We start from the raw sequence: 144,179 nt of genomic DNA, 5'->3' as shown, positions 1-144,179 counted from the left end.
ATCCCCAATGCCGGCACGCAGACGGTATTTGTTTTCGATATATCAGAAGAGAGAGATGTGGTAAAAATTTGTTGGATGAAGTTGGTTGAGCTTTTATAGTTCGTAATTTTTCTCTGTTGGATGCTACAGAATAACTTATAACAATGATAGAATGTTAGGGTGATAGATATGAACGGTCGCTGTGGCAGGCGATTCTGCTTCATACTGCAGAATCTCTATGATCTTGAGTCTTCCCAGTTTTCCCAATAAGAAACACCACCGTAACTGTTTGTACTGTCTTTTATACTAGCTCGTGTTGTAGGAGCAGGCTTCATTTGCTGTTGACCTTACACATCATACACGGTTGACGGAGCTACGACATGTTCCCATTTCCACTGAGTGGTCAAAACAGGATCCTATAGCATTAACTCAGCTCACTCTATTTCTACACAGGTTGCAGAATGTGGTAGGTATAGCTCTCTCCGGCTTCTGCTCAGTTCTGACTTATTTTGGGACGATCACATGCGCAAAGCTGCAGGGATGGTGGGGCAGAGTGTGAGGAGCATTTTCAACTTGCATAGGGACTATCTAAAACCACGTTGGAATTTTACTGTAACAGATAGGTTCGAAAAAGGTGACTCGTTTCGAGATATGAGAGTGCCACGAATATGATTCGCTAGTGGCTGTAATCATTAAAAGACTTCTACATAGGATCCAATGCATATATGTGGTTGAATAGAAAGACTTGATTCAAAATCGCAGACAGCATTTCTACTGGAAAGTGTAACACTAGAGATCTGAAAAGCCCGTGTACATTTCCTACGACCTCAATCAACACTCCATCTATTGTATGTAATAATTCTCAATCAACCATCGCCTATAACCCAGTGGACATATCGCAAAACCTCTGATGTGACATCGAAACAGAATGCATTACAAATATTAGAGAAACATCTAGCGGCGGCATGAGGGAGTTGCAAATACAGGCTTCATACCACGTTCCTCAGACGAATCACTTTCTAAATTCGGTGATTTTTGTATGAGCTTACACCATCGGCGACATGTAAAAGTACTGTCGGTCTGTTAATACACACCCCAGTGATCACCGTCTATATTCAATGTAGAGGTATTTGTGTGGAAAAACCACTTCATTCGTAGATAATGCCATATCTTGATTTATAAGCCTTGTATAGGTTTTAACATGGATATCGTTAGTGACACTTGTGAGCACCTGTAGAACCAAGACCACATGAGACAGTAGCACGGCCGTTGCAATCATGATTTTAACAGCTGGCGGCTTGTAGGACGATTATGCCTCCCTTCCTAAGACACAGTGGTACAACGCGCAAGGAAAACTCTTATGAGATATGTCCACCCATCGCTGATTTTCGCTCAGTATTGTTTCGTATCGGCAGCATTCAGTTACTGGTGAAATGGATTTGATGTGGAAAACTGCGATAGCCATAAGAGGAATAAAAGATTTTTTTACACTGCTTATGAAGGAACAATACAGGAGCCCTCTCGTATGAATAATAAGTTGCTGGATATGGTCTTCCTCTAGTACAGACGACAAAATTTTGTGCAGATTTGCGAAAAGGACATCCAGCACTGACCTCCAGCTCTAATGGAGCGATACGATACATGTAATATGCTCAATTACAACACACAGACGGTTTTTTTTTTGTTGATGAGAAATGCGCATTCAACTGCCAGCCCCTCTGCAATCTTTTGGAACTGCGATTTTCCCCAGTATATGTGTTGCATTATGACTCATTCATTACGAGTGCTGTTTTTTACAACCATTTTGAGGTTTAATTAGAACTGTGATGTTTTTTTTTCCATCAGTTGTGGTAGTGTGTATTGGCTTCAGTTACCTGGGCTTCAGGGTGGTTTTTGGTCAACAGTTCGATGCTAACACATGTTCTTGTTAACATTGCGACCCACAAAATCCCAGGCACTGTGAAACAGAAAGCATGATCCAGAGAGTATGTGCCCAGACATAAGTATTGGGGCAACCTGTGTTCTGATCCACTTTGCATTGTTGCCAGATGTATCCAAGATTGTGGCGATGACGTCATGCAAGATGGCGGTGTGTAGACTTGGCAATAGTGCATAACATCATCAAAGACAGCGGATTTTGACGGGAAGTTTGGATTATAGTGGGAAGATAGGTCAACTGGGCTACTTCAACTAACCTAACCCCCTCCCCCTGAAAATGGCAGGAAGTTCAAATTCCATCAGAACAATGCAGCCTCTACTAATTTAGTAAAAATGGTTGGAAAGGAAGGGCAGTTGGGCTACCTCCACTAACTTAAGTCACCCGACTGCCACCTCATTCTAGGGATTGGCGGGAAGTCTGAATTTTGGTGATAAAGAAAAGTTACTCAGGCTATCTGTACTAACTTAAGAAAATGGCGGGAAAGAAAGGGCATGTGCGCTACCTCCACTAACCTAAGTCACCGACAGTCTACATCTCCATCTACATCTACATGATTACTCTGCAATTCACATTTAAGTGCTTGGCAGAGGGTTCATCGAACCACAATCATACTATCTCTCTACTATTCCACTCCCGAACAGCGTGCGGGAAACACGAACACCTAAACCTTTCTGTTCGAGCTCTGATTTCTCTTATTTTATTTTGATGATCATTCCTACCTATGTAGGTTGGGCTCAACAAAATATTTTCGCATTTGGAAGAGAAAGTTGGTGACTGAAATTTCGTAAATAGATCTCGAAAAACGTCTTTGCTTTAATGACTTCCATCCCAACTCGCGTATCATATCTGCCACACTCTCTCCTCTATTACGTGATAATACAAAACGAGCTGCCTTTTTTTGCACCCTTTCGATGTCCTCCGTCAATCCCACCTGGTAAGGATCCCACACCGCGCAGCAATATTCTAACAGAGGACGAACGAGTGTAGTGTAAGCTGTCTTTTTAATGGACTTGTTGCATCTTCTAAGTGCCCTGCCAATGAAACGCAACCTTTGGCTACCCTTCCCCACAGTTTTATCTATGTGGTCTTTCCAACTGAAGTTGTTCGTAATTTTAACACCCAGGTACTTAGTTGAATTGACACCCTTGAGAATTGTACTATTTATCGAGTAATCGCATTCCAACGGATTTCTTTTGGAACTCATGTGGATCATCTCACACTTTTCGTTATTTAGCGTCAACTGCCACCTGCCACACCATACAGCAATCTTTTCTAAATCGCTTTGCAACTGATACAGCTCTTCGGATGACCTTTCTAGACGGTAAATTACAGCATTATCTGCGAACAACCTAAGAGAACTGCTCAGATTGTCACCCAGGTCATTTATATAGATCAGGAACTCCAGAGGTCCCAGGACGCTTTCCTAGGGAACACCTGATATCACTTCTACATCTACATCTACATCCATACTCCGCAAGCCACCTGACGGTGTGTGGCGGAGGGTACCCTGAGTACCTCTATCGGTTCTCCCTTCTATTCCAGTCTCGTATTGTACGTGGAAAGAAGGATTCTCGGTATGCTTCTGTGTGGGCTCTAATCTCGCTGATTTTATCCTCATGGTCTCTTCGCGAGATATACGTAGGAGGGAGCAATATACTGCTTGACTCTTCGGTGAAGGTATGTTCTCGAAACTTCAACAAAAGCCCGTACCAAGCTACTGACCGTTCTCCTCCAGAGTCTTCCACTGGAGTTTATCTGTCATCTCCGTAACGCTTTCGCGATTACTAAATGATCCTGTAACGAAGCGCGCTGCTCTCCATTGGATCTTCTCTATCTCTTCTATCAACCCTATCTGGTGCGGATCCCACACTGCTGAGCAGTATTCAAGCAGTGGGCGAACAAGCGTACTGTAACCTACTTCCTTTGTTGTCGGATTACATTTCCTTAAGATTCTTCCAATGAATCTCAGTCTGGCATCTGCTTTACCGACGATCAACTTTATATGATCATTCCATTTTAAATCACTCCTAATGCGTACTCCCAGATAATTTATGGAATTAACTGCTTCCAGTTGCTGACCTGTTATTTTGTAGCTAAATGATAAGGGACCTATCTTTCTATGTATTCGCATCACATTACACTTGTCTACATTGAGATTCAATTGCCATTCCCTGCACCATGCGTCAATTCGCTGCAGATCCTCCCGCATTTCAGTACAATTTTCCATTGTTGCAACCTCTCAATACACCACAGCATCATCTGCAAAAAGCCTCAGTGAACTTCCGATGTCATCCACCAGGTCATTTATGTATATTGTGAATAGCAACGGTCCTATGACACTCCCCTGCGGGTTTTACTCGATGATTTGCCGTCTATTACTACAAACTGCGACCTTCCTGACAGGAAATCACGAATCCAGTTGCACAACTGAGACGATACCCCATAGGCCCGCAGCTTGATTAGAAGTCGCTTGTGAGGAACGGTGTCAAAAGCTTTCCGGAAATCCAGAAATACGGAATCAACCTGAAGTCCCCTGTCGATAGCGGCTATTACTTCGTGCGAATAAAGAGCTAGCTGCGTTGCACAAGAACGATGTTTTCTGAAACCATGCTGATTACGTATCAATAGATCGTTCCCTTCGAGGTGATTCAAAATGTTTGAATACAGTATATTCTCCAAAACCCTACTGCAAACCGACGTCAATGATATAGGTCTGTAGTTGGATGGATTACTCCTACTACCCTTCTTAAACACTGGTAGGTACAGATCTATCGGTGAGCGAGCGGTTGTATATGATTGCTAAGTAGGGAGCTAATGTATCAGCGTAATCTGAAAGGAACCTAATCGGTATACAATCTGGACCTGAAGACTTGCCTGTATCAAGCGATTTGAGTTGCTTCGCAACCCCTAAGGTATCTACTTCTAAGAAACTCATGCTAGCAGCTGTTCGTGTTTCAAACTCTGGAATATTCCATTCGTCTTCCCTGGTGAAGGAATTTCGGAAAACTGCGTTCAATAACTCCGCTTTAGCGGCACAGTCGTCGGTAACAGTACCGTCGGCACTGCGCAGCGAAGGTATTGACTGCGTCTTGCCGCTTGTGTACTTTACATACGACCAGAATTTCTTCGGATTTTCTACCAAATTTCGAGACAATGTTTCGTTGTGGAACCTATTAAAGGCATCGCGCATAGAAGTCCGTGCCAAATTTTGCGCGTCTGTAAATTTTAGCCAATCTTCGGAATTTCGCGTTCTTCTGAACTTCGCATGCTTTTTCCGTTGCCTCTGCAACAGCGTTCGGACCTGTTTTGCGTACCATGGGGGATCAGTTCCATCTCTTACCAATTTATGAGGTATGAATCTTTAAATTGCTGTTGCTACTATATCTTTTAATTTGAACCACATCTCGTCTACATTTGCATAGTCAGTTCGGAAGGAATGGAGACTGTCTCTTAGGAAGGCTTCTAGTGACACTTTATCCGCTTTTTTAAATAAAATTATTTTGCGTTTGTTTTTGGTGGATTTGGAAGAAACGGTATTGAGCTTAGCTACAACGACCTTGTGATCACTAATCTCTGTATCAGTTATGATGCTCTCTATTAGCTCTGGATTGTTTGTGGCTAAGAGGTCAAGTGTGTTTTCGCAACCATTTACAATTCGCGTAGGATCGTGGACTATCTGTTCGAAATAATTTTCGGAGAAAGCATTTAGGACAATCTCTGAAGATGTTTTCTGTCTACCACCGGTTTTGAACAAGTATTTTTACCTACATATCGAGGGAAGGTTGAAGTCCCCACCAACTATAACCGTATGAGTGGGGTATTTATTTGTTACGAGATTCAAATTTTCTCTGAACTGTTCAGCAACTATATTATCGGAGTCTGGGGGTCGGTAAAAGGAGCCAATTATTAACTTAGTTCGACTGTTAAGTATAACCTCCACCCATACCAGTTCGCACGGAGTATCTACTTCGACTTCAATAGAAGATAAACCACTACTGACAGACACAAACACTCCACCACCAATTCTGCCTAATCTATCTTTCTTGAACACCGTCTGAGACTTCGTAAAAATTTCTGCAGACCTTATTTCAGGCTTTAGCCAGCTTTCTGTATCTATAACGATTTCAGCTTCTGTGCTTTCTATTAGCGCTTGAAGCTCAGGGACTTTCCCAGCACAACTACAACAATTTACAACTACAATTCCGACTGTTCCTTGATCCAAGCACGTCCTGTATTTGCCATGCACCCTTTGAGATTGCAGCCCACACCGCTCTTTCCCGAGGCCTTCTAACCTAAAAAACAGCCCAGTCCACGCCACACAGCCTCCGCTACCCGTGTAGCCGCCAGCTGAGTGTAGTGAACTCCTGACCTATTCAGCGGAACCCCACCACCCTATGGCGCAAGTCAAGGAATCTGCAGCCAACACGGTCGCAAAACCGTCTGAGCCTCTGATTCAGACCCTCCACCCGGCTCTGCACCGAAGGTCCGCAGTCGGTTCTGTCAACGATGCTGCAGATGGTGAGCTCTGCCTTCATCTCGTAAGCAAGACCGGCAGCCTTCACCAAATCAGATAGCCGCTGGAATCCAGAGAGAATTTCCTTAGATCCAAAGCGACACACGTCATTAATGCCGACATGTGCCACCACCTGCAGCTAGCTGCACCCTGTGCTCTTCATGGCATCCGGAAGGACCCTTTCCACATCAGGAATGACTCCACCCGGAATGCACACGGAGTGCACACTGGATTTCTTCCCCTCCTTAGCCGCCATATCCCTAAGGGGCCTCATTAAGCGCCTAACATTGAAGCTCCCGACTACCAATAAGCCCACCCTCTGTGATTGCCCGGCTCTTGAAGGCTGAGAATCATCCTCTGAAACAGAGCAGGCAGCTGCAACTGGCTCAGCCAGAGACAGTACCCGAAACCTGTTTGTCAGACGCACCGGGGAGGCTTTCTGATCAGCCTCCAGGGACGTCTTTCACTGCCTGCCACGCCTTGGAACGACCTCTCCATCAACCACAGATGAGGGCTCAGCCCCACTGTGGGCAGCAACCGGGGCAACCACAGCGGCAGACCGATCTGGGGACAGACGGGACGAGGTTGACATCCCCGTGATACCCAAGTCCGGCTCCCCACAGTGGTGCCCATTGGCAACAGCCTCAAGCTGCGCGCCCGAAGTCAGCGCTGCGTGCAGCTGTGAACGAAGGGATGCCAACTCAGCCCTCATCCGAGCACAGCAATCACAGTCCCTGTCCATTCTAATCGATGTTGAACAACAGTTACTGAAACACGAGTCCGTGCCTAGATAACGCAAGGGAAACACGCAAAGAATGTCTGCGGTCACTGGTCTCACCAAATCTTCCGCTACCCTCTGGAGTCGCTCGCGGCACGCAGCCTGCCTTGAGGTGGCGGCCCTTAGCCAACACAAAAGGGACATTTAGCAGCCCCGCCACACCCCTAGCCGGTGCGCGACTCTGACCGGCGTCCACCCCCAAGTAGACATGCCCTCCTTGTCCCTAGCAGCCCACCATTCTGCAATGGAGAACAATTGTATTTAATGTCAATGCAACTCTTTCTTGCAATCTGTTAAACGTATTTCTTGAAAAGACTGAAACCCTCTGGAACTACAACGAAATTCTGAAGAATGCTCCAGATGGCTTTTTCAAAGTCGGCTGCTTGGGAAACAGTAAGCCTTCCTGCTAAAGCAACCACAGCCTCACACCACTGTGATTTCAGTACAGTGGGCCCCGGCGAGCACGCTCATGGGTGGTCAGTGTTATCGACGCCTACAAATGCTACACATACAATACAGCGCGACACTGACTTTCCTCAGAACAAAACCGTAATAAATGATGGCTATCCCCACTGATGGCTGATTTTCTAAAGGGACAATTGCGACCTCTTAAGGAACTTGGCCACAACTCGCCACATATCCCCAATGCCGGCACGCAGACGGTATTTGTTTTCGATATATCAGAAGAGAGAGATGTGGTAAAAATTTGTTGGATGAAGTTGGTTGAGCTTTTATAGTTCGTAATTTTTCTCTGTTGGATGCTACAGAATAACTTATAACAATGATAGAATGTTAGGGTGATAGATATGAACGGTCGCTGTGGGAGGCGATTCTGCTTCATACTGCAGAATCTCTATGATCTTGAGTCTTCCCAGTTTTCCCAATAAGAAACACCACCGTAACTGTTTGTACTGTCTTTTATACTAGCTCGTGTTGTAGGAGCAGGCTTCATTTGCTGTTGACCTTACACATCATACACGGTTGACGGAGCTACGACATGTTCCCATTTCCACTGAGTGGTCAAAACAGGATCCTATAGCATTAACTCAGCTCACTCTATTTCTACACAGGTTGCAGAATGTGGTAGGTATAGCTCTCTCCGGCTTCTGCTCAGTTCTGACTTATTTTGGGACGATCACATGCGCAAAGCTGCAGGGATGGTGGGGCAGAGTGTGAGGAGCATTTTCAACTTGCATAGGGACTATCTAAAACCACGTTGGAATTTTACTGTAACAGATAGGTTCGAAAAAGGTGACTCGTTTCGAGATATGAGAGTGCCACGAATATGATTCGCTAGTGGCTGTAATCATTAAAAGACTTCTACATAGGATCCAATGCATATATGTGGTTGAATAGAAAGACTTGATTCCAAATCGCAGACAGCATTTCTACTGGAAAGTGTAACACTAGAGATCTGAAAAGCCCGTGTACATTTCCTACGACCTCAATCAACACACCATCTACTGTATGTAATCATTCTCAATCAACCATCGCCTATAACCCAGTGGACATATCGCAGAACCTCTGATGTGACATCGAAACAGAATGCATTACAAATATTAGAGAAACATCTAGCGGCGGCATGAGGGAGTTGCAAATACAGGCTTCATACCACGTTCCTCAGACGAATCACTTTCTAAATTCGGTGATTTTTGTATGAGCTTACACCATCGACGAGATGTAAAAGCACTGTCGGTCTGTTAATACACACTCCAGTGATCACCGTCTATATTCAATGTTGAGGTATTTGTGTGGAAAAACCACTTCATTCGTAGATAATGCTGTATCTTGATTTATAAGCCTTGTATAGGTTTTAACATGGATATCGTTAGTGACACTTGTGAGCACCTGTAGAACCAAGACCACATGAGACAGTAGCACGGCCGTTGCAATCATGATTTTAACAGCTGGCGGCTTGTAGGACGATTATGCCTCCCTTCCTAAGACACAGTGGTACAACGCGCAAGGAAAACTCTTATGAGACATGTCCACCCATCGCTGATTTTCGCTCAGTATTGTTTCGTATCGGCAGCATTCAGTTATTGGTGAAATGGATTTGATGTGGAAAACTGCGATAGCCATAAGAGGAATAAAAGATTTTTTTACACTGCTTATGAAGGAACAATACAGGAGCCCTCTCGTATGAATAATAAGTTGCTGGATATGGTCTTCCTCTAGTACAGACGACAAAATTTTGTGCAGATTTGCGAAAAGGACATCCAGCACTGACCTCCAGCTCTAATGGAGCGATACGATACATGTAATATGCTCAATTACAACACACAGACGGTTTTTTTTTTTTTTGGATGAGAAATGCGCATTCAACTGCCAGCCCCTCTGCAATCTTTTGGAACTGCGATTTTCCCCAGTATATGTGTTGCATTATGACTCATTCATTACGAGTGCTGTTTTTTACAACCATTTTGAGGTTTAATTAGAACTGTGATGCTTTTTTTCCATCAGTTGTGGTAGTGTGTATTGGCTTCAGTTACCTGGGCTTCAGGGTGGTTTTTGGTCAACAGTTCGATGCTAACACATGTTCTTGTTAACATTGCGACCCACAAAACCCAGGCACTGTGAAACAGAAAGCAGGATCCAGAGAGTATGTGCCCAGACATAAGTATTGGGGCAACCTGTGTTCTGATCCACTTTGCATTGTTGCCAGATGTATCCAAGATTGTGGCGATGACGTCATGCAAGATGGCGGTGTGTAGACTTGGCAATAGTGCATAACATCATCAAAGACAGCGGATTTTGACGGGAAGTTTGGATTATAGTGGGAAGATAGGTCAACTGGGCTACTTCAACTAACCTAACCCCCTCCCCCTGAAAATGGCAGGAAATTCAAATTCCATCAGAACAATGCAGCCTCTACTAATTTAGTAAAAATGGTTGGAAAGGAATGGCAGTTGGGCTACCTCCACTAACTTAAGTCACCCGACTGCCACCTCATTCTAGGGATTGGCGGGAAGTCTGAATTTTGGTGATAAAGAAAAGTTACTCAGGCTATCTGTACTATCTTAAGAAAATGGCGGGAAAGAAAGGGCATGTGCGCTACCTCCACTAACCTAAGTCACCGACAGTCTACATCTCCATCTACATCTACATGATTACTCTGCAATTCACATTTAAGTGCTTGGCAGAGGGTTCATCGAACCACAATCATACTATCTCTCCACTATTCCACTCCCGAACAGCGTGCGGGAAACACGAACACCTAAACCTTTCTGTTCGAGCTCTGATTTCTCTTATTTTATTTTGATGATCATTCCTACCTATGTAGGTTGGGCTCAACAAAATATTTTCGCATTTGGAAGAGAAAGTTGGTGACTGAAATTTCGTAAATAGATCTCGAAAAACGTCTTTGCTTTAATGACGTCCATCCCAACTTGCGTATCATATCTGCCACACTCTCTCCCCTATAACGTGATAATACAAAACGAGCTGCCCTTTTTTGCACCCTTTTGATGTCCTCCGTCAATCCCACCTGGTAAGGATCCCACACCGCACAGCAATATTCTAACAGAGGACGAACGAGTGTAGTGTAAGCTGTCTCTTTAGTGGACTTGTTGCATCTTCTGGTGTCGTGCCAATGAAAAGCAACCTTTGGCTCGCCTTCCCGACAATATTATCTATGTGGTCTTTCCAACTGAAGTTGTTCGTAATTTTAACACCCAGGTACTTAGTTGAATTGGCAGCCTCATCCCAGTCACCTCGTCCCAGGAAATGGCGGAGAGAGGACTCAACCTGTGCTGGACATAAGTCTTTATTCTGCATGCACCAGTCTTTATTTAAACAATTTCATGCAGTACAGCCATCCAGTGTGTTCACCACGAGGTCTGGACGCCAACTGACCTAGTACACAGTACCACCATCAGAGGATGCTGTCGTCCATTCTGTGATTTTATCCCACATGACCATCAAGACGCGAGTACCATTATACTAGATGGCGGGAAATACTGTGTTCGCCTTGAGGTCTGGGTCTAATACACAGTACCACCACCAGAAGGCATTGCCACATGTTCCGTGACATAATGCAATATGCCGATGCAGGGTGGGGGGAAATTGTGGGTAAAGGACTCTGCTTGTGCTGGATATAAGTCTTTATTTTGCAGGCAGTGTCTCCACCACGAGATCTAGAGTCCAACTGACCTAGTACACAGTACTGCCACCAGAGGTTGCTGACATCTCTCCTGTGACATAATCCAAGATGGTGGTCTGGAGGGGGAAAAATGGCGTGAAAATGACTCAGCCTGTGCTGAGCTGCTGGAGAGAGTAAGGAAGGAGTGATATTTATTTATTTTGGAACAATTTATTTAGGGATGGAGTATATTTACCACACTGATACAAAACACATGCTCTGACATGCTTGGGATCACACCACACACCTGTAAACTACTCCTAAATAACGCTCTGCAGACATGTAAACAACTCCTAACTTACCGAAATAATTTCAGTACATACAGGCAAACTCCTCCTAAATAATGTAGTACACAGATGTGCAGACATGAAATCAACTCATAAACTGTCCAAATAACGCATAGCACAGCCCACAGACCTCCTCGCAAAATAATGCTACAGACACACAAACGACGTACGCAGACACCGCCCGCCACCCCCAGTCCACTAGACTGCTCAGAAGGCTACCGACAGCCCTGGGAAATGATGCAGCCATCAGCTGTCAAACCACACACAGGTGCCCATTCAGGTCCCACAGGCATGAGGCGGCGACATCACTTTCATACTTGCTACCTGAGAAATTCCTCTCGAAATACATGTTCACCTTGCACCATTGCTGACGCGACCGGACAGGAGCGAAGACGCTGCTGCGAGCCACCGCCGGACACAAGCCAGTGCGACCCATACTGCTGTAGATGAAGGTTGGGTCTATTTTCGAGTATACAGTCATTGTTATACTGACATCACAGAACTCCAAGGAATGCTCACACTGGTCTCACACGCGAAGCGCCTCTGGGCAGCACGTGTGTTTACTGTTGATGACAGAGTAGTACAGGATGCATTGTTCCCAGTGTGACATGCGAGATGCGTCTAACCGTGCTTAACTGCCCAGCATGACTGACACAACGCCGCGAAGTGCGCGCGTATAGCTACAAACCATTGCAAGTGCATCAAACAAGGTTCTCAATCTTATACTGATGTCATATGGCTATGCTAAATAAGAACTGAGTCGACCTCTCGGAAATTGTATAGTGTCCCAGAAATAGTTAATGCTCGCTTTCTTGATGTGTCAGCTTGTATGCACGGAAATTCTTACCATAACAGAACCTGTTTAGGAAAATAGCGCAGAATAACATCAAATACAGTCTTCCTAGCGGTCTTCACGTGTTAAGCACATGTCAGAATCATTGTACTCCTCATGTAAATTGTCCGTACAGTCGAGTCTATACCGCATCTCACATTCCACAGATTCATGTTGCAGAAACGCTAATATTTCATCTTCCACTTCTTTCTCACTCTACGAAATCGCTTGGGTTCCTTTCTGGCGAAATGTCAAGTTCAGCAACTGTTGTTATAGATATAATGTTATTCATGCTTTGTTTACCGTTGCCATTGCTCTGCTTTTTGTCAACACTACAAGCACTATTGCACTGTTGTGAGTTACTCTTCGACTAGCCGTTCAACTACGCTCTGTAGCCTCATGCAGTGCTCACCATTGGATACTTCCAGTCCCACCCCATGTCGCCATTAGTAGCCAATATTGTGTTTGCTTGGTCCACAAAATGTGGGACGTCGAATGCAGTAAACATCATTGGCCTTTTGCGATCTCACACTTCAGGACTTCCTTGTGAGAGTCAGATATCGACCTTTTATGTTGGGAGTCTGACCTGTGTTAAACATGAATGTTATTTATGTTTGTTATCCTGCTTTCCCATTTGTTGAAATCTGTACCATTTTCTTATAGATATACCACTCTACCTCACCAATGTATGTGCTCTGTTTCATATCGTCCATCATTTCCTGGTGATAAATTCGGATTCAGTGAAAAAAATGCCAAATTCACCTTTGACAGTAACACTGAACAACAAATTTGAAGTCAAAGTGTGTAAATTGCGTGATTTTGAGTTAGTTATGTTTATTTCAGTATAAAATGATACAAAATCATCATCTTCATAAATATTTAGCTCTAGTTTTTTTTACGAGGTGCATTCAAGTTCTAAGGCCTCCGATTTTTTTCTAATTAACTACTCACCCGAAATCGATGAAACTGGCGTTACTTCTCGACGTAATCGCCCTGCAGACGTACACATTTTTCACAACGCTGACGCCATGATTCCATGGCAGCGGCGAAGGCTTCTTTAGGAGTCTGTTTGACCACTGGAAAATCACTGAGACAACAGCAGCACGGCTGGTGAATGTGCGGCCATGGAGAGTGTCTTTCATTGTTGGAAAAAGCCAAAAGTCACTAGGAGCCAGGTCAGGTGAGTAGGGAGTATGAGGAATCACTTCAAAGTTGTTATCACGAAGAAACTGTTGCGTAATGTTAGCTCGATGTACGGATGCGTTGTCTTGGCGAAACAGCACACGCGCAGCCCTTCCCGGACGTTTTTGTTGCAGTGCAGGAAGGAATTTGTTCTTCAAAACATTTTCGTAGGATGCACCTGTTACCGTAGTGCCCTTTGCAACGCAATGGGTAAGGATTACTTCCTCGCTGTCCCAGAATTGGACACCATCATTTTTTCAGCACTGGCGGTTACCCGAAATTTTGTTGGTGGCCGTGAATCTGTGTGATCCATTGAGCTGACTGGCGCTTTGTTTCTGGATTGAAAAATGGCATCCACGTCTCATCCATTGTCACAACTGACGAAAAGAAAGTCCCATTCATGCTGTCGTTGCGCGTCAACATTGTTTAACAACATGCCACACGTCCGTCAGCATTCGTGGCACCCACTTGGATGACACTTTTTTGCATTTTCAGGTCGTCATGCAGGATTGTGTGCACAGAACCCACAGAAATGCCAACTCTGGAGGCGATCTGTTCAACAGTCATTCGGCGATCCCCCAAAACAATTCTCTCCACTTTCTCGATCATGTCGTCAGACCGGCTTGTGCGAGCCCGAGGTTGTTTTGGTTTGTTGTCACACGATATTCTGCCTTCATTAAACTGTCGCACCCACGAACGCACTTTCGACACATCCATAACTGCTCACCGCATGTCTCTTTCAACTGTCAATGAATTTCAATTGGTTTCACAGCACGCAAATTCAGAAAACGAATGATTGCACGCTGTTCAAGTAAGGAAAACGTCGCCATTTTAAGTATTTAAAACTTCTCATTCTCGCCGCTGGCGGTAAAATTCCATCTGCTGTACGGTGCTGCCATCTCGGGGACGTATTGACAATGAACATGGCCTCATTTTAAAACAATGCGCATGTTTCTATCTCTTTCCAGTCCGGAGAAAAAAAATCGGAGGCCTTAGAACTTGAATGCACCTCGTAAAAGTAATCTACATTTTTGTATAAATAACTCACTATCTAAATATGCATTCATATTCCAAGATTCAGCATAAAAAATTTTAAGTGAAAAATTAATTGATAAATTTCAGTGCCATTCTGGAAGTACAGAAGTAAAATATTAAGAAGTAATGAAGATAACATTACATGAGTGAAAATACTCTGTAAGTCTACTTTGTACCAGAACTATATGAAGCACAAAGATAATATATAAATTAACTGGTCACAAATGTATATAAAGGATTACAAATGATAAACGTCCATATGTACAGTACATACAATTACATATTTTGTTCAGAGATAAATTCAGAAGATGACCGTTTTCGCTTGGCTTGACGTTTATACACATACTTGGGAACATGCCTTATGACAGTCCAGCAGTAATCTGCTAAAATAGTAGGGCTCCACTTTCCGGCATACCTCTTCTCAAATGTGACAATATCTTGATGAAATCGTTGCCCATGTTCATGACTTACTGCACCACAATCTTTGGGGAAGAAGTCAAGATGACAATGTAAGAAATGCATTTTCAATGACATGTTGCAACTAAGTTTTTCATAATAAGACAACATGTTATCTATAATCTCCTTGTAATTTATTTCTCGCTTTTTCCTTAAGAACTGTAAACAACCTGTCTTAAAACATTCCCATGCATGCTTATCATCACCTTCTATGATTCCATCAAAAGTATGTTCTCCAAAAAGCTCTCGAATCTGTGGGCCTACAGAGATGCCCTCCTTTACTTTGGCGTCACTTATGTAAGAGAAGTAGTTAAAAGCGTCACCATCTTAACAAAGTTTTTCATGAGACCCAACTTGATGTGCAAGGGCGGGAGCATAAGCTTTTTAGGGTCTATTAGAGGTTCACTCTTAACGTTCTTTATACCTGGTTGAAGAGATTTTCTGGTGGGCCATTCATATTTACTGTAATGAGACGCACGAGCTCGGCTATCCCATTCTCAGAAAAATCAGCAATATTTAGTATATCCTAACTGCATCCCTAATAGCAGTGCAACCACTTTCAAGTCAAAACAAATCTTCCCTTGAGAGTCATTATACTTGATGGCCTCTAGTAAAATTTTCATGTTTTGGTATGACTCTTTCATATGCACACTATGCCCAACTGCAATAGAATGAAGCTCATTACCAATATGTAAAAGCACTGCTTTTAAGCTCAACTTCGACGAATCGATAAAGAATCTCCACTCATCAGGGTTGTAATTAATTCTGAGAGCCTTCATTAGACCATTTATGTCTACACATGCCACAAGTCTATCTTGCATTTTAGTTCACTTCAATAGCACTCAACTGGAACAACTGGTAGTTAACCTGGAAACAAATGTGCAAAAATTATTACATGCATTGATAAAGTCACTGAAGATGAAGACGAGGGAGACAAAAAAATCACTAAAATTGGTATCAATATGTTTATATCCAAAATATTGCGCACAGGTAAGACCGGAGACAATTATATAATACGTTGTTACTAGTTATTATGATTTAATAAACCATTATAATATTCAATTTTAAACTTAACATAAAAATCTGTATATAATTATATCACTGTAGTGAAAAAGTGTAAAATGAAAACCAGAGCTAATTTTGAATTGTCTTTGTGGTAGTCGCGTTCAGCATATTATAATTGATAGGAATTGGATATTTGCATTCGATTTATATTTTCATTGTTGCACAGTGTAATCGCTTGCAAACCTTTCGTCTAACCATTTCTTGAGTACTGTTCGTTAGTCTGGGATCCTCATAGATTTCTGTTAGAGAGAGAAGAGTGAAAGCAGAACCACACCGTTTGCTACGGGTTTATTTAGACTGCAACTGACTACGCATCAAGAAGGATTTTGTGTGCGACGGAACGGGATGGCACACATTCCGAAACGAATCGTGAAAAATGTTACGTACTATTACATATTTCCCGCGTAATGATTGTGATGGTAAAACAACAAAAAATCGAACGTACTTTCTTACGTTGCACTGTTTGCGGGTGGAATAGGAATGGCTCGAAATGACACTGTGTATCAAACGCTACATAGCCTGTAGTGGCTTTCAGGGTAAGAACCCGAGAAGAGATGTGTCTACTGTTCACGACAGTCATCTCCGACAGCTGCAGAGATTTGGGATTGCTGGAACATCGCACGAGTTGTAGAAATAACAGTGGAAGTACAGCGATCGTCGAAGGCCTACGGAGTAGCGGAGTAGGTAGGTAAGGCAGGCGTACCGTTGGCGGTGAGGCGTGTGGGGGCAGCGGTGGGCGGCCACAGCTGGCGGTCTGCCAGCGCAGCGCGACGCACTCCCCGTCCCGCTTTTCTCCAACACTGCCTCATACTCCAGTATCTAAGCCTCGTCTCAGGTGAATGTGTGGAATGTACACTACTGGCCATTAAAATTGCTACACCAAGAAGAAATGCAGATGACAAACAGGTATTCATTGGACAAATATATTATACTAGAACTGGCATGTGATCACATTTTCACGCAATTTGGGTGCATAGGTCCTGAGGAATCAGTACCCCGAACAACCACCTCTGGTCGTAATAACGGCCTTGATACACCTGGGTATTGAGTCAAACAGAGCTCGGATGGCGTGTACAGGTACAGCTGCCCATGCAGCTTTAACACGATACCACAGTTCATCAAGAGTAGTGACTGGCGTATTGTGACGAGGCAGTTACTCGGCCACCATTGACCAAACGTTTTCAATTGGTGAGAGATCTGGAGAATGTGCTGGCCAGGGCAGCAGTCGACCATTTTCTGTATCCAGAAATGCCCGTACAGGACCTGCAACATGAGGGCGTGCATTATCCTCCTGAAATATAGGGTTTCGCAGGGATCGAATGAAGGGTAGAGCCACGGGTCGTAACACATCTGAAATGTAACGTCCACTGTTCAAAGTGCCGTCAATGCGAACGAGAGGTGACAGAGACGTGTAACCAATGGCACCCCATACCATCACGCTGGGTGATACGCCAGTATGGCGATGACGAATACACGCTTCCAATGTGCGTTCACCGCGATGTCGCCAAACACGCATGCGACCATCATGATGCTGTAAACAGAACCTGGATTCGTCCGAAAAAATAACGTTTTGCCATTCGTGCACCCAGGTTCGTTGTTGAGTACACCATCACAGGCGCTCCTGTCTGTGCTGCAGCGTCAAGGGTAACCGCAGCCATGGTCTCCGAGCTGATAGTCCATGCTGCTGCAAACGTCGTCGAACTGTTCGTGCAGATGGTTGTTGTCTTGCAAACGTCCCCATCTGTTGACTCAGGGATCGAGACGTGGCTGCACGATCCGTTACAGCCATGCGGATAAGATGCCTGTCATCTCGACTGCTAATGATACGAGGCCGTTGGGATCCAGCACGGCGTTCCGTATTAACCTCCTGAACCCACCGATTCCATATTTTGCTAACAGTCATTGGATTTCGAGCAACGCGAGCAGCAATTTCGCGATACGATAAACCGCAATCGCGATAGGCTACAATCCGGCCTTTATCAAAGTCGGAAACGTGATGGTACGCGTTTCTCCTCCTTACACGAGGCATCACAACAACGTTTCACCAGACAACGCCGGTCAACTGCTGTTTGTGTATGAGAAATCGGTTGGAAACTTTCCTCATGTCAGCACGTTGTAGGTGTCGCCACCAGCACCAACCTTGTGTGAATGCGCTCAAAGCTAATCATTTGCATATCACAGCATCTTCTTCCTGTAGCCCGTCATCTTCGTGGTGTAGCAATTTTAATGGCCCGTATTGTATTTCTCTGGTAAACGTGGGGAAGGTACTTAGCGGGTGGCGTTTCCAGGAAGAAATGAAGGGGTTGCACAGGTACGATACCTGATTAATGCGATATTGAGCACCAAATGTCACGATAGGCGGACTTGTTAGTAGAGTATTGTGTTGTCAGTAGAAAAGAAGTAACAACAGGCTGGAGCGGTCAGGAAAGCTCAGTGACGTGAACGTCGGATAGTCATTGGATGACATTTGAGTAACAAATCCATTATTGATATTTCAACCCTTGTAATCAACCCAAGCCAACTGTTGGTGATGTGGCTGTGAAGAGGAAATGCGAAGGAAGAATCACAGCTGAACTAAGACTAGGCAGTCCTCATGTACTGACGACAAGGACCGTCGAGTATTGCTGCGGGTGGTCTTAAAAATCGCTCGAAATCAGCGGAAGGAATCACTCGTGAGTTCCAGAGTGATACCAGCAGCCCAGCTGGCACAATGACTGTGCACAGGGAGTTAAAAAGGATGGGGAACGACGGGCGAGCAGCACTTCATAGGCCACTAATTTCTGTAGAAAACGCTGAGTGACGCTTGAGGTGGTGCAAAAAGAGACGGCGCTATACAATGGATGACTGGGAACGAGGGATTTGGCACTTTGGATTTGAGGAATACCAGGAGAAGGTTACCTGCCCTTACGTGTAGTGCCCAAAGTGAACTACGGAGCATGGTTCAAATGGCTCTGAGCAGTATGGGACTTAACATTTGAGGTCATCAGTCCTCTAGATTTTGAACTATTTAAACCTAACTAACCTAAGGACATCACACACATCCATGCCCGAGGAAGGATTCGAACCTGCGACAGTACCGGTCGTGCGATTCCAGACTGGAGCGCCTAGAACCGCTCGGCCACAGCGGCCGGCAAACTACGGAGGAGGTTGCGTTAGATTATGGGGGTGTTTTTCGTGGTTAGGGTGTGGTTACCGTACTGCGGTTAAAAACGTTAAATGCAACCTGTCATAAAGAAGCATGTGTGAGGCAATGGTTTATGGACAATAACATTCATGAGATGGACTGACCTACCGATCGTCTCGACGTGAACCCAATGGAGCACCTTTGGAACAAGTTAGAGAGTCGACTTCGCTCCAGACACCAGTGTCCAACCTCACTGTCTTCTCCAGTTTCGACTCTGGAGGAAGACTGGGCTGGCCTTCCAATACAGACATTCAGACACCTCACTGAAAGTCTCCCCAGCGGAGTTCAATCCATCATAAAGGCGAAGAGCGGACACAACTCATATTAATGTCTACTAATAGGTGTTCGGGTACTTTTGATCAGATAGTATACGTGCAGGCAAAATATGTGCACTGTGGTTTGTCAGTCGTAGAGAGAGATGAGTGCACCAGCTAAGTGGCAGCAATGACGCACGGTGTCAAAACAGTTTTAACATGATTCACTGTTAGCGGTAGGTGTCGTTTCAACTGTTACATATGGAACTGAGCGTTGTTATCGTATGGTGGCTGCGCGAGTTTACGCACTTTAACCGATATTCCAACTGCCGATAGATCAAAACTAATTTTGAAGTGTATAATAAACTGTTGTTTTGATCTGTGAACTTGCATTCATCTACGCCATTTGGTAGCTGTTTTCACCTGTAACTGTTTTGCCTATATTGTATTACATATAGCAGATAGCTGATAAGATTATAGGACTTTTGCGTCCTAGACTCCAGGATTATCGCATTCCCAAAGAAATTTTCCGGTCCTGCTTATTTATTTATGCTCTTTATTTGACATGAAAAATCTGTTGGCTGTAAGGTAGTCACGAGATCGTGAAATCTTCACCGATTCATTTTTCCCTCACTCACGACAGAAATGGAATAGAACAAAAAATTGCAAATATTGGTGACAAGTACTTTCCACCACCCAATGTGTAGATTAGAGGCAATCGAAGAGAAAAGAGCCGAAGGCTATAAAATGAAAGTCGCTGAAAGAATCGTAATACCGTTGGGTACGGAGCAAGGTGTGGTCTCTTTATAAGCGCTGGGGACCCAAACTCGTTGCTAGAGGCACACGGCAGCACGCCCACGTGACGGCAGAGCGAGTACGTACGTGCGTCGAACGTCCACTGCACTCAGTAGTGCTGAAAACAGAGAAATGGAAGCTTCCAAAGAAGCGAAGAATGGCACAAGTGTACGCAGAGCACCGCACGTCCTTTGCAATTCCTGCGCTCGATCCGATCTTTAGGACAATGGCTGTCACGGTAACTCGCCGATCTTCAATAATCAAAGCACCGACCTGTTGGACAGTGGTATCGATAATGCGTTCTGGCGATCGCATGTCGTTAGTCAATGACATCCGTCGTTCCTTGACTCGCTTATGCCACCCCTTGACTCTTGCAACGGGCATGAGGTGCTCCCCGTACAGTTGTGCCAACCTTCGACGAATTTCCGTTCCTCGGACTCCTTCCGCTGAAGGAAACGCGGTACAGCCTTATCTCTTCTTTTTAAGCCTCCATATCTCTGTGTTCATCACTACTAAGTGCAGCAGACGGACGAATCGTGCGCGTTATCGCTCTGTTGTCACATGGGTGGGCGCCCATGTTCCTCTAGCAGTAAGTTTGGGGCCTCAGCACTTTTAAATGGGCCACACCTGTTTCAACATATGAGTTACAAACTGCGGCGTGCATACACTTTATTCAAGATGTAAACTTCACTACAGATATTCGGATGTACTTTATATTTTCGATATGCCTGCCATCATTCGCGATGGTGTGGCGCATAGAAATAGCGAAATTCTGCATGATCCGCTGAAGTGTTGGAAGAATGAAGCTGTTTATGACCTCCTGAATGGCTGTTTTCAACTCAACAATGGTTTTGGGGTTATTGCTGCACACCTTGTCTTTAATATAGCCCCACAAAAAGGAGTCGCATGTGTTCACATCCGGAGAATATGGCGGCCAATCGAGGACCATGCCAGTGCCATCTGTGTACCTCAGAGTCAGAATTTAGTTCCCAAAATGCTCCTCCATGACATCACTCCCCTGCTTCGATGTGGTCGAGCTCTGTCTTACATGAACCACATCTTGTCGAAATCGAGGTCACTTTGGATAATGGGGATGAAATTATCTTCCAAAACCTTTACATATTGTTCGGTAGTCACTGTGCCATCAAGGAATATCGAACTGGTTACTCCGTGACTGGACATGCACACCACACAGTCACCTGTTGAGGTTGAAGAGACTTCTCGATCGCGAAATGTGGATTTTCAGTCTACCAAATGCGCCAATTTTGTTTATTGGCGAACCATTCAAATGAAAGTGGGTTTCGTCGCTAAACCAAACCATACAGTGCTGCTACACTGAAGAGCCAAAGAAAATGGTACACCTGCATAATATCCTGTAGGGCCCATGCGAGCACGCAGAAGTGCCACAACACAATGTGATGTGGACTCGACTAATATCAGAAGTAGTGCTGGAGGGAATTGACACCATGAATCCTGCAGGGCTGTCCATATACCCATAAGAGTACGGGGGAGTGGAGATCTCTTCTGAACAGCACATTACAAGGCATCCTAGACATGCTCAGTAAAGTTTATGTCTGGGGAGTTTGGTGCCTAGTGGAAGTATTTAAACTCAGAATAGTGTTCCTGGACCCACTCTGTAGCAATTCTGGACGTGTGGGGTGTCGCATTGTCCTACTGGAATTGCCCAAGTCGGTTGGAACGCATAATGGACAATGGTAGTAGTATCACGCACACAAGGTACAGGACGTCCGCAGCTCGTGGTCTAAGGGCTATCGTTGTTGCCTTTGGATCATGGGGTCCTGGGTTCGATTCCTGGCTGGACTGGGCATTTTCTCTGGCTGGGAACACCTCATTCAAGCTCACTTAAATCTTGATAACCTGCCATCGTAGCACAAGTAACCGATCTAACAACTGCGCCAGACACTTGTTGTCTTATATACGTGTTGCTGACCGCAGCATCGTATTCCGCCTGTTTACATATGTCTGTATTTCAATACGCATTCCTATACCAGTTTCTTTGGCGCTTCAGTGTAATTCCCAGAATGCCCCGCGGCCAACAGTGCAGTTTGAACATCCTAACGCAAACCATTCAGAAGTTATGACTATTTTATTTCATATAGTTCAATAACTGTCACCCTGTATAAAAGGACACTGCATTGGCGGAGCTGTCATTTCTCAGATGATTCATGTGAAAAGGTTTCCGACGTCATTATGGCCGCACGATGGGAAGTAACAGATTCTGAACGCGGAATTGTAGTTAGAGCTTGGGACACTCCATTTCTGTATCTAATAGGCAATTCAATATTCTGTGATCCACTGCGTCAAGAATGTGCCGAGAATCCCATATTTCAGGCAGTACCTCTCACCACGGGCAATGCAGTGGCCAGCGGCCTTCGCTTAACGACCGAGATCAGCGACGTCTGCGTAGAGTTGTCAGTGCTAACTGATAAGCAACACTGCGTAAAACAAAGGCAGAAGTCTATGTGGGACGTATGACGAACATATCCTTTATGACAGCGTGGCGAAATTTGGCGTTAGTGAGATACGGCAGCAGACAACCGATAAGAGTGCCTTTGCTAACAGCACGACATCGCCTGCAGCGCCTCTCGTCGGCTCGTGACCACGACGGTTGGACCCTAGACGTCTGGAAAACCGTAGCCTGGACAGATGAATCCCGATTTCAGTTGGTATGAGCTGATGGTAGGCTGCGCGTATGGCGCAGATCTCACGAAGCCGTGGACCAAAGTTATCAAGAAAGCACTATGGTAACTTGTGGTGGCTCCATAATGGTGTGGGCTGTGATTACACGAAATGGACTGTGTCCTCCGGATGTTCGGATACTTGGAGACCATTTGTGGCCATTGAGTGACTTCATGTACCCAAACATCAATGGGATTGTTATGGATGACTTGGCACCATGTCACCGCGGCCACAATTGTTTGCGGTTGGTTTGAAGAACGTTGTGGACAATTCGAGCGAAAGATCTGGCCAGCCAGATCGCCCGACATGAATCCCATTGAACATTTATGGGACATAATCGAGAGGTTAGTTTGTTTACAAAATCCTGCAACGGCAACACTTTCGAAATTGTGGATGACTATTGAGGCAGCTTGACTGTCGGTATGCCTCTGTCTGGGCTCTAATCTCTCTGATTTTATCCTTATGGTCTCTTCGCGAGATATACGTAGGAAGGAGCAATATACTGCTTGACTCTTCGGTGAAGGTATGTTCTCGAAACTTCAACAAAAGCCCGTACCGAGCTACTGACCGTTCTCCTGCAGAGTCTTCCACTGGAGTTTATCTGTCATCTCCGTAACGCTTTCGCGATTACTAAATGATCCTGTAACGATGCGCGCTGCTCTCCATTGGATCTTCTCTATCTCTTCTATCAACCCTATCTGGTACGGATCCCACACTGGTGAGCAGTAGTCAAGCAGTGGGCGAACAAGTGTACTGTAACCCACTTCGTTTGCTTTCGGGTTGTATTTCCTTAGGATTCTTCCAATGAATCTCAGTCTGGCATCTGCTTTACCGACGATCAAAATTGTATGGTCATTCCATTTTAAATCACTCTTAATGCCTACTCCTAGGTAGTTTATGGAATTAACTGCTTCCAGTTGCTGACCTGCTATATTGTAGTTAAATGATAAGGGATCTTTCTTTCTATATATTCGCAGCACATTACAGTTGTCTACATTGAGATTCAACTGCCATTCACTGCACCATGCGTCAATTCGTTGCAGATCCCCCTGCATTTCTGTACAATTTTCCATTGTCACAACCTCTTAAAGCATAATCTTGGTCTCTAGATTAATAAGCTGCAAGAGAAGCTAAGCTTTCACATATAATGTTGATCTTTTTTTTGTTAGTGTTGTACTATAAAATACATCCCACAAATGTGCCAGTAAAATTTTTAATAAAGACATGGATGTCTGATCTTCTGAGCTCGAAATTTTGATATATGTTCGTACTCAAAGGACTTGATTTTTAAATGAGAGTCAAACGCTCTGTGATTTAAGGAATTCATCGTACATTGTCGCACATAGTCATTTACATAAAAGGAAATTTACTTTGAAAGTAACGCTTTTCAAACAACCATTCGCAATATTTTCCCGCGATCTGTTAGAAATAGGTTCGTTTCAGTAGTTGCCAGAGAGCGCCAGATAACAGGCGTCACCGCGCTTGCGCAGCTACTAGGATGCTGGAAGCGCATTATGTTAGAAGGTGTAAGACATTAAACGATCTTACATTGTCATAAAGGAAACAAGACATCAGAGGATACTCCAAGAGCATCGGAAGTAATTCGGCTTAAAGTGAAAAATCGTATGTTTAGATTCGGATGTAAACTTTCTTGGAGTACCAGTAATGTATTATCTCATGTTTTGTTCTTCATTATGATATAATATCATACGCGTTAAGAAGATGAAAACATGCACATTTGAAATGCAGCAAACAGTTGAAACTAGCCAGTAGTGTGGAATTAAACTTTTCGTTTCAAATAAATTGACTGCCTCAGCGGAAAAGATTAATAGAAGTCAAATTTCTTTAGCAAATCGACAAAAATAACTTAATTGTTCTGCAAGGCGATTAATGCTCGACAGTCAGAAAGGTGGAAATAAAATAAAACCTGTAACTAATAACATATTTTAGCCTTCCGTACTCACGTCAATGAGCCGGCCGCGGAGGTCGTGCGGTTCTAGCGCTGCAGTCCGGAATCGCGGGTTCGAATCCTGCCTCGGGCAGAGATGTGTGTGATGTCCTTAGGTTAGTTAGGTTTAAATAGTTCTAAGTTCTAGGGGACAGATGACCTAAGATGTTAAGTCCCATAGTGCTCAGAGCCATTTGAACTCATGTCAATGTATTTTAATTCACTTGATTGCTCCCGGCCACAGAAATCCATATTTTTCCACTTGACGTGAGAGCAATAAACGAAGAGCAAACAGCAAAATCACTTAACGTAAACGCCGGTCACGTGGAGATTATCCACTTTCCTACTACAACTCAGACTGCTCTGTGCATCAGAAAAAAAACTCGCAATCAATATTGGATGGGATGATTTGTAACTGGGAGGGCATGAACTCTTCAGAAAATTTGCATTGTTTATTGCCTATAGCTAATAACTTGCTTTTTGTGTGACATAAAATTGAATATAGGATACATGAAACCAGTAGAAGAGACAAGCAATCTTATATCTTTAAACCTAGAATTTTTCTCTCTCCAACTTTGTTACAGCTTTTACATTATGTGCTTTCCTTTCTGGGAAAGATCGTCAAATGTTTTGCTACATGAAAAAAGAAATGTCATTGTCTAATACTTAAACAGCTGTTAATACAAACAGTACCCAAGACTTGAGTGGTTTCTCCATTTGATTACATGTTTTTGTCACTGTCTGCTAGATAAAACGAAATAGGCCTGTCTAATATTGCAGTTATTGTAACAAACACCAAATAAACGAGACTGTTTTGGCGCAAATGATCATTTTTATAACACGAGAAAATATAATTCACGAAGTACCAATGTTAAATGCTTATCAGGCCTACTATAAGCAAAAAGCTTTATGTTCGGAAGAAATTCCACATTTCATTCATACGCTCCGCCTTCTCAAGCATGAGATCGAAATGTACTAGTATGAAATTTTTAATATAAATTTGGAATCGTCATATTCTTCCATAATTTGTGTGATGTCCCCGTTTCTTCTCCTTACTCGTTCTAATAAACAATCTTGTCATCACTAATTATGTAACTTATTCTCCGATTAACTTCACTAAACCTGCCACAATCAATGGTTTAGTTATCCCGCGTTTATTCTCTGGTTAGGTGTTGTTATGTGTTCATACAACGCGTTTTCCGCATTACTCCCAGAACAGAACTCAGGCGACTGCAACCGGGAACAGTAGAGCTGGTCCTTACTAGTGTGGCGGTCTGGCCTAAAATTTTCTATCAAAATTTCATTTTCTTGGATACACCAAGAAGAAAATACGTACTCTTTCTTACCTATCAATCCTGTTAGTCGTTTACTTCCACTCTGGTAACCTGAATCTATGGATTCCGGTGGCAATTATTACAACGCTGATCATTCGCAAACCCAGTCAACCACAAACAAACAGCGATTGCCATTCACCCGTTCGGCTTTATTCCGCTCAGCTCTTACAGCCCCGTCCCCTTCTGTCTGCAGGAAAGTTTATTTCTAGATGCGACGGGGATTCCCCTGGCAGATACATGACGTACACTATACACACATTCAAAATTCAACTTATCGTTCATTCAGAAATAAACTTAGAATACGTTCAAAAACCAACAGGGATACGTTTCAAAATCATATGAATAATCGACAGATCAACGTGCGCTGGATACTGGGCACTTTGTGGAACAAGGTTTTTTTCCCTGAACCAAGGTTTTTTTCCCCTCAAGAATATGAATCTTCCGCCCCCCCCCCCCCCCGCCCTCTTTTCCCCAATTCCCTGAAATTGCCGCCCGGGGTAGATACCCCGGTTTGCCCCCAGTGAATCTGGCAACTTCCACGCACCAGTAAAATTTTTCCAGGTAGCTTCTTGCTGCTGCTCCAGCTTATACAGCTAACAGCCACACTTCTGCAGCCAGAAGCAGAAGGTACTACACATACGGGACAACTGCGCATGAGATCGCTCGCAACTGCTCAAACGAATCTAAAGTAAACAGTTGTAACATCACGCTCATCGGAGGCAATTAGTTGTTATGAAACATTGCACAGTCTTCCTAAGGCCTTTAACACATTTTGCTGTTGGCAGACGCTTGTATGAACAATGTGTTTTGTTGTAGTACAGCCCCATTTCCTTTGCAACTTAAGTTTTTTTTTCTTCTCTCGTTCATGTTTTATTGCTGCAGTATTATTCTGCAGAAGTGAGATACACAATACCCTTTGTTAGAGTATTGTTTCATACTAGTCAAAATTTTTTAAAAAAAATACGTGAAAGCTAAAAACAAACAAAAAATTCCAAGAATTCGAAAAAATTCCTGGGTTTAACCCGGATGAAAAAATTTCTGGGTTTTTCCTGGATCTTGGACACCCTGAAAACCTACATTATTTTTTGCCCTCCCCCCTTTCTCTCTGTCTTTTTACACTTACAACAGTAAGTTCCATGTCCCCTCTATTTGACAAATAGGGATCTACCCTCTCATACACACATCAGATGATTTTTGTAATACTAAAATTAGCCAAGAAACTAAAATCTTAATCAGTTTCCAATATGAATAGCAAAATACACATTGTGTCTCAAATAATCTGTGAACAGGATCATGAAACAGAAAATACCTTAATCATCTTCAAAGTAACCTGCATTGACTATAATACATTTTTGGCAAAATTCTAAAGTTGCTAGAAACTATCAGCTAATGCTGCTTTTGGATTCTGTTGAGTAACTAACAGTACATCTTTGGATGTCTGCAAATTGATGGTATTGTGACTAGGATTCAACAGAAGGTCAGGAACCACCCAAAAGAACCCGCTGAGGCTGGGCCGAATGGCCTAGGGCCATCAAAAGCAGATTCTGGACAGGACAAACAATGAGGAAATGGACAAGTAGAGATGGCATTAAAGATAAACGAGTCCAACAAGTAAGCCAGAGAGAGAGAGAGAGAGAGAGAGAGAGAGAGAGAGAGAGAGAGAGAGAGAACTAAAGACACAGCAAAGCATATGCCGAGGAATAACAGTGCATTATGGCAAGTGAGACGAATACATCACTGAGCCTGGTGTTGCCATGCAGCTGTTCTAAATTGGCTGCAAGCTCTGATCGGGCAGCAACTGGCTACATGAGCAATTTCAGATGTACTTGCTCCGTCTAGTAACCAAGGTTCCAGTTCCATGCTCTCTAGTGGGCTTATAAAGTCACCGGTTCGGGATACCAGAGATGCCTCTGCTTTCCTTTATATGAGTGACGGAAAGCAGTATGCAAAATACAGTATTTAGCTGAGAATAACTGAGCAGCATTTCGCCGAGCAAGTGTGGAAATCCATGGCAGTATGCAGGTGGGCAGTATCATGCAGCAGAGTCAACTTTCCAGGATTGTACAACTCTGATCAAACACAGCAGATGCATAGCAACATTATTTTTTTTAACCTTTATATAACTTGACATTGACCATTTCATCAAGTACGGATTCCTGATGTCAAAAAGTTTATTAATAATATTGTATTGATGCTGCGCTAACACTTTCTGGCACATCACAAATGGGCAACGTCAAGCCATTGATTATCACTTCAACTCCTGATTAAACTGATAGCATTAAGTCCAGTCACATATTTATCCATGGTTACAGAAAAGAATAGAACTCCCACACATCAATGAAATCTCCAGCAGTTTCTGCCTGGTATTGTTTTCTGCTCATCAGCCAATTTGGGCAACATCTTTGTGAATGGTAGCTATAATAATTTCCTAGCTAGTGCAGTGTGTCGGGGTCGGACTGTCTTTCCTTCGTCTCTCTCTCTCTCTCTCTCTCTGTCATTTTCATCTAACAGTTCACCTACCTCTACATGCCTTCTTTCTGACATACCTTCACTCTGCGGTAGTAGATACACGCTAGGCAGTGTAAAGCAGTGTTGATCAAACCACTACCTAATACCTACCACACAAAGGGTGTGTAACTCAAGTTGTAAATCAGTTCCTGTGAGTTGATATTCAAAAATTTCAGGCGTTTGGAGGATGTATTTTAATTTCAGTAAGCATTTAAAATTCTATTGAAAAGGCTTTTTATTCTTAATAAAGCACATGAAATGGCTATCAAGCCCGTATTTAATAAGGCAAAGGCTCAATCATACCAAGTTCACAGTCTGTGCAACATATTTCCACACGAAAAATCAGCCAGAATTTCTGCAACTCCAACCCGATTAAATCTGCGATCTAACAGTCACTGACCCACCACTATTAGCGAGTTGCACATTTGGTTATTTCAGTGGTCTTTATGTCAGAAGTGCTCGCCAAAGTATTCCATAAAGAACACGGAATATATCACGCAGAATTCTCTCTACGACCAAAAGATCACAAGCTTATAAAACTTCAACTAATTAGTTCTGAAAAGTCACACTTTCCTCAAAATGTTCATAACTTAAACCGCTTTAGTCATGACACGTTCTTCTGAAATAATCTGACTAGCTCTTCATTTTACATACTATTTTCGCGGAGTCATCTAGCATGGTGTTACTCGGAAGCAGGTTAGCGAGCGACTCTCTCGATACTCCTCTCCTCTCTGCATATCTATGTATCTGCGCGCAGGAATTGCTTGATTCGTATTGGCTATTGCTCTGAATAACCAATCAGAATGATCCTTCCAGATCATTCTCGCAGCAAAACTTGCTTTAGCCCACCACTAATCAGATAGTCATTTATGTCATTACAATTTCAATTTCTAATATATTGTTTAATAAAATAGAACGAAATGCAAAATATTCTTTAAATTAATATAGAAACATTTTCCACCTGTCAGATTAGATCACTGTCACACACAAACTCTGGACTTCAGAAAAGTGACCTATTAATAAAGACTGTAAAGACAACAGACATGACTGATTTTATCTTGTTTTGAGTGGAAGCTCATAGTTCAGTTCTTGGCAATTCGAGACAACAATGATAATGTGAAAATGATTTTGCCACAGCCCTGAAACTTTATAATCCTTTATGTATATAATCATTGCTTGATTCAAGAATTTTCCAAGGATTTATTTTTGAAATTTAGACATCTTAAAATGTTATTTTAACACTTTTTTTGTCAGAGCTACATGTATGGTGTACTGGTGCATACTGTCACAAATCAACTACTGATATATAACTATTACTCATTTACAGCATTTGTCTCAGACCTTTCATCCTGCAGTTTTATTTTAGAAACATAAAAGTACTTAGGTAGGTAAATATCAAAATGATCTATTTGTTTTGGAATATTTTCTTCATTACTATTTTTTATTTTAAATACATTTTTTCAACATAATGCAATCCACTGTCAGTCTCAGTTTACTATGCATTTTTAGCATAACAATACATTACCATCAAAATAATGTTGAGTATGTGGTTTATCTGATGCATCTTTGAGGGTGATGTAATGAGTTTCAAGAAAAACAAATCTAGATGTTTTGGAAAATTCTCACAAATCTTAAATACCTTTTCTAAAGATGTAACTCACTAACCACGGAACCAAGTCAGATATGACCCCCATAAGGAAACATTCACCCAACTAAAAAAACAGTTGCACATACAAAAAACTTCATCTGAAAGACTTCAGATCTCTACTAGACATGCGCAAAGTGGACACTTAATACATTGCCATCTCTTATGTGTATAGTTTCTGAAACTCAGTAGTGAACAAATAGCTCAAATGTAAATCTATCTAGTAGAAAATAATTCATTTGCCTGTACTGCTCTTTTTATCTAAAAGAAACTGCAGTGAAACTGAAGGAAAGGCCAATAAAATTCTTTGTACAATAGAAGTACTGAAATATGAGCCTTATGAAATAATGTCACAGAGCTATTCAGTAAAGCTGAAAACATAGCCTTAACATTTGATAGTGAGATACTGAAGAAACAGAAGGGATGATTTCGCAGGGCTCTCACCTGCCCCCATCACTTTAAACATCCCTGCACGAAATAATTCATGTAAGTAAAATTCACATAAGGAATATGCAGGTGCTGCTTTGAAACATTGCAGAAAAGGATGTAAAAATTTACTGATTGCTACAAGTAATTTAAAAATTAAGTCCAAGGAAAGCTTTATTAATTTCTATTGAAATAATCAGAGACCATAAACAACTGTAAGAAAAAATGCTATAACAAAGTTTGTGTTTGACTGCTTCAGTTTGTGAAAGTGCTCCATGTTATATAATGTATATTGCTTTTTATCACAGTCACACATTACACTTTTGAATAACTGAGTGTCGTCATTTTCTACATAAATAGCAGATAAACCAAATACACACTTGACCAGCAAGTGTCATATTCTACAGATTTTTCTTTTATAGTCGTCACAAAATTATCACTTAGTAACAAGTAGCTTCCAGTGGTTTGCAAATAACACAAAACAATTCACTCATTGACAGTTCAATGCTATGATTAACATTTGGTTTCATAATAAACGTTTTAGATTCAGTGAAACAAAACTGCTAAAGAAAAATGCATATCTAAGGTATTAGTATATTTAAATAACACTGAATCCTGAAGTAAATCATTTTCACAGATAGCAGCATTTATTCAGTGGAATGCCCTGTCAACATTTTTCTTTTTTTTTTTGTATTTTCAGTTTGTCACAAATATACTGACAACTTAAATATCCCATACTCCATAAATATCTAACTGCAACAACTACAATAATCTAGCCATGTCACAGAAAGCAATTATTCAAATTATACAATATCAACAAAAATAATATCTTTTGTGAACTACCAATTTTTTTGTCACAGTATGTATTTACGGGAAACTGTACACATTATATAAATTTATAGTGAAAACCGTTAATGACAACCCACACATTACAATTCACACGAAGAACTAACTTCTTACAACAATCACAGCCATAAAACATTCACAATAACAATCTTACAAAAGTACAGTAGTATGTAACAGTTATTGTTACGTAAACTTGTGTCAACTCTAGTTTGTATGCTGCAAGATTCATTTAGATGATTTCTTCTCCTAATTTAAATATATTTACACAAGTACTTGTAATTCTCTAGAGCATCAGCCATCAAAGTATCAAGTAAATTAATACAAACATTTGAGCATCACAAACTTCTAGTTAGATGAAATTTCATTTGTTACGTTTATGTAGCAATTAAATTATAGGTTTATATAGTTTTAAATTAATACAGAGTAACCAAAACACACACACACACACACACACACACACACACACACACAGATAGGCCCACATTTCTCAAGAGTGTGACTGAACATGTTTTCTAAAAATAAACAGTTTCTGTGAACATTACTGACTTTTAAAATTAGGTAAAACCTGTAAGAGTACCCAAGCGTTGAAGTAGCAACCTTACTGTCCGTCAATAAATTTTTAAAGACTGGCAAAGGCAGATGAAACAAGTTTCAGATATTACCATATATACAAACTACAAGCTCTTTTTCTGATAGAGAACATTTTGGTGAATTTTTATAGGTATTAAGTTAGGAGTAATAACATTTAACCCAATTATGCATATTTTGTTTTCCTTTGAAGGTCTTCCCACATTTCAAAACTATACATTTCAATAAATTTCTCTGTACTGCCCATTTTACTTTTTAAAATATATCTGACTGTGTAGTTCAACACTACTTCTCTGTGTTACATATTCCTGTAGTGACAGAAATACCCAATCAGTAGTACCTTCAAATGATGCAAGGGACTTGATCACAAGAATATCTAGTTCTATTCTTTCGGAATCTATCCTATCAACATATGCAACCTGAAAACCAACATCTTCAGTATCAATTAGAGTAAAACATGACATGATTTGGGCAAATTCAGACAACAAACAAGACAGACTCTGCATAATCTTCATAAATCTGTACCATAATCTACATGTAAGGATGGCATAAGCTGTATCGGTATACTTGGTTATTTAGAGTTACCTTTAGTAACTTTGAGGATTTTCCTATTCCATTCCTATATACTTAAGTTACTGATAAACAGCAACACAACTGGTCATATGGCAATAAATAGTCTATGGTTGAATACAGTAAAGTTAGTCAATTTGGTTCCCAAAGTTTTACAATTTTGCAAAAAATGTATCACAGTTTTACAACTGAATGGTGTTCATTTTTGTGTGATTACTAAAACAAAAATCTGTATTACAAACACTATTTATTAATGGTGCAACAAGGATAGGGTGCTACCCTGAAACTATTTTTAGATAAATCACAAAAGATTTTTTTAAATTCAGTCTTGGATGTAGATACTGATTCGGAATGCATAGAAATGGTTTTAATATTTCCCTTGGCTGGCAAACCAAGTTGAGAATGTCAGTCTCACTTTTGAAGAGCCACATAACAACCTTTCATTTATAAAACTCACTAGCAGAGAAACAGCATGCAAAGCAGATTCAGTTCCTTTAGTGCCTTTTTATCATTGAGGAATGTTGTTGCTTTTTAGAGTGGAACAGTTGTAAACTTATTCTAAAATCACGAAAGATCATCAATCCGCAAACCAAAATTTCAAACAAAAAATCTGTTACAAAATTATAAACTACAGGAGTCATTAGTGTCAGATTTAATAAATAATGAATATGTGCATTAAGAGGGGAAAAATTTAGAGGCATTGCTTTCGCATGAAATTTTAATAGGCCAACCTTGCTTCAAGCAATGGTATTTCCATGTCTAATAGTTCAGTGGGTGCAACCTGCACTGGTAAATATGATTCCTTTTATATAACTACTGTGAAATATCTTATTTTCAGTACTGGCTGCACAGCTATGAATGTCTAATAGATTAAGCCAGTTACTGGAAAACCACAGCTGAGTCACAGAAAAAGATGGGAATCCATCTTATGTCTATCTGCTCTACTTTTCCTTGGACAGCACAAGATATCCAGGAGAGAATAAACAAGATTTTTCTCGTGAATTTTTGTGCTTAGCTTTTAAAGTGCCTCATAACACAATTTCTCACCAAGACTATCAAAATTATCTTGCATTTCGCAGCACGAAACCAAATGAGAATTAATTACCGAAATTTAAAATTCAATGTACTCCCATTATTAAAGCTACACTGCCCATAAGAGTTATGTCATATCTACAAAATAGTTTCTAAATAGTTCTCATCTGTTTTTTCAGTAATTTCCTTGTTGGAAGATATTTTAGTTGCTGTTGCTTCTTCCTTGTGGTGAACTCCAACTTTGTAGGCTACAACAGTGGCATGATCAAGTTTTCCTGGTACCATTGCCAATTTTTCACATACCTTCTTTCGTCTTGTTCGTTGCTCGGATTTACTGAGTTCCTTTAGTTGATCAGAATTTTCAGAAACTGTATAATACAGATCTGGATCTTCTAAAATGTGACGTTTTGCTGCTGTAAGCCTTGTTGCAAAATCTAAGAGTAGTTCACAAAGAGTCTTGGCATCATCACAGGGTGGTCCATTACCAGATACTCCATTCTTTAACAAGTCCTCCATTCTTAACAATGACAGTTCATGTCTCTGATATGCCTGTACTGTGGGTAGTGAACTAGGTAAAATGTCACTGTTTGCATTTGCCCTAGAGGATGTATTGGTCGATGGCACTTTCATAGTACTTCCCGTGATATTCATAGTGTTCCCTGCCGCCTTCGTGTTTTCTGCTGATGAGCTTGGTTGTGCAGGTGGAAGTACTGCAAACTTGCCTACAACAGGATCAAAATTGTCAGAAACCCCATCAGATGTAAGAAACACAATATCGCCAGGCTCCACTTCAGTCATGGAACAGGTCAGGTTATTTAATTCTGGATTCTGACCATCCACTGGGCCTAAAGCTCCAAGTGCATCCCTCATGTCTCGCATGCAATGGATATCATGAGATCCTGAAACAAAATAATGTTTAAGGAGATATACATTACACAAGAAAGAATACAAGATTTTAGTGAATTTGATTCCATTATTATGCACTTCAAGTCTTACTTTTGTATATTTCAATCCTGGTGTGGTGGCTTTTTTAATAAATAAACAAATAAATGAGCTGCGCCAATATAAGATGAACTATTGATATCCCCCCCCCCCCAATATACTTTCACTAATAATACTCTGCTTCAATTTTATTGCATATCCTTTGTGAATGCCAGTAATTTTAGCACAGTCCACAAAAATACATACTAAAATATGAAGGAGACACTTGTCACTTTCACATCTCATATGTGATTACCATATGGCTTGTTGTTCCAATGGGGAAAAACAGAAATCCTAAGGTTAAAATTTCTATTCACAATCAGTCCTAGAAGCTTTTCTATCACTTGACATTTTTCACTGCTAGCAGTAAAAGAAACGATTAGCTGCACCATGAATTAAAGGTCACATTAAACAGTAGGTGACACTACAGTAGGTTCAGTAGTAGTAGTAGTAGTAGTAGTAGTAGTAGTAGTAGTAGTAATAATAATAATAATAATAATAATAATGGCGTGTGACGAGGGCCTCCCGTCGGGTAGACCGCTCGCCTGGTGCAAGCCTTTCGATTTGACGCCACTTTGGCAATTTGTGCATCGATGGGGATGAAATGATGATGATTAGGACAACACAACACCCAATCTGTGAGTGGAGAAAATCTCCGACCAACCCGGGAATCGAATCCGGGCCCTTAGGATTGACAGTGTGTCGCGCTAACCACTCAACGACCGGGGGCGGACTGTAAGGTGGCTCAAATGTTGGAGAAAGCCAAGAGGGTATACTCCAATAGGACCAGATCTAGTAAGGCACTATGACGTTCAAACAAATTTTCATGTTGAGAACAGTTTTATGTGGTCTCTCAGCTGAGGCATTCAACTTACTTCAATTTTTTCCTTCATACCCCACTGCCCCATTTCAGTTTTTTGTTTTTTAATATCACATAATGCCCAATTTACAATGAGATTAGTAAATTTTGTGATAGTAGGCACTGCCCGCAGTGGAAACCGTGACTGTTGAAGTTACGTTTCTCAGGACAGCCACAAGTTGCAATCAGCACATTTTATTTTTACTAGTTTCACTCTATAATTTTATCAGCTAACTACTGTATTTTGAACGTAAGCTACCATCTCATAAATGAAATATGTTCTTTAATGTCTTAATTGACATAATTTATTGTATTCAACTCACCAGTATCTGATGATGCTCTTGTAAAATTACAGAACAAAACCAGTAGAAATAAAACATACTGAATCCAACGTATGGCTGCTCTGGTGAAAGTAGGTTAGTAAATACTGACGACTTCTTCTTCTGACTAGTCTGATCACCAGGAAGGAAACAAGAAAGGTTTTTATGAGGCTCATTCTGGTATTCACTAAACTACATAGGGAGAGACCAAGCCAAACAGTATCCAAGTGGCAGATCAGAGCCTGCAAGTTTCTGATACGATTTTCAATGCACATATTTTGCTCCTAATATGGGCACTTAGTCATTTTTGTCATTATGAAACAAAGCTTTTTAGTAAATTAGATAACTTGTGAAATCTTCGAAGTCTTTGGGTGCAAGCACAACATTGAAGGCAGGAAGTGTGTACATGAATAATTAAACTAATCGAGAAAAACAGGTCTCTCTCTCTCTCTCTCTCTCTCTCTCTCTCTCTCTCACACACACACACACACACACACACACACACACACACACACACACACACACACACACACACACACACAAGCAATATAGCATTATAAATACAACAATGAACACTGACTGACTGTAAACTGGGACATATGCAGATATGCCAAGAAATTAGATAATATAAACATTCATCATAAGATAGGGAGAGATGTTAACAGCAATCAAATGCATGCACTTCTTAGGCAAGAGAAAAATGTTGACACCTTTTGTTATTGTTTATAACAACACTTTGTGCAGTCAGAAAAACTGCAATGTTATGTGACCATCTTAGCCATCATGTATAGTGGCTGCAGAACTTAAATACCTGACAGTTGATGATTCTCATGTGTGCAAAATTGTCTGCCAAAATGCTTAATCACATTACTTAATCTGACAGAGAAGCCTTTCAAAATCACAGTTATTTTGTAAAAACAACCCCTGCATAATAGTACATTTTCAGACATTTCTAAAAAGATTTCAGATCCTACTATGTTCTGTCAGATAAGAAAAGGAAAATAATAATGATGATTTTAGTATTAATTTTTTGAAGGAATTTGTAAAACAAGTAAAAGGGGTGGTACAGAAATATTACTCAACACTTTTAACTGAAATATAAATCAAGTTAATATTTATCAGTTGTAAATAGGCAGTCATATCAACAAGGTGAATTAGGTACAATAAAAAATAGGACCACTCATGTTATTGGCCAGTTAGACAAATAGAGCAAGTAGTGATTTCACAGCAGACAACTTTAGGAAGAACTTGCACAATGTAAGTTTGAGTCATGTTTGTGATACATTAGATGGTGGTTCTAATTTCAATGAATTTTCAGGTATATCTTTCTCTAACTTGTACAAATATATCCCACTGAAAACCATACATTGTGCCATCCCAAGAACCAAGCATAACAAGAGGAATTAAAACACTAAATTTCAAAGAAATTACCTCACAAAAGGTTCAGCATACATGTAGATATGTAACTGTTCTATTTCAAATATAAGTAATGTTATGAATAACAAAAAGTTATTATATCAAAAAGCATATTACATCTGAATTTAATAATACTGAGAATACAGTTAAAACTATGGCCTTAATTTAAAGATGCCAGTACTGGTGATGTTGGGATGGGTGAGTACTGTGTTGTGTTGCCACAGGCCATAGAACATTTATTGAAGCTGAATGTGTGTTCAGCAGCCAGTTCAGGCATTGGTTGGTCAGTCTGCTTTGGCTGCAGTTTGCTGGTGCCCATTCAACCGGTATTCAAACCCACATAAAATGCTGTGCAAAACTGTGACAGAACTGGAATAGGAGGAGCTTGGTGGGTGCTTATGACAGGTCTTGCACAAGGATACAATCCGTGTGGTAAGTGGTTAGAAGTTTTCCTCACTGTGGAGTTGTAGAAGATGTTCCGTGTTTGAATATAATACACTACCTAGAGACTGAAAAGCTCATGTCCATGAAACAGCATGGTTTTAGAAAGCACTGATCATCAAACACAGCTTGCCCCCTTACTCAAATGATAGACCAGGCAGATTCCATATATATCTCCAAAAAGCATTTGACATGGTACTATAGACTTACGGAAGATATGAGCATACAGAATCAGTTCACAGATATGTGAGTGGCTCAAAGACTTCTGAACTAATAGAACTCAATATGTTGTCCTCAATGGTGGGTGTTCATCAGACATAACAGTATCGTCAGTAGTGCACTAGGAACATGTCATACACGAATGATCTGGCAGACAGGGTAGGCAGTAATCTCTGGCCATTTGCTGATGATGCTGTGCTGTACAGGGAGGTGTCAAAGTTGAGTGACTATAGGAGGATGCAAGATGACTTGGACAAAACTTCTAGTTAGTGTGATGAATCACAGCTATCTCTAGATGTAGAAAAATGTAAGTTAATGCAGATGACTACAAAAAGCAAACTTGTAATGTTTGAATACTAGGTCAATGGCGTCCTGCTTGACACAGTAACATCATTTAAATATCTGAGCATTATGTTGTAAAGTGATATGAAGTGGACTGAGCGTGTCAGGATTGTGGTAGGGAAGGCGGATTGTCAACTTCAGTTTATTGGGATAATTTTGGGAGAGTGCATTTCACCTGTAAAGGAGATCACATACAGGATGCTAGAGTGACTTATTCTTGAGTACTGCTTGAGTGTTTGGGATCCCCAATTGGTTGGATTAACACAACATATTGAAGCAATTTAGAGGTGGACTGCCAGGTATGTTACCAGTAGGATCAAACAACCTTCAAGTGCTTCAGGAATTCAAATGGGAATCCCTGGAGGGAAAGCAACATTCTTTTTGAGGAACACTACTGAGAAAATTTAGAGAACTGGCATTTGACGCTGTCTGCAGAAAGATCCTACTGCCACCAACATAAATTTCATGCAAGGACCATGAAGATAAGATACAAGAAATTAGGGCTCATATGGAGACATTTAGACGGTTGTTTTTCCCTCTGTCTATCAGTGAGTTGAACAGGAAAAGAAATGACTAGTAGAGGTTTAGGGTACCCTCCACCACGCACTTTATGGTGGCTTGCAGAGTATGTATGTACGGGGATATTCCATAAATGATGGACAGGTTGATATTACTGTGGGTTGATGCTGCAACAATGAAAATTATGTCAGGTGTAGTTGGGAGTTTTAGGAAGAAGCATGTGCTCTTTTTTTTTTTTTTTGCCCCCCCCCCCCCCCTTGCATACTCTAACATAAAATTGGTGACAGGCAGAAATGGACCCTGCAGGGGCCCGAGGTACTGTGACTGCTGTTGATCAAGAATGAAACTTTACATTGCAAAAACCTAAAAGAGATCCACAGTGTGCTAAGTGAAGTTTGTGGTGAGTTTACAGTAGACCGTAGTACAGTTTTACGCTGGGTTATTTTTTTTTGTGGCTGTATAAGCATAGACAGGATAATCCACCACCTGTAAAGCCAAAAACAAACAGATGAATGAAGTGTGAAACTTGTGGCAGATGCTCTTGAAGAAGATTGCAGTGCGACTTGTGAGGAACTCTCTGAAGCCATGGAAATTCCCCTCAACAAATGATTTGAAGAAGAGGAAAATTTCTGCGAGATGAGTTCTACACTGTTTAACTGTTGAAGAGAAGCAGAAATGCCTGGACATTACAACATTGCTCAAACAATGGTTTGACTAAATGTCAAGGAGTCTCGATTCGAATTGTTATTACTCATGAAACATGGCTTACAGACGTTGAACAGGAGTGGAAATCACAGTCCAGTGAGTGGAGAGTCTCAGATTTTCCTTGTAAAAAAAAAAAAAAAAATTGGTTCGCTGAATCAAAGGATGATTTTTGCTTATGATCACCAAAGAATTATCATGACAAAGTTGGGTTGGGTTGTTTTGGAGGAGAAGACCAGACACCGAGGTCATTGGTCTGATCGGATTAGGGAAGGACAGGAAAGGAAGATGGCTGTGCCCTTTCAAAGGAACCATTCTGGCATTTGCTTGGAGCAATTTAGGGAAATCACGGAAAACCTAAACCAGGATGACCAAACGAGGGATTGAACCATCGTCCTCCCAAATGAGAGTACAGTGTGCTAGCCACTGCACCACCTCACTCGGTATTATGACAGAGTCCCATGTGGAACAAGTGTGTCAGCAGTAACTTCATGCAAAACATGTGCAGAAAAATGCACAAAACCCAACATCTGTTGCTTGAGGCTGGAAAACACATTCCCCAAGATGATGCTTGCCCATATATTGGCAATGTTGTAGACACAAAAACTGAGCAAATGCGGATTGCAAGTGTTGCCGCACCTCCCTACAGCCCAGACATGAGTCTGCCAAACTTTGATTTGTTCCCACAGTTGAAAAAACCTGTGAGTGGTCATCATCATCATCATCATCATCATCGTCTTTCTTTGGAAGAGCTTTTAACCACGATTACCCAAGCCATTCAACACAAAAACAGCAGTGGTGTCTAGGGTGGAATAATAGAGCTTCCAAGACATTGGGATTCAATCATGGATAAGCAGGGTGATTATATTGAAGGGCTGTAAAGAGATATTGAATAAATAAATAAAAATGAACATGTTAGTAAAAAAGAATGAGTGTGTGTTATTTATGACATATCCCTCATAGTGTAGATATTGTGGCATTAGGATGATCAACATTATATTTGCAGATTGGGTGGGCAAGAGAATACCACTTTCAGAGAGATGGCAAGAATGACAATTTCAGGGCACCTGTGAAAACAGTCATGTCTCATAACTCTGCTGCAGCTGCTCCAAGGCTTTTCTGTGGGCATGACCACCAACCAATCTGAATAAATTTCTTACAATTTGGCCATGGGGACAGATGGCACTCTGTCACACAGCATGCAGCTGAGTACAACTTCAGTGGTTGCTCTGTGTTAGCTCCTGGTCGACACCCACCTCCACCACCACCCCCCATGTTCCCATACCACAGTCTTCACTCTATTAATCTACACACTCACTTCTCTCTCTATGGACTTCCCCTTTCTCTGTTCTTTATACTCCTACCCACTCCCTTCCCCTCCGAAACTCATTCCTCCTCTTCACTGTCTGGAGGAGGATGTTGTCCAAATACTCAGCAATATTTTCAGTCTTGTTTTATGTGACTGTCAACTGCTCGAACCTCAACTAATGGCGAGTATTTTATATTTACACATATATAAATTAAAGTCATTCACAGTATTTTTTTTGTTGGCATAGGGAGGCTAATCTCAGCAACTACTGTACATTTGGATACAGTTTTCACAAATAGATAGACTGACTCGCAACATAACTGATTACCACCACACCAGATACGTCTCCAAGTCTTACTGCTACCCATGCAAAGCTGGGGCAGACTGCTAGTTACATAAAGTGCAATTTTGTTTGGGTTGAACTTGACTGATGGCCAACACCACCCACATAATTTCACTTGTCAGCTATACACAGCAGCTGTTGATTGGTTGGTTGGTTAATTTAGAGAGTGAAGGGACTAAACTGCAGGGTCATCAGTCCTTAGCAGGTTGGAGTCATTCAGTATAATGGCCTCTTTGAACCGCTGTAAAAAATGCAAGTTATTAATTGTGAAGCAGTAGCAGTGATAGTGTGAAAAAACTGTATTTCCTGGTAAAAACACATAACCAATGACAAGATCTTAATTAGACAGACATCTATATGGTGACAAATGTGAATTGTCCTCCTCTTACTTTCTGCATTTGTTACATATTGACATTGTTATACACATTTTCATTTGACAAGTTGAAACAGTTATTAATGATTCCATATGAAACGCAAAATCTTAGCTGTGGTGACAGGGTTGACTTTTCACCTGAATAGCATACAGGAAGTGAATGAATAACATAAAATGACAAGAAATTATCTAAAAACAGAGCAACAGTAATATTATCCAAGATGGAGCTGGAGACAAGAAGCAAATCAATTGCTATATTCTTAAAAAAAAAAGAAATGGATGGTGAGAAAGCTTTAAACATGAAAGTATCTAGGATGAAAACTGCTCCATTTTGTGCATCACCTATAGCGAATAACAGCTTACTTTTGTCAAAGGAACAAAGCATTTCACATAATTTACAATAGCTTCACAAGGTAAGACATATTAAACTAATACACGCTTACCTTTTGTTATTTCTCGTACACCATATTTCTTGCTGTAGACGTACGCAAGACTATCCCCTACATTACACACACAAACAACATATTTGTCCACTGCAGTCAAGGGTAACACAACTGCTGCTGTCAAGGTAGTCAGCATGCCATCCTCTTGCAAAATAAGGCTGTGTGCAGCATGGAAGGACCTCAACAAGGCAACAAATACCTCCTGAAATATGCAAAGAAATCACTGTCAAGATTTTAGCTGATTAAAAGAGAATTTTAGTCAGTATAAATCATTCACAAATAAGAAATATGATGTACTTGCCTAAATCACTTCTTATTCAGCTTGCAATAAAAGAGCAGTTGTGGATTTTGAGCCCCTTGGAACAACACAGTTATGATAGATGACTGGAAGGAATGTACAGAAGGATAGTGGATATATACTGCTGCAAACGTGAAAGCTGGAGGAAACCTTAAAGAGAAACTGTTATGTCCCCCATTAGAGTTAGAAAAGTGACTTCTTGGAAAGTCTATTACAGCCTGTTACTACAGCAACATCCTATTATGTCAGAGCATCCCAGAAAAGGAAGAGTAAGTCCTAACATCTAATCACTCATTAGTTCATTACCGATGGAGGACACTCTTTAATTGGACAAAGATGCAGAAGGAAAATGGTTGTGTCATTTTCGAGGGAACCACTCCAGTATTCACCATAATAAATTCATTTTTTCCTTGTACTATTCTTATACTTGGGTTCAACATCTCATAAAAGTGGAATCATTACAAACAGAGTAATAAATACACTGAGCTAAGAAGGGAGATTGAATCGGCCATAACCTGCTCATTCATGTATTCTGATATTTGACGAGCTGAATTTAGAGAAGCCATAAAAATCATAATCAGAAGGGCTGGCAAAAAAGCTGTGCTTAAATGCACAAATCATCATCTTACCAAATGTGCCACATAGTTTTACATATTCTGCAGTTTACAGTGTCCTTCCATCTTTCTTACACTCTGAAAAGAACATCTGATATCAACTGCCAAAACAATCACATGCAATTCTAATGAAGTAAAACATTTCATCCAATAACATGGCATTGGGCAGGAAGGTCACAATGGCAATTATGATTCAATTTCTTACAGAATAACATATTAGGATGCAATCACCCCATTTGACATGTTGAACACTAGTCAATTATGCAACCATAGAAACCATATTACGTGGAGAGATTTTCAATAACTGATATTGGTATGGCAATAACTCTGTTTTGAGATACACCAATATGTTAAGACAACTGCACATCACATTCTAGTACAGTGACACTATAAATGACTACAGAATAGACATTAGTTATAGAAATGCTTGCAGACTTTCTGCAAGCAACAGTCACAAAGTTGTGCCCTACAGATGGTGTGGTATCAATGGTGTCAGACATTTAAATATCAATTTCATTTTAATTGTATTTACAACACACTGAGTATGCCCCAGACCACAGCTTTAAAGTAGTAACGCATGCGTAAAAAGAGTGTTTAGACCTTGTTTAAATATTTGAATCAGAGCTTAACAAGGTAATGAATAAGTCCTTTCCAATGCCATCACTCTGAGAAACAGAACAAAAACTATAATTATCATTGGCTTTTGCTGAGTCCTCAACAGTCATAGGAAACATGGTAGATGATATGAGCACAATCATAACTAAAAATTAACTTACAAAAATGTTATGAAGACTTTCTTCAAATACTGGACGAAAGTAAGGGTAGCAGTGAGTCAAGAATATTTTGGAAGCATTTACAAAACTAAAGATGGATGAGACAATTACTCTGCAACAAATTTAAACCTCTCACCTAGGCATTAAAGCCGGAGTCCTGACAGTTCACAAAATTTCAAAAAATATACAGCACTCATTTTGCTGTCCCTGTATAAATTCAGTACTGCCTTCTTGTCATAATGCAAAACACGCACTGTTGAAATGTGTCATACTGAACTGTGTACACCACAGGAATCTCAAAAACTCTCACTAGTGTAGACAGCAAGGGGTCAGCATCACTTCAGCCTGTTCCTGTGCCAGGATGGAGAAATGCTATGGTTTCATCAAATAAAGCTTATTTTCCATCACTTCTGCTACTCTTAAACCTTGGCCCAACTGTGCCATGCTAGGGGAGGAGATATTTCTGGCAGAGAGGCCTCCATAATCTTCTCTGGCTACTATATCAGCTTAACTAATCCACTGGATTCTCTACTCCTGACGCATTTTAACAAATTGCGTATTTTGGTAGACTGCCCTTTCAGATCTGTCACATGGCAACCAGGTTAGTGTGTCACCAACAATGAGATCCATAAATCTCAACATTTCTTCAAAATTCAATCAGACAGTCAGAGACTTTTCACTAGCATGCAATTGCTGGAAGGCTTAAAGAACAACAGACAATTGAAAAGACCACCTGGAATACGGAACAATGGATTGGCATCCTTAGTGTGGGCATCAAAATATGCATTGCTATACAGAGTTCTACCTTATAGAACATTGTTCCCTAGTATAAAATAAGCTTAATATAAACCATCAACTATACCTAAAATAATGAGTGTACAGAAAAGATCACAATACAGGAATATGGATGCCACCACGAATGGAGCTATTAAATGATACTGTGCTTACAGGTGGTGGTAGATTTGCAACATGGAATTGCCACAACAAACAACATCTTTAAAGAAATAAAGCACTTTGACATTGATACAGTGGATCTAACTGAAATCAAAGGGAAAAAGTATGGGATGCAACAAAGATAATTACATTACATTTATAGAAGTATACCAAAGAACAATGAACGCAAATTGGAGTTGCTATTGGGGTGAGGGAACCAGCTCGGAATATATTACAGTATTATAATTGGAGTCACTAATGATGGTGGTTGAGTTTAGGCTTGTTCTTCACAGCTACATCAAGCTTTCTCCTGCAGCCAATGAGTGCTTAGTAGTGTTCTGAGCGCTCTGCTGCAATTGCATTACACGCAATCATAGCAAGTTATTCAGTGAATTTTTATTCCACTTGGGTTGTGATGGCTGTTGGTGGTGATGAGCAACAAATTCTACACAAGCAAGTGAAAGGCGATTTGTGGGATACACGCTTTCATCAAGTGCAAAGCACATGTATGCGTGTACCTCAATTGTCACTTCGGACCAGAAACAATGCAGTCCCCGTCCTTATTATCTCGACCTGTACGAACTGCCATTGTTCATGGACTGGACTACAGTCACAGAATCCTGCATGTACAGCTGAAGCTAAAGGGTCATTCTATGACGATTATTGTTGCCTGTTCACCAAATGATGACACTGATGGGGGGGGGGGGGGGGGAAACAACCCCGACTTATTTTATACCCAACTGACAAAACCTCTAGAAAATATAGGGAATCACAAAGAAATAGTTTTACTAGGAGACTTAAATGCAAGAAATGTGTGGAAAGTCAATTGTGATAAAGTGGGGAAATATGGCGAAAACACAATAAATAATAATAGTGAAATGTTGAAAGAATTCTGTCTGCAAACTTACTTAAGAATTCTAAACAGCTGGTTTAAACGTAAGTATATCCATAGATATACAGGGACAAAACCAAGTATTAACCTTAACTCCATTAGACACTACATCACGATAAACGAAACAAGAAAAATACTACTCCAAGGTGTGAGGACTATCAGAGTGGCAGAGTGCATATCAGACCATTTTTTGTAGTGTCTAACCTTTTATTCACATTTCCACAAGACACAGAGATTGAGCTGGGAACTGAATCACAAAAAGCCACTAATATTCAATATAATATACCAAGTCTTGAGCATAATCCTAGTTGGTTTTTATACCAGCTACGGCTATCAGAAAAAACTTGCTGCTCTTGAATAAAATTCTGAGAAGCCATTCATAAGGCAGCTTGCGAAGCACTGGAAGAAAAAGAAATATCATTCCATTAGGCGATTGCCTCAGTTTATTCTTATTTATTTGTATCCAGCAATCAACTTCACTGTTCTAGTAATTATCCTTTTCTATATATGGTTTATATTCCAACCTGGGTTTTCCATTGTTTCATAATTACATCTCTTACTCCACTAAAAATCCCAACATTTCATCCTCAGGTTTTGATGTTCATGTCTCACTACCATAAATCAAAACTGGGGATACATTTCAGTTGGAAACTTTCCTTTTTAGACTCTAAGAAGCTTAGTTTTCAAAACACTGTTTAGGTTACCAAAAGCAGTTCAGTTAATTCCTCCTCTTCTGCTAACTGCCTCTGCTGTACTCCCAGTCATTTTCATCTACCCTAAATAGCCAAACTTATCATCTAATTCTATGACTTCATTTTTAATTTGTGATTACACTTTTCTTTCGTTTTATTTTAACTGATTTTTCAAACTTGCTTTTCTACTTGCTCTCAGACTACTTCCGTTTCTTTATTCAAGGCCATCTGCACCAAGGACAAACAGTAAAATATCATCTGTAAAATGAAGATAGTTCAAATATGTTCCATCAACACACAGTCCTTTTTAAGTTGTGTTCATCAAATACACTTGGCATCAAATGTAAATGTGGCAGGAAGAGCGCCCTCTACCACTGAAAATAATTGCTGTTATTGTGATGTCTTACATGCATGTAAGAACTATAAAGCCTCATCACAGGGCCAAATAGGTTTAGGCAAACTATTGTACAAAGGTTGACACCGAGTGTGAAGATCACATGTGTTAATTACAGTACAACATTCAATTGCACTAACCAATGTCTGAACACTGGTTTAATCCTGAATCCAGTGAACGATGGCTAGCTTAACTAGCAGACTGTCCAGTTGGGCTCTTCTGGCTGGTGACAGTACATAAGTGCTGAAGCAGTCTTGAAATACAGTGTTTTACTGTTAAATTAACTGTTGATACATACTGAGTTGGGCCATGTGTCTGCTTATAACTATGTTTGGCATGCTTATTCATTGGTAATTTTCTGTGTGGCATAAGGCGGAAGTATAAAATGTCACCTTAAATGATGAATTATGGTGTCTACCTAAAACAAGTTCCAACATATATTTTATTTGTAGTTTTAATGTTTATTTGTTACCAAATTTTCATTGCATTTTGTCACATCCTCTTAACACATTTATCAACAGTCCTGTTTAATTAAATGTATTCTATTATTTTCCTATTATCTTTTACTTGAAACTCATGCCTTCCTTTTTAACAGACCCACATTCCCTTTTATGTTTCCTTTTTAGTAATGGTTAATGGAGTGGATTTTCTCGAACTGGAGATTCTGAATAATTTTTCTTCAGGTCTTTGACTTGCAATGGTTGGACAGCATGTCTGGAAAGTTCAAATACATGTTGAGTTGACTGCCTTCTGTTGTTGTTGAAAGTTTTAGATACATCTGGATATAATAACCTTCAGATTATTGTGTGTGTGTGCGCGTGTGTGCGTGCTTAAGAGGGATAAGAAATGCAGAGAAGAATAAAATTCTTTAAAATGAACCACCATCTTTTGAAAGCATGGAAATAAAATAGCCACAATCATAATAGTGAATTATGTACAAAACCGAGTTTAATGGACTATAAGTAGCCTCTTTTTTTCAAGCTGCTTAAACTATTAAAAGGGTACGAAAAGGTTGGAATACTGTTTTTGAATTTAAAATAACACAAATGTTGTTAGTTTTGACATGAAAAACAGGAAAAAAAATTATGAACAATGAAATACAAGTATTTCTACATAAAAAGGCTTCGACCAATAATATTAAAAGACTTGCAGTGACTTAGGTAATAGTCATTTCCACACAGGGTTAAAAAAAAAAATTAAAAAAAAATAAAACTCTTGTTTGTTTTTCTTTCAATAACTGCTACACCTCCAATTTTCATTTTGACATGGTTTGAACACTTCAATGCTTTGCCAGACACAAGCTTGCTCGAGGTGGGATGCCCTTGTCTTCTGACAATGTTAGAAATGGCTTACCCAACTAGTTATAGCAGAATCCATAGTTTAACATGGACTCTGTCACAATTGAAAAAAATCATTGATAAGGTGAAAGAAATAATAAGTGACACGAAAAAAATTGGTGATGGAATGTCAGTACATTTGGATTTTTAGTTTGTTAATTACCAAATAAGCCCCAGTCTAAGAGCAGTTGCATCTATTGAAATACAAAATATATTTCATAACAAATACAGTAGTATTCTCAGAGAAAATGCTGCTCTATGTCGCATGCAAAGTACACCACAAAACACAGTGTGAAAATCTGTTCAGTCTCTTTTATCAAGTGAGTGGACTCTCCTGCTACAGTACTGAAAATACACAATTGGGGTGTGTAAGTCACACACAACGGGGAGCATATATTATCGGCTTCCTACCTCACGAGTATTTCTTTTTAACATTGTATCTACTTGTACTCTGCATCTTATGAGTCACTGGTCACTTTAAAATTCTAAAATGGTTCAAGGCCATCACATCCAGTACAATTAAAGATTGTTGCAGGGAGACTGCAAACAGCCAAAATGTCTTTATTTGATAAAATATACGGTCCCATTGATTCAGAGTTCCATTTCATAATTGCAAAGACTGTAATCTATTTATTTTCTTCAGGAAGAATGCTTTAAGAACAAACATGTTATTAGTGTCAAATTCTACTGCTGTATGACTTCTGTAATCTCTTATGTAACATTCAAAATTTTTCACAGAGGAATCACTCTTTGGTTTTTGTCCTACTCTCATTTTGAAATCTCCCATAGTCTTTTAATGGGATCTGCTGTACTTTTTCAAGTTTCTGTAACTCCTCTTAGTGGTCTTACTTCATCTTTTGAACATTTCGGTGCACAAACTTTAGTGACTTCTATGGAATATCTATGGTTTATTTTTAAAACAAGCCCTGCTACTCGGTCTGTGTTTCCTTACACATCTACAATATGGTTTTTATTTTCTTGTTTACAATAAAGCCTACATTTGAATTTCCTCTCTGAAGTATTTTTTTAGTATTATAACATGTCTCCTGACTGAACTTCTTTTTGGTCTTCGCTTTGTTACCACACTTCTGCTGACCTAACTATACTCCATTTGATCATATATAATTTCTCTTTCAATATCCCTTCAAACGAATAGGAAAAATACAAGGTGACTTAAGTAGAGCCCTGCATACCTGGGAAAGCCTAAAACAGCAGAGATACCACAGGGGTCTCATAAGAGATCTGTAGCATCCTCATGATCTACACAGTTCAGTGAAAATCCACATTCCCCATGACACACAATGATCTGCTGTTGTATGCCATAGTGGTCACTCAGAGTACATTCTAGGCTTAGAGTTGACTGCAAAATGTGCCACAAGGATGCACTTCAAGACGGGGCAATATATCAATCCATCATTTGAATCCCGTGTCTCACTAACAGGAGTTCTGCTACTGGTATGAGAAGACTCACAAAAGCTGTGTTTTTGCCAGAAGCTTGCTTGCCTTAGAACACATCTAAGGTGACAGCAAATGTGTGCTCTTTGGTGAAACTGCACAGCTGACAGCAGACGAGATGTATATGAAATTGTGTTGTTGGAGAACATTTTGTTCACACAATACAAGACTTTTACTTACAAGCTGCATTATAAGAGCCTTGTTCCTAACATCTGGATCAATAACATTTTTCAACTTTTGTACAACACTTGCAATTTTCGAAGTGTGTTAAAGGAAATACTGTATTCATAACAAACAGAACAAAAACTGGTATGTCACAGTCATTAAGAACATAGGCAAAGACAGGATTGCAACACTAGGAGGGGCTGGGTATTTGGCATGGAAAGTTGGAGGACCATACAATAAATCACATCAAACACTACAGAGGTTGCTCTATGAGATGCACCAAAAGTGACGGCAAGAGAATCTCAAACAGTGGCTTACAGTGTGTTATAATGGAGGATTAAAATGCTTTACCAGCTGAAGCTTTATGGGGGAAATCCATATGTAATCTTTGTGCAGCGCCTACATAGGAGTTATTTTCTTGGGTCACATATTAACATTTATCAGTGACTGAAAGAAGCAAGAGTTTTCTTTGTGACGAGCCATTTTTAGTTAATTCTTTTTGCTAACCACAAAATATTCCATTGCAGTTCTATGATATATAATGAAATCCATGACTGGAGACACGCAATCTTCTGTTTCTAATCACACATTCTGTGTAACAAAAGCTTGACCTACCATGTTACAAAGCCTACTTTTGTACTTTAAATTCCCATTTTTGTCTCTTGCTGAAGATGGAAATTGTTTGAGGGAGCTGCCAGGCTTCAGCGCACAATTCATCATATCACATGGTATATATAATAGCAATGTATGAAATTGCTGCCATGAAATGAAGCAAAAGTTCAGAACAAAGAAAGGGAACTTAGGCCACAAAACCTACAAAAAAGTCCTCCAAAATATTTATTTTGTATCTAGGCAGTTCCTTGTTGTCATTGTTTTTCTCTCTAAGTCAGATTGAGGTTTTGCTTCTAGAATACTGCACTGATTAAATTAAATTAAGGAAGGCAAAATTCCATTTTAAAATAAATTTTGAAAACAAGAACAGTGGAAGGAAGGCATAATTCCATTTTAAAATAAATTTTGAAAACAAGAACAGTGGAAGGAAAGACTGCCATGTGTATTTTGGTACTTACTTTACATTTTTTAACATTACTTTGGTTAACTATAAGAATATATTGAATCAGTCAAGGGATCCTACCGACGTCTCCCACTAATATATAATTCATTATATATGGGTGTGATGTAAGTATCTATCTTAAAGAGGCAACATCCTTTTCTTTCTGTTTTGATATAAATAACATAATGTAAGTTCCGCATTCTTTTCATAGACAGACCAACTGACTGCTGCGTTGTTCTGCTAATGGCATTATCGGACTCTTCCAGTTGCCGTCGAGTTTCTAGACTTTGAAACCGCAACTAATATCAAGTAGCCCCTCACTTGCCTCATGAAGCTGGGTGCTGTACTAGTTCTAATACAAAAAAATTGCTGTCAGCTCCAAGAATTGAAACCGGATTGGGTCCTCTGCATGGCAGTCAGTCACACTGAACACTGAATTATGGAGTGGTTTGTTTTCATATAGGCGCTCTAAAATTCACAAGCACGGGGCTTTCTTTCAAATATGTTAATTGATACCTCCTGGTCACTGGTTCTTCTAACAGATACACCATTGGAATTCTGTTCAAAGTTTTAGTTTTTAACACTCGACTCTACTGTCCTCTGAAAATTAAAAAAACTGTTGATGGCATGCATCAATACTGAGGAGAATATTTTTGACAATGCTTTGTTGACCAGTTTTTAATTTACTGCTGCCCTTTTGACCAAAGTGGCAGCAACCCAGTTGGTATTTGTCACTGAGAAATTTGAACTAGAAACATTAACATAGCAATCAAAAGAACCAAGAAATGAATACAGTGATGACTAAAAAATAAATTTAAAAAATCTTGTCATGTGGCAACAGATTGAGAATGAATGTGGACTAGGATATGTCTTCATCAATCCTCACACAGCTCTCACCCCCAACCTCTTGCACATTGTTCACACGCCTGTTTAAGACCCAGGTGCAAGCCCTGTCCAACATACCTATCCAGCACATCCTACTTCAGCCCTGTCATAGGCTTATCTTATCCTATCCTATCAGAAGCAATCACATAATTTACCTGCTTTCCTGCAATTTATGCACAACATTGTATGTGGGCATGCTCACCAAATAACTATCCACCTGAATGAATGGTCATTTCCAAACTGCAGCCAGGAGTAGAGTTTACCATCAAGTGGTGCAACATGCTACATGCACAACATGCTCAATTTCAATGACTGCCTCTATTATTTGGTGTGTTGTTACTTTTACCCCTTAAATTACTTCAGTCCACCAGGACTTTCCACTACCATATTTATAAAAAATCCAATAGCAATGGGATGCACCTCACAAATACCTTTTCCCCCTGATTTTCACATCACATCACCATGTTTAAATGTGTATTTCTGGTTTTGTTCCTGGCTGTTGGGAGGAGGAGAATTGCATTTTCTAGTTGTTGCACAGGACACAGCTCATTAAAACAGGTGTTCAGGATATTACAAACCATCATTGAATTGCGTCCTATCCAGTAAAGATTTTTTTACGTATATTAATACACAAGACAATAAATACTTATGAATTAAAACTACACTGCCGAACCTACCATTGTGTTTGTAACTTTTGATGCGGAGACTCCGGGGGTGAAGAAAGCTTTGTTCAGATATTCCACACATCCATGTATTGCACTTCTTGCAGCAACACAGGCTTTCTCACCCCAGTTAACTCCATCTGCAAGTGCCAAGACAGCTGAATTTTCTCTTGCTACTATAGCAAAGCAGTCAGCAATTGGGTCTCCAGCATTTTCTTGGGTGATTGGATGTTTCTCATACAAAGTTGTAGCAACACCAAATGCATCAGGATGTGGATGAAACCAATTCAAAATACCAGCTATTTCCTCTGGTTCAGAAGAAATCTGTGATGCATCTGCACAGACCAAAATTAGGAGTTTTTCAAAATGTTCTTCTGTGATAGATAAAACATTGAATGTCAACAAAAATTCAGTTTTAACTCAGAGATATTTTATTAAATTCTATTAAAATACCTAAGTAAATTCTCCTGTGTATAATACCTTGGGTTTTAGTAACTTCTTGCAAAACACAGGCATAGTGACAAACAATAAAATTTTTCATTTATTCTTGTATTTATTATGTCATATTCTTGCATAGTGAAGCTTAGTGTTCCAGCCTCTAATACTTTATGCAAAATAGATTTTGCATATTTTGATAAAAATGAAAATACTACTGAACCCAAGCAAGGACACTTAGTGAATTCTCTCCCTGTACTTATGAAAGTTTGGATCCACCTGACAAACTGTCTCTTGGCTTCTATCTCTCGTTCTTCAGCCGATGTTTGTCTGAAGGTTTTTCTGATGTTTTGCCAACATGAGGGCAGGTGAAACGTCAGAAAAATCAGACGAACATTGGACAAAGAACCTGAGACTGAAGCCAACAGGCAGATTGCTAACAAGTGGCCACAAAAGCCTTAACAATTTTGGACCCAACTCTTAATTCTTGTAGATTACATAACCACTTTATTTAGAGTGTCTGTTAAATGACATCCTGACTATAGTGGCAACAAGAAGGGCATCCACCACAAAGTTAAAATAAAATATGCCACATAATGAAAACAGTGACCTTGTACAACAGTGTAAAAGCTAAGAAAGACTGTTACTATGTACATGGCCAAATGCAAGAATATTTCTCGTGTTTAAAACTAAAAAATGTGAAAGAAAAGGAAGAGACTGTTTAAAGTATTTCTATCAATATTCACCAAGAATCATAAACAAATACTGTGAAAAACAAGTGTACAACAGTGACAGTCTTCTAAATTAAGAGTAAAAAATTTCATTGTTTGTCCAGTGGGAAAATAAAATACACAGGGCTAAGGTAACGTGGCCTCATAACAAAATTAAATGTGTGTGTGTGTGTGGGGGGGGGGGGGGGGGGGGAGATGGGTAGGTGGTTGGGATGGGTGGGTGGGTGGCGGAAGAGAGAGGACGGGGGGGGGGGAGTGGGGGAGTGAGAGCACACTCATTACTTCATAACAGAAATGAAATGAAGCAGCAGTACTTGTCATAACATAAGCCCCCACAAAATATCCCTCTACCTTATAAACTAAAATAACAAAATTGTCTCTCTCATTCATAACTTATTAATTCTGATGATAATTCTGGAAACAGGTTTCTTCATTTGCATTTCTTTCAGCATTTGTAGTCACCATCAGACAGATGGACACAATTATTTTATACTAAAATTAAACTCACTGAACTTCTGCACCTCATTATAAAACCAAAAATATTTTAATGTTACTATTTGCCTAAGTGGGTTTATCAGTTCCGCCACTTTCATTAAGCATATCACAAGTGTTAGATCCATAGGATATAATGCCACATAGCACAGTTGTGACGGTCACACTGAAATTAACTGTTGACTAGTTTTTACAGCTAATTTAAATTAATACTGTGCTGATCTCTAAGTTCCGGCCATTACATATATTAAGTAGGGGCCTAAGTGAAACTTATTTGTCATCGTGAAATCTTAGCTGCATTAAGTATGCAAATGTCACCTACTGGTGACACACCAAAATTTGAGCTGGCTTGGGACTAACCTAGATTTTACCACTTGTCACGACTGGTCACCTTAACCACTTTGGCTACTGGAGGACACTTCCAGGACTGACTCAAACTTCCATCTGTCATACTGTGTACAACATATGGAAGTTTAGCTGAGTCCTGAAACCTTAACCACTTTAGCTAACTGAGCCCGTTTTCAGGACTCAGCCAAACTTCCATATGTTGTACACAGTATGACAGACAGAAGTCTGAGTCGGTCCTGGAAGTGTCCTTCAGTAGCCAAAGTGGTTAAGGTGACCGCTTGTGACAAGCAGGAAATCCGTGCTAGAGTCTCAGTCTGCCACAAATTTTCATGTGTCACAAATCTTCATACCTAATGCAGCTAATGTCAGAAAGATACCACAATTGTAAATAAATTTCATAAATTTAGTACAGCTGCAAAAATTCAACTATGTCTGTTTCTTCCAACAGTGTTTTAATGAAACTTTCTGACAGATTAAAACTGTGTGCTGGGCCAAGATTCAAACTTAGGACCTTTGCCTTTTGCGGCTAGTGCTCTACCAACTTTCATTCTGGAGTGTTAATAATAAATATAAATATTACAAAAAACCTACATCCAAACAAAGCTCGTGAAATTTAAAAAAAGAGAGTAATGCTGCTTCCTCTTTGGTTGCAGAACAAATAAAATTGATCAGTGCATGTGTTTAGACTGAAATCTTATGTTTTAGTCAAACATATTAAATCATATGATGAAGTAAATGTGTATGCCATTTAGTTTTAGTTTTCAATCAGTATACAATGGCGTCCTAAATATCTCAACACCTACCTTCTTTAGAAAATAAGCCATCAACTTTTTTTTTTGTAGTTTTTGAGAGCTTCAGGCGCAGGAAGTAAAGATTGCCTACACTGCCCCTAAGCATTTTGAACATTGTACATACAAATTAAATAATTTACTTCTAGAAATTTGTAAGAAAAGTTTTAACAATACTATTCAGCTCACAGTTAATATGGATATGAATTAAAATGGATAGCAAAATCATACCATAATCTCATGAAAAAGGATTATTATTATTATTATTATTATTATTATTATTAAAAAGTAGCACATAACAGTAGGGTAGTAGCATACAACTGAAAAGATAATTAATCAAAATAGGTTGAGAGTGCATGCACAGAAAAATATCATGCGATAAAATGCAGTTTTATAAGATATAGTAATATTTCTTCAACAACTTGAAATACAAATGCCAAGAACTTTGGGGTGCTGCAAAATAACAAAGCAGATGGCAAAAAATACAAAGGAAAAGTCAATTTTACTATGAATTTATACTACTGTAAATGCAAAATGTAATTTCACAACTTCTACTTAATGATGAGAAATAAACAATCAGCCTTGTAATGCAGAGGAAGTGTGTTACATCAAAAAACAAATATATGCAGGCACTAATTCCCTAACAGAAATTGCCACAACCTCAAATTATGCAGTTTCAACTATTTGTACATATTAAATTTAAGCCCCTAGGTTCTTTCCAACCAAAAGACAAATTACTAGACTGAACATTGTATTACCCATCATATTCTAAATACTGAAGCAACAGAAATTGTTCTCAAAAAGGTACTCATCATTGGTAATTCCCGACCTGTTCACAGTGGCACCTCCATACAACTGACTACACTACAGAAGATTGTTTGGGTGTTTAATGATTAAACATTATTTGCATTGGTGTACAATTTCTCTCGCCCCTTTGCCTCCCTACCCCTTAAGCAACAGAAATGATATGTTGAATCTACCTTTTTAAGATATGCGATCCTAAATAGCAGAACTTACAGTAGTCCTATTTGTAAAACCAAAGTGGATATTGGTATCAATGTAATTGATATAGCTGTGACAATAGACTATACATCATATAGTGAAGATTTTCTCAATTCAACTGGGTGAAAACAGATTTATTATACCACTTCTGGAAACATTTCAGGCAAACAATTTATCTGGCTCACTCTGTATGTTTGTGTGTTCAATAATGCTGAATTTTACTGACATTTAATTTGGTTGAGAAAAGTAAAGACTGGAATTAAAATACTGCAAACCATCCTCACTAAAAATGGTGCTTTTCAGTTCCGCACAGCTTGGGATTTAGCCATTGTGAGGTTGAAACTAGTGAGGTGGACAGGCAGCACAAACATGATTTTATTTGGTGGTGGACTGAGCACCACAGATATGTCCTACAACATGGCTATATGGATTTATCCACACAGCACTATGTTATTACGGACAAGAAGTACTTGGCTGAAATATCATCAGAACATAAACAATTGATTGTGTAAACAAAAAATTTAGTTAATTGCTACCACCAAGTGGACCTGCATTGACTTTTTTTCCAATTATGGTTACAGTCTCATTTACATGTGCATTTAAACTGTGCTGATAAAATTCACTAATAGTTTTAAAAGATGTACTGTTGTTTCTTAATGATAAATATTTATTTGGTGCACTGTAGTATTCATCCTCAATTCAATGTGCATGTCGAAGAGCACTTTATTGCGCATTACAACATAGTGCTTTATAACATTCATTTAAAAGCAGAGAGGTTAAATGATATTATATAATATCCAACAATGCTCTATTTATACAGCTAAAGGACAATGATCGTATTTGCAGCAACACAGCGACATTTTCCAAAATGGAATATGAATACACTTGTAAAAACCTCTACACATGCACAATTCCAATATGAAAGAATAACGGAAAATCAAGTGAGATAACTCTAGTGGATCTTGTTAGCTACCCACCTAACAAATTCTCCCAACGTCAGTTTTTTATTGTAACATCTTTTCTAGTTGACTAAGAAGTCAATTTAAGGCAATTGCGAAAATTAAGATACATTAAAGTGCAAAAACAAAACAGATTGAATATTTCTGCAAGGAAAATTTTCTTTTAAACTGGACTCTAGAATTTCTTCCAAAGTTATCTAAAAGTGTTTCTATGGTAACTTATCTCCAATGTGTTACTACAGCAAGAGTATGCATGGTGTATCAGAGTGCAATGCAAATGCCCACTTAACCTGCAGACTTAGGGCTAACAGTAACATGCTACTAACTCCCAATATTCCAGTTTAGTTTATCAGTCTGGCAACGGTTTGTGGCTTTAATACTTTTTTTTAAATCTGAATTATATATTATTTCTTACACATGCATAAATGCATGCACATTTCTGAACAGGTATCACAAAAGTTCATCCATAAAAGTATAAAATACATGCAAAAATTGATGCTCAACCCAAATGTAAGAAGAGAAAAACTTAACAAGCACAAGTAGCACCTAACGTGCAGTACATTCATTACTATGAGGCTTATATAAAATTGCAAATTAATACAATTATGTAAACTATTTGTTTTTGTCACTGTTATTTAAGTATGCATGAGCTACTGCAATCCAATATTTTCACTCCACGCTACATACTTAAATGAACATCACAAATTAATTTATCGGTGGCAGAACTCACCAATACCTCCAGCTGACAATGGAGGTGGAGCACTCTTAGACTTTCGTATGGGTGACATATGTTTAGCCCAGTAATTGGCAGAAGCATATTCTGCAGGTGGTGGTATTACACATTCTTCTAGAATGTTACTGGTATGAAAGACATCAATACTTTCCACGGCAACAGTTCGCCGGCCACTCTTTTCATAAGGAAAATTTCTTGAATATATGTTATCTGCAGTCAAACTTTCAACATTGGCTCCATTTCCAGAGGATGTATTACACACATTTTTCTCTATTCCTAAACTTTCTTCAGCATTGTTCTCTGCTTTATCTAGCAAATGTGTAGTTGTATTATCAGAATATCCCGCAGCCACAATCTGTGCATTCCTGTTAAACTCTGAATTGCTTCCATTTGAATTATCAATGTTGGTGGTTGAAAGTTCTGCATTAGCATTATCTGTACCCAGGTAATTGTCTTCGATGATCCCTCCAACATTTGCATTCCCTGTCAAAGATTCATTTGAATTCTTTATAGTTTTGGAACTACTGCACACAGTATTCCCCAGAGATGATTCTTTGTTTTGGTTAGTTTCTTCTGAAACATCAACTGCAGAAGGCAAATCAGATACACTTGTCTGTACAGACAATTTCCCAACACTGAAGACAGATCCTGCAGCTCGAATGTTCATTACTGAATTATCTATTGGGTAAGTCCGATTAATACGAGGTTGACCATGGAACCATTGCTCATATCCATGAGTGGAATTACAACCACTTGCTGTAACTGGGACAGAAAGTCAACAGAACACATGTAAGAGAATGTAGCAAATAACTTTTGGATCAAGCCCAGAATGCGATTCCCCCTCAAAATTAATTTCATTGTTATAATCGAAATGGTAAAATGTGTCAACTGTAATGAGCAGAAATGAATTAAAAAATTAAAGTAATATCACCTAATTTTTGAACATAAGTAGGTACCACTGCAACAAAAGTAAGAAGATTTTTGTAAGAGAACAAAGCTACTCTTAATACAATGGCTCCTAAAAGATGGCTGTGTATCTACATATATCAAAACATGGGCCACATTAGTGACATTTTAATAAATTAATAAAATAACACAGTTGTCATAAGTATGTAAACTGAAATTGGAAACAAAACAGCTATTGCTGTTAAGGTGCTACACTGTGAGATCTGCAAACAAGACAGAGACTTGGCTGAATCAGGGGGAATCGCACATGAGACTAGGTATCAATTTTTAAAACTTAAATCATTTAATATCTGAACAAGTCAGTGTAGTTGAAAAGTTGAAAGAAAACAGAACTAAACAAATTACAATGCTTATAGATCATGTTACATATAAGTATTTCTAATTAAAGAAGTATCATCAACTTGCCCACCACATATAAACACAGCAGAACATGCACAACCGAAACACACACAGGAATTCTCCTTCATCTTACAGAAACTAATAAGAACACACAGTGTGCATATACGGGGTGTCGCAGGAGGAATGTTCAATATTCAGGAATAAGACAGGAACGATCAATTGAAGCAAAAATATCTAGTAAATATGGGCTCTAAAATGCATTCCGTCAGAGCTTTGAGCAATCTCGCAGCAGAAGAGATGTGTTTCACAGTAGCTAGGTTGGACAAGTGCACGTAGTGTTTAAGGTACGCATATTACAAGCCCATATTTATTAGACTTTTTTGCTTTGAATGATCGTTCCTGTGATATCCCTGAATACTGACTATTCCTCCTGAAATTCCATCCAGAGAGGACAAATGCTATTGCATGGCTCGAGAATGCTAGTCACACCCCCAGCAAATAATATTAAATGGTTATTAATCAACTGTAAAAGCATTCACAAAAAAGTTCTAGCTTTTGAAAACTACTAGGTCTCACAAATTACTATTGCAAACGTAGTGAAGTGGTCAGCTTGGAAGCAGGCTGTCCACAGCTGATGTTAAATTAGAACACGGACTTAGGTCAGATAAAGATCATATACTTCAAAACACGGGTTACACTGGGTGGCCTCCAGGAAACACTTGTGTTCTAGCTGAGGTCTGGATGACAACAGAGCATAGTTACTGAATTCTGCTCTCCAGAATCCTATAGTGTTCACACACATGACGTGCCTCCCACCTCACTATTGGCTAAATCAATGGTGTGAATTCACCAGCAACTTTAAAAAAGGCTGAAGGTGTCTCATCAGCAGCTTTAACTGCCTCGATTCTGAAAGTCTGGCAGTTTGGGTCACATAGGCACAGTCAGAGTTACGTTGGGAGGAAACTTGGAAAGACTCAGCTAAGGACATTGAAATATTTTTTTTAAACGAATTCCCTAAAATATTTCCTGACCAGCGACCATCCTGTACACTATGGTACCTAAGACAACTGATGATAATGAGACTTTTTTTGCCAAACCTACATAGTTACAAAAATTCTTGAATATATAGAACTGAAGCAGGCAGTCTTAAATCAAATCTGGTCGAAACTGAGTCAACACATGAAATTGTTTGAACAAGTTCAACTTTTAGCCTACTTTTAAAAACTGAATCCTTCTACTGCCACCAGATCCACACACAAAAGCAAATGAAAACTTCAAGCCAAATCTTAATTAAATATTAACTACGGTGCCATTGCATCCCATGAGAACTGTTGGTAATTTTTGGCAAATCAGTTTCACAGTTGGTGTTATAGAACACACTGTGGAACTGTTCTACAGTTTTTGCTGGAAAATGACACCAAATAGGCAGCTGGTAAAGCCACCCTTGATGGAAATACATTTCTTGACAACAAACACAAATGACATCTATTAGAACGTTCACATGGAGACTGGGATCACAAATCATGATGCAGTTGTGGCAACAATGACCACAAGGTACAAATGGCTACAGAAACAAGAAGGAAAGTATAGATGTTCAGAAAAATAGAGAAGGAGGGTTGTTTCCCTAATTTCTGAGACACGGGCTCAATAAATTGGGCAGTCAATGTACTTAACTGTAACTGAAATTTAAATTAATAGCTGATCAAGCCCTTGCAACAAATAAATCTAACAGGAGAATTAAATATAGAAATATAGGAAAACATCCCTCGTGTTGCACAAATATATCTAAACCGTCTACCAGAAGAACCAAGTCGGAAACCATCAACAGCTACTGTACTAATAGCCCATTGCAGGATCTCCCCAAACCTTATGAAAAGTGTGTCCTCTATACAAGAAAAGTCTTTGAACAAAAATTAATTTCCCTTATGATAACAGGGAAGAAAAATGAAAACAAAATTTTGACTCCTGTAGCAAATGTAGTTTTGCAAAAGAAAATCAAGGAGTCAACCGACATACTGCTGCAAAGATAACCATTATTAGCAGTGAAATGCAGCACAAATTGCTAAAAGTAAATAAGACCCTGGAGCCCAATGGTGTCCCTGATAGGACCTATGAAGAATTTTCAAATGAATTAGTTCTAGTCCTAATCATAATTTAATACAGATGACTGTCCCCAACAATTACAGAAAAAAGAAGTTACATCCATTTACAAAAGAAGACAATAGAAATGATTTAAAGAACTACCATCTTGCTGTACTTCCCCTGCCTGTGGCAGAATTATGGAAAACATTCTGAATTCTAAAAATGGCCTACCTTAATCAGACTGACCTTTTCCACAGCAATGTGTAGGGCTCTCAAAACCTTTGTTAACAAACAATCCAAATAGCACTCTCTGCAGGCTATATTCCAAGAGTTATGATACATAAAAACACATACATACAAATGTATTAGACTCCCAACAAACTTTTTAATCAACACCATATGAAGATCTAATTTGAAAATGCATCCATATCTACATTGCTAAGCGACTATACTGGAACACGCTGCCAGTAGCAGAGGGCAACAAAAATTTTATTTTCAATATGTCATGTAATTATTGGTTGAATTGAAAATACTGTTATAGTATAGTCATCAACCATTATACCCTTATGTTAAAAGTTTAATGTAATAAAACAAGTATTGTAGTCAGTATTGTAGTCAAGTATTGTAGTCAGAAGTATTGTAGTCAGAAACTGTGTGTGTGTGTGTGTGTGTGTGTGTGTGTGTGTGTGTGTGTGTGTGTGTGTGTGTTTTGAGGCAGCATAGCTGATGGTGCGCAAACATCTGGACTCTATTCATTCACTATTTGAGAGTGAGAGCTTCCAACATAATTTCAAATTTCTTAATTTTTCACTAGCAACTCTATTCACAACACAGTTTGCAGACAATGCCCACATATACAACTGAATGTACCTGCAAGGTTACATCATTGCACAACACATAGTGGGAGATCATAAACCTTTAGCTGCGTGAAAAATTAGTTTCTGCTTAAAATGGTATGCAAATTACCCAGACTAATTTCAAACCTTTTCTCACTTACATCCTTAATGTCAATTATTTAACACATCAACTTATTTGCAATCCAATCAGATGTTTGTAGCTGTTTTATACATAGGAATTAAATTCTTTACTGGTAGGGCATCTAATTAGGCTTGAAAATTTACTGAAAACTTCCTGAAAGACAGGATAAAGCACACTGTTCTGAACAAACTGTCCTCAACAAAAAGAGTGGTAATTTTAGTTATGCTCCTGGGAAATCATTTTGGGAGAATAATGTTCATGTTTTATGTACATGACATGGTGGACAATACTCAATACAGGAAAGTGACACAAGTTGCCCACTTCATACATCTGGGAGAGATAATCCAACCATCAGGACTGAACTCAATAGCCAATAAAGATGGAATCTCCAGATTACAAAAAGGATATAAGCTCAATTGGAATCACTATAATAAGAAATCTATTTCTGTCAATAAGAAACTAAGGCATTACAACACAGTAGCCCTACCAGAAGCACTTTATGCTGCAGAAACTACAGTGATTCATGGTCATACAAAGATCAGAGAGATTGAAAAGCAGGAAAGAAAAGTTCCGAGGAAAATATATGGACCAGTGTTTCGAGGAGGAATTTGGATGAAGAGGCTACCTAGAGATTTACGAAGACATAGAAACACTAACAGACACCATTAGAAAGAGAAGGATGAAATTTTATGGACATATCAGCAGGATGAATAAAAGCAGGCTCCCAAGACAAATTGGTTGGTTGGTTGGTTTGGGGAAGGAGATCAGACAGCGAGGTCATCGGTCTCATCGGATTAGGGAAGGACGGGGAAGGAACACGGTCATGCCCTTTGAAAGGAACCATCCCGGCATTTGCCTGGAGCGATTTAGAAAAATCACGGAAAATCTAAATCAGGATGGCCAGACACGGGATTGAACCATCGTCCTCCCAAATGCGAGTCCAGTGTCTAACCACTGCGCCACCTTGCTCGGTCCCAAGACAAATCTTTGAGATAGTAAACAAAAACAAGACAAAGTGGATCACTGAAGCACAAGAAGACATTGAAGAACTGGGGACAGCACAAGACAACATAAACAGTAGAGAACAGTTTAGAAACATCATAAAGAAACACACACTTAAACAAGAAATGCAGAGAACAGAACAGGAAAAAGATGGTCGGAAGAACACAAGAGAGAACACAGTGAACGTATGAAGAGAATTTGGGAAGAACGAAGAAGAAATCTTGACTACTTGTGTGTGTGTGTGTGTGTGTGTGTGTGTGTGTGTGTGTGTCTGTGTCTCTCTCTCTCTCTCTCTCTCTCTCTCTCTCTCTCTTCGATTATTCCCTTTTGAGAGAGTGACTGAACTTGAGTAGTAAAGATTTCTTCTTCTTTCTTTGTTCATCCCAAATTCTCTTCATACATTCACTGTGTTCTCTCTTGCATTCTTCTGGCCACACACACACTATATATATATATATAGGGTGCTAGAAAGGGAACTGATGGCAAACAGAAAAAAATGGGGGAAGTATTAAAATAATACAGGAGAGACCTGTGGCTGGCTGATCACCAGAATAAAAAGTACGAGCTGGAGTCCAGACACACCACAAAATTTTAAAACCTGGACCACATTTATAGAGGACAGATTCCCATCAAAATCCTGCTTCTGCCACTCAGTTAAAATGTGGCTTACAGTGATTTGCATATCCCATGCCTCGTTGCAGTAAGAAGACGTGTGAGGGGTTAGTAGCTAGTTCAGAGGTGGGTCAGGATCACGTCATTCCATTTGAGTTACCAGCATGAGGTATGCCATGGCCAGATAGTTGGCTCCACCAACTGCCTCTTCTTCTGCAACAATTGTGTGGATTTCTCACACAACAATGAAATGACAGCTTGCAGGGGGAATGGCACATTGTCTCAATGCATGTTTCCTGCAGGTCTCATTGTCAGCTTGGTTTGCTTGCACATTTCCCAAAATTCCCTCATTCTCCAGTACCTACTTCTCCCACTTCTGATGGGAGTCCAGTTGACCGTGTAGGAACCAGACCATTTTCTCTACTGTGTACATAAGCTGCAAAAATTGTAAGGCGCTAAGGCAATCAGAGCAGACTAAAAACTGTTTGCCTCGAGGCGGCCTCATCTGATCCAGTGCCTTCACAATCATATGGAACTCTGCAGTAACATTATGCTCTGACTACACAATAAATGAATTAGCCTTGGCATATAAACACCAGAGTATGACAATGTCTGAAGACTGAAGTGAAAGAATCACTATGCTCAGTCACAGGTAAAAGGTTTCTCTTTATTTGTAAGATACAGGGAACTGCAGATTGTTTACAAGGGAAATTGTTTACAAAATACTAGTATGGTCTATAGTGTAATTCTACTCCAGTGTGTGGGATCCATGTTGGGTTGGACTAGTAGAGAACATCAAGCATATACATAAAAAGAAGGGCAGGATGAATGATTGCAGATTTATCTACCTCATTTGAGTGTGGAACAGAAACATTGACGAGTTCCTTACACTTTGAAAAATATGTCCAATATCTCGAGAAAAGCTAATCAGAAAATTCCAAGAATCCATTTCGAAAATGAAGGAATATTGGTGTACAGGTATCATAAATATGAAAGTACGCTAAAACAGGGCACACACAGGTGTATAAGCCATCACAATTTCCACGATCCATCCACAAATAGGATGGTAAAAAACCTTAACATGTAGTATAATAAATATTAAATTATGTCAGGCAGTTTGAAATGATTTACAGATGTAGATGGACATCCGAACTGATACCACTTCTAGACGTTGTTTCTTGGAATTTTACATTCAGCATTGTGTGTCATGTCATGACATGAAAACACATATAAATGTCATTTTAATACCAGTGCTACTAGCAACAGGAACAACATCTGCATCCATCCTATGGAAAACTCATTAAGATGTGATGTCATCTGCTGTATAGTTCACTAACCTAAGAAAATACTCTACTGGATCATAAATTTGCCGTCAAGTACAGCTACATACACGATTTTACACAGAGAATACCCATTAAAACAAACATAACAATAGGAATGTTGCAGGCATGTCACAGGAATGAATTTTAAAGCAAGTGCAACCTACAGAAAATCTAAATGATTCTTTAGATGCCAGTAGGCGTATAAAGTGCAGATCGTCATTCAAATTATGGTCTTCTGTTCTCTCATGAGAATCATTGAAAGGATCAAAAAGATTTACATAAATTTGGGGCTTCTTGTAGGTGACTGAATGTAATAAATTTTGAAATGGTACACACAGAGAAAAACTGATCAAGTTTTTCCAAGATCACAGTCCTCAGGTATTATAAAGTTGTGTGGAGTCATCATTATAACTCACAATGACTGACAATATCGGAAATTCAAGTTGAGCTGCAGAGATGACAATATACTTTTCCTTGAGTGTGTTTCTAAGATGTTAAACTTGTTCCATACAGTCTGTCTCCCCCCGCCCTCCCCTTTTGAACCATGGACCTTATTGTTGGTGGGGGAGCTTTGTGTGCCTCACGGACACAGATAGCCATACCATGGGTACAACCACAATGGAGAAGTATCTGTTGAGAGGTCAGATAAACATGTGGTTCTTTGAGAGGGGCAGCGGCAGCAGCAGCTTCTGCAACAGTTGCAGGGGCAACAGTCTGGACAATTGACTGATCTAGCCTTGTAACCACAACCTAAATGGCCCTGCTGTGCTGGTACTGCAAATGGCTGAACACAAGGGGAAACTACAGCTGTAATTTTTTCCCCACGGTTATGTAGTTCTACTGTACAGTTAGATGACGATGGCATCCCCTTGAGTAAAATATTCTGGAGGTAAATATAGTCCCCCATTCAGATTTTCAGGTGGAGACTACTGAAGAGGATGTTATCAGGAGAAACAAAACTGGCATTCTATCGACAGGAACGTGGAATGTCAGATTCCTTAATCAGGTAGGTGGGTTAGAAAATTTAAAAAGGGAAATGGATAGGTTAAAGTTAGATATAGAGGGAGTTTGCGAAGTTCGGTGGCAGGAAGAACAGGACTTCTGGTCAGATGAGTACAGGGTTATAAATACAAAACCAAATAGAGGTAATGCAGGAGTAGGTTTAATAATTCATTAAAAAATAGGAATGTGGATAAGCTACTATGAACAGCATACTGAATGAATTACTGTAGCCAAGACAGACAAGAAGCCCACAACCATTTCAGTAGTACAAGTTTATACGGCAACTAGCTCTGCAGATGGAGAGATTGAAGTAACATATGATGAGATAAAAGAAATTATTCAGACAGTTAATGGAGACAAAAATTTAATTCTCATGGGGACTCAAATTCGGCAGTAGGAAAATGAAGAGAAGGGAAAACAGTAGGTGAACATGAACTGGGGGAAGGAATGAAAGAGGAAGCCAACTGGCAGGATTTAGCACAGAGCATAATTTAATCATAGCTGACACTTGGTTTAGGAACCATGAAATAAGGTTATATACATGGAAGAGACCTGGAGACACCTGAAAGTTTCAGGTTGTTGTTTTTTTTGTGGTTTTAGGGCGCACAACTACAATGGTCAGTAGCGCCCTGACTAATTTAGGAATGTACTGTGAGGAACAAGGTTAAAACAGTAACTAAAATGGACAACACTATAAAAGACGTATTAACAGGCATAGGATTAAAAAAAATACAGCATAATCAAACGTCCTTAGACAGGTGTGTCAAGTTGATAAAACGAAGAACGCGAGCAGCAGCTCCTGGGTCATTCGCTAAAATGGCATCCAGAGTACATGGCAGGCCAAGATCAAGACACAGCGTAGTAAAATCCAGACAGGACGTTAAAATGTGGCGGACCGTCAGCAATTGCCCACATGGACAGAACGGCGCCGGCACTGCCGTCAGCAGATGGCGATGGCTGAACTGGCAGTGTACAATTCGTAGCCGGGCCAAAACGACCTTCTCCCGCCGAGGACGTGAGGAGGACATCCAAGCTGCGGGAAGAGGTTTCAAGGTCTGAAGCTTGTTGTCCGTAAGTGCAGCCCAATCGGCATGCCACAGCGATAAAATGCGCCGACAAATGACCGTGCTACAATCTGATGAAGGGACACAACAGGAAGCCGTCCGAGGCTGGAGGACCGCAGCCTTGGCCGCGGCATCTGCAGCTTCGTTCCCAGGGATACCGACATGGCCAGGAACCCACATAAAGCTAACTGGAGACCCGTCGTCCACCAGCTGTTGAAGAGAGCGTTGGATCCGGTGCACGAAAGGGTGAACCGGATACGGATCACTGAGGCTCTGGATGGCGCTCAGAGAATCGGAGCAGATGACATAAGCAGAATGTCGGTGGCGGCAGACGTAAAGAACAGCCTGGTAGAGGGAGTTTCAGGTTGATTGTATAGTGGCAGGACAGAAATTTTGTACCCAGATTTTAGATTGCAAGACATTTCCAGGGGTAGATGTTGGCTCTGGCGACAATTTATTGGTTATGACCTGTAGAGTAAACTGAATAAACTGTGAAAAATTAGGAATTTAAGGGGATGGGACTTGGATAAACTGAAAGAATCACAGGTTGTAGAGTGTTTTAGAGGGAGCATTAGGGAATGACTGACAAGAACGGGGGAAAGGAATACAGTAGAAGAAGAATAGCTACCTTTGAGAGATGAAATAGTGAAGGCAGCAGAGGTTCAAGTAGATAAAAAGATGAAAGATAGTAGAAATTCTTGGGTAACACAAGAGCTACTAAATTTAATTTAAAAAATATGAAAATATAAAAATGTGGTAAATGAAGCAGGCGAAAGGCAATACAAAGGTGTAAAATATGAGAGTGAAAGAAAGTGCAAAATAGCTAAGCAGGAATGGCTAGAGGAAAAGTGTGTGTGTGTGTGTGTGTGTGTGTGTGTGTGTGTGTGTGTGTGTGTGTACTGACTATGGCTGTGGCCAAAAGCTATATGCAAGTCTCTTAAATATGCCTGCCTGCAGCCTGATGTGTCTTCTTTATGGTAAGTAGCTATCTGTTGACATGACCGGCTTACAGGAAAATTACAGTCACCTTTGGAGAAAATAGAATCACCTGTGTGACTATCAAGAGCTCAGCTGGAAAACCAGTCCTAAGCAAAGAAGGGAAATAAAATTTAGATGAAACAGACTGTGGAGAACAGAGACCTGATGCTATATTTACATTAAAATGAGTAGTTGAGATTGATTTAATATTTCTTTATTGATCGGTTTCGGCTTATATACAAGCCATCTTCAGAATTTCTTGGCCCTGCAAGGGTAGAAACAGAAAAGTTATAAACTGTACTATTACATATGGTCTTGAAATAGGATACAGAAAGACTGTAGTATAAATAAACAGTACTATTGTATATGGCATTAACAAACAGAGAAAGGTTATAGTGTTCACCCCTATGGCTGGTGCTGATAGCCCCACAGGTTTCTCGTGGTAACCACTATCGTACACTCTGACAGGTTAAACAGTGTGCAATTCACATGCTGCCTATAGGTTACATCATCGCCAGCCAATAGCAGAAGCTTCACAAAAGCTGCATGAAATTTGCACAGTGAGTTCAGAACTCAACTGCTCGTTTTAAAGTAAAGACGGGAAAGCAGAAATGTGAAAAGAGTATGTAGAGGGCCTACACAATCGAGATGTACTTGAGGGCAATATTATGGAGATGGAAGAGGACATAGAAGAAGAGGAGATGGGAGATATGATACTGTGTGAAGAATTTGAGAAAGCACCCAAAGTCTTAAATCGAAACAAGGCCCCAGGAGTAGACAACATTCTGTTAGAACTGCTGTTGGCCTTGGGAGAACTAGCCATGACAAAAATTTCCCATCTGGTGAGCAGGGTTGCAAGACAGATGAAACAGTCTCAGGCTTCAAGAAGAATATAATAGTTCCAGTTCCAAAAAATGCAGGTGCTGATAGGTGTGAAAATTACCAAACTACCAGTTTAACAAGTCATGGTTGCAAAATTACAATACAAATTCCTTGCAGAAGAATGGGAAAACTGGTAGAATTCAACCTCAGGGAAGATAATTTTGGACTCCAGAGAAATGCAGGAACACCTGAGGCAACACTGACCCTACAACTTCTCACAGAACATAGATTAAGGAAAGGCAAACCGACATTTATAGCATTGAACGGAATGGACATCGTCTTGAAAGGAGGCTATAAGAGGATCATCAACAAAAGCAAGACAAGGATAATTAAATGCACTCTAATTAAATCAGGTAGTGCTGAGGGAATTAAGTGAGGATATGAGACATATATAGATGAGTTTTGCAGTTGGGGCAGCAAAATAACTAATGCTGGCCGAAATAGAGAGGATATAAAATGTGGACTGGCAATGACAAGAAAAATGTTTCTAAAGAAGAGAAATTTCTTAATATTGAATATAGATTTACGTGTCAGGAAGTATTTGTAAGGAGTAAGAAGTGAATCATGGATGATTAACAGTTTAGACAAAAAACTTGTGAAATGTGGTGCTACAGAAGAATGCTGAAGATTAGATGGGTAGTTCACATAACTAATGAAGAGATACTGAATAGAATTGGGGAGAAAAGAAATATGTGACATAACCTGGCCAGAAGAAGGGATCAGTTGGTAGGACAAATTCTGAGACCACAACAGATCACAAATTTAATAATGTAGGGAAGCGTGTGGAGGTAAAAATTGTAGGAGAAGACCAAGAACGAATACAGTAAGTAGATTCAGAAGGATATAGGCTGCAGCAGGTACACTGACATGAAGAGGCTTGGACATGATATATAAGTATGGAGAGCTGCAGCAAACCAGTCTTTGAACTGAAGACACCAACAACAGAAAAAACAACAACATAATCTGTCTCCAAACTGAAGAATGAGTAGGTGAGTACCCACTCCCTCCACTTCACTGTGTCACTAAGATTAGCAACAGGCTGTTTTACCAAGCCCTTCCACAGTGTCTTTCCAATTTGTTGTGAAGCAGTGCACAAACATGCCTGAAAAGTGTTTATTTTGCAATACATGTGTTGACAATATACAGAAAACAAAATTAGAAAATACAAAATATGGAAGAAATGCCCATCGAAAGAATCCATGCAAATCAATGAATGTTGCACTGAAATGTTTGACAGGAAACTGAGTTTTAGTAATACAGTACACGGGCTGTAGTGTTCTTGTGGGAAAGACCAATCCCCTGCCACTATTTGGTCTTCAGTCCACAGAGGCTATACAAGACGACCAATTTCATTTTTTCCAGTTTTTTTTTTTTTCAAAATACATGATTTTAATAGAACATGAGGTGAATATTAGAAGGAAGAAAGGTTGAGGTCCAAATACATGTTGACAAGGTCATTACAAACGAAGAGCAAGTCTGGATAATGAAATGACAGGGAAGGATATTGGCTAAGTCCTTTTCATCATTCCAGCACTCACAAAAACGAAGATTAAGGTTTACCATCTCCTTGACACTATGGTTATTATAGACAGAACCAGCATCTGTTGTCAAGAATGAAGAGCAGCACTTTATGTAGTCACTGACATAACAATGATAGGATTTTCTTTACATGTATTAGTTTTCAATGTTATGGCAACCTTTAAATACTAGCACTGGGAGTGGAAGTAAATTCAAAAATGGTTCAAATGGCTTTGAGAACTATGAGACTTAACACCTGAGGTCATCAGTCCCGTAGAACTTAGAACTACATAAAGCTGAATAACCTAAGGACATCACAAACATCCATGCCTGAGGCAGGATTCGAACCTGCGACCATAGTGGTCGCGCGGTTCCAGATTTTAGTGCCTAGAACTGCTTGGCCACACCGGCCGGCATTTATGCTCTTTATTAGACATGAAACATCTGTTGGCTGTAAGATAGTCATGAGATAGGGCAGTCTTCAACGATTCATTCCGGCCAGTCGGAAGTAAATTAATTGGTTGAGGGAGGGTGGGAACAGACAAACATACAAAAAATTAGTTGGCAGCACATGGACAGCCCCTTTGTACTCTTAAGCCACCTATCAATGCATGTTTTATGCTTGTTCATATTCCTTGCTTCACTTGCAGTAAATAAATCACCTTTCCACATGTCACAGAACTCCAGGTAAAGATGCATATATGGTTTCCATGGCTTTTCCATTGCCCATTACTGTTGATAACCATTCATGTGATGGCTGACGGGAACTGAACATGACGAATCACAAGTGGAATGTGGGTACCCAATCACATTATTCACTCACAATTTCTTATGTATAATAAATGATGTTAGCAGGTGTTTTGTTTCACTCACAGCAGAGTCATTGCATGTCAAGTGGTCCAGGAAAAATAGTAATTGGTTGCTTAATCATCTCAGAAAACTTTGGTATTGCTGGGTGAATTTCCTACGTTTAGTGGACTCAAAAATATTTTTAATTTTTTATTGTTTATCATTTAGAAATGGCAGCCATTTTTGTTCCAGGTCACAAGCATTTTTTCACATGTCCAAGCATCTGCTGTTTATTTTTTTAATTATCTAGTAATGGGTTGCCCTAACCCTTTGAAGTAGAAAAAATTTAGTTCAGCACACACTGTTCTAAAAATTAAAACCATTATTATGTGCCTGAGTGTATTCCTTAATGTGTTTTTAATAGCTCAAACCTGCTGGTCACAAATTTAAAAAACTCCATTTACTAACAGTAGTTTTCTAAAGAAGAATTAATCTCTCTCAGTCGTAATATTTTTTTGTGCTATTACACAATATAGTAGCATTAATTTTCATCAAGCATCAATGGTGAGAAAGATACACTATTTGGAAAAACTGATTTCCTTTATTTTTCATTTTTTGGCCTGTGATATCTTTGTTAGGGGATCAGATAAAAATCTAAAAATTGCACACTCGTGCACCTTTGTGACATAAAACTTCTATATAACACCTGAAAGGAATCACCCATGTTTTTGTAAACTGTGAGTAAATACGAGGACTTCACACCACCGCATTGAAGGAAAGATTTAATACTTGTCAGAAGATTAAAGGCACTCGACATCATCAACCATATGAAAAACCTGTACCAGTGACACCTCAAAATAAGGATGCAATGGTTTACAATGAACAGTGGGGGGCTGCTGAAGTTAATAATATTAATTGTCAAAACCAAGACGTGTATGTTAAATTTTACCATCCACCAGGACCAAGGAACTTGTTTAAAAAAGTTGAGAAGGACCAATTTTGAATGCTAGCTAAAAACATACTGAAGAAGCCGCGTCTCCTAGATTTTACAACTGTCATTGGGTGAACTTTTAATCTAATGCTCAAACTGAGTGGAGAAATTTCTCAAATGTTCAATTAACAAAGTAATAAAAAGAAATGAGATGAGAACAACATAATATAATTAGTTGGCTCATTTTCAATAAGAAATAACAAGTAATCACAGAAATATTAAAATTGATATACTTTACTCCATTAGCCAAGAATTGCAGATATTAAAAAACATTTATGACCCATGTGGTGTCACAGCCAGATGCCACACTTGCTAGGTGGTAGCCTTTAAATTGGCCGAGATCCGTTAGTATACGTTGGACCCGCATGTCGCCACTATCAGTGATTGCAGACCGAGTGCCGCCACACGGCAGGTCTAGAGAGACTTCCTAGCACTTGTCCCAGTGGTACAGCCGACTTTGCTAGCGATGGTTCACTGACTTATACGCTCTCATTTGCCGAGACGATAGTTAGTATAGCCTCCAGCTACGTTATTTGCTACGACCTAGCAAGGCGCCATGATCAGTTTCTATTGATATTGTAAATCATGTAGCGTCCAGAGCGACGTTCGTCATTAATGGATTAAAGTTAAGTATTCCACCAGCTACGCCCGTTTTTCTCAATTCTAATTCCCTTGTCATGTTCCAGACCTCACGCCAGCCTGCGTGAGCTGAGACGCGTGCATTTCGGCCTCCTTTAGCAATATGGTTGGCTCTCCTGCCAACCACAACAACCCACACTTGTAGTTTTTTTGCATAGCTTCCAACAGAGTCTCAAAGTTGAAATTTCTACTTAAGTTTGATATTCTAAAGGTCTATTACATGTTTATTTCTCAGATTTTTATCTGGTCCCTTAAACATTGCAGGTCAAAAAAAAAATAAATAATGTTTTTTCAGTGTTTTTCATAGGTGTAAGCTTCTGAGCATTGATACTTGACAAAAAGTAACTGCACTATATAATGCAACAGCACAAAAAATATTTCGGCTGAGCAATTAATGCCGAGATATTAAAAATAGATTAGCGAATACGCCCATTTAAGTGCTAATGGTCTCAATTTGTAAAGCAGTGGGTGCTGAACTAAATGCATGTTATTTCAAAGGCCTAGCGGAACCCACTTCTCAATCATTTAAAAAAGGCACATGTGTGTAAGTGTGAAAAAAATGCTTATGGCCTGAAACAAAAATGGCTGCCATTTCTAAATGATGAACAATAAAAAAAAATAAAAATATATTTGAGTCCACTAAACGTTTGGGATTCACCCAGAGATTGACAAGTGATCAGTGCTGGTCCACTTGACATGGATTGACCCAGCAATTTAATGTGAGTTATTAGGTCCCACCCTAAACCCCACCTACTAAATATTAATTTACTGTAGGGAAAACGTGTAATATTACTGACAAAAAGCACTACAAATATCTCTGATAAGCTCTGCTCTCATGTCCCACCCTAGCCAGCACCTCCAACACCGCAACATATTCTTTGGAACAGTGAAATATTTCTGACAAACTAAGACAGCAAATTTCATGAGTTACTCCCATTGGCTATTCTACACTACCACCTCACTGAATATGTTCAACAATAATGAATTTGGAACTGCAGCATGCAACGGAAGAGCCAGGGATGCTGTAGTGCACTTTGCCTATACTACAAAAAGTTTGTTACCAAGCAACAATAGGTTCAGAATGACTACACCAAAACAGCCATACAAATATGAATTTATTTCACATAAACAGGGTTGTTGGCCTGCTGACACACACTTTCTGCAATACCTGTGACTGCCCTATGATCCTACTGATAGACATGTTCTGGAAACCCACAAAGAAGGGGTGTACGACCTTCTTCAAGTGAGCATTTGTACTGGCTCACCAAAAATAGCCCTGCATCCATTCTCCCAATACATGAAGCTTGTTTAGTACGAAGCACTCATACCAGGCATCCTGTCTTTTCCCATACAGTCATTTGTGTGCATTAGTGACTTTGTGCCATTATGTCTTTCTGTGGACTTTGATTTGTAGATATGAGTGTGTAGCTTAAAGGTTCCGGCAGTGCTTATCATTCCAAATTAATACATCTAAGACATGGAGAATGAAATTTATTACAACAAAAATCTCATCCCGGACAGACCTTAGAAATTTATCAGATTTCTCTGACATTTCACTTTTCAGAGTGGCTATGGTTTCATTTTATCAAAAATAATTAATTTATGTTTTGTAAGTTTGTGAAAGATAGGCAGGCTCTGACAGGCTGCTCTTACACATGACTTCTGTTAATGAGTCTCCAGACTGAAGAGGATAACAAAAACAACTGCTGTTTATGATACCTAGAAGAATGATGCATAGCCTTTGACTGATGTCTTTAGTCATGCACATACTGGTACCCAACCCTTGTAACACAGCCATAAATAAGCATCACAGTCCTATCCATCAGACAAACAGAACACTCATCACCAATTAGGTAGGCTAGATGCAATTAAGTGAGCAACAGATCTGAATACCTTTGTGTTGCCTAAAAAAATAAGTCAACAGTAGGGGGGTGAACCTGAATATTCTACAATGCTTCTGCAGCTAACACTATACATGGTAATAATAGTATTTCACATTCACTTGACAATTATGTCTGTACAGTTCAAATTAAGAAAGGGAAGAATATCTTTAAATGGTACCTGTGGAACGGTCGTGCTCTGCTTGTTGATCGTGAATATCAATGTAGTCAACATCTGGATCACTAGCTGACAAATGCCTCTGACGCCTGTTGACAGTCGTCAATCCACCATCTGGTCCTGTCACAGCTGCAAATACTGTCTCAACTCCTTTCACAACAGAACCCAAGGACCGAACTGGAAGTTCATGAGGGTTTCGCCCATGGAGAATGACAGGTTCGTCTGAACGAACATCATGACTGAAACAAATAAACCAAAATGCAACTAACAGTTTCTGAAACTGTGTTAATAAAAAATAAAAGTAATGGGAAGATGAGGAGGACTCGAAACTTTTTTTGAGTGCCAGAACTGGCAGCTCTATTATTTACTAATAACTGGATAAATAAAGCAGGAGGTACATAAATAATTCAAACTGCATACTACATGTTTCATACATTTTTTATATTGGGCGTAAAATGCTTTAGACTGTGATAGCAAACACGGGTGAATTCTTCACTTTTCTTTGTACTGTACACATGAGAAGTTCTTAGGTTTACTGAAGTTGATTGCATCGTTTGATGGAAGTACGAACGATTTATTGGTTGCAAAACACGTGAGACTACAGAACGGGTCTGTCTGGACACAGTCCTCCGCAAATAAAGCCACAGGTAACTGTCATGACTGGGTACTTAAAAATCAATTCTCTACGACGATGTATAGATTTTCAGTTCATGAAGCCTGGTTGAACGAAGTAATGTCGCTCATATAATCATGGAAATCGAAAAGAGGGTATTAAGTTCAACTTTTAGTACACAATTAATACTCGTTCGTACCTACACAATGTAAATATTTACTATCAAACGCATGCAACATATACATGACATTACGCACACTTGAAAATAATAAACATGATTTACACCATCATTACTGCTAAAATAAAAATATGAGTGCGCCGATTATTGGGCAGATACTCTCTCTCCCTCTCCAAACAAGAGCTTTTAGCTGGCGTGACACAGATGGGTTTTTATTTTTCATCTACGTTTGGAAAGCACTTTAAGAGATTCAGTACTATTCTTTATACCAGTTAGAATTTTGTCTTTACATACTTCTGAACCCTGTGTAATGTAACACACACTAACCATGGGCTTTTTGAAAGAACTATATGCGCTCATGAAATATGCACTTACCCACTTAAATAGCGGTGAATGAAACAACTTCCAGGAGAATCTGACTGTTGATATTTTTCACAGGTTACATTTTCTTGCTGAGTATTAACTGATAGTTGCCTTATAAAGCCTACCACTTTCTTTCTTAGTGATGGCATCATTCATGTAAGATTTCTGTTACACGACAATACACGAATGATCACATCCTCCACAAAAATGAACAACAAAAAACACAGTTCAGCAATGACACACCGAATATTTCCATATCGCTGAGGGTCGAATTCTAAATTCAATAACTTTCTTGCGTGGGCCTTAATTATACGCTCAGTAACTACCTACATAGCACTCCAGCTCTTCTCGCACTGTTTACTAGGCCGCTAGCTTTGCTATGATTACTACTCCACTATCGAAACCATACTCTGTGATCGAAACCTATCATGTATATTACGATGAATCGATAATGTCATGTGCACAAAATAGTTCTCGGTTCCAATTTGTTGATTACTTTTGTAAATAACATTGTGTTGATAAATTTTTCAGGTATTCTTGATGGTGATGGCGTCTTAGATTGCAGTCATCTTCGTCTTCTAGAATTAGCTGGTTCACAGAGTAATAGCAGAACGCACCATAGTCAGTGAAGTATGGAGAAGTTACGGTGGTTAAATTACAAGATGCTTGAAGAATTACAGCTCTATGTCGCCTGTATTTTGTACTAACAGATATTCAAAGGGACATTCACGTTAAAGTGGTTTAAGAGATGAGTTTCGATAACATCGCCGCATTTGTATAATTTTCTTCATTACGCCCATGGTAGCAGGCATACAGGAACGTTTACAGATACAACGAAAATTACAAATTAACTCGTAAACCAAACGGGAAAGTACTATAATACTACTACTACTACTCAAGGACGGAACTCTAATTTTACCAACTAAATGAATTTCCAAGCGGAATTTGTGACATCCTGCTAAAATGTTCGGAATGAAGTCAGAAATAGCAATTTCTTTTCAGATGGAATAACCAGTGCTGTTTTTCTGGGGGAACGCTGGGGGGGGGGGTGTACCTCTAAACGTTTTCGTAGTCAAATTAATTCTTTCCGATGTTGAGAACTTGGAAGTGTGCCAAAGATTTATTTCACGGACGTAAATTTTTTATTTCATTTTTCGTGTTGTTAACTGCAATAAGAACGATACCAGTGCAGTTTTTGGTGGGAAAAGCGATGTCATTCACTGTTTCAAGCTTTTCGAAGCTCAAATGAAGCAGGCGATGCCAATAAACACCCAAACAAACAAAGTGGTATCGAACACTTCAGTTTACATTACCTCAAATGAAGCATGCCATTCCCATCAACCCTTGAACAATAAAAGAAAATAATATCGTACACTTCAATTGACCTATAATACACCTCTAATGAAACAGGTGAATCCAATCAACCCACCAACATACAAAACAATACAAGGAAATATTACTGAAGACATATTTTAACCTATATCATATCGCATATCCGATTAGCACTACCATCGCTCACTACTAGTGGGCGAGGGCACCACACGCTTGTCGAACTGGTTGCCAGCGATTCAATTGTCAAGAACAGCTGCCGCAGCTTCGAAATGGAGTTAACTGAAGAGTCCGATAACTTTTTTTTGTAGTTCGACATGTTGATGACGTCATGGCTAAAAAGCAGACGGGTGGTATCCCATGCTTCAGTTATATTTTCGGTGCATTATATCCAAAATCGGAGTACCCTCAAACTTTTTTTTTTTTAGAAAAAAAGCACTGGGAATAACAATAACATATAAAGTTCCTCAGGGCTCGATCTCGGAGCCATCACTTTTTCGGATTTATGTGGGTGACCTCGCTGAATATGTGAGCCTCAAAAAATGTGTCCTGTTTGCCGATGACACAAGTGTATCCCTCTCTGCATATAGTATCGAAAGTTTCCAACTAACAGCAGAAATATTTATATTGTAAATTTCTGAGTAGTCCAACACAAACAATTTTAAGGTCCATTCACAGCTTATGGATTGGAAGGGGACAGAACGAAATGTTAAAACATTTCACAATGTATTTAAGATGACGGAATTCGCACATGCTGTTAACGGAATGGAATGGGGTGAGACGGAAATGGACGTAAGCTTCAAGATTTCCGTCAGGAGGAAAGTTTTGACTTGGATTTAGGGTCATTCCATGTCAATTCAATGCACTTCCCAACCTGACCCTCTCGGATTTCTTTCAAATTTGGTCCATTCAATGACCCAGGTAAGAGATGGAAAAATACCAATTTGCAGGTGTGTATTACAACTGTGAATAAAGTTACAGGTCTGCAAACTTTGGAATTTGTGCTAAATTTACATGCATATGTCACAACATAAATGACTGTAATTCTGGTTGTAATTCAGTTACAGCAATGAAAATGGTACCATTAGAAAGCTAACGAACAAACCTTTACATTGATACGCCCATTTTCATACAAAGGTCACTGACTTTGATCTTTGACCTTGAAGATCTCAAAACACCACATCTTCAATTTTTTTTGAAAAAAAATATACCTAATTGCTCCAGTATACCACATAAGGTAAATATCAAGATGGCTCAACAAAGGCATCATGCACAAAAAATTATTTTGTCAACACCACCAACATGTAGTAAGCAGCAATGTATCCAGTTTTTTCTATGACACCAGCCAATAGCAATTACTTTTATTCAGACCAGTTCTTTAATATTTCTACTTGTGAACAGCCAATGAGAAACACTTTTATTTCAATCAGTAACATTAGCCTGTTTTAGAGAACACGCAATCAAAGAGATTTTTGTTTCCACCAATCAACATTAGCCTGTTTTAGTGAACAGCCAGTCAGAGAGACAGTGGTGTCACCGCCAGACACCGCACTTGCTAGGTGGTAGCCTTTAAATCGGCCGAGGTCCGTTAGTATACGTCGGACCCGCGTGTCGCCACTATCAGTGATTGCAGACCGAGCGCTGCCACACGGCAGGTTTAGAGAGACTTCCTAGCAGTCGCCCCATTTGTACAGCCGACTTTGCTAGCGATGGTTCACTGACTTCTACGCTCTCATTTGCCGAGACGATAGTTAGCATAGCCTTCAGTTACGTTATTTGCTACGACCTAGCAAGGCGCCATTATCCGTTACTATTGATATTGTGAAATATGTACCATCCAGACCGACGTTCGTCATTATTGGATTAAAGTTAAGTATTCCACCAGCTACGTCCGTTGTTTCTAAATTCTAATTTCCTGGTCATGTTCCAGACCTCACTCCAGCCTGCGTGAGCTAAAACGCGTGCCTTTCGGCCTCCTCTAGGAACACGGTGTTGGCTTTCCTGCCAACCACAACATTGGCGACAAGAGTAAAAGTGTTCTTACTTAAATTGCCCTGATTTACTTGAGTAATGGCTTCTCCACAATCTCCAGATGTACTGTCTGAATTTTATCGCTTACAGAATCAGAAGACGCAGGCCTTACTGGATGCCCTTGGCCAGCTCGTCCAGGGTGAACGTGCGATGCAAAACTATGCGGCAGCAGCCGCTTCACCGCTAACGCGGCCACAACACGCTGTTGCACCCACTTTTCGCCCTTTTGAGGCTGCACTAGAAAGCTGGATGGAGTGGTCACGCCAATTTGGATTCCATCTCGACGCCTACAGAATTCAAGGTAACGAGCGGCAGCATTTTTTGTTATCGTCGGTCGGCGTGAACACGTACCGTGTGATAGTCAAATTATTTCCCTGACGCGATGTAGCAACTCTGTCCTACGAAGAAATTTTGTCTGCATTAGATGCATATTTCAAAGAATCAGTCAATATAGTTGCGAAAAGATATACCTTCTTTCGTACAAAACGTACGGCAGGTCAGACTAATCGGGAGTGGGTTGCAACCTTGCAAGGCCTCACTAGGGAATGTGCTTTTGAGTGTCAATGTTGACTCCCTTATTCAGATACTATGGTACGTGATGCAATTGCACAGAACGTTCCTGATGTTCGTATAAGGGAACAGATTTTGAAACTAGTAAATCCCTCCCTTCAACAAGTGATGGACATATTGGATCGGCAGGACACACTTGACTTTGCTCAGGAATCATTTGAAACTTCGCCAGCAGTGTCAGGTTAACGGGCCCGCCGGGCGAGCTGCACGGAGCAGTAAACAGCCCTCGCGCCCGGCCGCGCCGCTGCCGCCAGGCTCTCAGCCACGTGTGCCGTGCAGGCAAGCAAATGCAGTGATCAAATCATGCCCAATGTGTGCTACTAAACATTCGAGTGAGAATTGCCCATCACGCCAAGCTATTTGTTTTTATTGCAATAAAAAAGGACATGTTCAGAGAGTTTGCCAGAAAAAGCTCAGATCAGAAGCTCGAAAAACGTTCCAGGCCCTTTGCTTCGCGCTGGAATCGGAATCGAACCAAGGATAGTCAGGCTCGCGAAACTTCGCCCATGGAAATTCACGTAGTTCATTCCACTCCGCCCAGTGCCACTCTCTCTAACAGTGACTGTGTTCGTCCCAAAAATAGTGTGCGTCGACATCGCCGGAACTCCCGTCAAGTTGCAAGTGATTATGTACCAGCGTCAGTTCACGTTGCACGAGACAGTCGCTCTTGCGTCAGCAGGACAATAAACTTTTCGTAGATTGGACATTAACGGCAAAGTGATACCATTCCAGCTCGATACCGGAGCTGCAGTTTCACTGATCAATCAAGACACTTACAAACTGGTGGGTACACCTCTGTTGCGTGCCGCAAATGTTAAGTTCCGGTCAAGATATCCCTGTGTTAGGACAGTGCAGCTTTCTTACGACATACAAAGGACAAACAAAACTTGAGTCATTTACGTCCTTCGTTCTTCTTCTGCAGTGAACTTGTTTGGTTTCGATTTATTTCAGTTGTTTAACTTGTGTATAGTAAATCAGGTCTTATCAGTGAACCAGGCGGTGCATTCAGACAGTGTTTCTCGTCTATGTGAAGAATTTGCAGACATTTTTGCACCGGGCCTCGGTTGCGCTAGGAACTATAAAGTACATTTGGAACTGGAAGTAAACGCACAACCGAAATTTTTCAGAGTGCGCAAGGTTTCCCACGCATTGGATGATGAGATCGCAAAAACATTAAACGATTTGGAATCACAAGGTGTAATTGAACGTGTGCAGGCTTCTCTCTGGGCATCACCCTTAGTAATTTTGCCAAAAACCTTCCGGAAAGTTGAGACTTTGTGTGGACTTCAAGGCCACAGTGAATCCACAACTAGTGATTGCAACGTTTCCTTTCCCCCGCCCAGAAGATCTTTTTGACAAACTATGACCGGGTAAATATTTTTCAAAGTTGGACCTAGCAGATGCGTACTTGCAAATACCGGTGGACGAAGAATCCCAGCGCGTTTTGGTGGTTAACACGCATCTTGGGTTGTATTAATTCAAACAACTGCCATTTGGGTGTGCATCTGCCCCTGCATTGTTTCAGCAATATCTGCAAACTGTTTGTGCGTCGGTCCCTACTGCAGCAAATTATCTGGACGATATTGTGATCTCCGGCAAGACGGAAGAAGAACATTTGGCCAATCTCAGAACATTATTTCAGGTCTTGTGACAAAATGGTCTTCACTTGCGGAAGGACATATGTGTGTTTTTTGCTCGGGACTTGCCATACTTGGGACATGCACTCAATGCCCAAGGCATACATCCCAGTTCCACCTTCGTGCCATACAAGACTTGCCATCGCCGCAGAATTTGAAGCAGCTACAGAGTGTGCTGTGAAAAATCAAATATTATCATAAATGTGCCGCATGCCTCTTCCATTTCAGCTCCGCTTCGTCGCTTACGCCATAAGGGTGTTCCGTTCGTTTCCGATTGATTTTCGTCGTGTAGCTACAGCTACAGCTGCCGACGCTGTCCTTGCTCCCGTTCTGCATTTTGTTGCTACGCAGTGGCCCTTGTCAAAGTCACGGATCGGGGACCTGTTGGTTCGCCGATTTTTTGCTCACACGGAGAGACTTTTTGTACGACATGGTGTTTTGCTGTTGCGTTCTGATAATGATCAGTCCACGGTCGTGGTACCACGTCTGTTACAGTCCTCTGTCTTACAGCTTCTCCACCAAGGTCATTGGGGTATAGTGAGAACGAAACAACTTGCTCGTCAGCACTGTACTTGGTTCGGAATCAATGCCGCGATTGCGAATATGCGCTCTTCTTGCATGGTGTGTGCCGAACAACAATCAGCACCGCCACGGAAATTCTTTGCATGGCCAGAAGCCACTTCCCCTTGGCAACGCTTACACATCGATTTTGCTGGTCCATTCTGGAATGCTCGATGGTTGGTTGTGGTAGATTCGTTCAGTAATTTTCCTTTTGTTGTCCGGATCTCTTCCACGACGTCATCTGCCACCATCCAAGCGTTATCTGCTATCTTTTGCATTGAAGGTCTTCCACAGACTATTGTTTCCGACAATGGCCCGCAATTCATGTCCGCGAATTCTGCAAGGCCAATAGTATTCAACATCTGAGGTCCGCTCCGTTTTCGCCACAGTCAAACGGTGCCGCTGAACGATTGGTCAGGACTTTCAAGTGACAGATGTTGAAGTTGAAAGAGTCGAATTCTCGGGAGGACGCGTTATTGTTCTTTTTGTCCTCGTATCGCTCACAGCCCTGAGATGGTCGCTCGCCGGCTGAGTAGCTCCACGGTCGTCCTCATCAAACATTGATATCTTTGTTACATCCGCCGCATCAGGTTCCTGTACAGTGGCAGACACCTGCTTTTGCTCCAGTAGACGTTATCATTGTCGAGGTTCATGGCGTTGACTCGAAGGGCGCATTCTTCGCTGCCTCGGAAGCGCTATGTATCTGGTTTTGGGGGCCTCTGGTGAGGTGCGTCGGCATCTCATTCAGCTGCGCCTCTGTTATCGCACGGGATCTGCCGCTCGCCGTCTGCTTTCAGCGACGGTGCCGTCCGGTCAGCACCCCGGGGACCTATCTACTGGCTCGCCTCAGCCCCAGGTGTTACCGACGCTGCCTTCCATTTTACCCCATGGGGACGCGCCGCCGCCACCGCCGCCGCCGCCGCCACCTGTTCTCCCGCCGGCGACGCCCGCAGTGGACGCGTCGCAGCAACCACCGGGCGCCTCCCTGGGTCACGAGCCGCCGATCGCTTCCCATGACCAGTTGTCCTCCGCCATGGAACTCTTGCACGCTCCGGACCATATGTCGTCTTCGCCCGTCGGGTGCCCTGGCCCGATGGAGGTCGACCCTTCGGCCCCTCCTGTGTCTCTACGGGCGCATACACCTCATGTTGGCGTGCACCCTGGAGCAGGTTTTCAGGTGTTTCCTAGCTCCCCGCGGTCCGAATGTCAGGGTGCGGGTGGCACAGCCTCGCCTGTTTTTAGGCTCCCCACCTCGTCGCATACGTCAACAAGGGTTCCTCGCCACGGTGGGCAGAAGCCTTATGCCACAACCGTATGCCGATTTGTGGGGGAGGAATGTGGTGTCACCGCCAGACACCACACTTGCTAGGTGGTAGCCTTTAAATCGTCCGCGGTCCGTTAGTATGCGTCGGACCCGCGTGTCGCCACTATCAGTGATTGCAGACCGAGCGCCGCCACACGGCAGGTCTAGAGAGACTTCCTAGCACTCGCCCCAGTTGTACAGCCGACTTTGCTAGCGATGGTTCACTGACTTCTACGCTCTCATTTGCCGAGATGATAGTTAGCATAGCCTTCAGCTACGTTATTTGCTACGACCTAGCAAGGCGCCACTATCCGTTACTATTGATATTGTGAAATATGTACCGTCCAGACCGACGTTCGTCATTATTGGATTAAAGTTAAGTATTCCACCAGCTACGTCCGTTGTTTCTAAATTCTAATTTCCTGGTCATGTTCCAGACCTCACTCCAGCATGCATGAGCTAAAATGCGTGCCTTTCGGCCTCCTCTAGGAACACGGTGTTGGCTCTCCTGCCAACCACAACAGAGACTCTTATTTCAACTAGTCACTGTTAGTCCAGTGATCTCTATATATTATGCAAATTTTGTTTTATATGTTTTATGGCTGTGGCTTATTTAACAAAGTGCAGTGTAAATGTGTCATAAAGTAATATGTAGTAAAAATGGATTTCAGGTCCAAATTGTATTGTTCCACTCTGTTTAGGGAAGGTCATGCAGGAATGCAGAAGAATATAAGGAATGTTCAGGAGTGGGTGATAAACAAATGTCCTAATGCATTGTTAGGTGGAAAACTTTGCAGTAAATGTAGAAAAAAAAATCGCAAAACCCAAAAATCACTGCAGATGTTGCCTCAGTTGCGCCAGTTACTTCCAGAGAAGATTTAAATGAAGCTGAAATAGAATCAGATCTGGCACTCGATGCTTTAATTAGTAGCCTTCAGTATTTATGTGAATTCCCTGTGAAGAAAAGGACACTTCAGATTGAGAAAAAGTACCGAAAGCAAAAACTGAAAAAATAGCCTCTGTGTTGGAGCATACTTGTGTAGCACGACTAGAAATAGAAGAGAGTGAAAATGGAGAAAGTGAAATTGTCACCCAGCTGAAAGATAAGTTTCACAATTCAGACTGAATGTGCAACAAAACACAAAATCTAACTGTACTTCCAAAGAGTTGGAGTATAAGGAAAACTATGAAAGAATTTTCTGCTTCAGGTTACATGGTACGGAGAGCAAAACAGTTAGTAGAATAACATGGTATATTAGTGACACCAAATCCAAATGTGAGTTAGACATTATGTGAGAAAACTGGACGTGAGCAGGATGATGCCAGGAAGAAAAGACTTTGTGTCTGTGAAATAAAATTGAATTACAGTGTATAAACAAAAGCAGCTAGTGTTGCACTACCTTAAGGAACCATATGTATATTTCAGAGATAAATACCTAGATATAAATATTGGATTCTCCAAATTTTGTGAGTTGCTGCCAAAGCACTGTGTTGTTGCCAATGCCAGTGGAACCCATGCTGTTTCTGTGTATATCTTGCACCAGAATTTCCAGTTAATGATTAAAGTTTGTAAACATAAAGCACTAACAAAGAGTGAAGAATACAAATTACCATCATACAAGCACTCTGTAGCATTTGTAACATGTAATCCTGCACTACCAGCATGTTTCTTAGGTTCATGGCCCTATTGTCCAGGCATGACAAGACTTACTGATTATCTGTATGGTCTGTTTGGTAAGAACTGCATTGACGAAATTGCATATAAGTGTTGGTTAACTACATATGTTTTCATTGAGATGTTTGCATCAAGGTTAGAACAGCTCCTAGCACACTCATTTATCTCCCAGCAGCAGTCACATTTCTGCAAAATCACTAAAGAAGGTCTCATAGTAAATGGATTTCTCGTTCTTTGTGACTTTGCAGAAAATTACTCCTTCGCCATTGAGGATGAGGCACAAGAATTGCACTGGAATAATTCACAGGCTGTAACACACTCATTTGTAGCTTACTACAGAGACTCGAGAACTAATGAAATACGACATGTATCAGATGTGGAAATATCTGACTGCCTTTAGCACGATACAGTGTGTGTTTATTCTTTCCAGAAAAATTTCATCATTATCTTAAAACATCAGTTTTGAAATCCAAAGCACATTTATTACTTCTCAGATGGACGTGCTGACCAATACAAAAACAGAAAGAACTCTATGAATCTCTCCTGCCATCAAGAAGATTTTGATGTTGCAGCAGAATGGCATTTTTTTGCTACAGCGCATGGTAGAGGATCTTGCGATGGGGTAACAGGGACTGTAAAGAGATTAGCAAGCCTTACCAGCCTCAAGCTACCATGCGAAAATCATATTTTGACATCACAACAGTTGTTTGAGTGGTACAAGGAAAATATTCTTTCATGTGCCTTCCATTATACATCAGTTTCCGATCATGATGAAGATACAGCCAAGCTGAAACAACATATCAAAAATACAAGGACGATTCCAGGTACCCATAAGCTTCATTGTTTGATACCTGTTAACAAAGTAAAGACAGACATATTCTGCTTCTTTAGTGAGTAGAGAAGAGTCAGTGATTGCTATGATCAATGAAATGCTGTTAGCAAATATACATGGTTTTGTTGCCTGTATGTATGACAGTCATTGGTGGGTTGCATATATCTTCCAAACATGTGAAGAAACAGGTGAAGTATAGGTCAACTTTTTGCATCCACAATGACCATTTCTGTCATTTGTATTTCCTGCCAAACCAGACGCTTGTGTCATCAGAAAATGTGACAATATAACGAGAGTGGATCCAGTGACACCAATTGGAATGACATACAATCTCTCTGCATCAGATCTGGTGAACATTAACAATTTAGTTGGAGAATTGTGAGGATAGATCTAATAACTTTTCATTCCCTTTTCACTGCAACTGTAATGTAAATAATTCATAATACCAGTATAATAATGGTAACCATATTTTTGTACAATATTACTTATGGATTGTTCTTTACCATAATCTGTGTTTCATATATGTGTGTTACCTTCTTCATTTCGGAAGTTTATTTATGCTGACAAATTTTTTTTTGTGCATGATGTCTTTGGTGCGCCATCTTGACATTTATCATATTTTTAGTAACATACTGGAACAATTAAATATTTTTTCAAAATAATTGAAGATAAGGTGTTTTGAGATATTCAGGATCAAAGGTCAAGGTCAATGACCTTTTGTATGAAAATTATCAGAAACTTGCCGTGTAGCATATCAATATAAAGGTCTGTTTGTTAGCTTTCCAATGGTACCATTTATTGCTGTAACTGAATTAGAACCAGAATTACAGTCATTTATGTTGTGACAGACGCATGTAAATTTCGCACTAATTCCAAACTTTAGAGACCTATAACTTTCTTCAAGTTGTAACAAACACCTGCAAATTGGTATTTTTTCATCTCTTATCAGGGTCATTGAATGTACCAAATTTGAAAGAAATCTGAAATGGTCAGGTTGAAAATGTTACTTCACTGCATCGAATTGACATGGAATGAACCTTTAGTGTTTTTGCAGCTTCTTAGTCGTAATGTCATTATTCTCCTTTGTTTTTGTGATTTTCTATGATGACTTGGTATTTTTCAATAAGTTTTAGTCCACAGGAGAGGACAGATAACAAACAGTGAAATATGATTAAGATTTTACAAAATCTGGACACAGTATGCATAAATAAGAACATAAATTGATGAAAAAATTTTCGTTAAATAATCTTTTTTACCAGTGATAAGTTGACTGTATTGCTGGAGAAAAGCCCAGTTTTTGACATAATTTGTTACTTGAAGGGAAAAAACCTGTGGACAAGGTAAAAAGTCCTACATCTTGTCTCACAAATATTGTTGGACATGTTAGAATGTACAAAGTTTCTGTAGCAAGTAAATATCGATGTTTTGAAAAGTTTGGACGAAACTTTTCACACTACTTCGCTTCTCAACAGTTTACTGACGAAGGTTTTGAAGAACATCAGTTATAATGTTTTCTTTGCCATTTAATAACCTTTATCATTGCTAGTTCCTTAATTATAAATCTATATTTCGATTTTTTTGTTTCATTTGGGGTAGCTCATTAGCTCACTTTCTCCATTTGGTACTGGACTAAGCAAAGCGACGTTGCGATTTCGTTCTGTCTAGTGTGAACTCACCACCATTTGATGGTGTCATCACTTGATGTTCTGTTGAGGTCCAGTGTGAACAACCCCCAGTTCTAAATTCTGAAATCTGTAGATGTCAGTTTTAACTTATCTCACCAACCTGATCAAAAATGTTTCAAAGTAATTTTTTAGTGTAGTAAATATTAGTGCTACAAAGGTATTGCATTTGTGGATTCAGCAGGACTTGATGTAGGATAAATGTAAATAACCTGTTGAAGAAACTCTCGACAGTTGGGTATGGTCTGAGGATTTTAAAAGGTACAACAAATAAACAAACATTGGTACAGGCATATTGTGCGGTGTCCATTAGAATGCAAATAAGGGGACTCAAGATAATTTGTGGACCCAAAAATATGATCTTTCAGACCTCATATTACTTATTTCAGAGTTAGATATGTTCCTTGTATGTCTTGAAACAGTCTTATTCACTAAGGACTGTCTCACGAAAACTGGTGAACTAATGGAGAACAAAGATGCACTCAATTGTCATACAAGATCCAGAGGACAATCAAATATCCACAATGTTTTCTGGAATATGACTATATCAGAAAAGTATAATTTACTGTGGTGTCTCAATATACAATGACATATTAAAGAAAATTAATATATTCCTGAGCCAGTATTTGTGAACAAACTAAAAGCGTTCTCAGTATAGCACTGGTTTTGTTCTGTACAACAATTTCTAAATATGCAAAACAATATCTTTCTTCAAATGTTTATCAATCAGCTAAACTTACATTGTAAAAAATGTTTTAGATTTTTCTTTCTTTTCATGTCATGTTATGTTACATTGTTTTGTCCTATCCAATATCACATGTATAGCCTGAATTGTATGCTAAAGGGGGATAAATAAATAGTTCAGTACAATACAAAAATTATGAAACAACAAACAAAATGCTGGCTTTCTTGGTGAATATCATTGACGACATTTTCTTTGCTTATCAGTTTAGTTATGGTGACATGTTGTTGCAAGGTTTAGATGAATTTTCTACTCATAATCTGAAAATAAGGCGAGGGAAACGGATCAAAATATTGTGGTGACACAGTGCTATGACTTCGTTGTTAACATGAGACGATTCAGTTATAGTGTGTTCCTCTCTTCACGAAGTTGGTAAAAGGATTTGGTATAGTTTTATATTTTTATATATTTATATTAAAATATAACAAAAGGCTATCATACTCACAGTGTTTTCTGTTTCCTTCCTGTTGAAATTCATGGTCATTGCATAATTTAGATGTTTTAAGTTAAGTTGCGTTCTGTTGTCTCACATCATGCCTTTGAACAAGGAGCTTTCTTTCTACTTCAAAAAAGCGGAATAGTGCATGTGCAAAAGCCGCTTCTTACTGTACTGCTAAAGAAAAGTCCATCCAGATAAGTCTAGTTACCACCTCAAGTTTCTTATATTTCACAACTGTGTATGCATATTGTTTGAAAAATATAGTGACAGGTTTTTTTATTTATGACTTCACAATCTATTCTCAGAATAGAATACAGCTTAAATTCATTGGTTTTGAACCCAGGTCAACACTAAATGTATAAATGCCTCTCTTCATGTACGAAATCTTAAGAAGTAGATCAGAAAAAATGAGTCTATATTTATGAAGTAGTATCTTTTATCTTTACATCTCTGTAGTTCTAAATCATTCGAAATTAAGAATTTACTTTGGAGATCAAATATATTAGCAATGCTTCTAACCACATCTGAATTTTTAGTATAGTAAATCAGTGCAACATTAGCCCCAGTTTGATAGAGTTAATTTTATTAGCAAGGAAATGCCCGCTGCTGCAGCTCTGAAGGCTTGTTTTCTGTATGACACTTGAAGAAACGCTTTCATCACAGAAGATAACTATTGGTAAACCTAAAATGCGTGAGTAGTTTTTTGAAATACAATATAGTCAATTGGCAAGGCAAATCAGAAGTTATCATATACGTTAATGTAAATATGGTAGTTTTACAGTGAGATCAGTTCCAAAGGGCAATGCATATATGTGTTTTGTTTAAGTACTGTTCATCAGTAGCATATTTATGAAATGAATAACAACTACGGAAGTGACAATGCTGTTCATTGTAAGAAACTGCTGTGTTACAAAGGGATATGCTATCGATGGTCTGTTCTCGTTTAGAGATGCAACTACGATATTTTCAATAAGCTGCCTTCTGCACTCTTGTGTTTTGATGATATAAGTCTATTCAAAATGATACAAAAACTTTGAATGCTTAAGCTTTGCAGCTAGTAAATGTATTGTATGTATTGATAAACATGCAATTGTTTCATAATTGTTGCCGTGTCTTACAAACCATGATCTTGTTGTTAAAGTAAATAGACAACTTTTTTTAATGACCAGCTGTTTCCATTTGAGCTACAAAACATTTTCAGGTCTAGATTGGATCAGAAAAAAGCAACAGCACTGAATGTTTTGACAGAAATGTGATATTATAAGCACTTGTTTCAAAAGTTGAAGGAATAACAACAAAATATTGTGAAACCACATACACCTGGAGCTGAAAAAAGGAATTTGTCAACAGCTTTGTAAAACTTAGTGAAAAAGCAATATGGAAAAAAATGTATGGCCTGTGACATACATGTAAGTCATATATGAGTAGATTAAAACACTGGAAAATATTTCTCCACATACAGTTAAAAATTAATTAAATTAAGACTTAAAAGATAAATTACTCTAATATATTTCAACATGAATCATGAGTTACACTAAAAAAGATAGAAAACAAAAATAAACTCACAGGATACTGTGCATTTTTGTTCTTGTTTATTTATTTAAAAAGCCACTGCAAAATTACCAAATATCTGAAACATTAAGAATATGCCTTCATTTTAACAAATGAAAATAGAAATACACTGAGGACTTTTACCATAAGTTAAAAAGGGTGGAGAAATATGAGTCTAGTTACAAAAACTACTATAGCTTTGATCAAATAATTAATAAAAATTAAGTAAGATTTTAAATGATAATAGTTTGAGAAGAGAATGACCACTCGAATGCTTCATCTACTGAGGGAGCTTGACTGGTGCTGCGTAACGCAATAGTGTGTTTATGCACGTCACAGTGACTGACTTCCACCATCTCACCTAACATGATGAACACAGTTATGTATGCAGAACGGGGAATAACATCAGGTACACCTTCTGGAACACGTCATCACAAACATGAGAGTAAGCGTTATAGGAAAATTCTTTTTGTTCTTGAAGATTCTTGTCTTTGGTAGAGTAAATTTCAAATTCTTTAAGAACATCAAGCTACTGCCCATTGTTTTCTCTGTGCAAAATCTCCATGCTATTTCCAATACTAGAGACTTGATGGTTATGTGTTGATAAATGTGTATCTGGTACATTTTCACTTTGTGTGAGCATATGTTCAATGAGTCATGTTATAAATGTTCGATCCATTGGTCTAATATAGTTCCTTTGGAAGTCATTACATGTTATCTTACAAACATCACTGGGAATATATTTATTCTTCACCTGTGACATGTTATGAAGAACCACTTGCCTGAAAGTAATTTCGGTTCTAAAGGCAACTTGCATGTTAGATTTACACTGCGACCTTTCAATTTTATTAGAAGTTTTACCATGATACATCATGCTGATAAAATTACACTTCTTCCTTAATTTAGGTTCATTTTGTCTAAACTTTAATCTATTGTACACTGTAGCGCCAAAGAGACTGGTACAGGCATGTGTATTCAATTACAGAGATATGTAAACAGGCAGAATATGGCGCTGCGGTCGGCAACGCCTATATAAGACAACAAGTGTCTGGCGCAGTTGTTAGATCGGTTAATGCTGCCACAATGGCAGGTTATCAAGATTTAGGTGAGTTTGAACATGGTGTTATAGTTGGCACACAAACGATGGGACACAGCATCTCTAGCGTAACGATTTTCCCATACTACCATTTCACGTGTGTGCCGTGAAAATCAGGAGTCTGGTAAAACATCAAATCTCCAACATCGCTGCGGCCAGAAAAAGATCCTGCAAGAACGTGACCAACGACAGTTAGACCGTCAGCGAGACTTCCTGCTACTAATAAGGCCAGTACACTGTTCGCTTGTTACATATTTTTACGAGCTTCAAACAGCAGTGACTTATTTTCAGTTAGCAGTGTAGTTACTAGTTTATTTTTTTAATTTCTTCCGTGTTCGAGGGCTTACTAGGCACAACCTTTTATTTCAATAACAGTGTAGTGTACAGTACCGCCGTTCCTATCGACCATTGTATCGACCCTCGTATCTTTAGGGCTTTTGTTTGTTTAGTTGGGACAGCCCAGTGGATGGATGAGGAGGATCTTAGTGTTTAACGTCCCGTCGACAACGAGGTCATTAGAGACGGAGCGCAAGCTCGGGTGAGGGAAGGATGGGGAAGGAAATCGGCCGTGCCCTTTCAAAGGAACCATCCCGGCATTTGCCTGAAGCGATTTAGGGAAATCACGGAAAACCTAAATCAGGATGGCCGGAGACGGGATTGAACCGTCGTCCTCCCGAATGCGAGTCCAGTGTGCTAACCACTGCGCCACCTCGATCGGTACAGCCCAGTGTCAGTTATATTGTCACTGAGTGAGCACTTGGATTTCTCGCTGCTAATAAGGCGAGTACACCGTTAGTTTGTTGCATATTTTTACAAGCTTAAAACAGGAGCGACTCCAGTAATGGATAGGAGCTGTGATTGTTGTGTACAGCTGCGAGCTGAGTTGGCGACCCTTCGCTCACAGCTCCAGGCTGCGTTGGCTTCTGTCACAAAGCTTGAGGCTGCTGCCAAGGGTTGTCACTGTGGGGGATCGGATGTGAGGATACAATGGACGTCGAGCACATACCACATTTCCTCCGATAGGTCCACTGCTCTGACTGCCTCGGGTACTGCCTGAACTGAGTTTGATCCCTCACCCATGGTTGAGTGGGAGATCATTCCAAAGTCTAGCAGGCAGCAAAACACTCTCCAAGGGGCCGATCGTAACGTCTCCCTGGTTCGTTTGACGAACAGGTTTCAGGTGTTATCGGTGGCTGACGATGTCTCTGAGCCATATGCAATCGTCCACCCAGTTCCAGAGGAAGCTTCTCGGCCTACAAGGTCTGGGCATTCACAGAGGCTGGGTTTGCTGGTGGTTGGGAGCTCCAACGTTTGGCGCGTAATGGCGCCCCTTAGGAACATGGCTGCCAAGCAGGGGAAGGAAGCCAGTGTGCACTCTGTGTGCATGCCGGGGGGAGTCATTCCGGATGTGGAAAGGGTGCTTCTGGATGCCATGAAGAGTACAGGGCGCAGCCAACTGCAGGTGGTGGCTGATGTCGGTACCAATGATGTATGTCGCTTTGGATCAAAGCAGGTTATGTCTGGTTTTGGGCGGCTAGCGGAAATGGTAAAGACTACCAGGCTTGCTTCCGAGATTAAGGCAGAGCTTACCATCTGCAGCATCATCGATAGAACTGGCTGTGGTCCTTTGGTGCAGAGCCGAGTGGAGGGTCTGAATCAGAGGCTCAGGCGGTTATGTGACCATATAGGCTGTAGATTCCTTGACTTCCGCCATCGGGTGGTGGGTTTCCTCGTTCTGCTTAATAGGTCAAGAGTCCACTACACACAGGAGGTGGCTACACGGGGAGCAGGGGCTGTGTGGAAGGGACTGAGCGGTGTTTTAGGTTAAAGGGTCTCAGGAGACCACAGAAAGGGCGTCCGTCTAAAAGTGGGCAGGTAAAACACAGTAAGGTAGTTGTAGAAACGATTGGTATTGTAGTTGTTAATTGTCGTAGCTGTGTTGGGAAAGAACCATGGCTCCAAGCCCTTATGGAAAGCACTGAAGCTCAAATAGTTATAGGTACAGAGAGCTGGCTAAAGCCGGAAATAAGTTCAGTCGAAATTTTTCCAATCGATCTAACAGTGTTCAGTTAGGACAGCTTAAATACAGTTGGTGGTGGAGTATTTATTGCCGTCAGAGGCAGTTTGCCTTTTAGCGAAATCGAAGTAGATAGTTCGTGTGAAATAGTATCGGTAGAGGTTATACCTGATAATCGGACTAAACTATTAATTGAATGGTTTCACCGACCCCCCGACTCAGAAGATATAGTTGCTGAACAGTTCAAAGAAAACTTGAGTCTCATTTCAAATAAGTACCCCCATTCATACAATTATAGTCGGTGGTGACTTCAATCTACCCTAGATATGCTGGAAAAATTATACGTTTAAATCCGGCAGCAGGTATAAAACGTCATGCGAAATTGTACTGAATGCTTTCTCAGAAAATTATTTTGAACAATTACTTCATGAGCCCACTCGAAGCGTAAATGGTGGCGAAAGCATACTTGACCTTTTAGCAGCAAATAATCCAGGACAAGTAGTGAGTATTGTGACGAATACAGGGATTAGCGACCACAAGGCAGTTGCTGCTAGGCTGAATACTGGAACACCGACAACCATAAAAAATGCTCTTAACGCCTTTTTAAGAGACAGTCTTCACTTCTCCCGATCTGATCATGTAAGTGTAGAAAAGTTGTGGAAAGTTTTCAAAGAGATAGTATCGACGGCAATTGAGAGATACACTCCTGGAAATTGAAATAAGAACACCGTGAATTCATTGTCCCAGGAAGAGGAAACTTTATTGACACATTACTGGGGTCAGATACATCACATGATCACACTGACAGAACCACAGGCACATAGACACAGGCAACAGAGCATGCACAATGTCGGCACTAGTACAGTGTATATCCACCTTTCGCAGCAATGCAGGCTGCTATTCTCCCATGGAGACGATCGTAGAGATGCTGGATGTAGTCCTATGGAACGGCTTGCCATGCCATTTCCACCTGGCGCCTCAGTTGGACCAGCGTTCGTGCTGGACGTGCAGACCGCGTGAGACGACGCTTCATCCAGTCCCAAACATGCTCAATGGGGGACAGATCCGGAGATCTTGCTGGCCAGGGTAGTTGACTTACACCTTCTAGAGCACGTTGGGTGGCACAGGATACATGCGGACGTGCATTGTCCTGTTGGAACAGCAAGTTCCCTTGCCGGTCTAGGATTGGTAGAACGATGGGTTCGATGACGGTTTGGATGTACCATGCACTATTCAGTGTCCCCTCGACGATCACCAGAGGTGTACGGCCAGTGTAGGAGATCGCTCCCCACACCATGATGCCGGGTGTTGGCCCTGTGTGCCTCGGTCGTATGCAGTCCTGATTGTGGCGCTCACCTGCACGGCGACAAACACGCATACGACCATCATTGGCACCAAGGCAGAAGCGACTGTCATCGCTGAAGACGACACATCTCCATTCGTCCCTCCATTCACGCCTGTCACGACACCACTGGAGGCGGGCTGCACGATGTTGGGGCGTGAGCGGAAGACGGCCTAACGGTGTGTGGGACCGTAGCCCAGCTTCATGGAGACGGTTGCGAATGGTCCTCGCCGATACCCCAGGAGCAACAGTGTCCCTAATTTGCTGGGAAGTGGTGGTGCGGTCCCCTACGGCACTGTGTAGGATCCTACGGTCTTGGCGTGCATCCGTGCGTCGCTGCGGTCCGGTCCCAGGTCGACGGGCACGTGCACCTTCCGCCGACCACTGGCGACAACATCGATGTACTGTGGAGACCTCACGCCCCACGTGTTGAGCAATTCGGCGGTACGTCCACCCGGCCTCCCGCATGCCCACTATACGCCCTCGCTCAAAGTCCGTCAACTGCACATACGGTTCACGTCCACGCTGTCGCGGCATGCTACCAGTGTTAAAGACTGCAATGGAGCTCCGTATGCCACGGCAAACTGGCTGACACTGACGGCGGCGGTGCACAAATGCTGCGCAGCTAGCGCCATTCGACGGCCAACACCGCGGTTACTGGTGTGTCCGCTGTGCCGTGCGTGTGATCATTGCTTGTACAGCCGTCTCGCAGTGTCCGGAGCAAGTATGGTGGGTCTGACACACCGGTGTCAATGTGTTCTTTTTTCCATTTCCAGGAGTGTATATACTACATAAATTAATAAGTGGTGGTACTGTTCCCCCATGGTACACAAAATGGGTCAGATCGTTGTTGCAGATGCAACGAAAAAAGCATGCCAAATTTAAAAGAACGCAAAATCCCCAAGATTGGCAAAGTTTTACAGAAGTTAGAAATATAGCGCGTACTTCAACACGAGATGCTTTTAATAATTTCCACAACGAAATTCTGCCTCGAAATCTGACAGAAAACTCAAAGAGATTCTGGTCATATATAAAGCACATCAGTGGTACTTAGAAAGTGCAACAGGTCTACTAAAGATACTGCTTACACCACGTTTGTCCGCCCTATACTGGAGTACTGTTTTGCGGTATGGAATTCGCATCAGGTGGAGCCGCCAATAGCTTGCACAGTGCCTTGTTGACAGCTTAGGAGACTGATAACCACGCAATTTAGTCGCTATAATCCACAAACCAAACAAACAACATAGGTCCATTGCTTTGTGGGGTCTACGCCACACTTGAAGTCCATTGTCACCTTCACTGCGCGATAACAACGGTGAAGTCACTGATGACAATGCCACTAAAGCAAAGTTATTAAACACATTTTTCCGAAACTCCTTCACCAAAGAAGACGAGGTAAATATTCCTTAATTCCAATCAAGAACAACTGTCAAGATGAGAAACATAGAAGTGGATATCCTCGGTGTAACAAAGCAGCTTAAATCGCTTAATAAAGGCAAGGCCTCGGGTCCAGATTGTATACCAGTCAGATTCCTCTCAGAGTATGCTGATAAAATAGCTCCATCTTTAACAATTATATACAACCACTCGCTCACAGACAAATACGTACCTAAACACTGGAAAATTGCTCAAGTCACACCAATACCCAAAAAGGGAAGTAGGAGTGATCCGCTGAATTACAGGCCTATATATACTGTATTCGAAGATTTTGAAGTACCTCGAAAAAAAACGTTTTTTTGGCACATAGCACAGATTCAGAAAATATCGTTCTTGTGAAACACAACTAGCCCTTTATACTGATGAAGTAATGAGTGCTATCGACAGGGGATGTCAATTGATCCCATATTTTTAGATTTCCAGGAGGCTTTCGACACCGTTCCTCACAAGCGTCATCCAACCAAACTGCGTGCCTACGGAGTATCGCCTTAGTTGTGCGACTGGATTCGTGATTTTCTGTCAGAAAGGACACATCTACATCTACATCTACAACCATACTCCTCAAGCCACCTGACAGTGTGTGGCGGAGGGCACCTTGAGTACTTCTATCGGTTCTCCCTTCTATTCCAGCCTCGTATTGTTCGTGGAAAGAAAGATTGTCGGTAAGCCTCTGTGTGGGCTCTAATCTCTCTGATTTTATCCTCTTGGTTTCTTCGCGAGATATACGTAGGAGGGAGCAATATACTGCTTGACCCCTCGGTGAAGGTATGTTCTCGAAACTTTAACAAAAGCCCGTACCGAGCTACTGAGCGTCTCTCCTGCAGAGTCTTCCACTGGAGCTTATCTGTCATCTCCGTAACGCTTTCGCGATTACTAAATGATCCTGTAACGAAGCGCGCTGCTCTCCGTTGGATCTTCTCTACCTCAACCCTATCTGGTACGGATCCCAGTTCGTAGTAATAGAGGGAAAGTCATCGAGTAAAACAGGAGTAATATCAGGCGTTCCCCAAGGAAGTGTTATCGGCCTTCTATTGTTCCTGATCTATATTAACGACATGGGAGTCAATCTGAGAAGCCGTCTTAGATTGTTTGCAGATGATGCTGTCATTTACAGTCTTGTAAAGTCATCAGATGCTCAAAACTACTTGCAAAATTATTTAGATAAGATAATCTGTATGGTGCGAAAAGTGGCAATTGACCATGAATAAAGAAAACTGTGAAGTTATTCGCATGAGTACTAAAAGAAATCAGCTAAATTTCGATTACGCGATAAGTCACACAAATCTGAAGGCTGTAAATTCAGCTAAATACTTAGGGATTACCCTTACAAATAACCTAAATTGAAACGATCACATAGATACGAGGGTCACTCCAAAAGAAATTGCACACTATTTTTTTTTTACATCCATCTTTTATGTTACATGTTTGAAAGTTTTACAGTATGTAGATACATCCTTTAGGAATAATATTACCATTTCTCCACATAATTTCCATCCCTCTCAACTGCCTTACGCCATCTTCGAACCAGCGCCTGTATACCCGCACGGTAAAATTCTGGACAAACCTATTGGAGCCACTGTTTGGCAGCGTGCACAAGGGAGTCATCATCTTCAAACCTTGTTCCACGAAGAGAGTCTTTCAGTTTCCCAAAGAGATGATAGTCACATGGAGCCAGGTCAGGACTGTAAGGCGGGTGTTTCAGTGTTGTTCGTCCGAGTTTTGTGGTCGCTCCTGTGGTTTTATGCCTGACATTGTCGGGCAACAGCAAAACATCCTGCTTTTGCCGATGTGGTCGAGCATGACTCAGTCGAGCTTGAAGTTTTTTCTGTGTCGTCACATATGCATCAGAATTTATGGTGGTTCCACTTGACATGATGTCCACAAGCAAGAGTCATTCGGAATCGAAATACACCGTAGCCATAATTTTTCCAGCAGAAGGTGTGGTTTGGATTTTTTTTTTTTCTTGGGTGAATTTGCATGATGCCACTCCACTGATAGCCTCTTCGCCTCTGGTGAAAAATGATGGAGCTATGTTTCATCACCTGTCACAATTCTTCCAAGAAATTCATCTCCACCATTCTCGTACTGTTCCAAAAGTTCGCTGCATACCGTTTACCTTGTTTCTTTGTGAGCCACTGTCAACATCCTGGGAACCCACCTGGCACATACCTTTTTTAATGCCAACACTTTCAGTATTCTGCAAACACTTCCTTTCCCTATCCCAACGTAGCGTGACAATTCGTTCACTGTGCTGTCAGCAGTCACCAATTCGATAACTCTCTGCACATTGTCTGGAGTGTATACAGTACGAGTCCTGCCGCTGCGAAGACAATACTCAATATTGCCGTGTCCGCTTTCATCACGTAACCTGCTTGGCCACCGACTAACTGTACTGCAATCGACAGCAGCATCTCCATACACCTTATTCAAACTCTCATGGATGTTTCCCACTGTCTCGTTTTCACAGCACAGAAATTCTATGACAGCACGTTGCTTCTCACGAACGTCAAGTGTAGCAGTCATCTTGAAGACATGTTGTGATGGCGCCACTCACGGGAACAGGTTGAACCAAGTTTGAAAACAAGCAGGAAGGATGTATCTACACGCTGCAAAACTTCCACACATGCAGAATGAAAACTGTGTTTTTACAAAAATAGTGCGCATTTCTTTTGGAGTGACCCTCGTAATATTGTGGGCAGAGCAAACCAAAGACTGCGATTCATTGGCAGAATACTTAGAAGGTGCAACAGGTCTACTAAAGATACTGCTTACACCACGCTTGTCCGCCCTGTTCTGGAGTACTGTATTGCGGTGTGGGATCCGCATCAGGTGGAGCCGCCAGTAGCTTGCACACTGCCTTGTTGACAGCTTAGGAGACTGATAACCATGCAATTGAGTCGCTTTAATCCACAAACCAAACAAACAACAAAGGTCCATTGCTTTGTGGGGTCTGCGCCACACTCGAAGCCCATTGTCAGCTCTTAACAACTGAAAGCGGCACTTATGTGACCAGTCCACGGTTTTCCGGTCGTCTAGAGGCCAATCGATATCGTCACGAGCCCAGACAGGTGCTGTAGCTGATGTCGTGCTATTAGCAAAGGCACTTTCGTCGGTCATGTGCTGCCATAGCCCATTAACGTCACATTTCATGGCACTCTCCTAACGGATACGTTCGTCGTATGTCCCACATTGATTTCTGCGATTATTTCACGTAGTGTTGTTTGTCTGTTAGCAATGACAACTCTGTGAAAACGGCACTGCTCTCGGTCGTTAAGTGAAGGCCATTGGCCACTGCGTTGTCTGTGGTGAGAGGTAACGCCTGAAATTTGGCATACTCGTCAGACTCTTGACACTGTAGTCTCCATATTTTGAATTCCCTAACGATTTTCGAACTGGAATTTCCCATGTATCTAGCTCAAACTACAATTATGTGTCCAAAGACTGTTTTGAGTACAAATGACAGCTGTGCCAATGCACTGCCCTTTTATACCTTGTGTGCTCGGCACTCTCACCATCTATATATGTGCATATCGCTATCCCATGACTTGTCAGCTCAGTGTGTGCTACTGGACAAATGATCAAAAATTTCTGTGGCTGCATACTGTACTACTTTCTGAGGCACGGGCAGCTGTACTGCTAGATAACAGGGGTAATTATCTCCTCTAGTGCGGTAGGTATGGACATCACTGGTCTTCCTGAATTGTGATGGATTATTATTGACGAATTTCAGTAGGGAATATACATATTGTGATGGTACAGTTAAAATACCTGACAACTTGATGAGATGCCTACATGACGACCGCGATCAGTACCTTTTTTTATTTTCATAAGTGATGAGTTAGTCCAGAGACTGATGACCACAGCAGTTAAGTCCCACAGTGCTCAGAGCCTCAGAGTTAGTCCAGAAAATTATTCCATATGACATTACTGACTGGAAGAATACAAAGTGCAACAGGAGGTTGATTTGTTTGTTGCCAAGACTAGCAATAATATGAACATCAGCGTCATACAAGCTTCGTCAACCGGAAAAGTCGTCAATTGCGGAACACTGCCTGAATACAGGACATCGTATGATTTATAAAAAGACGGAAATTTTATCTCCGGCATCATCTTTCTGGGTCTGCTTCGTTAAGGAGGCAATCATATCCATACAGCCGATAATCTCATCAACAAGGATACGGGATTTCAACTGAGCACAGCCTGGAACCCTGCATTGGCTGCTATTAAATTACGACGCGAAAATCAATATTCTTCGATAACAGGCCCGTCATAACTCTGGCCTAGTACGGCCGTTGGTGAGTAACGTCTGGCCGCACTGTTGACAAACGCAGGGTACAGCGCACGCGCGGGAGAGCTGTTCTGCGATATTCGGCAGAGGGAGTTTGAATGTGGTAAATCACTGCGCATTCGCGACGTCCGCGGCTGCGTATTCTTCGCGCGCTTCTAACAACGGGGCGTCAGTGTGCGAATACCGTCAGTCGTACCTAGCCACGAGGAAGGTTGAACCACCTGAAGATGTCGGACAATTGCTCCAAGGAAATATTGTGGAATTTGCACAACGTGATCCGGTGGCAAACCCGTGAAGACTATTTACAACACATCCGCCGGGAAAGCTTGAAGAGTCACAGTTAATAGTTCTTCGAAAAACATCATTAACAATCTCTTTTATTACATGCTCTCTCTAATGGTATTTATTATACTTGCATCATCTCAAAAAGTACCAATTCTGCCTAAAGACTGTTAAGAGGAAGATCATTCACATTTGTAAGGAATAGAAGCGGACACAAACATAGAAACTTGAGCGACTTTCTTCATGATTTCTAACCAGCCACTAAAATTTTCTCTCCTTTCAACGTTGTTTGAATTATACTGTGGAACTGTTTGGATTCTTTTTGTTAAATATAATTCAGACCAGTTGTGTGTAAAGTCATTAATACCATGAAACGTAAATTTTTCAAAGAGATTTGTTATATGCACAGTCAGATGCCTTGGAAAGGTCACAAAAGAACTAACTGGTGATGATATATTATTTATGGCTTGTAATATTTTGTAAATGAATGTATAAATAGCATTCTCGCTTGAGCAATCGTCCTTTAATCCAAACTATGATGTACTTACCTAGTTGTTCCTACTTGTATGTAAGACTACTCTTGAGTTCATTACCTTTTCGAATTTTTCGGAAAAAGAGGTCAGTAAGGAAACTGAATGCTGATTAATTAAGTTGTTCTTATCACCTTTATTATAAAGTTTTGACAATTGCATATTTTAATCTGTTTGGAAAAGTTCCATGTGCCATTGATGCATTAGGCATATTACTAAGGACATTGCTTATTAAGTTATAACTACTTTTCATAATTTTGTCTGAAATTCCTTCAACACCATATGAACTTCTGTTTTTAAGAATTTTCACAACTATGTTAATTTCAGTAAGGATGTTGAAGTTACTTCCAGTTGCTCGTAAATTTGTGCAACGGCATATTCTTAATATATTCATTTGTATCTTGAACTGAAACATTTTGTCTTATGTTTGAGACTGCAATTAGAAAATGATTGTTGAAAATAGTTATGATGTGTAAATTATCAGTCACAACATTGTCATTTAGTGTAACAGTTGTGATATCTTGAATACTTACTGGTTGTCTTGTCTCTCAATTTACAATATCTCGTACAGTGTTTTGGAAAAAGGCATTAGTAAGTAAATTGGACAATAATTAATTAAGTTGTTCTTATCATCTTTAGTATAAAGTTTTAACAACTGCACATTTCAATCAGTTTGGACGAATTCACTGTGCCATTGATACATTAGGCATATTACTAAGGTCGTTGCTTATTAAGTTATAACAACTTTTCAAAATTTTGTCTGAAATTGCATCAACACCATATGAGACTTGGTTTTTTTAAGATATGATAATTTCAGTAAGGATGTTGATACTACTTCTAGCTGATTATAGATTTGTGTTATGACATATTGTTAATATATTATCTTGTATCTTAAATTGAACCATTTAATTCTATGTTTGTTACTGCACTTAAAAAGTGATTGCTGAAAGTAGTTGTGACGTGTAAATTATCAGCCACAACATCGTCATTCAGTTTAAATGTTATGGTATCTTGTATACTGACTGGTTGTCCTGTCTCTCGTTTCACAATATCCCTTATATTTTTGATCTTAATATGTGCATTATGAATTTCTGTTAGGATCTATATATTTCTGGACATTTCCTTTAAATATTAAACTATTTTTTGTAGAATGCAAGTAACGTCGTCTCTTGACTTATTCTGGCCTCTAAATTTCCCTTTTGCTCCTACATGTAATTTTATTTCCTCTAGTTATTAATGCAAACTCGTTTTCTTAATAGGTTTTTGGTTAACTTTTTAAGAAAGCTCCTTTCAGAAACTGACACAAGTTTAGTAAGGAATAGACTGAATTTCAGACCAGCATCTCTTTCTGCATATACCTCATTCCATAATACCTCTTTTAACTTTGACTTTAAACATTGTGCAGTGTTCTCATTACGAATTGTATGTAGCTGGTATGTAGGAAAAGCACTGTGTAAATTATTAAATTTACACAGTGCTTTTCTTACATACCAGCTACATACAATTCGTAATGAGAACACTGCACAATGTTTAAAGTCAAAGTTAAAAGAGGTATTATGGAATGAGGTATATGCAGAAAGAGATGCTGGTCTGAAATTCAGTCTATTCCTTTTACAGAGGTGAACAAAATGGCAAATAATTAAACATGGTAAGGAATTCTGCAGTGTATTTGATCTTAGATATGTTATTCACATTCTACACAGGTACTCCAGAAAGTAAGTTACACTCATCGCCCAACGCTAAGCAGAGGCAGATTGTTGGAAGAGAATACATGTTCTGAATTTCCTGTAGACCTATTTTTGCCGTGGTACAGATGAAAGATGCACCACAATGAGCGACTGAAATGGCGCAGCAAATGGAAACGTACTACAGAGTTCAACAATGCAGAACAGTACGATTTTTGTGGGCGAAACGTTCAAACTGTATACAGATTTACGGTGAAGTTTTGGTGGTATATGGACCAAATGCTATGTCGCGTCTTGCTACAATGAAATGGTGCCAACAATTTGACGAAGGCCGAAAACGTGAGTAACTCTTATCAGGACGCACAGATCTTGCACCATGTAATTTCCATCTTTTCGGTAAACTGAAGGGCTATCAAGGAGGGAGGGGAGGGGGAGGGAGAGAAATTTTTCCAGCGATGATGACGCTCAAACAGCGGTTCTAGAATAGTTCCACGACCAAGGACTGGATTTCTGTCGTTGGGTAACTGAACGACTTGTAGAACGTTCTGATTGTTAGTTACAGAGACTTGGGGACTATCTTTCAAAATAGTGTCATGTATCAGTGTCGCTTTGAAGTGTAGTGCAGTATTTAATTAAAGTTACTAGTCTTGTAATAATAATGTGTGGCTTACTTTTCAAGTCCCCTTGTACTAAAATACGTGTAAGGGACAGTCAAATGTTAACGAGACAGGCAGAAAAATGATAAGTAAACAGCCTATTGTTTCAAAAGTAGTTAATACATTTATCCCACTATGATACAAGACAATCAGTGCTTTCAGGAAAAAATGTTTGCGGTTGCCTACGGAACCACGATTCTAGCCAGTCCTGCACTTCTTCGTCCGAAGCAAATCGAGGGACCACGAATGTCTTTTTTCAGAGCCCAAAAAATACGGAAATCGCATGGAGAGAGATCCAGACTGTATTGAGGATTTGATAGGGCTTTCAAGCGAAACTTCTGCGGCATAGTCGAAATAACCATGGCAACGTGCGCCCGCTGGGAAGCCCTAACACATGCTCCAAACAGTCCGGAACTCTCTCAGTGTGATTTCCATATTTTTAGAGCGTTGAAGAAAGACATTCGTGGCCGTCGGTTTGCATCAGACGAAGAGGTGCGCTCCTGGGTACAATTATGGTTCCGAAGGCAACTGCGAACATTTTGCATGAAGGTATCCACCATCTTGTCTCACAATGCTTTTGAAATAATAAACAGTTTACTTACTTTTTTCCATCTGTCTCGTTTTCAATTACTTCCCTTTATACAGTGTCTTCTTCGAGGAACGTAAGTAAAGAAGAAGATATTTATTTTAACAAATTTTTCGTTTTACTAATACTTGTGTCACCTGCCCGTAGTTTGTTAATAGCAAAAATTACACGCCTACCGAGGTCAGAGTTGAGAAACTGAGGATGGTGCGGTGTTTGTTGCTTATCGTTCAATAATATATGTGTGTGAAGATACGGTTCAAGTCCACTAATGTACTATGTAAATTACTGTACAGTGGGAGTATTCCAATACTGCTGCATCTCCTCCGTCAATTGACCTGCGCGTTCATTGACCAAGATCGATGTTAGAACACAGAGATAGACGCTTTCAGGAGAGGCTGAGGACTAAAGTTGCATTCCTAGAATAACACAAGTAATGTACGAGGTGCCGGCGTTATTGGCCGTTTACTAGACTATGTGCGTAAGTATCTAGTTTAACCCCAGAGGTCTCTCCAGAGTCTTGTGTAAGGTAAAAGACACAATTTGGATCAATATTTCGTCGAGGACGAGCTTATCAGTGGCAAAGCACAAGTGCATATTGAGCAAGGTTCTGGAACGAAATCGACTGTGGCTTTCTTAATGGAGTGAATTCGGCATTCTCCGTAATTGGTTTAATGAAATCATACAATTTTGTTTAGCGAGGGCATAAAACACTGTTACCGAAAGAGGTGCCACGCTCGTTAAGACACTGGATTTGCATTCGCGAGAAGTGAGGTTAGAATCCCAGTCCCAGTATCTATAGCCAATTTTTCAAAATGAGGTTCAAATCTCCGTACACTCATATAGAATTAGGTTTTCCATGACTTACATATCCCTTTCAGAACTGAATTTTTTCTGGAGGAAGGAAAATTTTTATTTATTCTCTAATGGTCTTAGCTGGTTTTTAAACATGATTCTAGAAGCAAGATTTATAGAAATATATCTATCAATTTTCAAAATATACTTTGTCCACTCGGCTTTCTTTTTTTGGACAAAAATAATATATTTTGAAATATTAACTGTTGTAATAAATAAACTGATCATTCAATAAATACCCTGCAAAAGAACAATAACATCATTCAGTTATACCTTGGAATATAATTAACCAACAACATCCGAGTGTCCTAGCCCTCACAAGCAGCAGCACACTGCTACATTCACTTGTTGATAATTTTATAATGACACTGGACAGGTGGCAGCACTTATTCGTGATGAAAAGCGTGGACAGTCGCAAATGTGCACATGAGGTTTCCACCGAGGAAAAATGTTTATGTTACAACTTATAGACAGTAAAAAGTAATGTACACAATTGTATCCAGTGGGTCTGAAAGGGTTAAATCATTCGAGGCATCTGACAGGATGGTTCATTTGGACAACACGTTTCCCATCCGATAGGAGTTTGTTCTCCGTGTCCCGTGACACTGTTGTCAATGAGACGGTAAACTTTTGTCTTCCTTCCTTTCACTCGAGTGAAAGTCCAGTGTTTTAACTACCGTGTTATCTCTTCCTGTATCAATGTCTGGCATCTTCAGTGCCCAAAGCATTGTGGTTTTCCCAAACCACTTAACGTAAATTTTGGTACAGTTCCTTTGAAAAAGTCACAGGCGACTTTTTCCCTAATTCTTATCTATTTGAACCCGAAAGTTCACATCCAAGCACGTTCTTGTGAACAGAACATTAAACACTAATCTTCTCTTCTTCGTTAATAAAGATATTGTTTTGTGAAATGAAACATTGTCCATAGTAGTCTGTATAGTTATCCTTTATTTGTTGTGCGATTGGCCAATTTCGACTCTACGTCATTTTCCAGCACCTACTAAAACTCATGAACATGGACGATTATTACATTAAAATATAAAAAAAATATAGGTAAAATATGCAGCCTAATACGGACAATGTTTTCTTTCGCAAAATTGTTGGATACTGTGGAACAATATATGAACAAAAAACATACTGTTGTTGATTTAGTTATAAGACGTTATTGTTTAGCTGAATATCAATCGCAGACTTTAGATATAGCTAGAATATGTGCCGGAGTCATGTTTCATCCTGTTCTTATTCTTCGTTTCGTTCTTCACTTATTCGCAACAAAGCAACAATACACTATATAAGAAATTGCAGCCACATAAAAGGTGAGGCAAATAACTGTTTCACCTTAAAAATCTTTGGAAACTCTGTAGGGCATGATAATCTTTTTCCACCTAGGTGAATAGACGCAAGGGACTCGTAAAAATCATAACCAACGTATTCTCATAACTTTAGAGTCCACAGAGGCCATGTTTTTTTTCTTGGAACTACACTGTTTCCTGGCTTCAGGATACCACTTCTCAACAAGGCAAATTCGGTGACTTGAATATTTTTTTTGGAAGTGTCATGTATTCATAGGGTATATATATAGTTAAATTTGTGATGTTTCTGTTTGTTTTGGTGCGGGTTGAATGCTACAATAAACAGGAAGGTTGCGATCTTCTCAGTAGAAATGCGCATTTTGTTATGCAAAATTCCAACCTCATTTGTGACGAAGACATGGCTAAGAATAGCCATTCAGTTGGTAGGACCGAGCGAGGTGGCGCAGTGGTTAGCACACTGGACTTGCATTCGGGAGCACGAGGGTTCAATTCCACATCCGGCCATCGTGATTTAGGTTTCCCGTGATTTCCCTAAATCGCTCCAGGCAAATTCCGGGATGGTTCCTTTGAAAGGGCACGGCCGACTTCCTTCCGCAACCTTCCCTAATCCGATGACACCGATGATCTCGCTGTTTGGTCTCGTCCCCTAAACAACCCAACCCCTCAACCCGCAGCTGGCAGGTAGTGTTGAAACAACTGAAATTTTTGTCTTCGATGACATTTCAATTAATGATAAGGATCCGTGGTGCAACTTATTTTTCTTTTTCTTTTTCTTCTTCTTCTTCTTCTTCTTCTTCTTCTTCTTCTTCTCGAGGATCTCTTGGAACGAGATGATATTCGGCGAATGGACTGGCCTGTCCGTTCTCCCAACTTAAATCCCATTGAGCACGGGTGGCGGAATGGGACGCATTACCACAAGAACTCTTTACGAACCTTGGAGCCAGCATGAGAGCATGGCACAGAGCTGAGGGGTTTGCTGCAGAAATGGTTTATCCCACAAGTTCCCTGTTTTTAGAAAAAAAAGGAGTGAAAGTTAAACAAACTGTATAAATTAACTGTTACTCCTACACTAATTGTTCTTTGTACTTGGAGTGAGATTATTAAATGTAAATATTTGCTCTCTACATGAACTTAAAAACTGTTTTTTCAGTGCCAAAATTGTGGGCTACACCATCTTACCTGCAAGAAAAATTCTGAAACATTATTGGTGTATTCCACATTTTTGTACTTTTATATGTCATTGTTGCTCTTTACGAACAAAATATGAATTTGCTGCAAGAATGAAGTAACCTACGTTATCGTACTTTTAAGAAGAATTATGGAAATAACACTATTTAAATTAAATAAACATTATGTATTAAAGAAAATAAACAGGATTAATTTCACGTTTTGCTACGAACATGTAATGCTTGGTAGAACTTCTTCTTTACCGACATTAATACTCAAAATAATGTAACTTTTTAAGGTAATATTACAAGAATGTCTGGACATTTCTCAAAGTAAACAAGCACTCACTCATTTTCGCCTTCTCCACTCAAAGATATGTTTGTATCAAACTCTGGAAGAGTAACCTGTGAATTAATAATATTTTCATAAAAGCTGTGATGGATAGGAGGAATATCTTTCATCAGCTTCCTTAAATCTTCAGCTTTAGCAAGTGTTATTGTAGGTTTTTTCACCTCAGATAACTTCAAAAGCGTGACACAACCTGGCTGATGTATTTGACGTCCTTTTCTGATTTTCTTGCAATTCATGCATAGCCTGTATGGCATATCTCGATTTATTGTCTCTGAGAAATCAATTTCAAATTTTTTTCCTTGTGAAATTTCATCTGCTTTATTTTCAGCCAATTGACTTTGTCACCGTCCATACATGTTTTCTTGTTAACAGTTACATTTTTCAAAGGCTTGATGTTTTTGAAATCGTCTACCTGTAGATGAGTGACTTGAAATTTGTTTCCTTTCTTCTTTGCCACCCTAATAATTCTAATAAGACTATCAGCATCAAAAATATATTGTTCTTTCTTCGTCCCATTATCTGGAAATCCTGGTCACAGGCCATGAAAGAGTGCCCTGATGCAAAAAAAAGCAAAAAAAAAAAAAGAGAAAAATTCAGCTCAGTTGTCTGAAGACTAATCTATGGATTCGCTACAATATACAGCAACATAAGAGAAACTTGGAAATTTCGGTTTTATCCCCCACAAGTATCACTACAGCAGACCAATTTCTTAATATGCAAGAGAAGATCTTTCACATATTGCAAAATACATGAAACAACTTCTTGCTATCTTCTACCTGCTTGCTCCTCTGTCCAGAAATACATAGATTGTGGATACAGCAAATGAAGCAGCTTAACTGCCGTAGACAGTATATCTCAGAAACTAGGAGTTTAGGAAATCAAAGAACACTCTATAAATCAAATGTTATCTCACGATCAGATCTGGTAAGTTCTACATCTTCCTTCATTTTGGACCTCGCCAGTTCAGCCCTTCGCATGTGTAGTTGATGTGACAGTTCCAGTATTTTCTTTTCAATTTCGTCAGTTAAACCTGCTATTTCCGTTTCCTTAATTTCACAAATTTTACACGTATCAGAATGTGGTGGATAGAATGAAAGATTGAAATCTGAAATAAATACCAGAGTCCTTTACTGGATTGTAATCTCGTTCTTTACACTAATCCAAATACAAACATTGCATTTTGGCACTGTCCAGATCGGGATTCAGGTATTATCGATTTGGATTGTCCTTTCTAGAATGGTGTGAATGGTACCTTGGGAATGATTCTGTGTGTTCTTTAACTTGACGTTTGACTTCTGCAGGAGTTTCGTTTGCAGGTTCACATGTACCACGACTATCTGAAGCGACATCTCTTTTTTTGTAAGGAATTTGAAAGGTGTTTTGAAAAGCAAATCTACACATTAACATTAGTACCATCCTGTTTATTTAAGGTGTATGTACGAGTGATTCTGTTGTACTATATGACCGCTTCTTCATTTGTTTGTTGCACCAATCCACAGACAAAACTTTTTTGAGCTAATTCACCTTCTTTGCCAGTCGAATAGAACTTTTCAGAATTACACTGCCAGCCTTCTTCAGGAACATCAACATCACAGTTTTTAGGACAATTGCAATGATAGAAACTAAACTTCTTGTATTTGTCAGTAACACATTCCATGTTCTTTACATTTCGTTTCCTGCCTTTTTTTTAATGGCAGGAGGGTTAACTTCAACATCAATAAAGTTTCCACTCGCATCCGGATCAGCAATTTCATCTCCTTCAACGACAGTAACTGTTATTTTAGTTGAGGTACTTGGCATTTGTCCATCATATCCAGCTCTTTTCTTTTTGGATCATTTATAGGCGCTGACACAGCAGATGCATGTAGTCTTCTTGTTTCAGCAGTGGTTTGTCTTTTGACATTTCTCTTTTTAAGCTTCCTTTTGTTTTTTTTATCAGAGTCATCTTCGTATGAAGAACCATGTGGAACACATTCTTGATCAAAACCAGAATCACTCAGATTTTCTTCACTAAAGGAAACTATAGTGGGTTACACTAATTTTGCACTCAGTTACTTTCAAAATAGTTGTCTACAAGTTACACCACTAATGTTTTACTCCTGAATGACACCTGAAATAAGTACAAAAATGATAGGCAACAAGAACAACGTGATGAAGTAATAAGAATCACAAAAATATACAGAAATGGGTATTTGTGGGTTACACCGTTTCTGCACCAAACCTCTCAATTGCTGTACATGGTGATCACACATCTTATTAAGGACCGTGTGGCACCTTTTGTAATGTCTAGGGAACCCTCATAAATTGCGATGATTAAAGCGTAATTATTGTCTTTGAAGAAAAATGCGTATTCTCAATATATATAAACAGACCAACATAGGCCTGGTCAGAAAGGATGCGAGAGATACCAATTCAATTTACAAACAATACACAAAGCGACCCCCACGCCCTTCCCCCAGTGTGTTTGATTTCCATAGTGAGAATAATAGGGGAAAGTATTGCACCTTGGAACACTTTTAGCATTTCGCCTCTAATCAGCTCTGTAATAGAAATTAAATATATTTCCTTATTCCATTTTTAAGTGATGGCATTAACTTTTTATGTGGTGCTAACTCGTTCTGAAATTACAAAACGTACTCTGGTGAATTAAGTTTGTTAATCTCCAGTGTCGATAACATATGAATGGGTGTACGTGTTGCTGTCTAATGTTGTCTCCACAGTGGAATTCTTGCGCCTATACGTGATTAGACTCACCCTGCCATGACAGCCTACACCTAGGGATTTCCATAAAACGAAGTGTCGACTTATGGTTTTACTTCAGTTTCACACTTCGAAACAATCACCCATATCGGGATGCTACTACAATGAATTCCAACGGGATACTATAACTTGTGAATTATTAAAAAAAAAACAAGTACAATGCAAAAATTGTACAAATGTGAAATACACAATCTGGAATTCTACCCTACATGTAATTTCGAGATTGGCAGAAAATATGACTTTGGACTTCGTCCCCCGGTTCTTAGCTGGACACAAAGTTGGTACATACTGATCAGCTGTTGGAAACAGAAGACCTACAACACGACAGGCACTTTCAGAAAAAAGCTTAGTGGACAAGGAACAAGGACCCAACACATTTATTGTGACTGTTTCCCTATCTGCCGAACTGGAGTGTGCGTATCACCTACTGAAGTATGGGCAGCAGTTGTGCTGCACCGATGACCTCGTTCGGCGTTGGCTGTTGTGCTGATGATGTACGTGGCGTGCCTGCATTTCTCTGCATACTCAGTGGACGCAGTATGCTGCCCACAACTCCTACGGTTGAAATTACCACTGTATAAGGCAGAAAACGTGTCAATGTTTCAGTTTGTTCAATAGCCAGGAACATAAATTCGACTAGAGTAATTTCCCATAAAGAAGCACTTCAATGTATCTGAGACCCGACAGAGAGCTAAAGAATGGTCACTCGCGTAAATAAAATAATAACGCTGCCTCAGAGAAACGACGGGTGCGCTGCCTGTGTCGAAAGCAACACTTCTCAAAATTTGACCACCAGCTCCTCCACTATGGATATCGGCAGCGAAATCCCATCTAGTGATCTTCAGAGGGAAGTACTCTCGATCGCTGCCTGCAGAGAAATGCCGCCATACGCCACTTCCAACTGGAGGCGCGGCGTCTACCTTTGCATTCCAGGGGACGAATCGCACCAGCCGTTATAAAAACATTACCTCCCTTTACATGGGTCATAGACCTGCCAGCCAGTCACCTGAAGCGCATAGTCCATTCAGAAGAATTTCTGGAGGGCCCCATTTCCCCTCCTTAACGCGTGTCTGCTTTTCTTGTTTGGAGGCGTGCTCCAGCACTGCCCGCGAGAGGGTTCCACAGGGGTCAGCTCGTGAGCCGCATTTGCGACCCCACGCATACCTTTGCCCTAAAAGGATGTCCTTTCGCACTCTTCCGCCTCGGATGTTGTTTTTCCAGGTACGGTATTCTGAAATCTTTTCGTCTCGCCATAGAGCACCTCCCACCTGCTGTGGCCGCGTTATGGGGGACCTGCGGCCTGTAACATCCTAAACCACTGCCACAACACGCTGTTCTCTTTCAGCCCAATAAATATCCGTCCCTGAAGAGTATGGCAAGATGCTTCCCAGCCCTTCCTTGTCCGATAGGGGCTTCTGATGAATGCGAAGTCACTTGGCTCTTTCTGTCAGTGTTCAGACATAATTAAATCAAAAAGGTGCAGTATCGTAGAAGCTGTTAGCCTGTGGTGCTAGCCAGTAACAGTTAATGAAATGATTAATCCGATTTTGCATGGTAAATATGGTCTAAACTAAATATAAATCCACAAGAACATTAAATGTATGGTGACAAAACCTTGCCGCATTACACAACCAACCCCAATCAACTAATTTTCTGCTACGGTCACGGATCAGTTGTGGTGTTAGTTGATGAAGCAGAAAATTGTCTCCACAGAACATCTTCTACGTGTTCTTGAGAACAGACCACTTTCATGTTGTGCCAGCCCCTATCAGTTCTCTTGTTTGAAGACTACTTTTGTCACTTATTAAACTTTGGTCATTAATTGCACCTTTAGCTGGCACCTTGCAATAGAACGCTGAGTTCTGTGTTGTGGCAAGTACAAATCGATAGCAAAATAGCCAGTGACAAAACAAAATTTACCAACAGATCAGTATCCACTTTAACATAGTCTCTACGCTGACTGTTCTTGCAATGACAGCCTCCAACCCAGCTATGAATGCTCTGTTGCAATTCAACCTGAAGACCTAAAACATTCACTCCGCAAATATTAATATGACATAAGATTTAAATACTGAAGTACGAACGGTTATGGCGATCCTACGAGATATTTATGAAACGTCAAGCGTCGTCGTAGTGATAAATTATAAACAATATAATTATGATCTCGTTAATTACTCTGTAAAAAATTACTGATGATCAGTTGGACAATTGTTACGGCCGTTATTTTATCTTATTACAAAGCATGGTTAGTATGTGCAGAAGGTAATTGTTTGTTGTTGATGTTGTTGGTAATGGACAACTATTTTCGTCACATACGACATTCACACTCACTCGCTAGTATGTCAAGCTTTCCGGAACAGGAGCAATTGTCTAGAACGAGATTTTCACTCTGCAGCGGAGTGTGCGCTGATATGAAACTTCCTGACACACTAAAACTGTGTGCCGGACCGAGTCTCGAACTCGGGACCTTTGCCTTTCGCGGTAGGTAGAGCACTTGCCCGCCAAAGGCAAACGTCCCGAGTTCGAGACTCGGTCCGGCACACAGTTTTAATCTGTCAGAAAGTTTCATAGGAGCAATTGTATTGGCTTGGTGGGGCATCCCACTAGAATGAGGCAAGGTGAGGAGCTTGAAAGCTACTCGTACTGCCACGCCCTGAGGTGCATGCATTCATTCAACGCCAAGAAAATCTAACGCACTAATTTTAAGACCCTGCTGACTCTCGAAGACTCTGGCATGGGAGCTGCTCAGTTGCTTCTGGAGCTATTGTACTGTCACAAGTACGCTGTAGATTCTTGGAGTCGTGGTGATCTTGTGTTCAGAGACGGAAGACGTGCTGACTAGACCCCATTGTACTGTGATAGAAGGAGATATGTGGATTGCACTTCTGAACTAGCTCACATTTGGAGACTAACGTCTGTTGTCTGTAGTGTAATAAGCATCTTGTAATTGTGGATGCATTTTACAGACCTCCTCTAATACGTTCATAAGTTGTGGCTGCATGAGGCTGTCTAACAAAACTCCCCCTGTACATAATAGGAACTTTTTTCTTTATTTTAATGTCTACATTTTCTTGAGCTCTTGGTTTCTTGTGTCTTGAGAGTTCTTTCTTGAATGTCTTCTTCTCTTGTACCTTCAAATCCTCTTACCTCTACTTTTCTGAGTATTCTTTTCTTGTTTTGGGTCCAAGTTTGGTTTCAGGATTGTTCTACGTATGACAGTGGTAAGATGATAAATGGAATCACTCCCCAAGTACAGATGTTTCTGCGTCTTGCGTCATTCTGTTTGGCAGCAAGACCAAGGTGAGAAGAGATCAGATCAATGTTTACGACCATGTCGCATCGTAATATTATCGTGTAAACATCTAAGCAGCCTACTATTACTGACGAGGACTATAGATTGATGTAACTCTGATAGTGTAACAGCGTCTATCTCCACCCATTTTCGTCATAACTGCGCAAATCTCCACATCCAGGATACTCACAAGGGGAGGCCACGACGTTTGGAACGCGGATTTACTGCAAACTTCGTACACTCGTAATACTCCACGAGGACAACAAAATGTGTAAGCATTAGCACGTACTTCTCTAGCGTTACTGAGAAAATCGTAATATAATTAAGGGCCTCCAATATATACCTGTGCGTGGCCATTTTTACCATGAAGCGGCGACAGCCGAGTGGTTGGATTGATGCTAGCTTCATATACTAGAGCCGGCACGGTAACTCAGCGTGTTCGGTCAGAGGGTTAGCTACCCTCTGTAATAAAAGAACTGAGTTAATTGATCGACATCGAACTGAAACGGGTGTCTTGCGACGTCCGCCCTGAGCAGGTACAACGAAAAAAAAAATGAGATTTAAAAAAGAAGAAAAAAAGGGGTTAGCGTTGAAGCCCCGTAATCGCTGGATCGCCGGATCGAGTCCCGTTCGTCATTTTTTTATTTTCAACACAGTCATTTTATTTACTATTTATATTACAATTGATATAATGGGAAAAATACAAGCGATCGGATGAAATTTTATTAAATTTACAATGTTATTTGGCAGTCTACAAATTTTTATTATTACAAATAATATAATACTCGTAACTGTTGTCTAGTAAACGACCAAACGCATCAAGTGATACTGAAAGTGTATGCTTGTCTGTGTCTTCAAAATTTTTCATACTTAAACGAAAGAGAACGAGAAACTGCTTCTCGTGAAGACGCTATTAAAATACAGTCGATACTGCATGACCAATTATCAGCGCAGATGTTTAAGGAAACGCTACGTTATGCATGGTTTGCTTCCAAATTATCGTCTGAAAGAGAGGTTTTTGAATAAGTTAACGTGGTTTGTTTTTCCACGGAAAACCTCAAAAGACCTTGCGATCCGGAAACATAGCATTTATTAAATGCAGCTGGTGCAGCTTAACTTCATGTTTTCCATGTTTTTACGAAAAATACCATCTTGCAACTTGTACTCGTAATGTCGAAAGCGACGATTAATTGTACATCTTTCGAAAGCCGTCTGTGCCACTCAAAACTTGGAGGTATCACGTCGTTTCGGGCTCGTTCCAGATATAAGGGATTTCTCAAATCACAGCCAAGCATACATTTTTAGTATCACTTTATGCATTTTATGCACATTGTAAATTTAGTAAAAGTTCATCCGATTACGCCAACTTTTCCCATTATATCAATTGTAATATAAATAGTAAAGAAAATGACTGTGTTAGAAATAAAAAAAAACGGATTTCGATCCATCGATCCAGCTTGAACGCTAACCACTCGGCTGCGCCGCTTCTTGATAAAAATGGCCACGCACAGGAATATATTTGACGACCGAAATTATCTTGCGATTTTCTCAATAACGCTTGAGAAGTACGCGCTAATGCTTACACATTTTGTTGTCCTCATGGAGTACTACGAGTGTACGAAGTTTACAGTAAATCCGCGTTCCAAACGTCGTGGCCTTCCCTTCTCAGTGTAGCTTTAATAATGCGCTCTCGACATCGGTTTCTCACGCCACCCATCTTTGCGCCAATGTCGCCCTCTGTGGCAGGGATGCTGCCACGCTGCTTGTCAAAGGTGCTCCCCGGGGATCTCCGCAGGACACCCCCTTCCAACCACCTGTGCTCCCTGCCCCCGCCTGGGGTCTGGCGTCCTGTTCTGGCCGCCTCTGTTTTCATTGTGTGTGTGTTCTGCTCGGTTGTGCTCACCGTTGCTCTCACCATCCAACATTCTGCACATGCTGCACGAGATTGCTTAACACTACATGCTTTCATAATTACCGAATCGTATGCACAAGATTGCTTGACACTACATGCTTGTGTAACTAGTTGGCTTTACATATCAGTTACTGAATTAAAGGCACGAGATTACTTAACACTACATGCTCATATAGCTAACTGGCTTTAAATTTCAAAATGATTAATTGACTTTGTATTTCAAAATGATTATGTTAGTCTTGTTATAAAAAAAATGGCTCTGAGCACTATGGGACTTAACATCTATGGTCATCAGTCCCCTAGAACTTAGAACTACTTAAACCTAACTAACCTAAGGACATCACACAGCCGGCCGCGGTGGTCTCGCGGTTCTAGGCACTCAGTCCGGAGCCGCGCGACTGCTACGGTCGCAGGTTCGAATCCTGCCCCGGGCATGGATGTGTGTGATGTCCTTAGGTTAGTTAGGTTTAAGTAGTTCTAGGTTCTAGAGGACTGATGACCACAGATGTTAAACCCTATAGTGCTCAGAGTCATTTTTGACATCACACACATGCATGCCCGAGGCAGGATTCGAACCTGCGACAGTAGCAGTCGCACGGTTCCGGACTGTATGTAATTCAACTATTAAAGTTATTTATAAAGTTATTAAGGCTATCACCTGGTCTCTCGACGTGCAGTGATGTTTCAGACAGGCTGGCTCTAACATCTTCTAGTTTTGTCTCTAGTTCCTTCTTTCGCAGTCTTCGATTCCTGGTCATTCCCAAGTTCCTTCTTGGCATTAGTTTGAACATATTAAACAGGACAAATCTTCTTTTCGTACGGACTTCCATTTATTAGCCTTGCTTCCTTTCTACCTGCATTAAACGAACTCTCTCCTTCCTCCTATCACCATGTGTTTTTCAAATAAACTCCATTCGTGCAGACTGTGCCGAGTCCTCTCAAAAATCAGTAAAAATCATCAACCTCGTGTCTGTGACGAGCTCACCACAATTCAAAAAACTAGCTTTCTCCCTCGGGCTGACAATGAAAAGTACCATAATAACCGAAGTCACACTGACTTGCCCAAGAAACACCTGATGCCATTACTTCACTACTTCACCCTAACTGAAAAATCTTAGCTTTTTTGTTGACCTTCAAATACGCAGGTTGGCTACACGAACTGACTCCTGACGAAAATTTCATCGTGTCGAAGGCACTGTTAAGTTCGTTCGCCTTCGACTTGTGGTGTTTATTATACCTCCCTACATGACATACGTTGTTCAAAAATTTGATACAGTACAGTTCACTGAATTCGTGTTTGCAGTACCTGGAATGACAGCCCATTCTAGAAGAAACATAGCTTCCTTTAATTTCACCGATTTAAAGATCCCCTGATATAAGGGTACGGTGTCTTATGCCTCCAACATCTGTATTGCCATTCTTATGACACCCCAAATACACATTTTAATTTTTTTTCAAATGGTTCAAATGGCTCTGAGCACTATGGGACTTAACATCTATGGTCATCAGTCCCCTAGAACTTAGAACTACTTAAACCTAACTAACCTAAGGACATCACACAACACCCAGCCATCAAGAGGCAGAGAAAATCCCTGACCCCGCCGGGAATCGAACCCGGGAACCCGGGAATTTTTTTTCGTGAATACTAATATGTCCTATACTAAAAAATACATTTTCTTACTCTGTTTATAATTTCTATATGTGTGTTCTTTGACACATTGAACTACTCTACAAATGCCTTGAGGTGGCTCACATCGTGAACCATAAGTGATTTACCAGATTTTATCCCCTCAAGCTCCACCGTGTTCACGTGAGCAATGCGATGCACTTGGCGCAGGTCCGTGGTATGCAGAGAGGAAATTCTGTCAAATCTTTTTCTGCTTATTTAACAACCGGTGGGCTCTGAGCAGAACCTGTTGTCCAACGTGGAATTTCCTGTCTTTTTCGTTTCTTTCTGTCCTTGTTTTTCGTTTCTGTCCCGCTACATGGATGTTGTGGAATTCTTGCTTTACAATTTCTTTATGCTGCAGCCGAGTTCTAGATGGGAAATCTACTGCGTACCTGATCAAAGCTCATTTATTACATCTCTCAAGTACACATCCCAAGTTGCGTCTTTCTTTGAGCAATATAGTCGACATAAATTGCCCAAATATTTCATAATGTGCTCTCTTTATTTGAGCTCGCGTGATACCGGAAGATGTACACAGGTTTTATTCTATGGTTTCTCAATGTGTCCTGCCCCTTCTGTGAGCTATATTGTGGGCCGTTGTCTGAGAGTATTCGGTCAAAGCGATCCACCTGTCTGAGGAAGTCTCTGCACAGTGCTTAACTGACCGACGGCCGTGTTGTCTTAGATAGTGGTGTGAAGGTAGTATATTTAGAGGTAACTCCACCACTACCATTAGTTAAATCATCTTGGTATTTTTGGTAAGGGGTCCATCAGGTATATGTGACCGTTTGAGTCAGTTTTGTTCGCGCAATAAGGTACATGTGTGCCTATGTTCTAACTGTGGTCGGTTTCCCCCTCTGACAGTCCTTACAGATAGCCAATAGTTTCCGAACGGGGCACTCCATATTTCTGGAGCGTCACAAGCTCTTCAAATGAAGAAACACTTCTTCACACTGAAATATGTGTAGCTAACATGTGTGTACCATATCACTGTGTTTATTAATTCTTCTGTCGCACACACTGTCCATAAGGTGCTGCTCGCATTGTTCTGAAAAATAGGACGCCCTTCCACAAAAGGTGGTGCTCTCGGATTTGTGCCTGGACGTTGTCTCTCCAGTTCATTCTGATTGCGAGAAGATGTGAATCCTTGTCTTGCTTCGCTCTTATTTCTTTCATCGAGGTCATTATGAAGTTTTCAAAGGTCACCTTCTTTATACAGGGTGTTACAAAAAGGTACGGGCAAACTTTCAGAAACATTCCTCACACACAAATAAAGAAAAGATGTTATATGGACATGTGTCCGGAAACGCTTAATTTCCATGTTAGAGCTCATTTTAGTTTCGTCAGTATGTACTGTACTTCCTCAATTCACCACCAGTTGGCCCAATTGAAGGAAGGTAATGTTGACTTCGGTGCTTGTGTTGACATGTGACTCATTGCTCTACAGTACTAGCATCACGTTTGGGCAGGCATTGTTGGTGATGTCTTGATTGGGCCCCATGTTCTTCCACCTACACACAATGGAGCACGTTATCATGATTTCATACGGTATACTCTACCTGTGCTGCTAGAACATGTGCCTTTACAAGTACGATTCAACATGTGGTTCATGCACGATGGAGCTCCTGCACATTTCAGTCGAAGTGTTTGTAGACTTCTCAACAACAGATTCGGTGACCGATGGATTGGTAGAGGCGGACCAATTACATGGCCTCCACGCTCTCCTGACCTCAACCCTCTTGACTTTCATTTATGGGGGCATTTGAAAGCTCTTGTCAACGCAACCCCGGTACCAAATGTAGAGAGACTCTTCGTGCACGTATTGTGGACGGCTGTGGTACAATACGCCATTCTCCAGGGCTGCATCAGCGCATCATGGATTCAACGCGACGGAGGGTGGATGCATGTATCCTCGCTAACGGAGGACATTTTGAACATTTCCTGTAACAAAGTGTTTGAAGTCACGCTGGTACGTTCTGTTGCTGTGTGTTTCCATTCCATGATTAATGTGATTTGAAGAGAGGTAATAAAATGAGCTCTAACATGGAAAGTAAGCGTTTCCGAACACATGTCCACATAACATATTTTTTTTCTTTGTGTGTGAGGAATGTTTCCTGAAAGTTTGGCCGTACCTTTTTGTAACACCCTGTATAGTATACGGAGAAATGTTCCTCTTCGAGTTCTGTCCTACGATAGTCCACTCCTGTAGGTGAACGGTACAACGTGTCGGCGATCACATTTGTGGATCCTGGTACGTGACCAGTGTGAAGTTGTATTCCTTAAGCAAGCGTCCCAGTCGGCCGTGCTTGTGTTTAGCTGTCAGGAGGAACTGCAGTGCTTTATGATACGTGTATACTCTTGTTTGGCGCACATAGAGCAAGTAAACGAGAATACACAATATATCGCCACACCTCTTCCTACCGCCGCCTTCTCTTCTCTGTCTAAAATGACGAGCGGGAGTCTCCCTTCTGCTGATCCTACCTCTTGCTGATAAAATATTTCGCGTCAGTTTGTTTCTATAGGTCTACCAAGTCCTGGCGTAGGCGACGGTGGTCCGATAAAACTTCTCCAGGAAGTTTTGGATTATGGGACTCATCTAGTTCCGGATCCTCATAACACCTTTGTCGTGTCTACGTGTCTCTTCCTTGGCATCTGAGTGGTCTCCCACTGCATTAGCGTAACCAGCATAGTATGCACATTGCTGCTCGTTTTCTGGGGCTGGCTGGCCAGGTAGATGATACTGTCCACAACATGCAAAATAATTTTTCGTTCGTCCAGTTTTTGCACAAATCTGATCGCTGTTTCCAGATTTATCCTGCTGACTAGGATTACGCGCTCTACTTCGTGTCAGCGTCGACACAGCTTCCAGCTCTCCTCACGTACGCACAGATCAGGGATAATTATAAAAGCTATAAAGTACTGTTCACTATCTGGACTTTAAACGTGGCTGACAGTTTCTATTCGGTACCAATACAATAAAGCACTCCAGTTTTCTGTCATCTTGAGCTACACGCAATACCGTGGTAATGACATAATAAATTAATACCCAACACAAATAACGACAAAATCAACGTTGGAAAAAAAAATCGTTTGGGGTCAGAATAAACTAAAAAGTTCTGAAAAGAAAATATAAGATCAGCGCGAGGCAGAGCATATGTAATTCAATCTACAGCGCGAATTTACAATACACGTAGTGGAATTTTTGACATACTTGGTTGTAGTTCTATTGTATTGTACAGTCCTGGAAATGGAAAAAAGAACACATTGACACCGGTGCGTCAGACCCACCATACTTGCTCCGGACACTGCGAGAGGGCTGTACAAGCAATGATCACACGCACGGCACAGCGGACACACCAGGAACCGCGGTGTTGGCCGTCGAATGGCGCTAGCTGCGCAGCATTTGTGCACCGCCGCCGTCAGTGTCAGCCAGTTTGCCGTGGCATACGGAGCTCCATCGCAGTCTTTAACACTGGTAGCATGCCGCGACAGCGTGGACGTGAACCGTATGTGCAGTTGACGGACTTTGAGCGAGGGCGTATAGTGGGCATGCGGGAGGCCGGGTGGACGTACCGCCGAATTGCTCAACACGTGGGGCGTGAGGTCTCCACAGTACGTCGATGTTGTTGCCAGTGGTCGGCGGAAGGTGCACGTGCCCGTCGACCTGGGACCGGACCGCAGCGACGCACGGATGCACGCCAAGACCGTAGGATCCTACGCAGTGCCGTAGGGGACCGCACCGCCACTTCCCAGCAAATTAGGGACACTGTTGTTCATGGGGTATCGGCGAGGACCATTCGCAACCGTCTCCATGAAGCTGGGCTACGGTCCCGCACACCGTTAGGCCGTCTTCCGCTCACGCCCCAACATCGTGCAGCCCGCCTCCAGTGGTGTCGCGACAGGCGTGAATGGAGGGACGAATGGAGACGTGTCGTCTTCAGCGATGAGAGTCGCTTCTGCCTTGGTGCCAATGATGGTCGTATGCGTGTTTGGCGCCGTGCAGGTGAGCGCCACAATCAGGACTGCATACGACCGAGGCACACAGGGCCAACACCTGGCATCATGGTGTGGGGAAAGATCTCCTGCACTGGCCGTACACCTCTGGTGATCGTCGAGGGGACACTGAATAGTGCACGATACATCCAAACCGTCATCGAACCCATCGTTCTACCATTCCTAGACCGGCAAGGGAACTTGCTGTTCCAACAGGACAATGCACGTCCGCATGTATCCCGTGCCACTCAACGTGCTCTAGAAGGTGTAAGTCAACCCTGGCCAGCAAGATCTCCGAATCTGTCCCCCATTGAGCATATTTGGGACTGGATGAAGCGTCGTCTCACGCGGTCTGCACGTCCCGCACGAACGCTGGTCCAACTGAGGCGCCAGGTGGAAATGGCATGGCAAGCCGTTCCACAGGACTACATCCAGCATCTCTACGATCATCTCCATGGGAGAATAGCAGCCTGCATTGCTGCGAAAGGTGGATATACACTGTACTAGTGCCGACATTGTGCATGCTCTGTTGCCTGTGTCTATGTGCCTGTGGTTCTGTCAGTGTGATCATGTGATGTAACTGACCCCAGGAATGTGTCAATAAAGTTTCCCCTTCCTGGGACAATGAATTCACGGTGTTCTTATTTCAATTTCCAGGAGTGTATGTTAACCAGGGGCCGGCCGCTGTGGCCGAGCGGTTTAAGGCGCTTCAGTCCGGAATTGCACTGCTGCTACGGTCGCAGGTACGAATCCTGCCTCGGGCATGGTTGTGTGTGATGTCCTTAGGTTAGTTAGGTTTAAGTAGTTCTAAGTCTAGGGGACTGATGATCTCACATGTAAAGTCCCATATTGCTTAGAGCCCCACCGGGGGCCGAACCGCACAGTAACCCTGAAAGGGTGATTCGGTGTGGGGCGGCGGAGGAGTGAAGTGGACTGAGGTAGTCGTCGTGCGGTTGTCGACCACTGCGGCTGCGGCGGGGACGGAGCCTCTTCAAATGGCTCTAAGCACTATGGGACTTAACATGTGAGGTCATCAGTGCCCTAGACTTAGAACTACTTAAACCTAACTAACCTAAGGACATCACACACATCCATGACCGGGGCAGGATTCGAACCTGCGACCGTAGCAACAGCGCGTTTTCGGACTGAAGCGCCTTGAACCGCTCGGCCACAACGGCCAGCCCCTGGTTAACATATAATACAATGGAACTACAACCAAGTATGTGAAAATTCGACTACGTGTATTGTAAATTCACGCTGTAGATTGAATTACATATGCTCTGCCTTGCGCAAATCTTATATTTTCTTTTCAGAATTTTTAAGTTTGTTCTGACCCCAAACAATTTTTTCCAACGTTGATTTTGTCGTTATTTGCGTTGGGTATTAATTTATTGTGTCATTACCACGGTATTGCGTGTAGCTCAAGATGACAGAAAACTGGAATGCTGTATTGTATTGGTACCGAATAGAAACTGTCAGCCACGTTTAAAGTCCAGATAGTGAACAGTACTTTATAGCTTTTATAATTATCTCTGATCTGGGCGTACGTGAGGAGAGCTGGAAGCTGTGTCGACGCTGACACGAAGTAGAGCGCGTAATCCTAGTCAGCAGGATAAATCTGGAAACAGCGATTAGATTTGTGCAAAAACTGGACGAACGAAAAATTATTTTGTATGATGTGGACAGTATCCTCTGCCTGGCCAGCCAGCCCCAGAAAACGAGCAGCAATGTCCCCCCCCCCTTCCCCCACTCCCGTCGAAGATTCGAGTCCTCGCTCGGTCAAGGGTGTCTGTATTGTGTTTGGCGTAAGTTAGTTTAAGTAGTGTGTAAGCCTAGGGACTGACGACTTCAGCAGTTTGGTCCCATAGGAACTTACCACAAATTTCCAATTTTTCCAAACATTTCATGCAAATCTGACATTCTATGCATCCCATCTTCACGATATCGCAATGCCAATTTCAGCAGTGAACTTATAAAACGCGACCCATCTAACTCCCGAGGTACTCGCAGATTCAGTCGTGTCCCAAATGGGCGTGCTCACTGGTAATTACGGACACACATGGAGGCATTTTCAAGTCCACTCATTGACTTAAGTGACTGAATGGAGTGCATAAAACCCCGCCTGGAATGCGATGGACGTGGACTCGCCGCCGGTGTACAGTGCCACGGAGAAGGTGAACTCCGTCGTTGTTGTTGTTGTGGTCTTCAGTCCTGAGACTGGTTTGATGCAGCTCTCCATGCTTCTCTATCCTGTGCAAGCTTCTTCATCTCCCAGTACCTACTGCAGCCTACATCCTTCTCAATCTGCTTAGTGTATTCATCTCTTGGTCTCCCTCTACGATTTTTACCCTCCACGCTGCCCTCCAATGCTAAATTTGTGATCCCTTGATGCCTCAGAACATGTCCTACCCATCGGTCCCTTCTTTTTGTCAAGTTGTGCCACAAACTCCTCCTCTCCCCAATTCTACTCAATAACTCCTCATTAGTTATGTGAGCTACCCATCTAATCTTCAGCACTCTTCTGTAGCACCACATTTCGAAAGCTCCTATTCTCTTCCTGTCCAAACTATTTATCGTCCATGTTTCACTTCCATACATGGCTACACTCCATACAATTACTTTCAAAAACGACTTCCTGACACTTAAATCTATACTTAATGTTAACAAATTTCTCTTCTTCAGAAACGCTTTCCTTGCCATTGCTAGTCTACATTTTATATCCTCTCTACTTCGACCATCATCAGTTATTTTGCTCCCCAAATAGCAAAGCTTCTTTACTACTTTAAGTGTCTCATTTCCTAATCTGATTCCCTCAGCATCACCCGACTTAACTCGACTACATTCCATTATCTTCGTTTTGCTTTTGTTGATGTTCATCTTCTATCCTCCTTTCAAGACACTGCCCATTCCGTTCAACTGCTCTTCCAAGTCCTTTGCTGTCTCTGACAGAATTACAATGTCATCGGCGAACCTCAAAGTTTTTATTTATTCTCCATGGATTTTAATACCTACTCCGAATTTTTCTTTTGTTTCCTTTACTGCTTGCTCAATATGCAGATTGAATAACATCGCGGATAGGCTACAACCTTGTCTCACTCCCTTCCCAACTACTGCTTCCCTTTCACGCCCCTCGACTCTTATAACTGCCATCTCCTTTCTTACAAATTGTAAATAGCCTCTCGCTCCCTGTATTTCACCCCTGCCACCTTTAGAATTTGAAAGAGAATATTCCAGTCAACATTGTCAAAAGCTTTCTCTAAGTCTACAAATGCTAGGAACGTAGGTTTGCCTTTCCTTAATCTTTCTTCTAAGATAAGTCGTAAGGTCAGTATTGCCTCACGTGTTCCAACATTTCTACGGAATCCAAACTGATCTTCCTCGAGGTCAGCTCCTACCAGTTTTTCCATTCGTCTGTAATGAATTCGTGTTAGTATTTTGCTGTCATGGTTTATTAAACTGATAGTTCGGTAATTTTCACCTATGTCAACACCTCCTATCTTTTGGATTGGAATTATTATATTTTTCTTGAAGTCTGGGGGTATTTCGCCTGTCTCGTACATCTTGCTCACCAGATGGTAGACTTTTGTCAGGACTGGCTCTCCCAAGGCTGTTGGTAATTCTAATGGAATGTTGTCTATTCCTGGGGCTTTGTTTCGACTCAGGTCTTTCAGTGCTGTGTCAAATTCTTCACGCAGTATCGTATCTCCCATTTCATCTTCATCTACATCCTCTTCCATTTCCATAATATTGTCCTCAAGTACATCGCCCTTGTATAGATCTTCTATATACACCTTCCACCTTTCTGCTTTCCCTTCTTTGCTTAGAACTAGGTTTCCATCTGAGCCCTTGATATTCATGCAAGTGGCTCTCTTTTCTACAAAGGTCTCTTTAGTTTTCCTGTAGGCAGTATCTATGTTACCCCTAGTGAGATAAGCCTCTACAAATGGTTCAAATGGATCTGAGCACTATGGGACTTAACATCTGTGGTCATCAGTCCCCTAGGACTTAGAACTACTTAAACCTAACTAACTTAAGGACCCAGAATGAGATTTTCACTCTGCAGCGGAGTGTGCACTGATATGAAACTTCCTGGCAGATTAAAACTGTGTGCCCGGCCGAGACTCGAAAGCGGGACCTTTGCCTTTCGCGGGCAAGTGCTCTACCATCTCAGCTACAGAAGCACGACGCACGCCCGGTACAAACTTTGAGTACCGGGCGTGAGACGTGCTTCGGTAGCTCAGATGGTAGAGCACTTGCCCGCGAAAGGCAAAGGTCCCGAGTTCGAGTCTCGGTCGGGCACACAGTTTTAATCTGCCAGGAAGTTTCTTAACCTAAGGACATCACACACATCCATGCCCGAGGCAGGATTCGAACCTGCGACCGTAGCAGTCACGCGGTTCCGGACTGAGCGCCAAGAACCGCTAGACTACCGCGGCCGGCTAAGCCTCTACATCCTTACCTTTGTCATTTAGCCATCCCTGCTTAGCCATTTTGCACTTCCCGTCGATCTCGTTATAGAGACGTTTGTATTCCTTTTTCCTGCTTCACTTGTTGCATTTTTGTATTTTCTCCTTTCATCAATTACATTCAGTATCTCTTCTGTTACCCAAGGATTTCTACTAGCCCTCGTCTTTTTACCTACTTGGTCCTCTGCTGCCTTCTCTATTTCATTCATCAAAGCTATCCATTCTTCTTCTACTGTATTTCTTTCCCCCATTCCTGCCAATTGTTCCCTTATGCTCTTCCTGAAACTCTGTACAACCTCTGGTTTAGTCTGTTTATCCAGGTCCCATCTTCTTAAATTCCCACCTTCTTGCAGTTTCTTCAGTTTTAATCTACAGTTCATAACCAATAGATTGTGGTCAGAGTCCACATCTGCCCCTGGAAATGTCTTACAATTTAAAACCTGGTTCCTAAATCTCTGTCTTGCCATTATATAATCTATCTGATACCTTCCAGTATCTCCAGGATTCTTCCATGTATACAACCTTCTTTTATGATTCTTAAACCAAGTGCTAGCTATGATTAGGTTATGCTCTGTGCAAAATTCTACCATACGGCTTTCTCTTTCATTTCTTACCACCAATTCATATTCACCTACTATGTTTCCTTCTCTTCCTTTTCCTACTCTCGAATTCCAGTCACCCATGACTATTAAATTTTCGTCTACCTTCACTACCTGAATAATTTCTATTATCTCATCATACATTTCATGAATTTCTTCATCATCTGCAGAGCTAGTTGGCATATAATTTTGCACTACTGTAGTAGGTGTGGGCTTCGTATCTATCTTGGCCACAATAATGCGTTCACTATGCTGTTTGTAGTAGCTTACCCGCATTCCTATTTTCCTATTCATTATTAAACCTACTCCTGCATTACCCCTATTTGATTTTGTGTTTATAACACTGTTCCTCCTGCCACCGAACTTCAATAATTCCCACTATATCTAACTTTATCCTATCCATTTCCCTTTTTAAATTTTCTAACCTACCTGCTCGATTAAGGGATCTGACATTCCACGTTCCGGTCCGTAGAACGCCAATTTTGTTTCTCGCGATAACGACCTCCTCTTGAGTAGTCCCCTCCCGGAGATCCGAATGGGGGACTATTTTACCTCCGGAATATTTTACCCTTGAGGACGCCATCATCATTTAACAACACAGTAAAGCTGCATGCCCTCGGGAAAAATTACGGCTGTAGTTTGCCCTTGCTTTCAGCCGTTCGCAGTACCAGCACAGCAAGGCCGTTTTGGTTAGTGTTACAAGGCCAGATCAGTGAATTATCCAGACTGCTGCCCCTGCAACTACTGCCCCTCTTCAGGAACCACACGTTTGTCTGGTCTTTTAACAGATACCCCTCCGTTATGGTTGAACCTACGGTACGGCCATCGGTATCGCTGAGGCACGCAAGCTTCCCCACCAACGGCGAGGTCCATGGTTCGTGGGGGGTGGGGGAACTTCGCAGACGACGTAATAAGCCAAATCCCAGAAATTCGAAAATTAGTAAGGGATCTTCAAGTGTCGCGCCATTTATCTTACAGAAGCACATTCCATGGGAAAGTAACCATTCGATCTTGGAAGAATACGTCGAGGAACTCAGCGCGGAGAAGTATGTATTGACGATTAAAAGTCCCGCACTCTACGTCACCTGAGGTGAAAGCACAAACTTTGTACTTACAAGCGGAAAAAGCGCTTATGATGAAAGTGCTGTAGCAGCCTGTGTTTTAACATGCGTCTATTACTACAGCCATAGAAAAAAAAACACATTTCAAAAGCAAAGAGTGTGGCCAAGACACGACTGGTCAAGTTGCGGCAAGTCACGACATTCTTCATATGACTCTTCGGGTATGTAATCAGCGGATGTGCAGCACTCCCACGAAATCGAGAGATATACTGATACAATTAGCGCAGAACATCATTATGCCAACGGGAGTAATCTAGTCGTTGCGACGACATTGACAGCAAGTTGTTTCTCTGGGACTATCCTAGGATAGACGAACGAGAACAGGAGGTTCGGGGCATGCCCGAATAGAACAATTTATATGTATAAAATAGAACAGGACAGACACACACTTCCGAAAATGTGATTGAACTTACAGCAAAATTGTAGTGTAGGCTCTGCAATTGGAAATTGGTTGGATCTCAGAGGTGTATGCTCGAGTAACCATAAGCAGCACTTATATAGTGTGTCTCAAAACTTTAGGCTCCAAATTATACGCACAGCAGATGTTAATAAACAGAGTATTTTAAGATAAGCAACCAATGGCTGGAAGTGAATACGAGGTGTGACCATAAAGTAAATGGAATTTTTCAGTTTCAGGGCTTTATGCATATAATTTTCATTTTTTTTATCTTGTTGGTACACATGTTACATATGAAACTTCCTGACAGATTTTTTTTTACTTTAGTTTTTTTGTTCTTGTTTTGTTGTTTTTTTTAATTCGGTGATAGGACGAGAACCGGTGTATTTCTTTTCTTTTTTTATTTTGTTCTTTTTTTTTGTTTTTGTGCTTTTATTTTTGTTTATTTCTCTTTTTAATAATTCTTCAAGTGGAACCGCATCCTATTACTCAGTTACTCTCTCTCTCTCTCTCTCTCTCTCTCTCTCTCTATCTCTAACGTTCTTCGTTTTTTTTTTCCTTTTTTCCCCTAATATGATCATATATATACTAGTTTATAGGTGGGCATATAACAAAGATAGATCGATACATGGAGACTGATTATATTTCATCACCTGACGCTAACTATATATCTAGACTTATTTAAAACTGTGTGCAGGACCGAGACTCGAACTTGTACTTCTGCCAGTACCTCGTCTCCTACCTTACAAACTTTACAGAAACTCTCCTGCGACCTTGCAGAACTAGCACTCCTGAAAGAAAGGATATTGCGGAGACATGGCTTAGCCACAGCGTAGGGGATGTTTCCCAAATGAGATTTTCACTCTGCAGCGGAGTGTGCGCTCATATGAAACTTCCAGGCAGATTAAAACTGTGTGCCGGACCGAGTCTCGAACTCAGGACGTTTGCTTTTCGCGGGCAAGTGCTCCACCAACCGCAAGGTTCGCAGGAGAGCTTCTGTAAAGTTTGGAAGGTAGGAAACGAGGTACTGGCAGAAGTAAAGTTGTGAGGACGGGGCGTGAGTCGTGCTTGGGTAGATCAGTTGGTAGTGCATGCGTTAGCTGCCCTCTGTAATAAAAAAAAAAAAACTGAGTTAATGGATCAACGACGAACTAAAGTGAGTGTCTTGCGACGTCAGCCCCAAGGAGATACAACGAACAAAACGAGATAAGTCGCCGGCACTGTAGCTCAGCGTGTTCGGTCAGAGAGCGGGTAGGCCTCTGCAATACAAAAACTGAGTGAAACGATCAAGAAATGAATTTGACCAGATATCATGTGACGTTCGGCACGAACAAACACAACGATCAACAACGAACAAAATGGAGGAAAAAAAAAAGAGCTGGTAGACCACTTGCCCGCGAAGGGCAAGGTCCCGAGTTCGAGTATCGGCCCAACACACAGTTTCAATCTGCCAGGAAGTTTCATATCAGCGCACACCCCACTGCAGAGTGAAAATCTCATTCTGGACATGTTACTGATGTCTGTATTTTCAACTGTTTTGAATATTTAGTTTATTGTTGACAGTTGGAAAGGTTATGTGTGTTTTCGAGTTCTCGGCTAATTTTTACTTTGGAAAAAGATGTATCAAATAATCTGCATTAAATTTTTCTTGAAAAATGGAATAAAATGCAGCACCGCATTCGAAATGTTGACTGTGGCTTTTGGCAAATCTGTTATGAGTAAGACAAGTTTCAAAGAGGGTCGAGAAGACGTTGAAGACCACAACCGCCCTGGACGCCCTAGCACATCAATTACTGACGACAAGGCGGAAGAAGTAAAGAAACTGGTTTTGGAAAATCGCTGAATCACCATCAGTGAGGTTGCTGACGATGTTGGCATGTCCTTTGGCGCATGCTAAGCAATTTTTACGGATGTTTTGAGTAGGAAACGTGTAGCAGCAAAATATGTTCTGAAATCCTTGAATTTCGATCAAAAACGACGTCGCGTGGACATCGCTCAGCTATTGCTGAATGAAGACAACGTTCCGGAGCTTGTAAAGGAGGTTATAACATGTGAAGAAACATGGATATACAGATATGACGTCGAAACCAAGGCCCAAGAGTCCCGATAGAAACTGTATGAAGATTTTATACCGAAAAAATTCGAGAAGTTCGACCACATATTCTATTAGAATAGGATAGTGCATCGTGAGTTTCTGCCTTACGGTCGTTCGGCCAATAAGGAATACAATCTAAAAGTTATGCGCCATTTACGCGAAGCAATCCGACAATCAGAAGAAAACAACCAGAATGCCCCCACTCACATCTCAATCCTTGTCAGCGAGTTTTTGGCAAAAAAAAAAAAAAAGAGAGAGAGAGAGAGAGAGAGAGAGAGAGAGAGAAAACAACGTTATATTGCCTCAGACACCGTTTCGCCGGACATGGTTCAGTGCGACTTATTTCTATTCTCGAGGCTGAAGAGAACCACTAAAGGACGTCGTTTTGCCACCATTCATGAGGTAAAAACAGAATCGCTGATGGTGCTGAGCACCATAACGAAAAGTGAGTTCCAGAAGTTCAAATGGTTCAAATGGCTCTGAGCACTATGGGACTCAACTTCTGAGGTCATTAGTCCCCTAGAACTTACAACTACTTGAACCTAACTAACCTAAGGACATCACACACATCCATGTCCGAGGCACGATTCGAACCTGCGACCGTAGCGGCCTCGCGGTTCCAGACTGCAGCGCCTAGAACCGCCGGCAGTTCCAGAAGTGCTTCAAATATTGGTAAAAGTGCTGGCACAATTATGTTATAGGTGAGAGGGTTTACTTTGAAGGGGACAAAGTTGATGTTGATGACTGAATAAAGATTGTGTAAGAAAAACAAATATTCCAGTTCCTTTTTATCATACCTCTATTTCGAGCCATCGGAATGAGAAATGAGAGTGAGGCACATGTTTGCAAACTACTTGCATTTCACAATTTTTCCGCACTCTCTCAAATATCCCTGCTATCTCCTGTTCAGTGAAACAGGCAGCTAGAGCGCCGACAGCCAGTTCTTCTTGTTTCCGCTGGGATTTCATACACTAACGACTGCGTGTCATGCACAGGAAAAAGCCAGCAGTCGCGCTGGATATCGAACGGGAACGCCCTTTCTTGTCCACCGAGGAGGGTGTTTGTTTTTCAGGTGCTCACGAACATTAATCTCGTATTAGCAAGTATTTCGCCGTCTGCTGCTTGGAAACACGCCTTCCAAAGCACAAGAACTACTATTCAAAATGTATAACTCCCCTTGAATGTAAGAGGATTTAGTTCCTGATTAGATGTCGCAAATCATAATTCCCATCACTATGACTAATTCTAATCCACAAGACACAAAGCAGCATGAAGCACATAACGCTTCCATTTTGAATTGGCAAAACGTTTTTAGGTATGTTAAAGAACAGGATGCAGTAGTGGCTGGAATCGCAGAGGCTCCTACCACAGTTACAATGTGATTTACGCAAAGGCCAAGGTACATTGCGCAGTCTGTTCATTTTCGTAGCGGGAATTCAGCTCGCATTTGAGAAGAAACCATATATTAGGTCATTGTCAGTGGAGGGTATGATTGCGTGGTCGTTCCTATCCTACATGTCTTGTCTTTGGTATCAAGTTATCATTATAAAAAATATATTCAGGGACAGAAGAAAACCAATTGGTTCCAGAATAATGACATGAGGGTTACTTCAAGGAGACATTATAAATCTTCTTCTATATTTCATCTACAATCGCGATTGTAAACATATGTGAACGTTGAAGGTGTTGTACTATGTCGACGATAAGTGTCTATAACTTGCGGAGGAAAACACATGTAGTCTCCGATGAAGATCAAATAATCCAGTAAAAACATTGACACACAGGTCACCCATAATTGGCTTACCCATTTCGGAAAATAAAGCGTCAGGTTTTTAAGTCATCAACAGAGGTATAAAGTTTTCAGACGGTTATATGTGCCTACGAGAGAAGTTTTTCCCAATGAGAACAAAATACAATGCTCAGAAAAATTAGGGAGATGTGAGTTTGGGCCTCTGACATATGCATTTGAGAAATAATGGAGGATTAGGAATGTTACCAAATTATACCTCATTACACCTCCCTCATTTATACACACATCAAAAAAGTTTTGCATCACCCCGGTTCCGAGAGTTCCGGGACCTGTGCACAAAATTGGAATAGAGATCAACATAAACATCTCTTCCGCCATTTTTATTCCTCATGAAAACCACGCATTGTATGTTGTACCGCCTTACAGCGAGACCTTCAGAGGTGGTGGTTCAGATTGCTGTATACACTGGTAGATCTACATCTACATCTACATTTATACTCCGCAAACCACCCAACGGTGTGTGGCGGAGGGCACTTTACGTGCCACTGTCATTACCTCCCTTTCCTGTTCCAGTCGCGTATGGTTCGCGGGAAGAACGACTGTCTGAAAGCCTCCGTGCGCTCTCGAATCTCTCTAATTTTACATTCGTGATCTCCTCGGGAGGTATAAGTAGGGGGAAGCAATATATTCGATACCTCATCCAGAAACGCACCCTCTCGAAACCTTGATAGCAAGCTACACCGCGATGCAGAGCGCCTCTCTTGCACAGTCTGCCACTTGACTTTGCTAAACATCTCCGTAACGCTATCACGGTTTCCAAATAACCCTGTGACGAAACGCGCCGTTCCTCTTTGGATCTTCTCTATCTCCTCCATCAACCCGATCTGGTACGGATCCCACACTGATGAGCAATACTCAAGTATAGGTTGAACGAGTGTTTTGTAAGCCACCTCCTTTGTTGATGGACTACATTTTCTAAGGACTCTCCCAATGAATCTCAACCTGGTACCCGCCTTACCAACAATTAATTTTATATGATCATTCCACTTCAAATCGTTCCGCACGCATACTCTCATATATTTTACAGAAGTAACTGCTACCAGTGTTTGTTCCGCTATCATATAATCATACAATAAAGGATCCTTCTTTCTATGTATTCGCAATACATTACATTTGTCTATGTTAAGGGTCTGCATTTCGCTACAATTTTCTAATGCTGCAACTTCTCTGTATACTACAGCATCATCCGCGAAAAGCCGCATGCATCTTCCGACACTATCTACTAGGTCATTTATATATATTGTGAAAAGCAATGGTCCCATAACACTCCCATGTGGCACGCCAGAGGTTACTTTAACGTCTGTAGGCGTCTCTCCATTGGTAACAATATGCTGCGTTCTGTTTACTAAAAACTCTTCAATCCAGCCACACAGCTGGTCTGATATTCCGTAGGCTCTTACTTTGTTTATCAGGCGACAGTGCGGAACTGAATCGAACGCCTTCCGGAAGTCAAGAAAAATAGCATCTACCTGGGAGCCTGTATCTAATATTTTCTGGGTCCCATGAACAAATAAAGCGAGTTGGGTTTTACACGATCGCTGTTTCCGGAATCCATGTTGATTCCTACAGAGTAGATTCTGGGTTTCCAAAAACGACATGATACTCGAGCAAAAAACATGTTTTAAAATTCTACAACAGATCGACGTCAGAGATATAGGTCTATAGTTTGCGCATCTGCTCGACGACCCTTGTTGAAGACTGGGACTACCTGTGCTCTTTACCAATCATTTGGAACCTTCCGTTCCTCTAGAGACTTGCGGTACACGGCTGTTAGAAGGGGGCAAATTCTTTCGCGTACTCTGTGTAGAATCGCATTGGTATCCCGTCAGGTCCGGTGGACTTTCCTCTGTTGAGTGATTCCAGTTGCTTTTCTATTCCTTGGACGCTTATTTCGATGTCAGCCATTTTTTCGTTTGCGCGGTCTTCCTCTGGAAAAAGGTGTTTAGTATTTCAGCTTTACGCGTGTCATCCTCTGTTTCAATGCCATCATCATCCCGGAGTGTCTGGATATGGTGTTTCGAGCCACTTACTGATTTAACGTAAGACCAGAACTTCCTAGGACTTTCTGTCAAGTCGGTACATAGAATTTTACTTTCGAATTCACTGAACGCTTCACGCATAGCCCTCCTTACGCTAACTTTGACATCGTTTAGCTTCTCTTTGTCTGAGAGGTTTTGGCTGCGTTTAAACTTGGAGTGAAGCTCTCTTTGCTTTCGCAGTAGTTTCCTAACTTCGTTGTTGTACCGCGGTGGGTTTTTCCCGTCCCTCACAGTTTTACTAGGCACGTACCTGTTTAAAACGCATTTTACGATTGCCATGAACTTTTTCCATAAACGCTCAACATTGTCAGTGTCGGAACAGACATTTTCGTTTTGATCTGTTAGGTAGTCTGAAGTCTGCCTTCTATTACTCTCGCTAAACCTTCCTCCCTTTTTTATATTCCCATTAACTTCCATATTCAGGGATACTGCAACGGCCTTATGATCACTGGTTCCCTGTTCTGCACATACAGAGTCGAAAAGTTCGGGTCTGTTTGTTATCAGTAGGTCCAAGATGTTATCTCCACGAGTAGGTTCTCTGTTTAATTGCTCGAGGTAATTTTCGGATAGTGCACTCAGTATAATGTCACTCGATGCTCTGTCCCTACCACCCATCCTAAGCATCTGAGTGTCCCAGTCTATATCTGGTAAATTGAAATCTCCACCTAAGACTATAACATGCCGAGGAAATTTATGTGAAATATATTCCAAATTTTCTCTCAGTTGTTCTGCCACTAATGCTGCTGAGTCGGGAGGTCGGTAAAAGGAGCCAATTATTAACCTAGCTCGGTTGTTGAGTGTAACCTCCACCCATAATAATTCACAGGAACTATCCACTTCTACTTCACTACAGGATAAACTACTACTAACAGCGACGAACACTCCACCACCGGTTGCATGCAATCTATCCTTTTTAAACACCGTCTGTACCTTTGTAAAAATTTCGGCAGAATTTATCTCTGGCTTCAGCCAGCTTTCTGTACCTATAACGATTTCAGCTTCGGTGCTATCTATCAGCGCTTGAAGTTCCGGTACTTTACCAACGCAGCTTCGATAGTTTACAATTACAATACCAATTGCTGCTTGGTCCCCGCATGTCCTGACTTTGCCCCGCACCCGTTGAGGCTGTTGCCCTCTAATACCTAGTAGCACGTCGTCTTGCATCGATGCATGCCTGTATTCGTCGTGCCATGCTATCCTCAAGTTCACTGAGGCACTGTTGGTCCAGATTGTCCCATTGCTCAATGGTGACTCGGCGTTGATCCCTCAATGTGGTTGGTTCGTCACGCCGTCCATAAACAGCCCTTTTCAATCTATCCCAGACATGTTAAATAGGGTTCATGTCTGGAGAACATGCTGGCCACTCTAGTCGAGCGATGTCGTTATCCTAAAGAAAGTCATTTACAAGATGTGCACGATGGAGGCGCGAATTGTCGTTCATGAAGACGAATGCCTCGTCAATATGCTGCCGATATGGTTTGCACTGTCGATCGGAGGATGGCATTCACGTATCGTACTGCCGTTACGGCGCCTGCCATGACCACCAGCGGCGTACTCGGCCCTACATAATGCACCCAAAATATCACGGAACCTCCACCTTGCTGCACTCGCTGCACAGTGTGTCTAAAGCGTTCAGCCTGACCGGGTTTCCTCCAAACACGTCTTCGACGATTGTCTGGTTGAAGGCATATGCAACACTCATCGGTGAAGATAACTTGATGCCAGTCCTGAGCGGTCCATTCGGCATGTTGTTGGACCCATCTGTGCCGCGCAGCATAGTGTCGTGGTTGCAAAGATGGACCTCACCATGGACGTCAAGAGTGAAGTTGCGCATCACGCAGCCTACTGCGCACAGTTTGAGTTGTAACACGACGTCCTGCGGCTCCACGAAAAGCATTATTCAACGTAGTGGCGTTGCTGTCAGGGTTCCTCCGAGCCATAATCCGTAGGTTGCGGTCATCCGCTCCAGTAGTACTCCTTGGACAGCCTGAGCGAGGCATGTGATCGACACATCCTGTCTCTCTGTATCTGGCTCTGAGCACTATGGGACTTAACAAATGTTCAGATGTGTGTGAAATCTTATGGGATTTAACTGCTAAGGTCATCAGCCCCTAAGCTTACACACTACTTAACCTAAATTATCCAAAGGACAAACACACACACCCATGCCCGAGGGAGGACTCGAACCTCCGCCGGGACCAGCCGCACAGTCCATGACTGGAGCGCCCTAGACCGCTCGGCTAATCCCGTGCGACGGGACTTACAATCTGAGGTCATCAGTCCCCTGGACCTAGAACTACTTACACCTAACTAACCTAACGACAGCACACACAGCGACCGTAGCAGCAGCGCGGTTCGGGACTGAAGCGCCTAGAACTTCTCTGCCACAACGGCCGGCTCTTTGTATCTCCTCCATGTCTGAACAACATCGCTTTGGTTCATTCCGAGACACTTCGACACTTCCCTTGTTGAGAGCCCTTCCTGGCACAAAGTAACAATGCGGACGCGATCTAACCGCGGTATTGAGCGTCTAGGCATAGTTGAAGTACAGACAAAACGGCCGCGTACCTCCTTCCTGGTGGGATGACTGGAACTGATCAGCTGTCGGACACCTTCCGTCTAATAAGCGCTGTTCATGCATGGTTGTTTACATCTCTGAGCGGGTTTATTGACATCTCTGAAAAGTCAAAGGGACTGTGTCTGTGATACAGTTAATATCTTTAGGAGTTCTGGGAACCAGGATGATGCAAAACTTTTCTTGATATGTGTATAACAAGTACTGAAATATCTGACAGGTGTCGAAAACAAAGCGGAAACAATCATTCATCCCTTCATCCTGAGGGCTTTTCATTGGTCTTTGTGGGCTTCAACACTGAGTATGCCCTCCGTGAGCGTTTATCACCACCTGACACCTACGTGGCATACTCCCTATAAGTCTACGGAGGTCACCCTGCGTTTTCGTTCCCATTCTTCAATAAGAGCCTTGAGAGTTCTTGGTGAGTATGTGGCTAAAAAGACGACCGTGAACACATCTGTCAAGTATGTCCCACGCATGCTCAACGGGGTATAGGTCGGGCTTCACCGCTGCCCATTACATTACTGAAATATCCTGGCTTTCCAAGACATCCCAGGTGACGCCCACCACATGGCCGTGGCATTACCGTGCATGAGAAGGAATTCAGTGTCGCCACCGTATGAAGTAGCTACAAATGGTCCAATAGAATCTTTTCGATCAACTGCCTGAGCCGGCCAGTGTGGCCGAGCGGTTCTAGGCGCTTCAGTCTGGAACCGCGCGACCGCTACGGTCGCAGGTTCGAATCCTGCCCCGGGCATGGATGTGTTTGATGTCCTTAGGTTAGTTAGGTTTAAGTAGTTCTAAGTTCTAGGGGACTGATGACCTTAGATGTTAAGTCCCATAGTGCTCAGAGCCATTTGAACCATTTTGAACTGCCTGACCGTAAGGCGAACATGGACAATGACATGATCTGAATGACTGATGAGTTTATTTTTACTTAGGACTTTCTGTTGGCTATAATATGCTCTCAGAATCAGTTAAGTTTGACAGAATCAAACATCAAATAGTGTATTCACGAACTAGATGTCTGTGAGCATTTATGGTTTCTTCCGCAACTATAATCAGCTGAACGTCGACGTATGTTTCGTCTGGCAACTGCCAACAAAAAACGAAGTTATCGCAATATTTTTTTTTTATTCCAGCTCTTGTAATTCTCCCACAAGTTACTTCCCCCAACATACATTCGTCGGGTTATTAAAAGCATGTTATACTATCGGAAAAAAGCACAAAAACGTAGGCTAGACACGTGGATGTTGCAGTGTGCTGCCAATGACAAGTTTTACGACACCACTATCCTGCCACGAATTCCAGTAAAACCTCGCTTTACCTATTATAAGATTAATTGACGTATTATCGCCTCCTCCAACGAGAATTAAATTCAATCAATGCAGTTTTACAGCTAATCTGTTCACAACATGTGTGGCTAATAGTCAGCAAAGCGACTGAAACGATGGTACTGCAGACACCGATCATATGTTATTCACGTATTCAAAATATGAAAACCATGGGAAAGAACTGTGTGGCTCGGTGGCTGAGGTGGAGAACTTAGTTCCTGACACTCACCTGTTGCTGACGGCCGGAGCAGTGCTACGTTTATTTACCTTCCCGTGGAGGCAGGAGTGGAGCAAGAACAGTAACATACACCGGCTGTGCGGTGTCACAGACAAGCTAGGTATACACCATCCAGGTATCTTGTACGCCAGGGCCGGCCACAGCGTGCCAAACTTCACGCGTGCAGCTTGTGCGGACCACGGGCAAACCTGCCTTTTCTTTGTGCAGTAGTGGAACAGCGCGACATTTCATTTCGTATTGCGGTGTGCCACAACTCTCTTCAGTTCGTCAGACTCGTGGTGTCAGCGCTGTTTACCCTTCTCTATTTTTTGTGGTATGGAGGACGCTCACAAAAAAATGGTTCAAATGGCTCTGAGCACTATGGGACTTAACATCTGAGGTCATCAGTACCCTAGAACTTAGAACTACTTAAACCTAACTAAACTAAGAACATCACACACATCCATGCCCGAGGCAGGATTCGAACCTGCGACCGTAGCGGTCGCATGGTTTCAGACTGTAGCGCCTAGAACCGCTTGGACACCCGGGCCGGCAAGGACGTTCATAGATCCAGTGGCTATTTGCACAAAAAATAACAGTCTAGCGATAAATCTCCACAAGCCTTTAGAAAGCTAGAAGAGAGGCATCTGAATTCTCAATATAAATACGCAATCGCACAAGCTACGGGTGCTGCACATTTGCCATGAAACATTACAATACCATGCAGAAATTACTTGGTGATTAAATATCCAAAAATTACAGCGATCGATTCATGGAGCTAATTGTTCTCTACATGAAGTAGCACTTTTTGCTATATTTGCAGGCATCGCTGGTACAATTAGTGAATTTCTGAAGTTGCACGCATTATTGTTGTCAGCTGCAACAGTTTTCTGTGGAAATGAACAAGGTGTATGGAGACTTTATACAAGGTATACATGAAGTCCGGGAACACTTTCAATTATTTGTTGCACAAGAGATAAAGACGTCCTTACGGTGATCGAATTCGTGCAGTACCCATCCCAGCATGGCTTCGTTGACTGTGGCAGTCGCTTCCCGTGTTCTCTCCCGGAGCTGTGCTACATCACGTGGTAGAGGCGGTACATACTCCAGATCTTTAATGTGTTCCCGCAGAAAAAAATCACACGGAGTGAGATCTGGTGATCGGGAAGGCCACTTCATGAAACTGCTGTCCCCTTCTGTAGCACGGACGATCCAACGATGCGACAGCTCCGTGTCCAGGTACCCACGAACTTGACGATAAAGATGGGGTGGAGCCCCATCCTACTGAAAGATGGACGGAGAGTCCAATTGCATTTGAGGCATCAGCCATTGCTGCGACATGTCCAAGTAGGAATATCCAGTGACAGTGCTCTTGGCGAAGAAGAATGGCCTTTATAGTTTTCTAAGTGACAAGGCACAAAAACATTTACCTTTCGGGAATCACGCTCAAATTCAGTGCATTAGTGTGGATGCTTTGTACCCCAGATTCGACGCCGGCCGCGGTGGTCTCGCGGTTCTAGGCGCGCAGTCCGGAACCGTACGACTGCTACGGTCGCAGGTTCGAATCCTGCCTCGGGCATGGATGTGTGTGATGTCCTTAGGTTAGTTAGGTTTAAGTAGTTCTTAGTTCTAGGGGACTGATGACCACAGCAGTTGAGTCCCATAGTGCACAGAGCCATTTGGATCATTTTTTGAACCAGATTCGACAATTATGCCTGTTCACTTTGCCATTAGAGTGAAAAGTGGCTTCGTCGCTAAACATTAAGCCATCAACAATGCCATCCCCATCCTCATTCAATTGTTGCAACTGCGAACAAAACTCAAAACCCTTGTCTCTGTCGTCTTCACTGAGCTTCTGCACTAGCTCCAATTTGAATGGTTTCATAGACAGCTTCTGTGGCAGGACTTTCGACTCTGTCATTGGAGCCATTTCGAGTTCACGGGATGCACGATGCACTGATTTCTTTGGACTCCTTATTAATGTCTCCCGTACGCGCTCCTCATTCACTTCACTCACACTGGGACGTCCGCTTCTCTTTTCCGGGCACAAGCAACCTGTCGTAACGAATTTGTTGTGCCAGTGGTAAATGGCCTTCCTTGTTGCTGGTTTCTTACCGTACTTGGTTATAAACATCTGTTGAACAGCTGTAGCACACTTGTTTTTGTCGAGCTCCAACACTAGAAAGCTCGCTCCGCACCTGAACTCGCCATGTTTGCGACTAGCACTGACTATCGGCAAATTAGCAAACTACGCTGTGACGGTATACATGAAAAAAAACTTTCAGGGTTACTCTTCAAAATGATATATCTATGATATCTGTACAATGTTTGGTTCTTGTGCAATAAATAATTGCAAGTGTTCATAGACTTTATGTACAGCATCTATATTACTATCGAAGCACATTGTCTAGCCAGGGGCATGCTGGGAACGATTTTACTATTTAAAACTCGCTGTTGTTGAATTTATTAAGGAAAAAGGAATGCAGGAACGAAAATTTGAACATCCAGAATGGATTGTAGACCTCACATTTTAAGTACATTTGACGGCACACTGCTCACAGCAGGACAATGCAAGGAGAGAAACAACTTATTTCTGATTTGTTGGGGATACATTTAATGAAAAAACCGCTTTGTAGGAGCGATATATCCTGACAAATACAGTACTGTCCTCTAAGCTCACTAGCATTAAGGAAAGCGTGAGGTTGGAAGACTACATTGTGGCCTTGAAAGAATTACAAGGAGGATGGTTTCCTACACGTTTTTAAGACACTGTCACTCTTATATCTGTTTTCGAGCCCGTTTAACATTTCTGCTGAACGTGTCCCTGCGCATGTGCAGACGTATCTCACTATTCTGCAAGGTAATTCCCTTTTTAAAGGCAAATCTCTTTAACGATAACATTGTCCAGGACATCTACGTTGCTTTTCTCAGGTAGATTTCGACGTCTCCATAAAGACATCCTAAAACTGCTACAATATTTCGATAAATATATATGTGTGAAATACTTTTTTTGTTTAAGAATCTAAATAAGTGATGATGAAGTGGCGACTACCTTGCCATGTGGATTGTTTGCATTTTTCCCCTCTCCCCCCTTCTCACGTTCAAATAGCGTGGCGTGGTGGCGGCGGTAACACGCCAATCAGGCTCAGCATAGTGGCACTAGTGTCAATGAACAGCCCGAATGCTTAGAGCCATTTGAACCATTTTTTAGAAACATTTGACGTAGATTGAGACACAGAGAGCGATAAACAAAATGCTTTGAGAAATAGCTTAAATCCCGAATAAAAATGATGTAATTGACACTGACGTGGATATGGGAAGGGACAGAGAGGAAAATGTATCACCAAATTTTCTCGGCTCCCCCAGAGTCAGTGTCGGAAACAAAAAATATTGCCAAACAAATCGATGATAAAGAAAAAACCAAAATACAAGACAGCAGACCCACAGACACTGAGCACATAACCGAGACGGATGGCAATACCAGATCCGCCGCCGTAGAGCAGCAGTAGCGTTACCGGCTACTATACAAGGGGGCCCGAGTTCGATCCTCTGCAGGGGACTGCGTGTTGCGTCCTTCCTAATTGTTTTCATCAATATTGACACGTAAGTCGCCGAAGTGGCGTCAACTAAAAAGACTTGTAATACGGCGGCCGAACCCCGAAGGGGATATCCCGTCCAATAAATGCCATGCGTTCAATAAAACCAGTAACACAGAGAAACTGGATAATGATCATGCAAATTCAAACATGGAAGGAATGGAGCTAGACTATGAAGAAGGAACAAACAGAGATTCGTCAGATGCTCCCGAGTCATTATATCAGGGGTAATCATAAAGTTTCAGTTCTCACCTCGAAAATATAAAGTTACGTAACTGTTTGTTTGTTTGCAAGTACACGTCTGAAGTGGCACATACTGAAATCCTTGCTCCGCAGTACCGTAGCACGCGTTTATGCCCCACCAGGGAACCAAAACAGAGAAAATCGGAAGATATTCTTCATAACCCGTTTATTAAGCGAGAATTATCGAAGTGTTTTACTAGGAGGAGGTTTTAACCGCGTGTAGTTACCTAAAGATAAAACACCGCTGTTGAATAAATGTTAAGAAGTAGATTATTTCATGCACAATCTAGATTTAGAGGACGCCGAAATGTAAACAGCTATACCAGACATGTCAGCTAGCAGAATAAGTGGGATATATGTAGCCACTAAATTAAAGAACTAGCTAATCGGAACGACGGTACGGCCCATATGCTTCTCAGATGGTCACGCTTACCAGATCAAAATCAACCTAAAACCCCAACAAACTGAATATAGCAGTTTTAAAAATAGACATGTTGCTACGGAAGTAGCTCACACACTCAACTCAAGCAAAAGTCAAATGAACAAATATGCAGCTGTCCGCGAATAGTGGCTGGAAAGCGCAAACCAGAAAATACGGTAACATTGATGTCAGTGCCAAGGTTAACTAGAGAATGCCAAAATAGAACCAAGGAGCTCTTATTCAGATAACAATGATCTATATATAGCAGAAAAATGTATTACAATACGCGAACGAAGCAAAGAAGATCAAAACCAAAATCTTACAACTGTGGAATCAGCAAACCGAATGCTAACAAGTGTGACCGAAAGCGGATTTAAATCCACACATGAAACCATATCCATTTTCCACGTAATCAAGACGCGAGTAATTGTAAAGGAGAAATTAGTAACCGAACTGAAAACCATGGCGGAGAGATACTCTGAAAACTCGAAATCACTTATGAAGCTTATACATGCAAGAACTGACTGATGAGCATGAAAATGAAAAACTATTGACGTATATGCACATAGGTGACACAAGTCATGGGATAGCGATATACACATATACAGATGGCTGTAGTACCGCGTACACAAGGTATAAAATTGCAGTGCATTGGCGGAGCTGTTATTTCTACTCAGGTGATTCATGTGAAAAGGTTTCCGACGTGATTATGGCCGCACGAAGGGAATTAACAGACTTTGAATGCGAAATTGTAGTGGGAGCTAGACGCATGGGACATTCCATTTCGTAAATCGTTAGGGAATTCGATATTCTGAGATCCATATTGTCAAGAGTGTACCCAAAATACCAAATTTAAGGTATTACCTCCCACCACGGACAACGCAGTGGCCAATGGCCTTCGCTTAACGAGTGAGAGCAGCAGCATTTGTGTAGAGCTGTCAGCACTAACAGACAAGCAACAATTCAATAGCCGCAGAAATCAATATGGGACGTACGACGAACGTATCCGTTAGGACAGTAGGGCGAAATCTGGCGTTATTGCCTACGGGAGCAGACGACCGACGCGAATACTTTTGCTAACAGCACGACATCGCCTGCAGCACCTCTTCTGGGCTCTTGACCATATCCATTGGACCCTAAATGACTGAAAAACCGCTGCCTGGTCAGATGAATCCTGATTTTATTTGGTAAGAGCTGAAGGGGTTCGAGGGTGTCACAGAGCCTACGAATCCGTGGACCTAAGTTGTCAACAAGGCACTCTGCAAACTGTTGGTGGCTCCATAGTGGTGTGGGCTGTATTTACATGGAATGAACGGGGTCCTGTGGTCAAGCTGATCATTGGATAGAAATAGCTATGACACGCT

The 144,179-nt window shown here is 41.1% G+C and overlaps 1 protein-coding gene across 1 annotated transcript; it reads right to left on the bottom strand.

Moving 5' to 3' along the window:
• Positions 1–31,149: 31,149 nt before the first annotated feature.
• Positions 31,150–76,729, bottom strand: LOC126298447 (PP2C-like domain-containing protein CG9801). Its single transcript, XM_049989777.1, has 6 exons — positions 76,335–76,729; positions 75,172–75,407; positions 57,944–58,708; positions 52,474–52,793; positions 42,305–42,506; positions 31,150–34,936 (listed from the first exon to the last, which is right to left on the bottom strand). Exons 1-6 carry the CDS (start codon positions 76,472–76,474, stop codon positions 34,176–34,178), a joined length of 2,424 nt encoding a protein of 807 aa, XP_049845734.1. The 5' UTR covers positions 76,475–76,729; the 3' UTR covers positions 31,150–34,175.
• Positions 76,730–144,179: the final 67,450 nt, after the last annotated feature.

Source organism: Schistocerca gregaria, chromosome X, assembly GCF_023897955.1.
Source record: "Schistocerca gregaria isolate iqSchGreg1 chromosome X, iqSchGreg1.2, whole genome shotgun sequence".
In the NCBI taxonomy this organism is placed as follows: Eukaryota; Metazoa; Arthropoda; class Insecta; order Orthoptera; family Acrididae; genus Schistocerca; species Schistocerca gregaria.
This window is presented reverse-complemented; position numbering and strand designations above follow the sequence as displayed.

What these genes read in the sequence shown, in the direction of transcription:
- LOC126298447 (XM_049989777.1), bottom strand. Translation starts at nt 76,474, where the DNA reads ATGATGCCATCACTAAGAAAGAAAGTGGTAGGCTTTATAAGGCAACTA. An exon ending in AGAGCACGACCGTTCCACAG is followed by an intron (nt 58,709 to 75,171) that starts GTACCATTTAAA and finishes TTTCTGTCCCAG; the next exon opens with TTACAGCAAGTGGTTGTAAT. An exon ending in CAAAAGTTACAAACACAATG is followed by an intron (nt 42,507 to 52,473) that starts GTAGGTTCGGCA and finishes TGCATATTTCAG; the next exon opens with GAGGTATTTGTTGCCTTGTT.